The 144179-nt window shown below is 30.8% G+C and overlaps 1 protein-coding gene and 1 long non-coding RNA gene across 2 annotated transcripts; one reads left to right on the plus strand and one right to left on the minus strand.

Annotated features, from left to right (window-relative positions):
- Nucleotides 1–31575: 31575 nt before the first annotated feature.
- On the minus strand, nt 31576–93998 carry LOC121121295 (acetylcholine receptor subunit alpha-like 1). Its single transcript, XM_040716185.2, has 10 exons — nt 93583–93998; nt 49524–49647; nt 47067–47176; nt 42026–42206; nt 41680–41964; nt 37081–37177; nt 36922–37019; nt 34679–35106; nt 34417–34619; nt 31576–31798 (listed from the first exon to the last, which is right to left on the minus strand). The coding sequence occupies exons 1-10, from the start codon at nt 93702–93704 to the stop codon at nt 31668–31670; spliced, it is 1779 nt and encodes a 592-aa protein (XP_040572119.1). The 5' UTR covers nt 93705–93998; the 3' UTR covers nt 31576–31667.
- On the plus strand, nt 62461–67083 carry LOC139905929 (uncharacterized). Its single transcript, XR_011781081.1, has 2 exons — nt 62461–65243; nt 65536–67083. It is a non-coding gene; the product is annotated as an uncharacterized lncRNA (long non-coding RNA).
- Nucleotides 93999–144179: the final 50181 nt, after the last annotated feature.

Raw genomic sequence — 144179 nt, forward strand, 5'->3', positions numbered from 1 at the left:
ACCTAATAGTTTGATTTAATTTAATTTATATCATTGACACTACGTAGTATTTGATTCTAGTATCAAGTTTTTATTTTAATTCTTAAAGTCATTTGATGAAGCTTCACCAAGATTGATTGAAAACGTGTTAATTTTATGTCGTAAAAATATCAACTTTGAGCCTTAAATAAGCCTTCCATTATGATGTAATCTATGACATCGGTAAAACTCCGTTGCTTTTATCAGGATTTGACGGTATTAGTTATGAATCAAATTACAAGTAATAAAATTATCTTGCTGCTTAAAAAAGTGCATGAGTCATGACTCATGCATTATGCAACAGAAGTGATAAGAGATTTTCTAATTTAAATCCTGTTAAATCCATTAATATATTTTGAAAAGAGAATTGTAATGAGTTGAATGTGTTACGAGTATTACTCATCAATTCATGTGTATCTGTCATAAAAGTTTATTTGTATGTCAAATAAATACAGTTTTGTTTTTTTTCCAAATTGTGAAACACTTGGTGATTGAGAGTTTTGAATACCGTGTGCCCGTTTTCAATTTGTATCATATCTAGACACGACAATTTTAAGAATGTCTGAGAGAAGAGCAGTCATCACTTGAGTTGTGTAAAATATGACCGGAACGAGTACGGGATTGATTCTTGTTGACATTCTGAGCAATGGATTTTTTATTTCCGAAAGCTGTTGTCATTATTCTTTCATTCTTGAAGAAAGAACAACATCTGAAAATGTAGAGTGGGGAGTCAAAAATGAGTGGTTTATATATTTTAATCTTGTGTGCAAATAACTCATCTGGCTAAGAAGTTATTTTCGTACAAATTGACCTCGTTCAAAGAGCTTTTATTTCGTGTCTTATACATCTCACTACGACAAAAAATGAACGAGCAACAGGCCAAACGCCAATGGGTACACGATCTCTCTGATGCCCAAGTAAGTAGAGAGAACATTGCTAAGATTGTCGGCGTCAATGTCAACACAGTCCGTCGTATCCAAAAACGTTAGAAAGGTCGGTTTGGGGACCAAGAGGTCTACAAGAAGTGATGCCTACAAAAAGAAGAAAGATGAGGCCTTCATTAACATCCTAAAGCCCAAGGCAGATGCTGACCCAACGAAAGGCATGAGGAGGCTAGCCAAATACTTCAATGTTGACCCCAAGACCAGCAGGGGATAAGATTTTGGCCTCAATTCCTAAGTTAGAAGACCATGGCACCTCGTCAGCAAATAGTTATATTAGAAAAGACTCAAGGTGCAAGAAAATCAACCTAATTCTTTAGACATCTACCACCTCAACTTTTAGTGTTGGGGCGTCATCGGAGAGAATACCAATGCAACCCCTCATAGCTACCATCGACAAGGAGTGAATAAACTACTCTGAACAGAATATCAAGAAGGCGTGTGCCAGCTGTAGGCATTGAGGATGTCATTCAGACCAATGGATGTCATTTTGAATGATAGAGTTTCTGGACCACACCTCTCAATATAAAAAAATTAGGTTTATTAAAAAATCCTCGAATATAAGAAATTAAACGAACTTAATCCAACATTTCCCTGCTCGCTCACTTTCGCCTCCCCCACTCTGTAAAGTAACCACTAGTGCACATTGTGCTCATGAAAGACGAAGTGTAACACAGAAGATTTGTTGGGAAATTATAAGTGTCAGCCCTTTGCAGAATCTGAGTAAAATTATTAATTCTTATTTTTGTCTTTACTAGATACGGAGCCATTTTTAGGTGTGAGAAGAAGATGGAAGTGAGGGATATAGTATTACTGAATTTAGATCCTTGTTAGCATCTGGTGCCTGTTATATGATTTTGGAGAGAGAAAATGAATTACTGTTATGAAGACCTTTTAGATTTAAAATATCATTAGTGCAAGGAAAAGATTATAATTATATTGAAATTCCTTCATAATTGTTTTATTATGGATTTTTAAAACAATTTACATACAAGATGGGCAATAATACACTCGTCAGAGAGATAAGTGAATAACCCGACGACCAGTTAATTAACATAAGCAAATAATTTAGGGGGACGGGAACTTCTCTCTCAGTCATCTAAATTATGAAATACAACCCTTATAACTTATTCATAATTCATAGTAATGAGGAATATCATAGCTTATATTAAAAAATAATATTTAATGTATAATTTAAAGAAAGATCAATTAAAAAAATATACGTCTCCAAGGATTTTTGTTCAATTTTGTAGTGATTCAATTCTTTATGGGACTAGCGAAAAGTCAACAATATTTTCATATTTTACTGCATTAAATGCCAATTTCATGACGTCAACCTCGTAAAAGGAAGATCTAGGCAATGTCAGGAAGATACTCATAACTTGATCATCCATCTAAAGAGATGTTCGAATTCGGATTCCAAATTCCACAAGGCACGACAGGAGGAGAATTCTACAGGAGGACAACTACCAAACCTCATAAGGGACTAGAATAGACTCCTTCCTTGGGAATGAAATACCAGGATCGAAGTAATAAAGTGATCCATTCACGATGATTAGAGAATTTCAATATTTAATAATGGGATCACTTAAAAAATACAAAATGGAACAAAAATCATTAGAGATGCAAATTTTGTAAATAATTTTTTTTTTAAATTTTATGTTGAATATTTTTCTTTAAATAAGCTTTAATATTTGTCATCACTATGTATTATGACTAAATTATAAGGCTCTACAGAAGAATGTAGTTTTTAATCATTTTTCAGCCTAAAAATGGAAATATATCGAGTTCGAAAAACGATACATAATCAATAAAAACACTTACATAAGTTTTCCTATTCCTACTTTTAATTTGTGGATTGTTTTAAAGGTAGAAAATGACTCTGAACGATAATAGTCTCACATTGTTTCAATTCTAGATATTTCAGAATTCAGATGATTGAAAGAAAAACTGAGATTAGTTTCGGAATCTTTGCTCAAAGTTAAATTCATTTTTTGGCTTGAATTCAATTCTAGAAAATAAGTATTCCCCTCTGTAAAGAACTTAAAAAAACAAACACACACACTTAGATCTCATCTTTATTTATAACTCTTCAACAAATCCTCAGTTTTACTCTCCATCTTCAATGAGTAAACAATCCTCCTGAATTAAAGAACATTGGTAATATCTTTGTAAAATGAAAAAATAAAAACAATTCTCAGATTATCAATTACAACCAATCTCATACGCGAGAAAATTCATATAATTAACAACTCTAGTCATAACAAGTCTTGATTGAAATGCAGATATTTAGACCCTAGGCACATCTGCATGTTGAATAGTTCAAACTGGACGATTTGATCATTCAGCAATGTAGAATGTAGTTCAACCAAAAAATATATTTTAATTCCTGAAGACATTTACTACACGATTCCATAAAAATTCTTCAAACTCTAGTCCAGTGGTTCCCAAACTTTTTTGAGTTCGACGCCTAAAAAATGTGGTTAGACAATGTGCGATTCCTACACCTCTCATTGAGAGATGAATATAAAATTTGGAGTGTATTTGATGCCAATATATGACTTAAAGGATATACCAATCCTATACAGTCCAACCTTGAGACAAATAATATAATTGATTTGACTACATTGGTCAAAAATAAAGATTTTAATTCTCCATATATTGGAAAAAATGAGAAATATAACAAAGAAATAATCGAATACATTGTAAATATAAAATGAGAATATATATACTACATGGAATCTTTTCTACACTATCAATTCTATTTTTTGCGGTAAATAAAATTAAACTTGAGACTCACAAACAAATAACATTACAGGGTGTGGATGTAGAAATAGGTCTATATACTAATCAGAATCTTAATGTGACGGATATGCAGTGTATATTGCGCAAAGCAGGTCTATTCTAGGTTTAATTTCAGACACAGCCACTCAAAGATCACCCTTTACATGTTAAGCCGCGATATGTATTTATTTTATATATTAATTAATACGAAAAAGGTCTTCCCACTTAAATAAGTTGAGCTAAATGCTATAAGTAAATCTAAAGCAGCTTTAGGCCACAGGGGGGTACTCATTCCTCACAGAAATCCAGAATTCGTCCGAGAAGAAGTGTTTTAGAATCAAAATCCGTCTTTAGTGTTTGGTCACATGAAAGTTTGATAAGTGCATCTTCAAAGTCAGACAACAGATATTTAGCTCTGACGGTAAAAGGGGCGAATTCCAATTACGTTTTTTGTGGAGTTCTGTCTTCTGGAAAATACTTTTTTAAATGATCCAGAAGAGACTTATAAAAAATATTGAAATTCATCATTATTTAAGTTTTGATGCTAATTAAAGTTTTGTCAATTTAAATTATATTCTTCATATTTGGAAATTCTTCCCCTACCCCTCCATTGCGTCCTATGACCCTTACAAAGTGGCAACCTCCACATTGGGAACCACTGCTTTAGTCCATTATTGGTCAAAAAAAAGGAAGATAAAAAAGAGTGTGTGCTCCGTGTAAAATGTATTCCTTGAATGAACATAACAAAAAAATATCATTGAGTAAAATATTTGCTTGCAAATATTTCCTTAATTCATATGTTTAGCCACATTTCTTCAATCTGTAAAAAAAAGTTTATTTTTAATATGAAAAAAAAATTGTTCCTGGTTTAATTCTATATATTCTTCAGCAAAAAATAAATCATGGTCATTGTATTAGTAAGAGATCATAAAACTAAAAAAATAAGTTGAGATGAAGCATATTTGATTTGTGAATTGATTTAATTCCTGCATATTAGTGATGAGTAGAGGTGGGACATGTTTAGGTCCAGGACCCAAAGCCTGCAGTCCAAACCTCATTGTACTAAGCCTGAAAAGCCCCTGGCGCATTAATTCCAACTCGACATTTACTTAAAATCTATAATAATTCCTTTACAAATTATTGATGACGTCATATTGGATTTGACAACTCATGAAAAATAAGGTCACGATGACCTTATTGATTATTTGTAAGTGTTACACTTACATTGAACACCTAAAATTTATAATCAACCAACCTCTAATATAAGAAATTAAAAAAATAGGCATTTTTGTAAGATCAACACACATTGAAATAAGTTTATCAATTTGTAGAGTTTCAAAATTAAATTGATTGTGTAGTATTTGCCTTTATGAATTAATTATAGCATGCGGATGTTTGAAATATATTTAGCTCTCATTAGTATATTTTGCAATACCTTTATTGTATAGCTTCTCATATTTTGGCTAAAAATCCCAAGGATTGGCCCGAAGCACGATATCTAGTTACCCAACGTCGCCCCTAAGCCAAATATTTTCTAGCCTGATTCACCTCTATCATGGAGACTTGTTTCAAGACCGTCTATTGATTTAACAATTCAGTCTTAAATGATACTTTTTTATATACCATCTTGAACGATATGTCGGTCCAGAGCACAATCAGTTAGATTGAAATTTAGTTGTTTTGAAATCATGGACCAATTTGTTTGGTCTGAATATATGTAAATATTTTTTCCCAGTCTCAATCTATGGACCGCTTTTCTCCCTTATCCTGACTTATGTGTTATACAAATATGATTTGTTAAACCCATTTAACTTCATACAACGTTTTTGTTGCGATATCAACAATTTTGAAATACACATGACCTCATCAATAATTCAATACATGATATAAAATTGTTACCAATACAAATACAATGGTAACATTTATGGAGGATTCATGGAGGATAAAATGTTTATCTTCTGTAAAATATGTAGAAAAACAACAGTTCATTTCCTGTCTGAATGTGAAGTGACATATGTCTTAATACAAGTGTACCATATGTACTGCTACAGCCTTCTGCTTGCGCTTTTAGAAGAAAATCATCTCAAAATAATAAAATTTATTAAAATTTCAAAGTTATACATAACCCTAGCCAGTGGTCAACTTGGAATTTTAAACTTTAACAAGATATAATTTATTAATTAACAATAGAATTTCTACAAAATTAAAACTGTAAATAGATGTGTGTATGATCTCACTTAAATATTAATATAACTGCTTTTAGCAGCAATGATGGATTCCAGGTGGTGGAAGGGACCAAAAGTGTCAAAAAAGAGTTCAAAAGAACACAAAAGTCTCATTCAAATCTCATGCAAAATATTCTTGCAACGGAGGAAATGTGCCTGAGCTCACTCAATTATTAATGTAGCTGCCATTTGCAGCAATGATGGCTTCTAGGCGGCGGAGAAGGCCTGGCATCAACTGTGGATGTAGTTCACTGTCATGGCGTACCGGGGCTGGATATAGTAGCTTTGAGGGCCCGGTGCTTGGATGACAGACCCTGCATGCCTTCACCTTGAAATTCAGCCAAAATGAGTAGTAGAGGGGATTGGTATTAAAGCTGTAGGGAGGCCAAAATTGTCAAAAAAAAGAGATCAATAGAACTCATAACATTCATACAGAAGAGTCTTGCAACGGTTTCTTTCATTGCTGAGGTCAAAAGTGGCCTCTCTACCCTTACAAGGCCCTTTCCACCCACTTTTTTGATAGCTCTCTCGACAGTCTGGCGTGAAACCTGGATATATTTTGCATGGTCCCTCATAGACTCGAGGGGATTGGCTTGGACTGTTTACTGTAACTCCTCTGGGTCCAGTTTGATCTTTTTGAAAGAGTCCTTCTTCCTCTTTAACGTTTCAGATGTTGATCTCGGACAATAATTTGAAATTTAATCGTGGCCTGATTTATTCGATTTTAATATATTGTCCGATTTTCTTCCCATTCCTTATTTGTGAGTTGTACCAATATGATTTCAGCAATACACTTACTTCATTTAACGTAGTTATAGGTGGATGTTCAGAATATGGAAAAACACACCAAACCAAGTACTATTGAGAATGTTAAAATTATATTTTTCCAAGTCTACGAGACAACTATACTAATTGCATTTGTTACCTATTTTTAATTCTGTCGCTGACTGCTAATTTAAACCGTACCAATAATATTTGATGTCCGATTATAAAATATTTAATTTGGCAAATAAACTTCAGTTCAAATTAATATCATGATTAAGAAGGGCGATACATATAAAGTCATTTGAACTTAATTCCACATTGAAAATTAAACATATATTAAATATAAAACTTTATTTCTATGAATTAATTACGTCTTATTTTTATTAGTATTTTTTTGGTGAAGGAAAACAAAGTAGGATTATAAATCCAAAACAAGTTTAGACCTCTATATCTTGGCTACTGAGATCTATATTTTTTTAAGTGTGCTCAACGGATTTAAATGACGAAATCATATAAGAAAATATTGTCGATATGTTTTCTGAATCCGAACGTCGTGCGCCTATTATTGTGTTCCTTGGTGGCGGGTGCGAGTCCAAGGAGATTATTGAGCTTACGAAGCTCCCCAAATAAACTATTTACAATGTTTCCGAGGCTTTAAATAAATTTGATAGGTCGGGAAGACCAGCAAGGAAGATTCATGATCAAAACACGTAATAAATTAATGGAATAAACGATTAAAATGAATGTACATGTGGCCTCCTAGCTACAGAGATATGAACCTCTTAGACTGTGTGGGACATTGGGAGAGATTGTATTAAAACTAACACTGTTAACTACTTGTGGGCTTCCATTCAAAAGGTAGTGACCAACATGGGCAAGGAGTTCCTCATCAAGGTCTGTGCTATGTTCCGGGCCATGTTGGAGACTATGGTTGAAGCTGGAGGGGGTTGGTTGTAGTGATTGACTTCACTATGGACCCTCACATGCAAAAGCAAAAAATTTGGGAATTACTTAATTAATTTTGGGAATTTTTTTTTAATATACATACATTATATTTAAATTTTTCAATTTTAAAATCTTAACTCTTTATATAGACTTTACACCCAAAAATACAAGAAACCAATCTTATCAATATCAATTAGAACTTGTAATATATTATTTTGTAAGTTTGTATGGTATATTTTAACGTGATGTCGGCCATTTTGGGTGCCTAAATAACCAAATATTATAGTTATAAGTTTCTTCTTTAAAATGAAGGAAAATAATCAACTATTGGTTGTCCAAATTACAATTGGGGCAACAGGTAAAAGGACTGTAGGCTTACGGTCTATCAAAAAAGTATCCCTTTACTGCCTAGTTGTATTATACCGGGTGTAGCAAAAAAATCTTATCACTTCATTTTTGCTAGATATCAAGGTTTTTGTGAATGCGGTAAAATTGTTCCGGTCAAATACTCAAAATGAACAGAAAAGAATAAATATTTCTAAGTGCCTTAGAAGCCGAGAAAATGCAAAGTAACGTGACCAACAAATTTTGGTCCTTACACTTTTGGACGCTGGCAAGAAACCGACAGAGATTGCATTGTTACCATGGTTCCAGATCAACTACCCGAACATGAATGTGGTACTCTAGCAGGATGGTGCGCTTGGACACACGTCCAAAAAGGCCCGGAAGTGGACCATGGACAACTTGCTTTCTGGTCAAAGAAAGTCTGGTCCCCTCCTCACCAGATGCCAACCCATTGGACTTGACTTCTTGGGTGCATGTTGAGTCCAAGGCCTACACCTTCCGTCGTCACTCAAATATCAACAACTTCAAGGACACCGTCAACCAGCACTGGGATGCCATATCTGAGGGCTATATCTGTAATGGGTGCAAGAACTTCTGTGGCTGCCAGAAAGACATCATTGCCTCCAAGGGTGCGACATCAATGATGAGGGTAGCCAAGGCATCATATTAGTTATTTTTATTTTATTGACATACCTTATATCAATTGGTTGCTCAAATACATCTTGACTATGTTCTAGATTGAAAATATTAAGATTTCTTCGCTGTACCCGGTATATCGGATCCTAAAATGTATCAATCTTATTTCCGTATTGAAGATCAATAAATGCAAATGTCTGTGTGTGTTTGTCCGGAAATCACACCCAAACAAATTAATGGATTTTGCTGAAATTTTTCATGTACGTTTTTAAGGCTTCAAAAATGTTCTAGTAACAATTTATTGGCCTTCAATCCAATGGATGCCTTTAAATAGCATTTTTCTAAAAAAACAATTTATATGAAAAACAATTGAGTATTTCATATAAATCAAAAAATGAAGACCGTCAAATACTAAGATTTTTTTTTTTTTTTTTTTTGCCGCAAATTATTGTGTATCCTTGCAAACTTTAAAAAAATAGATTATTGGGCTTAGAGAAGAAAAAAAGAAATGAGAATACAAGAATATGAAAGTTGAGCGAACAACAGTTCAACATGAATATTTTTTCTTCTTTAAACCTTATAATCCTCTTAAATAATTGGGCAAAGATACATGCACCGATAATAATAATTTTTTATTTGAAACAGAAGAGCTCAGATTTGGTTTTAGCTACTTAACCTTCGGCCAATGCCGGGCAAACCTACTCTAGTACAAATTAAATATTATAGTGAAAAAATTTATAATTACATTGTTGCATTATTTTCTAGTGATATACACTTCCCATTGAGCTTGCATTTTTCATATTTCTTAGTGTTTTCTTTCATAATTATCGTTCAAATCTTGTTGAGTTTTTCCGTGATACTTGAGTCGTACATCTGCAGACAAGTTGTGCCGGAGGTTAAACAGTCCCTATAGAGCGTGTTCATTTACGTCACAGATTGTATTATAAATTTGGGGGATAGAGATGTTGTAACCGAATATAGGCCTTATTCAACTATATCTATAATATATAATGATTTAATAATAATAACAACTACAACCAAATGTAATTAATATCAATATGTACAACCTCTATTCAATATCTAGCTCATGGTCCCTCTATGTTTACTACTCTACTTTGATCTAAGTAACATTATGTATGTTTATTTTAAATAAAAACGGAGCAATTACAATATTTATCATAATAGAGTTGATGTATTTATTATTCATGGTTGTAGGTAATTTTGCGCATATATTTTCTTCTTTTGTTGATTTTGCTGCATGACATAATTGCCACTTTTTATGTTTTGAAATCATAACTTTGAACTTTATCTTTATTCTTTTTTTTTTTTTTTTAAACATTCCATTTTTTCTATCGATTGAGTTTCTTACATTTCTTAAAGCCTCAACCAATATAATGCCTATGAGTATCGTACCACTTTTCAATGAGTCCTTTCGATATAGAATCATTATCCCTGATACGTCAATCCTTTGTCTATTCTTGTACATCATGCTCGAATACATATTATAAACACATAAATAGGGTGCAAAAATGTTCGTCCAAAAATTACCCATCACGATTAAATACAGTGTTGTTCAGGTAAATCTGGCATACCTTTAACTGCTTCCTGATGAATAAGGGACGCAAGTAGAGGTTTGAAATTTTATGTACAAGTTTTAATAATACAAAAGAAAAAAATCATTTAAAATGTCCGCTATCGTCACCAATAATTCGCTCGATAAGAGTCCTGAAGGATTTACTGGTCTTGACCACGTTCGCTGGGGATACTTTGTCTCCGCACATGAAGATGGAAGCCTTCAAGGAGTCGATGCTGTTGTGTTAATTGACGTAGACCTTCCTTTCTAACTCCCCCTTAATCCATGGGGCTCATATCAAGGGAGTTAGAAGGCTAGGTGTAGGGGTGTCATCCTGACACTTTCTCTTCTTTAAACAAGTTTCGGGTCTTGCAGCCCTTGTGAGAGGGAACCGAGACTTGTTGAAACAGGAACTCAAGACCATTGGCTTCAGCTTTCATCCAAGGCAAAACTTGATCAGACAGGAGTTCACAGTACCTGTCGGAACCCACCCTCTCTTTCGACTCAAAGAAGATGGAAGCATCACACTGCCGTTGCTCCCCATGACCACCAGGGATCATGATACCAGCCGGAAAATTGATTTTAAAGATTTGGGGGACATTAGTTCTCTGTATGACCAACCTTGCGTCGGTCTGAATGTTTGGAATCTGTCGACAGTCCATTGTTTCTCATCTAAATAAAAGATGATTTGGTTACCGTGAAACTTCAAATCGTTGAGAAATTTTCTTCGGTGGGTAGCCTGGATGGCCCTCATTTTGTGCGTTAGAATATGAGTTTTGTAGAAGCGGTATGAATTCATCATCAAGCCAGTTTTTATGGTCCTGGAGACTGTTGCACGGCTTAAATGGCTCTATTGGCAAGAACGTTAATAGGAGTCCCACTAGATGCTTTCAAGGACCGTTTCGGGCCTACGAGGAATTTTGGTTTGCTTTTTTATCCCTCCGGGACTTGTAGGTTTTTCTCTAACATACTTTCTCCTCCTTCCAGTTGTTGTAGATGTCGTCGACTGAACTCTTTGGATACCCGAGCATATTCACGCAAGTCAATTCAAGGATGGTGTTCCTCCGGGTCTCCTCCAAATCGCAACTAATCGTTTTCAATTCAAAGTTGTACAACCAACTTAAAGCCAACACTCAACCACATTTTAAAATTAAAACAAGCGAGTTAAATGTTTTCCTTATTGTTTAGGATGTAGTTAAAGATGCTCCATATTTTCTTAAACAACCTTGTATATTGGACAAATTTCCAAAAATCTTAAAGAAACTTGATTAAATGGTTTTGAAAATTATAATATCTAAATACTTATAGTAAATATAACTTGATGCCAAAGACTGATGGCGATATTATTATGCATTTTAAAATCCATATGAAAAGATGAGATTTCAACAAATTGTGGTCATTTCATAGGGATTCTAATACAACTTGTTACTTCTCCAAAAGAATTTTTACGTTTTACATAAGAAGATTACGTATAAGGTATGGAAAACTTTGTAGGAATAATATATATCTTAACAGTAAGAGGTCTTTAAATTTTGAGAGGATTTTTGAGGACTAAGGTCACACAAAACTTTAAAAACGTACGATCGACCATAACATTTGAACAAATTGAGATACATAACTCAAATAAAATACGCATAATCGACCATAACTAGAAAAAATTATTTTAGACGCAGGCTTTCCTCAACCAAGTGTCCTTTTATGTTCTGATTCGGATTTATTAGTAATAGGGATGAGAAAACTAGGAGTGTGTAAGGAAAATATCTGATCTTCGCAAATCTAATAATTAATTTATGAGAAACACATTGTATATAAAAATTCATAGCCCTGATATATTATTTCGTATTTTTAATAAATATTTGAATCTGATCTATATTAATAAAGAAAAGTTTTTGAATGAATATATTTTTTAATGAAAAATCGTAATCTTTGATATAAAAAATATGAAAGTAGTCAAATTAATGAAATCACCCAGATAAAATTCATCAATGTATCCTTATTTTACTGTGACCATCAATGATACCCAAGAATTTTACCTTTAGTTGAAAACCTATATTTGTTATAATAGAATTATATTGCCCCCAATATGACTTCTTTCAAATAAAAAAATGTCATTATTTTTGTTGCGTCAACAAAAAACAATCTTGAAAGAACATAAAGAAAAGGAGATATCCCAAGAATTTGTTTTTTTTTTTTTTTTCATATATTATTACAAGCCAACCTTTCTTTTCTTTAAGTTACCCCGATATAACCACAAAGTATTAATAGCAATAATTTGTTGATAGCAACTGACGATGATTATTCGTCAAAGAATACTAATATAGCCAACATTCAATTTTACGAAATATCATTTTAGACTGCTTTTGTGTTGACGATATTAAATTTATATTCACTATTTTGCAAGTTATATCTCAAGCTATGTTGATGAGGAATAATATCATATCCCTAAGTTGTCGTCTCATGGTGATGCCTTGTTGTATTCATGTATAGAGCCTTTTCACTGGCATCACAAATTGGATCATAATTGAAGGTGCTTACAATATTAAATGGACATATTCCCAATAAATTTGGATTTAACTCCATCAAATGTCTACAAATGCATTAACATCTGTAATCAATAATATGTACTTAATGGAAGTGATAAACAGTGCTATTTGATTTAACTCTAATTATTAGCTACTAAAAACTCCTATAAAATAGCTAGATTTTTACGACTCATTTTGTTTAGAATCGATTAAGAAAGATAAAAGTATGATCATATGTGATAATATTATATCCCTTCAAATATAATGGTTGAGCTATTGCCTAAATTACCTCAAATATGAGGTAATAATTATTTAATAACGGTAATTCATAAATCAAATAGTTATTTTCCCACATAGTCTTGACGCCCCTCCACCATGTGAACTTATGTTCAGACTTTTTGAAGGGTCTTGTTGTGGGCCTTGTATTTATAGACAACAAATATTTCTTACTATATCTACAATAGCCAAAAGTCAATATTTTCTCTATTTTTTTTCTAATTTTGATCCCCTGTTCGCCCATTAGGTCATTTATTGACATATTATTCAAGTCTATGTGATTTTAAGTTGATCCCTCCTCTCCAACGAGGATATAATTGGTTTTTAAAATTTACCCCATCCCCTCTAAGTGGTGACGTGGTTTGTGAATGTCCTCTATAATAACAAATGGGCTGAAAAACACCCGGCTTAACAAAGAAAACACATTTTATTTGTTCAAATTTGGCTATAATTTAATAATTTTTTTTTCCTTTATTCGCACATGGAGCGTAGTTCCCATCCCACTTTATAAGCCATTGCTTAGCTTGAACTGTATTTTGTACCCTTCAAGAAGCAGTATACAATTTAAGCACAAAAAGGTTTTTGATCCTTTATTTGGAAATAACAAACTTAGAGTCACACTTACAATAACACAATAACCCACAAACTAAAATGGAGATTGTCATAAAATTTTGACGGCTGTCCTTTAGTGGTAGTTACTAACAGAAAATCAGGTAAATAAAATAGATAGTGCCATCTATGTGTTAAGCCAGGGACTTTTCAGACCATGCATTATGTTTAATACATACTATAATTAGGAAATAATATATAACAAAAATACAGATATACATTTTTGACAGGTTTTTAGGTTTCAGTCCTTCTATTTGATGGTCCCAATTTGATATCCAGATAGACGGCAATACTTCTAGATGCAAAAAATATATCCTCCTTCTATGAAAATAGAAATAAAACGGAAAATGAACGGTGTAATCTTGACAGTTTGAATAATATTTGGGAAGAGAGGATATTGCAATGAAATTCAATCTGTAATTACTAGGATCTTGATCATCAATTGTACCCCGCGTCCACAAACGACTTAAACTTATAACACCAGAAACAATCCTCAGTGTTACTCTCGTCTTTCATGAGCACACATACGCTAGTTATTAGAAGAATTAAATAACAATTTGAACAACATTGGTAAATAAAAGTGCCTTTTTCTTCTTACTAACTAGAACACTCCACTCCCGCCCTCTAGGACATATTTTATTCGCCTCAATTAATACTTGTAGTTCACAGCATTTTCTTTAATATTAATCAAAATAGGTTTATTCTGATAAAAACTTGGTTGTGCGTCAAAAACGATCTACTATAGACAATAATTATGTAATAGATAAATTTCTATTGCAAAACCTCCTTGAATACAACATTTTTTTTTTATAATCAAATTTGTGGAAGAAATTTGATACTTAAGAACTTCAACCATAATTTAATACCTTTACACGACTTAAGGAACTCATATAGTTCCCGAAATGCACCTTTTTAAATAAAATTTGTCAAATTTTAATTTTTTATTTATTGTGAAATTAATAGTGTCTACAATAAATTGCAATTTATGATAAAAATTGACAGTAATTTGTCAAACTATATAAATACAATCCAACTTAATTCTGAATATAATCACGGACCACATATCTGAAGATTAAAGGAAGGAAATATGAAGCTATTAAAATTATTTTATATTTTTTGTCCCATATTTTTGAAATATATTATAAAAATATTGTATATATATGCAGACATATTTTTAGTAGATATTTAATAATTTTTTGCAAATAACTGCAAAATAAGATCCTCGGAGTTTCACTTGTAGTTTGAAAATAATGTAAATTAAGAGGATTATAAGATTAGTAATGTACTGTTTTTTACATTACATGTAAAAAAGACATAAATAAGAGTTTTTATTTTGTTACAAATTTATTATTTTTATTTATTTGCTTTATGGAACAGAGTCCTCATAGTAGTTTTCAAGCCAATGCTTAGTTTGAACAGAATTTTTTCCCATCAAAAAGCAGTGTCAAGTTAAAAAGCGATTTTTTTATCCCCTGTTTTGGAAATAGCAAAAGTAACGTCACAATCACCATCTAAAATAAAGATTGTCAGGAAATTTTGACAGCTATACTTTACCGATTGGTACTAACTGAAAATGAGTTTAATTCTAAAATAGTGTCATCTATGTGTGAAGCCCTGAACTTTTTAGCTTATATGTTAGCTGTATTACAAAAGAAGTCTCTGACTTTTCCAATAGATGGGTTGAGTAAAGTGTTTTCTTGTATTGTATAAGAACTATTGGTGTGCAGAAGATTGCGTTAGATGTATAAGATTTCGTAGAAGCTAAAGCATTTTTCAAAAAGTTTGACATAGTATTGTTTGAGTCTACAACCAGCAAAGATGAATTACTCCATATTCTACAGTTTTTCTTCAAACAAGGCGAAAATACAAGGCAGGTGGCTGAAAATGTGAAAGGGTTTTTAGTCCTGATACTTTAACAGCCAATCATGCAGCATTTGAGTTTTGTGGATTCCGTTCCGATCATACAAGGATTTACAGCGATCGAAATTGGTCGTTTTTGGCATCATGAAACCTGTTTTATTTTCTAAAGCTGTTATCATTATTCTTTCTTTTATGTATGAAATAATGGGCGGGATAAATTTAGTTTTTGAATCCCTCCACGGAAAGTTACATAATAATTAGGTAATCTATTTATTAAGGCCTCCTTTTTAAGCTAGGTAGTTCAAAATACAGGGCAAACATTTTGTTTTAATATCATTTTTTAACAAAACATTAAGAGTAAATACAGGCAACGTTGTAAATCCGAAGCTTTTTTTTGTGTGCGAGTTTTTTGTTGCAAAACAGTCTCAAAAGTGTTTTTTTTTAATTTTCTAAATCTGTCATAATTATGGCGTAGAGGACATATAAGTGTTAAGTCTAAACACGAGTGTGTTTGCCCAAGAATGACGAAGAGTAAATCTTAGAAATTATAAGTGTAAGTCCCGGTTTGACCCAGTGTATAATTGAGGATGGACATCGGAGTAATTCCTCCCAATGTCCTTATTAGTTATAGAATACGGAGTGGAATTTGAGACTTCTTCGGCCTCTTTTTCTAATGTATTGAAACGTCATGACAGCTAGGCTGTGCTCCCTTTACATACATGAAGCTGACAATTTACAATCCCACAGACAATTATTATAAAAAGGGGATAATTTAACAAAGTTCATATGGGAAGAAGGGGGACCCCCTGTTCTATCGTGACAGAGTAGCGCCACTTTCACAGCTGAGGCCATGCATAGGTTTTTGTGTCTCTACGCTCTACCTAAGACTGATCGGATATGGTATTTCAGATAAAATCTGTCCGTTAATTCTTGTTTCATTGTGACAATCAATTTTTGATACTTTAGGATTGCAATTTTCGACACACCAAAAGGGTTAATAATCTATCAATTTAATGATTTCTATTCGAGTTAATAAAGGTGCTATTAATTTTTGCCTCAATTTCATCACATTCAGGATTCATAATTCAAATATCATTGCGTGCCCCCCACCCCCACTTTCAGTGTGTCTTTATTGACGCAAAAAATTAACAAACTACCACGTACAGGATTAATAAGTCAAGATATGAAATAGGTGGAAATTAATCTATTGTGCTGTGATGAGACCTGACATATCCCTATTTAATTTTTTTAAAAGAACGTTGACTTCTGTTACTTACAGCCTAAGGGTTTAAATGATGACGCTTCAATATTTCTTACTTATTTTTCTCAAGGTAAGTAAAGATTAGTGTTGGTTTTTGTTCTGAAATTTCAAGACCAGCCTGATACCTCTATAATAATATTTTTTAGTGGAGCAACTAATTCAGTCCTTTAAAGAAGTTCGATACGGATCAGTCTCATAGAAAAATTCGGTGTCAATGAGTTTGATCAAAAAATCAGTTTCATTTAAGAGATGTACCGATTACTAATATGGACGATTCTGATTCCTTATTATGTATGAAGGAATTTCATAAACAAATAACAAAATTGTTTTTTTTTTAAATGTTTAACTTTATATTAATTACGGATAGGAAAAAAAAATATACAAGAATTTATCCATCCTAATTAGTGGTCTATAATTTAAATTCAGAAAATTTATTTTCTCTTTGTTCTCAGGAGTTCATAAATTTCGGGTTGGCTCATATTAGGGAATTTGAACTCCCTTTCTTAGGTATTTAAAGTTCTCTCTGCATCTGATCTAATTTCAACTGCCTTACTTATTAAAAAAAATACGCTTGATAGGATATTTTTTTATTATCTTACTGGTTCGGCCCACATGAGATCAATTGATCTTAAACTGTCTCCAGTTTCTAGCTGAGGTTTATAAGCTTGCCCTAAAAATCGAAATATGTATAAACCAGTGCTTGAGTCCGGAATTGTGTCTTTTTTAATCGATCCGGGACGGATACCGATGGCTCAAACTTGACTTCTGCTCTGTTATACACAAAATAATTCAATAAAAATAGAAAAAGGAAAATGTTACTTAATCGATTCAGAGTAAACCGCTCAACCCAACTCCTACTGTTACGAACTTCTTCAACGACTCATAATACAATTTAAATGTGATTATTTCTAAATTGTTACTTTCAAATAAATTTCCTGTACAAGCCTGCATACTTGTATAATGTTTCTATGTACTTTTTTCATTAAAAAATCGTTCTAAGCCATTTTTATCAATAATCTATTGATGACGTCATTGTATTTCAAAATTGTGAAAATCAAATCTCGATAACAACATATTCAGATAATGTGTAGCATAAATCATATTTGTACAGCTCATAAATCAGGAGCTGGGAAAAAATCATTTCATAGATTGGCACCAAAAAATAGGTCCGCGGTCTACAGTCAGAAATTGCAGCTGGGACAAAAAATATCGGTCCAAATCGGTCTGTAAAAAATCATTTAAGACCAAACTGTTGCAAAATTTGTCTTGAACAGAGTCTCAACACTTGTAATGATGTACTTATTCCACAGTTTGCAAAAAAAAGGTATTTTTTATCTTAGAAAAAATATATAATTAATTTCTAATTAATTGTGAATGACTTTATAATTAAAAAAAGTTGAACACATTTGTTTTTTTACTTGCTATTATTGCAAAGGAAAAAACCCGCCACATGATGATGGATAAACTGCCTTTCAAATGTGATTATGTGATTAATGTTTATTGTATCTCTACATATATACATGTTTATTGAATGATTCATTATGTATCTTGTCGTAATAGGAGTTAGTAAATATACAGCATTATAATATACTCTTACTCATACCAATATTGAGGAAGGGATCCGCACTTTCTAACCTATTATTGAGTTACATATGTACAGAGTTTAATATAATCTATAGGAGATCAAGGAATGAAATATCGAACCCTTAATAAAATTTCATTAAATACATTTATTTCAATGAAACCTTGTAAAATTGTGCATATACTAATGAGCCATGATGAAAATCAAATTTACAATGGGAATGTTAAAAAAAAAAAAGGTAACCGAAAATCAACATGGTAACCCTCACAATTCGAATAATGTTTAGGAGGACAGAAATAATAATTGTTATGACGTTTAAATAGATCAGCTACAATCAGACAAGTCACAAGGCTAGGGCGAAAAGAAGGAAACAAGGAAAATTGCTAGAATTACTCCTTTGTCGATGCCCCATTCTACTCTGACTTGAACAAGGACTTACAATTATAACTCTGTAACAAATCCTTACGATTACGCTCCGTCCTTTATGCGCACAATCAAGTTTTGAACATGATTGAATCAATTTAGGAAAGGATGTTCACTAATCCAGAATTAAATAATAATGATAGCTGCTAATGAAAAGAAAGTTCATTAAAGAAAAAACAAGCCATCCAAAAAGTACACCGGATTTTCATCATGTCTAATGAGCTTTTAAAATTCAGTAAAAAACTCCCGTCATTAATGCCAGCTTTAACACAATCTCAGAAACTATGACAAGCCTTGGTAATAATTTCAGCTAAATAAGAGCACCATTCCTTTGTGATGGGTGCCTTGAGCAGGCATTAAAATCAGAGTTGGTGCCTTTTTTTGACGGAGTCAGAAAATTTGCAATCACTCTGACTCTGGTTTCACAAATTGTTATAATTTATGTAAATAAGACTTATTTATAATCTTCAGCTTTCCTTAAGAGTTCATTAAGTTTCTTTCTAAATATTTATAATTTATTGGCATTAAGTAAAATTAATTTATAAAACTTGAAAGTTAACGCATTTATAAGTTTACTTCACAAATTTCAAACGTGCTCTAATTTCAATACAATCACAATTCCAGAACATCTCTAAAGTCTAAATTATTATGTTGGGTAGTGCATAGCCACTAGTCATGCTAGTTCTTTGCTTAGTATTGTCAATAGTCAATGACATCATTGTACAGTGTAAGGTTGTAGTGATAGGTTGTGTGTTTTGTCCTTCCTCGGTTAGAAGTGCATAAATTATATTCAGAAACTTATTAATGTATAAGTATTTAATAGATTTTGATCAATTTCATTTGTTGTTCATCTTACTAAATAGCAATAGTTTGAATAATATTCAAAATATATTCTTTATACCTGACACAATTATTTACTTAATATAACTAATTACTACCTATAGCTATAAATTAAATCTACAATTATAGACTATAGACTCAATAGTACTTATATAGGCTATAAAATATATTAGCAAATAAAAGGCGTGTTGGAGTCAAAATACTAGGGTCTGATTTGGAGTAGGAGTGGGGGATTTCAAGTACTTACTCTGTGACCCTGGTTTTAAGTGATTCTAGACTGTGCTGAAGAGTAGTATTGACTTTATTCTGAAGGACACCCCACAAATAAATAGTAAGACATATTCAAATGTGTACTGTGTGTACAGAATTCTAGAACATCAATTACTTTATTATTTCTATTCTTTTCTACTTGTGGATTTCAATAATAATCTGCTGATTCTTTCTTGTGTAAGACTATACCCAATGTCCTTCAAATATCTTTGAATCGTGTCATGTGACTCTCACAGAAGTGGTGTCTTATTGAAGATTGGGGTTTACGTTCATCCTGGTCCAATAAACGGATATATTTTTCAAAGTCAGTAATGTTTAAGTTGTTTTGTTTGTTGGTGCCATTTATTTTGACATCCAATAGTTGACATGTTTCTATAATATTAATAAAAAAGACATGTTTTCATTGTTATAATTGGTTGTTCATGCCCCCAAAATTACCGACATCAACAATGATGGCATTACGTGAAAATAATGTAGAATTCGTTTAGACCTAATTTTAAATGAGACCTAATCGAGGCCAAGTTTTTCTTTGGGACAAATCCAAACCAAATTTTTCTATAGTACAAGTCCAAACCAAATTAGTTTTGTCTACTAAAAATCATAATAGTATAAGACATATCAAGGGTTTTCAAAATAACATACATTAAATGTATTACGTATCCCTTAAAATCACTAAAATTACATCTCCTTCCCACCATATAATTTTAAAAAAACCGAAAATGAATCAACTTGTTTTGTTGTTGTTACTTCCTCATGATGCAAAATTCATTATAGATTACGACATAATAACTCAAAGAATTGAATGAGTATCACAACAGTACTATATATAGTTAAATGAGTGGTGAATATGTCATCTAATAATTACTTTTCATTGAGTATTCATATGAATATTTCCTTCGCCACATTAGATGAGAGTTGCAGGGAATAAGCAGAGACTTGAAGTACACTGAAAAGCTCGTTATCCAATAATATATCTAGTCTGTCAACGTAAAAACAAACAAGAATAATTTTTCTTAAAATTGAGTATGGATGCCATTTATATTGACACATTATCGTCAATATTTTATTTACTCTTCATTTTATAGTAAATAACAAAAATACCTTAACTTGGAGCCTACATCCCCTCAAACCCACCTCCTGGGACGCCCAATGGGTACGCGTATCCCCATTTGAGAACCATTTAGTTAATAATAAATAAACAGTATTTTATTATTGATAAAAATGGGCAACAAGTGTTTGTTTGGCTTAATATAGGATCCACGCCCTATTTTCCATAGTTTGATAAGGATATGCCAAAATTCCATGTTGTTCCAGCTCTGGGTGTACCTCATATAATTTGAGAACTTGGAATCCTCATGACAAATCAGAGATATCCAAAAAGCCATGGCCAATATTACATCTATTAGTGTGTCTCATTTTACCCCTACCGAGCCATTGCTTATATTTTATTATGTTACTAAATAATTTATCCTTTTAGAAGCTAATGCTTATTACCACTTAATTCCCCACATTATTTATCTTTGTTTGCAAAACAAATTTAATCAACTAATAGAGTGCAACAAAAAAAATAGGCGGGGAAAAAGTTAAAATTATTAAATACATACATTATTCACATGGGTGGTACATTTACCTTGAATTTAATATGGCTCAAAGATGATGTCAGGTTTCCTGTCACATGCAAGGTTGTGCCCAGTTCAGGTTCAGCGATTCTATAGGTCTTGGTTCTTTCATTTCAACGGGTCTATATTCTTTTTTATACAGACTCAGTTTAGTTCGGTAGAAAAATTGACCCAGAGAATTACATATATTAGATACAAAAAAAGACCGTACCTACCTTATACGCAGAGTTTGAAGTACCTTAAGTTCCAGTGGGGGTCCTGTAAACTTGGATTTATAAGACAATAGTTTTCAAAGTGGGGGCTATGAGAGGAGTACACATGTTTCATTTAAAGGGGGTCTCAACTAAAAAAAATGTATTAGCGTAGGGGGGCCTTAGCATAGTTAAGTTTGAGAAACTCTTATATGGCTAACTACCAGATTATTTTGGGCTTTTTTTTTGTGACAAAAAGGTTGCTTGATACCATAACAGTATTAACGTGTTTCATTTACATTTATCCATTCGTTATCTTTATTGTATCACGCCAACTTTCTTCCAAAAGAAACAGAAACAAGAACCAAAATCACCTAGTAGTTAGCCAAATAAGTCAATCATACCAACCACTATTTATATCTTATTTACTCGCAGACTATCACTGTCATATGATTGATTTACCATTTTTAAAATAAATGACATATTATTAAAATCTACATAGTATTTTATTAATATTTGATTGAAAGAGTAGGCAAGATTAGTTATTATATTATTTCTATGAAGAAATAGCCAAAATTTATTCATAGAAATAATAAAAGGCCAATATATATATATAATATAAACGACGAGGGATCAACTAGAAATTGTATTCCTGTTCTTTTGGAAACGGGGCATAAGTATAGAATAACATTGTGTATTTATGAAAAAAATAAATTATGAAATAGCCATGACGTATTATGGGAGAAGAGGGAATCAACAGCTGCGAACAATCCACATAGAGTATGTTGTGTTAGTGACATATAATATAATATGTTAAGGTCATTTTATTAATTGTATGAATAAATTTTGGCTATCATGAACAAATACAAATTAATCTTTTAATAAAATATTACTATACTATGTAGATTTGACTAATATGTAATTCATTCATTTTGAAAATAGTGAAGAAATAATGCGACTGTGCTAGTCTGGGACTACATAAGAGTTACATGGCAGTCGGTATGATTGACTCATTTGGCTAACTATCAGATGATATGGGGCTTTTTTTCTGGTTAAAAAAACAAAAAAAAAAAACGTTGCGTGATAAAATGAAGGTAACTACTTGATGTATGATATTAAACTGAAAAGGTTATCTTTGATTCCATAAACTAAGGATTTGCAAATTAATTCATTCTTATTGATGCACAATTTTTAGGTTTGTTTAACTTTATATAGCAACTAAGAATATATTCAAGAACAATCATTCGGGTTGGAATAATTTTTTTGTAAATCTTGTGCGAATTCTGTACAAGTAGATACTTGTCTATATAGATTGTACAAGTTACAATTTCTAAAGTTCATTAAACGCTTAATTTAACTACATCATGAGAGTCATTTAATGATCATCATTGAATTGATCTTTTTAATCTTCTTAAGTAATTCATCTATTATGTTTTTATAACAAACATAACTGTGGGCATTGAACTTTATACTGTGGCACAAAATAATTATCAATTTTTTATTTTGAAGTCTTCAATCCATACAATGTTCAATTATTTTATTATCCTCATCAAAAATGCTATTTTAAATTATTCATCTTTTTTCCCATTACAACTTGTCTTTAACTTATACAAGTAACAGCATATACACTAGTTTAATACATAAATAAATATAGGGTGACGATCAAAAAATAAAATACTCTTCAATGCTGTCTAGCCTCAGTTTTAAAAATGTGAAAATTTTGGACATGTTGTCATTCAAAAAAGCTGACAGAGAGCTACAATATGATGCTTGGTTTGTTTTAATGCGATCAAAATTTCCGAGTAACAAGCAAAACGGCAGACCTCTTCCAGGCAAACGAGAAAGTCAAGACGGACGTCTACTACAAGGTATTCAGGTACTTGGTTGAAGAGCACGTTTTCTGTGACAACTATTTGTTTGTCCAAGACGGTACCCTGACACACACGTCTAAGAAGGTACAACATTTCTGCAGGGAGAACAAGGCTGCCTTTAACATCCTTGTCAATGTCCTGAAGGCCATGATCCCGGAGGAGTGGAATAACTGGTCCACGGACTTTATCAAGGCCAGCTGTGCTTTTGTTTATCAGCGTATTTAAACCATCATTCATATGGAATAAAAATTATAAAAAATTGTTGAATTACCAACTTTTGCTTCAAAAGTTAGACATAACAATAACACAAACATAAAGTTATGTAGGAGTGAAAACAGTATTTAAAATTATTTAGTCTTCATACTGTAAATACTAGATGTTCAGATTTATTTTTTCCTGACGGCGTATCTTTTTTAGTGATGTAATGTATTCTCACATCTTCAAAATTGGGTTGAGGGCCAACGTGGATATATAGCTAAAGGTGATGGAGGAATTTATGCAAATCGTTGAAGATCGGCTTGGGTCTGACAACAAGACTAAACACCTTGTCATCTCTCAAACAGGTTGCTAAAGGAGCGGTGTGAGCACTGCTATGACTTCATTAAGAAGAAAATATGCCCTCCCCCAGTAATGCGGAGCTGAATCTAAAACAAATCAAACATATCCTGCCCTCAAGGACACTCTGGTTGCTTCTATTAGGAGAAAATGAGCCAATTAGGAGCCAAGGAACTATCTCGTTAGCTTTCAAGACCGGATTCAGGCCGTGATTGATGCTGGAGGTGGATACATCAAAAGAGCTCTTCCTCAACATTCATATGTACAATTTAAGCCAACTTTCAAGTAAATCCGCTGAAAAATGTGGGCTGAGTGACAATTTAAAGATTTTTGAAAAAAACACCGATTTAATCTGAACACTATAGACAATATATTTATCAAACTGTATTTCAACTTTCAAGGCTGAAAGTGTAGAATTCTCTCACTGATGCATGTTTAAATTAAAGCGTTAAAGTAAAGTAGCGCAACAAAGCAAATGTAAACAAAAAAGTTGTTGGACATAAAATAGTTTATCTTTTAAACGTTAGATGTCGCTTTTCCATTTAACATTTCATTCAAACAGGTAAAGAGGAGTTGATAAAGGATGATTAGAATAAACACACAATAAGTGTACTAAATAAGTGTTACTCAAACACCCTCTAGCGCCTGTAAAAGAACTACATTTGGTCATTCTTCTTTTTGAAAAAAAAAGAAAAAGTTTATGTACTTGTAGCGCCACTTTACTTTAACGCTTTAGTTTAAATATACTTTCTCATCGACCAAATGAAGTAAGTTGTATTTGGTCCGAATTGAATTCTAGATATGTATACAATTTACATATGTATTGTGTACAAGTTGCAACTTGTACAAACATCGCAATTTTTCTAAGCCTTTCATTTTCCCCTTTCATAATCAATCTTCTTTGTGAAAATATTTGTAACTTAGATTAATGTTTAATATTTTGCTCTATATTAAAAAATTTGCAAGAAAAAAATCGATATCTCCATTTTTTCTAATAACAAAAAGTTATTTACTTTCTCCGTTAGTATAAATATATTTTATATAAATACTGATTTAGTAGTTTTTGTAGTTACAATATTCAATCCCCTTATTAAAAGATTAATTAGATTATTAAATATTGATTGTCTTAGTAAGTACTTAATCTAAAAAACAAACCATTATTTGTTGCATTCTACTCTTTCAAGTCGGACAAGGATAAATTTACATTTATTCTTCGTTTCATTTGTGAATTTGATAGATTTACAATTTTACTCAAAAGTTTATGAATCCAGGGTGGCGACCACCACCTCTGAATATCGCTCAAATCATGCTACTATTTTTAGCCCAGGAATATATTTTCACTATTACGAAGAGCCTATTGAAATAGTCAGAGAATGAAAATAAAAATATTGATTTTTAAGTCCACAATAAGAAAATAAAAGTGTTTTCAAATATTCAGAAGCAAATATTGAATAATATAAAGATTTAGGTCCTTCATTATGGCAATCCTTTCAAATCAAAATGACCTTTAGGCAACAAAATAATAATTGTATCAAATATATATTATTTGATAAGGATATTATTTTGTTGATTCTTATATTGACAAGCGTTAGTTGTGGTTATTTTATACAGTAGAATCCTGCAACTCAACCACTTCAGTCATCGTGAAAGAAATACAGTCAAATCCGGATATTAGAAACTTGTATTTAATAAAAAAAAATATGTTTATTAGGGGCGTCTGCAGGGTGTGGGCTGGAGAGGTTGTAGCCCCCTCCCCCAATTCAGAAATTTTTGAAGAGGTATGTAAGTTCTTGTACATTATATGGACATCGTGCGTTGTATATATTAAATATTTTTTTAAATAAACACATTAAAAAATATGTTAGTAAGAGGGTTGTATCAGTATATTTTCATTAAAACATAGGATTCGGAGGAATTATTAATGATTTAAAAACTCAATCAAAAAATCACCATAAATTCGGACAAGTTTCAGATTAGAATTTTTAATGTCAGTCGTTATTCAAATCATATATGAAAAAAATATACATACGAGTGCAAATGCTGCTTTGAATATTTACCTCTTGGATGGATAAAATTCAAAATACAACATACCTACTCTTGTACGTAAGGGAATCTCTGATCATTTGGCGATCTTGGAGATGAAGGATCTCATACTGTTTTATTATAAGGAATAGAGAGAGAGAGAGAGAACAAACCAATATATATATGACTATATATTGTCACCTTGGGAACAGACACATGTTACATAAGTCAGAAAAATAAAAATAATAATCATCCTTCTTTTGTCGCATTAATATAATTTATAAAGGATCATATCTGTGTTTCCAACTCTTTCTCGGGAAGGAATATATGGACATTGTTCTGCGATATGATGATCTATTCCATGGATACATCCAATATCCGATTTGCAATTAAATTTCTAATCGGATTCTAACTCGAGCCAAGTATCTATGGAGTATTTTGGAGTCCATGTCGCTTCACTTCAACTCATGGAACCTTGGGAAACTATCAACTTTTCAAAGATGTGCTATAATTCTCAGGTCTTGTTTGCTCCTATCGTCAACTCCAGAAAGTTAAATCTTTTTTCCCAATACGATCCTATCAATAATAGTTATTAATTAATACACCACTGTCTCTTTTTGCATATTTGCATTACCGTTCTTCAAAATCCAATTTGTCCTCTTTGTTGAGAAAGGCTTCAATTGGAAGATTCATGTTCAGTTTGGTTCGACTTATTAATAAGGAAGGAAGTCAATGGACTTTCCTCGAATAAGTGACTGACACCTCAATAACTCATAATGTTTTTAGAAATACAAAAACCTTATCTTCTCCAGGATTAAGGAACTAACGATTACGATTTACCACTCCGTTATTGCAAAATACAATTTTATTCATTGATTCAATGCTTAAAAATTTCATTTATTTTGTCTAATTTAAAGATCTATTAATAAATTAATATTATATTATAATTTACAATTTATAAATGAATTTATTTTGGGCTCTAAATTGGTTAATTATTCCTAATATATCCCATTGACTTTGTAATAAACCATTGTGTGAGGTGGAGAATAATATTGGATAAAGAATCATCTTCTGTCTTCTCATATCTTTCCCTAAATATAAGATTTTCATCCAAATTACTACTGAGAGTTTTAGATTCAACTCTAGACATTGGCAATCAACATTACTTGGAGTGGAATTGGCGGGTTCATCCAGTCAGACTTGATATATTCGTATGAACACCTGTAAGGTGTTCTAATACAGTTATTTATGCTTCATCACGAAATATTGATAATTTCCCAGGGTAATAAGTTGAAACGACTCGGACTCCATACGATACTTGATTACATTTGGTTGGACTACCTCGAAATATGTTACTCGCACCTTAATTAATCAAATAATTTAATATTATAATAAAATAATGCATAGATGAATTAATTTGAGTTCTTAATTGATTAATTATTTTGAATATATCGCCTGGATTGGATAATAACCCATTGGGAGAGGGGGAGCATAATATTGGATAAAGGTTCTTCTGATATTTTTCCATCAATAAAAGGTATTCATCCAAATGACTTCAAGATTCAACGCCACACATTGCTTCAAGTGGAATCGTCGCTTTAATCCAGTAAGACTTAATGTTATTAATATAAGCACCTGTTAGGGGATCCAGGACAATTATTTATGCTTGAAAACGAAATGCTGATAATTCCCCAAGGTGATGAGTTGGAGTAAAGCGACTCCAACTCTGAGAGACTCCATAGGATATTTGACTAGTTATAATTTGTACAGAAATGTATTTTATTAGAGGAAACCATGGAATAAGTAACATTTTCTTGCCTATGTAGAACCGTTATATTCTTCCCCGAGACGGATTTGGATGCACGGATATAATTATAAATATTATCCATTTTATTAATTAATGACAGATTAATCATTCTTAACTTTTTTTTTTGTGAACAGCTGTGAATTTTTGAAATTTTTCCACAAAAAATATAATTTTTGAACAAAAGCTTTAGACTTTTCGAGCTTATTTTCCATAAAATTTAATTTTAAAATTTTTGTCTCCAAAATGTTTAATTAAAAATAAAAAATCCCAAAACCAAGATCCTTTCAAGAATAATCCTGCGGACGCCCTTGCAATATCCCAAAGGAAAAAACATATAACTCATTAATTCGGTAAATATCTTATCTTTTCCAACCCTTTTGATCTTATTTCCTACATTTCTCTATGCTAACAGCTGAAATTTAGATCCAGCAAATTTCCAACTTGTTGCTGTAGTGTATGTACACTTTATCTTCTTCTCCCCTCCGTTTTTTTTTCTTCTTATTATTATGATTATTTAATATGACTTATGTAAAGTACTGCTTAATACTTAGTATAAATATGTATTTGTCAGTGGTCAATAATCTAGATTAATGTATGTATGTTACAAATTCTGAAAAAAGTCAATATATGAATTTAAAAAGGGGATTTTACGTTTTGTATGGATTATCTCTTCCGATAAATACCTCAATAATTTTAATTCATTGACTTTTTACTGATAATTCCCGAGATTCGTGGTAAAAAATTTAATCAGTCTTCTCCTTGAATCCCACGTACTAAGAACTGGTTTCTTTAGTCTGGCGTATTAAACGGAGTTTGTTATTACTATCTCACTCAAATTATATTCTTTTACATTTAAGACTGTCGTAGTTTGAATCACAAAACCTACACTTTCCTAGATGTGAATTGTTTGACGTTCAGTGAATGGAAAGGAAAGAACATAACACAAACATGGCACTCCTCTAACAATTTATTAGCGCCTACAAACTCATTGCATCATCTCATAAAAACTGATGCTCTCAATCAGTTTTTTTATTCTTTTCCTTAATGAACAGAAAAAAAATCAAGCTTCCTTACATTTAAAAAAAAAAATATATCTATTAATTACAAGGGTCATTTTTAGCCAAAAACTACGAAGGCAATTTAAAGATGAAGAAATAGTCCTATTATTTATCAGCGACAACAAACTTCTTATAAAAACCGATTCCGTCTTCTTTTATATTTTTTCATTAATGAATATACAGAGATTCCATCTTCCTGAAATGGGCTTAAGAATTTTCTTTGTTAACTAGAAGGGGCAATTTTTTGCCTTAAACTCCCACTCAAATTTGCAGTTTCTATTTATGAGCGACTACAAACTATTTTATCTCATAAAAACTGATACCCTTAACCAATTTTTATATTTTTTTCACTAATGAATTGAAAAATATTCAAGCTTTCATACTTAAAAAAAAGCTCTATTAATTAGAAGGTCATTTTTCGCCCAAAACGTCGAAGCCAATTCGGAGGTTATTTTAAGTTATTAAATGAAGATATATATTGCTACTTTTTCAGGAATTTTTGCAATGCCAATATAGTTTAAACCCTCTAAAACACTATTAGGGTAAATTTTTTGTAATGTCTTTTTGAAAAAGACATCAAATTTATGATTTATGATTTTTTATATTTATGGCATTTTATGAATCACGAAACTTCTTATCAATCAGCTGTTCGAGGAACTTAATCTTTAGGGAAGAAAAAAGATTAGAGCACCCCTCTTTTGTAACATACCTAATAAACATAATATTTACGTGTTCCTTCTATTACCACGTATTATTCCTCCACGCCCTCTCTTCGTTTCTCTTGGTCGTCCTGGATTCCTCTAATTGGGTTATTTTGTTTCTATCAGCCTTGTCAAGACACAAGAGTTGTCCCTTCATATTTCTTTCTCTATGGCATCCGTGTTTGACATAATTGGAGTTTTAATGAAAATTGCTAGCATAAAAATTTGATTTCAGCTACTTTCAGAAGGAAATAACGCCGATTTCCAGTGTTGTATTGTAACCAAGGCCGTTGTTACGGAGTATTAGAGTAATAACTCTTTTTTGAATAAATGAAAAGGTACAGCCCATATTTTCAAACAGGCTTGGAGATTGACTGGAAAAATGAACAGATTGATTGGAAAAAGGAACGGTGTTCACGTCTTTCGTTCATTTTTGAACGATGAACAGAAAAAAAAAATATTGTTTCTAATTCAAAGATTACTACATTTTTTTTCCTTGATTATCAGTATAATTATTATCATCTTTCAGGTTGTTTAAAATAAAATAAATATAAATTGAAAAATAATGGGTTTAATTTTGTATTTACCATGTAAATTGATTACTTTTTGTTAAATGACTCACAGCACACCATTTCCAAATCACTTGACTGTGAAATTTTCGTGCATAAAATATGTATTTTAGGATAGATTAGAGCTCAATTTTCTACATACCCATTCATATCTTATTTTTATTTGTTAATACTTTAATAAAATTTTTATTTTAGTCAAGATGGCGAATGTATTGGAAAATCAAATACATTCATGGGAATGGTTGTAAACACTCTTTTTTTCGTTGTTAAAGTATCACCAAAAATTGTTTTAAACAAACAATGTTGATCAATTATTAATAACAGTATTTTTTACTATGATATCTCTAAACCTCTATGAGTTATATGAATCTAATTTAAGTTTTAATTTTTACAGTATTTGGGCTCCACCCCGTAAACTTTGCTTTTAGTTTAGATTTTTCATATTTCATAATATTTTCAGTCATAATTATGGTTTCAAATCCTATGAGATTTCGACATGATAGTAGCACCGTGGCTCTGCAGAAAAGATTTTAAACAGTCCCCATCCTAACATGGGCATTACTTCGCTGCTAACAAAAAAATACCCAATATATTTTGTTGTCAATTGCCAATTCCCTCGTCTCACTTCATACGTCATGGCTATTTCATAGTGTATTATTTTTGCAAAAAATTGCAATGCTTTATTTTTAAAAGGACAGAAATACAACTTCTAGTTGATCCCTGTTGTATATATTGCCTATTTTGTTATTTCTGTAGTATAAAAGCACAAATGTGTAGCTGCGCTTTTAATGAAATATTACTTGTCAGTATTATAATACAGTATCGAATAAAATATGTACTATGTGGATTTTAATAATATGAAATAAATAAATATTTGATTCAATTAAAAAATTGAGGAAAGGTAATATGACCATGCTAGTCTAAGAGTACGTCAGAGATGAAATGCAGTTGTCTAACTATCAGATAATTTTGGGTATTTTTTATGTTTATATTATGAGGAAAGGTTCCGTGGTTCAAGAAAGCCTATTTATTATTCCGAATAGACGGCTATTTTTTCTTTTAATAATTTTATAGCAATGCTAATTTTTGTATCAAATATTAAATATATTTGTTATTTATATAAATATGCATATTCATCGTTATATATAAACTTATTGCATTGCAGTTCAATATTTGCAGACAAAAAGAAAGATAGAACTGTGATGGGTTTAATCATAATTATTAGTATCTAAATAGGTATAAGTCCATCACTTTACCTTATCTTGGAAAGGAATATAATCCCAAACAAAAAAATAATAACAAGCATCCAAAAGAAAAGGAAAATTTTAATCATTAAAATATATATAACTAATAATAATAATTAATTATAGTTCAGTTTTTGGCTTCTTCTTCTTCTTCATTATCGTTGACTTTTAAGTGATTCAGGCATCATGCGAAGTGCAGAAATTTTGTCCACCTTGGAGAATTGAATATCAATGGGTTGTCGTGTATCTTGATGAGACGGGGCAGCCATGATTATACCTGCTGTGCCTGAAAGTATGGGAAATATTTATTTGAAATAGGGTTTGACTAATTCTTTATATTTATTTCATTCTTTCTTAGAATTCAAGTCATTAATAAGAAACTGGATTTAACTGGTTTAGTTCATGCTTATACATAATACTTTATATGAGTTTTTTTTTATTTAAGTCCTAAATGAATATTTCAGTATATGTATACTATTCATGTATTTGCTAGCAGTTGGAGAAGAGAGATAGATAGATACCTTCAAAATATATTTGCTTGTGTTTGTTTTTTTTAAAGAAATATAATACTTATTTAGAGATATGGTGCGTCAACATAAAAACAATCATTAACGAAATCAAGAAAAAGAGAAAATCACTATATATTATTTTATTTTTATTATTTGTACAGCCAATATTTAATAGACATATTTTAGTCAATTATAGATTTATATTCCAATTCAGGGGCGTCTTCAAGAGATGGACTAGAGTACTTTCCTCACTAAATTAAAGATCTTTAGCTTTTTTATTAGAATCATTTTTGAATGACAAAAATTTACGCAAAATTAGGAGTATTTTTTTTATATTTTTTGAAAGATTTCTTAATTTTTTTCCAAAAAATTCAATTAAATAGATTAAATACCTATAGATATTTGAAATTTTTTTTCATCAAAATTTAGAGTTTGATACTTTTTTTTAATTTAATATTTGACGTTATTTTACGAATTTTTTTTTTTTTTTTTGTAAACAGCTGTTGATTTTTGAAATCTTTTGTGAATAGTTTAGTGAATAGAAAAAAAAAAATTACAAAACCAAGCTCCCCCAAAAATAAATAATTATATATATATATATAATCCTGCGAACGCCCCTGAAATTTGTGGGATGAGAACTATGGCTACAATAGTTAAGCACCTTTATATGACTTAACCCTTTATCCGCCACTCATCGAATTTAACCGAACTATAAAATTATAATTTAAAGATGTTGTTTCATTTCATAATAAAATACAATCTGAATAAAATATTTTGTTAGGACCATTGAATGGTAAAAAGATTGAACTGACAAAAAAAAAAAAAAAAAAAACTGATTAGAAAATCAGTTCAACACTATAGGAGGGTCAATAATTTGACAACTTCAATTCCAATTTGTGGATCCTCCAAAGAATTATTAAGAATAATTTATTGATAACAAATTAATTGGAGAAGATAACAAAATATGTAATCTACACTCAATTTTGATACAAATCATACTAGGTTGCTTATGTGTTGACAAGCCACAGATATTAAATTCACCGGGGAAAAAATGAATATCGTATAGGAATATTTGAATTCTTTTCTGATTAATTTGTCCATATAGACGGTATATCTGTTGAAAATGATCATTTTAAACGATTGTGCTCCTTTCTGGCTAATACGTTGTTAGCCTTTTCAAAATTGGAAGGATTTTGCAAAATTAAATTCTATTAAAATTTACACTCGTCACAATTAAACCCAATTATTTGTTACCATCCTAACTGTTTAAATGTTCTAGTCATTATCTCAGGTATAATTTCTATTAAGAGACCGGGAACACCTCTTTTCCAAAACTCTATGTTTAGCAAAAAAGAGTCATCAAGGTTTTTCACCTGTAAAAATATAAAAATTAAACACACATGGAAAATGAATAAAAGAGTATACTACTATGTTATTATTTACTCTTATTGTTCTGTGTTTTTTGTACTGAACCACCCTTCACTCACTTCAAATAATAATAATAAAAAAACCGTCTACAAAACCCGTTATTTTAATATAGACTATAACAAATAGAATCTGTGATTCATATTTTATCTACACATTTATATACAGGGGTGTCCACAGGATTATAATTAGTATATAGATTGTTTTTTAGGGAGGGGTTTTGGATTTTTAATTTTAAAAAAAATTCAAAAATTACAACTTTTGAAAAACCCAAATTTATATGAAATTTTAATTTTAAATATAAAATTTCTTTGAAAAAAATTTCAAAAATCCATAGCTATTCGCAAAAAATTTCAAAAATTCACAGCTGCTCACAAAAAATTAAATTAAAAAAAAAAATCAAATATTAATTCTGTTGAAAAAAAAAATCAAAAAGTCAGAGCTGTTGACAACAAATTAAATTTCGAATATAAAATTTTTGGAAAAAATATTATAAATATTACATTTTTTAATTTAAAACATGAATATTAAATTGTTTGAAAATAATCTGAAAATTCATAGCTATTAACAGAAAATTATTTTTATTTAAAAAAAAATTTGAAACATTTTAGGATTACGCTCTATCTTTTATGAGCACCCACGAATTTTTCAATCAGGGTTTTGAATCTATATAGAAAGGAAGTTAAATAATAATGATATGTGCAAAGGAAAATGAAATTCCTTCAAATTACCATGTCCTAAAGAAAAAAATGGGTCAAGCTAAAAAATACACACCATTTACATCACTGTGTATGTATCCATGTTGAAAGTAATATAATAAAACATTGATTTTCAAGGCCTCCCCCCTAAGTTTATACACAAATGGTTGGTATGTTTCTAACTATAAATTGTGTCATAAATGATATATTGCATTAATTTTTGGAATGAGTATGGGTCTGATAAGGTACTACTTCTTCAATCTTTTGCTTACCAAAGACACAGGCGACTGTGAATACCCATAAAAGAATGCGATCTAAAACCATGGCCACATATTTCCAGTCATCTGAGAAGGATTCGAAATTGTCTTCATTTTTGACATGCTGTGCAACAAATTTTAAGGCATTCATAGCCTTTTCTAATGCGGGATTAAGCTCATGAGCCTTGTCCAAATGTCTTTCACAGCTTGAATAGTCTCTGAATGAAAAACATGATAATATTAAAAGCAAGTGAAGTTGTATGAAGGAACAATATACCCGTGATATCCCATGGACTCACTTCCTCCATAGAAAGTAGGTACGAGCTCAGACACAGAGTCTTTTGAGGAGTCAATTCCTCCTAATGGAAGTGGATAAAGAGGAAAGCCGCTATTACCAGATCCGTAGAACGGATCTCCACTACTTGGAGATATTTTGGATTGAATGTCATCTCTACTCGGAGAGATTCTTTGTAGAGATTTTTCGTCATGATCCAGGGAAAAGGGAGGAGGGATCTTGAGAAGATCCTCTTTCTGAAGGAACATTGGCGGCTGAGAAGATTGAAGAAGAGCCTGCGATTTCTCATCACATTCCGTTTCTGGAGTAAATAGCACTTCCTCCTCCTCCTCCTCCTCTTTTTCTGGTCGACGAATGAAAAGGAATCTTGGAAGGAATTCCACAAAGGTTTTTCGAACCCATGGTGCCATCTATTTTGTAAAAAATATACAGTTAGTTAATCATTTTATATTTTCAAAAGAATATAATGTACAATGTAGGGTGGGTTCAAACAGGTGTATTTTTTTGATTAAAGACATTTGACCAAGAAATTGTGTAATTGTTTTCAATTGTCAACATTCCCCCCACAACAGCATTCATTTGGAATGTAATTAAATGATTTAAATTTCTAATTTAGCAAAACTATTTTTGAGCTTCTATATTATTTTTTTATTTTTTAATCAGTATTAGCAATTTTTTTATATACGTTCGTTCATTAGAGCTCTTAAAATAAATTAGTTACTGTATTAAAAAACTTTTATAATTATAAGAAGTTCCACCTATTTGCCTTCTTCGACTATCAGGAACTTTAATTTGTGTTATTTTTCAGTTGATATTTTTTAAAGCGTATATTGTCCCAAAAACATAGCCTCACTTAAATAAATTTGATTAAACTTTTACAGATTGATAGTATGGGCTAAATTTAAGTCTCTAATGGCGGGTAACCAAATCTATAAGGATTGTCTACAAGGTGAGGGCTGCAAAGCCCTTTCCCCAATATTTAAATAATTTTTGCTTTTTACTAGAAAACATTTACAGTAAAAAATTCAATTTCAAAGATTTTTGATCTTTTTTGGCAAAAATTTACACTTAATTTTTTTTTTTCAGAAAATTTGGAATATTTAGAATATGATTTTTGAAATTTGTTTGCAAAAAAATTAATTTACTGTGAATAACTATGGATTTTGAAATTTTTTTTACAAAAAACAAAGTATTTGAAATTTAATTCTTTAAGTTTTTTTCCAAAAAATTTAATACTTGGGATTTAATTTTTGAAATATTTTTCTAAATATCTACGGATTTTTGAACTTTTTCCCAAAAAATTTGATTTTTTGTGAATAGTCTTGTATTTTTGAAATTTTTTTTTGAAAAGTTTAATACTTAAAATATAATTTTTGAAATTGTTTTTGAAAAGTTTAGTACTTAAAATATAATTTTTGAAATTTTTTGAATTTGATGCCCTAAAATAAAATTTTCTGTAAATCACTATGGAATATGAATTTTTTTTTCCAAAAATTTAATTTTTGAAATATTTTTCTCTTAATAGCTTCGAATTTTTGTATTTTTTTCTCGATAAATTTAATTCTTGTAAATAGCTATGTATTTTTTGATTTTTTTCAAAAAAGTACAAAAACCAAGATCTTTTCCCCCAAAAAAAAAAAAAACAACAACACTATTTAGTCTCTGATCTGTCATGCGTGTTTCAACAATTTATTTCTTAGAATTTTTGCATTTCATAATTTTCAAATATCAATTATTCTCCTTATCAAATAAAAGATGTTCTGTGATTTAAAATATGTTTCTTGTTTGGGAAAAAGAAATTGTCACGTTAGTCATTTTTTGCTCAAAATTTTTTATTTATCTTATGGCAAATTCTCTCCCCCAATCAAAACATACGTTACTTTACAAGACCTTTTTATTTTGATAGGGAGAATACTTGATGTTTGAAGATTATAAATCCCAACTATACATTGTATTTCGTTGTCAGCTGTTGAGGTTCTTCTTCTCTTCCTCTAATCCGTGTTCTGAACGTTGATTGGTTGAATTAGAATTATCTTAATTAATCTTGTAAGCTATAAATACTTATCCCGAATCATAGAATGATATATTTCATAGCTACGAATAATGTGCCGCCCAGAATTGATTAACTACCTATGAAACGTTGTGTGATGCAATAAAAGTAATGATGTGAGCTATTAAATTGAAATACACCCAATTGACACAGCCCGTCCTACCCTATTACTTACTTTGTGCGTGGCTGGGGTTCGAAAGTTTACATTGAGCACTCCAATAGTGAGCATGACGGAGAAAGTGACCAATATCATTGTGAATAATAAGTATTTACCTATAATTGCTCATATTATTAGAAAATGGTTATTTATAATTGATTTCAGGGGTATGACTACCTAATAATGGTACTGCAATAGAGGTCGAGGGTATAATTTCCGCCAGAAGAAGGAAGAACACAGTTAATGAAAGTAGAATTGAAATGGAGAGAGAGACCTGCAATATAAAAGCAAAGTATAAATATCCGCATGATGACGCAGTCATTGTGATTAAGAAATAAGTAAACACAATAATTGATAGTTAGCAATAATACACACAAGAGGACACCACTATTATCTGCTATGTCAACAAAGTACTAATATGTGCCCTATCGAAAATGACTTAATTTGATAGAGAATATGTAATTTGTTGGCAAAATTTGGCAGGCGCCTTAAGTTTTGTGTTGGTCCTTATTTAGGACCAAGAACCATGGTCTAGTCCAGTCAGGTCCCATCCGGTCCTATTTGTCGGTCCTTCAAGAAGGTAAAATCGATCCCTTGTGACGTCAATGAGGCTGTTTTTCCTCCTTTTATATAATAATAAATTATATAACCAAATAACAATATAATATGTTCTTATTATATGGTATTATAATAAGATTTGTGCTGTAATCTTAATAAATATTTAATATATCTTTTTTGGCTAAATAAACCATTGATATTTTTATGAAAAATTCCAAGGATGGACGATCTTAAGGATCTGTCCTAAGACTTGAAGGGACTTGACCAAATAAATAAGGAACGACACAACACTAGGTTGCTTGAACCAATTCATCACTTTTTTGCTGAAAATTTCTGGTTAGACAATCATCACACGTTCATCCCTTCATAATCTATTTGTTAAATGTGAATGTATGTGTGGGTGGGTGGCTCCCGGGTGTTTGCCCGAGATTCACATCCAAACTAATGTATGGATTTTGCTGAAATTTTTATATAACTTCCTAAGGCTCAAGATATGGTTCTGGCAACAATTTATTTGGCCTTCAAGGCCAAGGCGGCCTTTAAATATCATTTTTCGAAAAACAATTTTTTTGATCAACAAATGACTCGTTCATATAAAACAAAAGATCATCAAATTCTTGTAATAATTATTACTGCATGTTGGTGTGTATCTTTGCATACTTTTTTTAAAAGGAGATTCAAAAGTTTAAGGGGGGAAAAAGAAGAAAAAAATAAGACTAAGGATTTTTGACAATAATATGGAAGATGAGCGAACAACAGTTTAACTTGAATTTTTTTTTTCCTCTAAACCTTATAATCTCCTTTAAAAAAGTGTTCAAAGATCCATAACATTCAACAATAATAATTCCTTAGCTATTCTGTTAAATGAAGCAGAAGAGTTCAGATTTAAATTTTAATTCCTTAATGTCTGGGTAACGGCGGGGAAACCTACTCTAGTTTATATGAAATGACAATAATGAGATATATATCGGCTAGGAAAAAGTGTTTTTGGACGGGAAATGTCACTTTATCAAATTACTTCGTGACGTATGTAATTTTTTCCCCTTTGTAGAATTAATCATTTGAACATAAGAAGTTTGGGCACTTAATTATAGAGTAATTCATGATATCCTTAGCGACGCTAGGGGCAAATAAATATTACCATAGCCAACTACATTTGGACAAAAATTAATCATTTAGTCGTTGCTCTACTATATAGATCCAGCCATAGAAAAAGAAATACATAGAAACGACAAAGGGATTTTGATTGGCAGTTCGGTGTACTAAGGCTTTATTCGATTAACATCTTTAATATGCAACAATGAAGTCGGCTAAGACCAGATGTGTATAAAATATGCCCTAGACATCTGGAGCAGCTTTTTCTATATAAACAGGTTTTATTTTTCCCCGAAGCTGTTATCATTATTATTCAATTTTTGAAGACAAAATAACTAAATATGAAGTTATAATTAGAGTAACAGCGAGGGTTCTCAGGAGTTACAATCGTATTCCTTGTTTACTCAAAGTAGAATTGAGAATCGACATCTGAGTAATTCCTACCCAAGGTTAATAGAAATATAAGGTTAGACCATTATACAATCGGGCTTGCTAGAATTTTCCATCTGATATATTGCACCGACTGCAGGGCAAGATAGTCATATTTTGAGAAAATACGCAACCACTGATAGCCTATGACGTCACAATTGCGTGAATTTTTAATTTGATATATTGTACCACTTCTTGGAAAGAAAAACAGATTGGGACACAACATGCAACTTCTTAACTAGTACGTCAAGTTATTACTGTATATTATTTTCGTCTACTCTTATTCAATTTCAACGTCAGCTAAAGGAAAAAAAACTGATTGGTTAACTTTTTATTATTCCATCAGAGTGAAATATCCTTCTCTAGTTAGAATTGACGATGATTAATGTAAGAAAAACAAATAAATGTGACGTCATATTATACCCCTTTTGTCAGCTGATACCTTTGCTCAATCAGTCGCATGTCCAGTCTTCTCTTTGCATTTCATTCTTAATAGTTACAGCTTTAATAACATATAAGGAGGAAATTTATAAATTCCGTTAAAATATATTCTGTGAATCATTCAATTATTTTCTGTTAAGATGGTCAAACATGAAGGAAAAGAAAGCATGAATGGTGGAAATTTTTCCACTTAATCCTCAAGCCTAGACTATGCTTATTTCAATTTACAATAGGCCACATAAAAGATTCACCGCTTTTTATTAATATATAACAAGTCAAGGCATGATTTCCCATAAATCAACTAACAATAGGTTTTCTCTATTTCACCAAATAAAATACAAAAGATAAAAAAAAAAAAAATGAGAGCAAAATTTTATAAAAATACTATTGTGCTTCTTTTATCATGTGCTATTGTAATATTGCTCATTGACTTGTCATTATTATTATAGGCCATTATTTTGTTAAAGCAAAGTAACATACAGTGTGGGATAATATTACTTATTTGTGTAATCAGTTACTCTTTACATATTCCTCCATGGAAAATTAATTCCTAATTACTTATAATCAAGAGTTATAATATAATTTATTTTTGGACATCCCTCCTAAGAGATGAACAATCATATAATCAATTCCCCAATTTTTTGTACTGATTTGTAATTAGGTGTGAATACTTTTGTCACAATTACTCGGATTTGGTTTGAGTTAGATATATCCAAATTTACAAGCATTTGACTGCGATCGTTTTAATCTATTTATAGTTTAAAGGAGTCAATAGTTTTTCAGGAAGTCGTATTAGAATAAAATCAGTACAATATTGCAATTCCACCCCCCCCCAACCCCCTCTCCCAAGCCCCATTGCTATTGTTACAAAAACTATTAGAGAAAATAATATTTTTGAAGAATTAATAACAAGTCCTTTCAAGGTTTTATACCATCAATTTTAATTTGGTATGCCTGTGTTGCGTAATATTCTTTTTTTTTTTAGTAATACGTTACTTATAACTAAAGAAGGGATGTGTGTAGAGAAAAAACTAAATTTATTGATTAGAAAAGGGTCAATGGTTAATACATGTCCTCTTTCTTCTCTTTTGCTCATTATTTAATCATTCGTGGGGGTTCATTTTCGTCTATCATTGGTGTAAATTGTTTTATAAATATATAATAAAATAAATATGTATTTCGTTTAATTAATTTTTTTAATTATAATATTTACGCTGCAATAATGCTATTTTAACCGGAGTTATTTTATAGCAGTAATTCATTGTCTCCCTTTAATATCATATAACAGACAGCTGACATTAACATATGTTTCTATTCACTAATACCATATGCATTGCTCCATTCTTTTCCTCGCTCTCTCACAAAACCCCCAACTTTTATTATATCATATTACTCAGAGGAAAAGAGGTTTAGTTACATTTCTTGTAATGAAGAATAATAACTTTTCATTATACCATTTCAGTACTCAGGGACTTGATACAATTTGCTTAAATTAGGGGCAACAACTGTTCTTTTTCAAAAAATCTTACTAACTGTATTGAAATATTCTTTAAAATGTAACATTGATTCAACTTAAGAGCATTCTAGCGAGTTCAAAACAATATTTATATTTGTTTGTTGGTGTATGATAAATGAAAGTATATATCATATGCATATTTTTGATTTAGAAATGACAACGTCGTTATAATGATAAAATCTTTCAGGGGTTTTGAATGTAGCATCGAGTGCATAGCTAAGTTTTTATGGTAGCATTGTAGAGACTAAAGTACTCCCTGGTACATTAGTCATATAATTTTTTTCCTTCTCATTCTATTATTATTATTTTTTCATTCCTGAGGAAAGAACGTCCATCATCTATGTATATATTGATGGTGACTACGTGTGAGTGTGCTCATGAACAATATCAAATAATTCTTAAGAATTTCTGGATATTTATCTTCTACATTTTTAAGGAATTTTTTTTTCAACGAAGCTTGATAACTCAGGGCAATGCGGTGTACTACTGCTTGAATATAATAACTTATTACATACTATTCAATTAGAAAGTAATTTCCTTATACTATTTCTTTAGCAAAGTTAGATCGTTATACTATTAATTACTAGAAAATAATATCATTAGAATAATATATTACTACCTAACCCTTTACTACCCAGCAGTGATTATATATAGCTTGATTGACTGAGGCATGCAATAATAGATATTGCATTTCCAGTCTTGTATGACTGAAGTGGGACATAGTCTCAGATAGATACCTTTTCTCCCGAGTCTGATGGAAGATAAAATACTAATACAGACAAGAATGAAATCCCGACGCAAGGAATAATAACATTCACAGTATAAAACAAGGATTTTCTCCTAAGTGTCAAATAGAAAATGATATCTGGATAGGGTTCTTCACAACAAGGATAGTATTTCTCATTGCGTACAGCCGGTGCTGTCATAACGTCCCACTCAGTAGAAATATAATACTCTTGAAGATCCATTCCGATTTCAATCTCAGAGCTAGAGCCTTTTTGATTAATGTGTCGAAGATCCACCTATTCAAAAGAGAGACATTATGTTAACTATGACATGTATGTAAGTATATTAATTCTTTACCATGTAGCCGTCATAGGTCCAGGAACCAAATTTCATGAAGCATTTTTGCTCATCGAATGGAAAAAATTCGACATCGATTTCACAGGAAGATTTGTAAATGGCTGGTGGATTCCAAACAACTCTCCCAGAGAAATGAAGAACGGCTTTAGTCATGATTGTTACTTCATAATTTCCATCGGCACTGCAATAAAAAAAATCTTATTCAGTAAAATGTAAGATATGTTTATAGAATGAACGTTGTAGAATTAAAAATATAATAAACAGCTTAGTTATTGCAAAATTCCTCATTTAAAGGATCAGCATTCATATATATATATCAACAAAAATATATACTATATGTTTAAAAATGATCAACACCCTTTTTAAAGCATTTATCCAAGTATAAGACAGGAAATACCTTTGAGGTAGAGGTGTAAACAAAGCTTATGCATGGAATGGACTTGGTTTATGAAGGACCCATTAAAAGTCTTCAAGTGTTATAAATTATTTGTTAAATAAGGAAATTGGATTAGGCTTGGTAAAATCCAATTTATTTCAGGGGGGGAAGGCTTGGTTATTGGATTAAAAAAAAAAAATCAAACATTACTTTTTAAAAATTAAATTTTTATGAAAAAAATCCCAAAAATCCAAAGCTATCTACAAATAATAGATTTTGTGGCGGGGAAAAAATTAAGTTTTGAATATTAATTTCATAAAAACAAATTCAAATATTAAATATTATTTTTTTTAAATTTTGATAGGGTATAAGTATAGTCCCCCAGCCCCCCTTAGGACCCCCTGTATTTATGGTACTTCTTTGATATGACTAATTCTATTATTTATATATATAAATATGTAAAAATTATTTAACTATGTTTTAAAAAGATTATAACATAAGTCAAAAGAATTAGAACTAGGACACTTGATCCTATGACGATTGCATTGTTTCAATTTATTTTAAGTCCAAAGGGATTTGTTTGAAGCGTAAATGAAAGAAATTTGAGATCATACGAGTAAAGGAGTTTCACGACTTAATGGGTTAAGAAAAGGGGTTTTGTCTAGTCAAGGATCTTAAGTAAGAACATTGCCTGTACAACTATGAGTGTTAAAACTTGTATAATATAGGTAAACTAGCAAAGGATTATCCGACTTTGCTTGGGCCACGGAGGGAGTGGGAAGTCACATTGACAATGTTCAATATTATTCCTTCTTAATGTTTAGACCCCTTCTTCGAGGGCAAGCAAGATAATATATGTATTATTATGAATTTAAAATAAATAAATATTGTTTTATAAACTTCAAATAAAATACTAACATATATATTTAAAAAAATTTATTGATGGAGAAGTCCATTTTATAATTTTGTCAAAAAATTGCCAAATCGAAATTCACTAAGAAAATACAAAAAACCTTTTTTAATCTTTTTTGTGGATCAAATTCAATGTAAGGTTTAATGTGTAAAGTAAGTAAATAGGTTTATTTGCATGCATTATATCAGCATTGATTTCAGAACAAGAGAGCCTGGTTGAATGACGTAAATTCTTTGTATTGCGTTTCGCTCTGAAAATCCCAAATTGGTCTGAGACTGTTATGGTTTTTAGTAAACTTGTCTAATTCGGTATTTAAGGAAGTTTGGATTGGAATGGTCTCAAAGAATAATTCAGTTTAGATCGGGCTTACAAAAAAATCGTCACATACGAAATTAGATTTAGACCATTTCTATATATGAATTGTTGTTGACGTTAGTTGTGGATTGAAATTGTAAGCATTGGCACAATATGCCGTCAAATGAAGTAAAATAACATTTGTATATCTCATAAATCGGGACTAGGGGAAAATGGGGAAAAGGTATATATTTAGAGACCGAAAAATTGGTTTACAATTTGAAAACTATTAAATTTCGGTCTATGCCCTGAGATCGCTGTCTATGACTTGGGAATATTGTAGTGAATAAACGACATCATCAAAGTCATTTTTGCATTATTAAGTCCCTTAGTCGTCTGTAATTGATTAGACAAGTCAATAAAAGTTAATTTAATTTACATCTAACTTGGTTCTTCATAGAAGTTTGACCTAGATTGATTCTAATAAAAATATTTGGGCTGGATTGGTCCTATTTTAAATTCACTCTAGATAGGTTCTGTCAATGAATTGTTGATGCATTCGTGTGTATTTCAAAATTGTCAAAATTGACCCTCAATAACGTCATATAAAGTTAAATATGTTACATAAATTATATTTGCACAATTCATAAATCAGGATTAAGGAATAAAATCAGTTTATAGTTTGAGAAATCTGTTAAAAAAAAATAACTTAAAATTGAATTGAAAAAAAACAAAACACAATAATAATTTTGTACAAAAATCAATTGAAGGATAAAATATGTTTAATTAAACCCCCCGCAATATTTGCTATATAGATCAGTATATGATATATACACACACCCCTGTCTATAGGAACAGGAAGGGAAACTTTTTTGATAAATTCTTGAAATGTCAGTTTTTTTCGGGGGAAACATACTTCTAAGAAAAACAAAATTAAAAACAAACGATTTTATTAAAATTCAATATTTTCCCCTCAAAACATAATTTATTTTTAAAATTATTCATTTATAAGCATTAATCCCCGTAAAACTGACACCGCCATCTTTTTTTTCATTTAAATCAAAATATTGTATCCGTAGTTAGATTTTATTTGTTATATGATAATTAATGTCCCCTTGATGTAGCCCCCTCAAATAAAATAGCTCAATTTATAATTATTTCATTGGGGGGACCCATTTACTTTCAATTTAATACGCCTCCAATGGTTTACAAGTAATAATTTATTGGAGGAAATAAAGCATGCTAAATTACTTGAAGAAAACAAAATACTTAATTTTAGTTTGCTTATGTGTTGACACGTCTATATTAATAAAAGCAAAGTCTGTCTGTTCACTGATGCTTAAAAACTTTCCGGGGACCACCACCAGTAACATACTAAATAATTAATGTGACATAAGATGAGGCTTACCAACGAGTGCACGTAGGTAAACCTCAGCCACGGAGTGCTCAAGAGACTAAAATATTCGCCTGCTCATCATATTACATTTCTAAAAAAAATCTAAGAATATTATAATTTTTCTTTAATTCTTGAGGAGAGAACATTTAAGTATTGAGTTACTATGTTTGAGTGTGCTCATAATTAGAGGAGAGTAAAAATGGCGATTTAATGGGGAGTTATCTCCTATATTATTAAAGCAAGGCTTGTATGTTTGTCGACGCCTCAAACTACGGGCAATGTCGCGTACAAAGATTGTTCCTAGCTATCCTCATACGTGGGGGAGATGGGAGGCTTCGCCCCAAAACTTATCAACACTTTGGTTCCGGTCTGGAAAACCTAGACCAGTCTGAGACTGTTATATTCGGTCCAACAAAAAACCTACGCCTGGAACAGTCTCATCAGACAATTTGGTGTAGATCGGTCGAAAGGAAAAAATCCGTCTAGTTCGGTACGAAAAAAAAATTAGACTTGACCGATTTTTTAGATAAACTGTTTATAACATGACATCTTATGTATTTTCAAGTACAATGACGTCATACAAAGCTTAAACACAGATAGCTTGAATGAATTTCAATACCGCCGCCGTCTCTTGTGTACTTTTGATTATTTAAAAAAAAAAAAATTACGGTTGATCTAGAAAAAAAAGAAATTTTGTTTTCATAATATATGAGACCAAAAAAAATTGGTCCAAAATGTGTTACCAAAAATATCAGTCCACGGTCTTAGACTGTGGTCGAGACCGAAAAATCGGTCCAAATCGGTCAAGAAAAATCTCTTAGAACCGAACCGTAATATAAATTTACAGCTGAACCGAGTTTCAGCAATAGTAATAGACAATAAATGGTATATGAATCCCTTTACATCCCATGTCGAAAAAAGCGATCAGTTTTACTATAAAGAATGAAGAATAAATATCTACATCAAACAGGGTCATTCCATGTCAAATCAACCCGACCATCTAAGATTTGTTTATATAAGCTGAGATTCCTGAGTAAATCAAGTATACCGAATTTCAGCACATGAGATAAAAATGTTCGTCCCATTTTCTTTTAAGATCAAAATTTTTGTAAAAAAATTTGAAAAATTAAGTATTTTCGAAAAATTTCAAAAATCCACAGCCATTCACAAAAAAATATTATAACATTATAAAAAAATTATACAATTTATAAAAATCCACAGCTATATATACAAGTAATTTTTTTTTGGAAAAATTAAATTTCAAATATTGAGAAATTATATTTTAACAGCTATTAACAAACTATTTTTTGATTACCAATTTCACAAATTCATAATTATTCTCCAAACTTTTCTTTGTAAAAAAAATTGAAAAAATAATTTAAATGTTAAATTTTTGTGAGAAATTATTTGAAAATGTATAGCTATTGATAGGAAATTAAATTTTAGGAAAATAAATTGAAAAAATTCAATGAAATTTTACATATTAAATTTTTTGAAGAAAAAATTCAAATATTTAACTTTTTTTTGTAAAAATCAAAGATTCCTTCATATTTTTTTTTTTGAGAAGGGAAGGAGCTACAGCCCTTCCAGTTCACCCCCGACGGACGCCCTGACACTCAAACAGATTTTCTCTCTTTCTTGCTTGCACTTAGGACAATAGATATGTGTCCTTATACGTATGAAATATGACGATAACAATTATTTAAAAAAAAAGTTTTTCCATCCTTTTTTCTATCTTTCACTTATCATAATCATCAAACAAACAACATTTTTAACACAGTTGACCGATACGGTCATCATTACTCATGTTTTTATTTTTTCATTTTAAAAGTATTTCTGATTTTGACGTGACACATAACTACAAAACAGACTAACATTGTTGTATCTTTATAACTCAACAGCTTTTAGTAGTAGGTTTTCTCCTGATACTATAATTATAGGACTATTGTATACATGGATTACACATGAGATTTAGTGTATCCCGTGATTATAGGTATGTATTTAACACATGGCGAAGAGGTTGATCAACTAAGATAAGTTGTAAGAAGTCTGTTGAACTTACTTATTGTATAGCACAATATCAGGTAGCCAAATATTTTGTGAAGGAACATGAAGATGTTTGACCCCTCCGTAGTCCTCAGGCTTCCATTTTAATTTGTAATCATGCCATTCCTTTAAAATGAAAATAAACGCAATTTATATGTTTGTAAGATTACATAATTATAAAGTAATTTATAAAACATAGAGTATAAATGAAATGAAAGGGTATACCGAATGGTCCAATAAAATATGAACAACTTGAATTTTAAAATTCAACAGGATATAATTTATAAATTAGCAATAAAATTTCGACAAAATTTATAGTATGAATAGCTTTGAGCTCTCTTAATAATTAATGTAGCCATCCTTAGCGGCAATGGTGGCTTCCAGGCGGTGGAAGAAGGTGTAGTCAAGGGGTTTGACATCAGGGCGGAAGAAACCCTAAATTGGTCTAAACAGACTCATTCAAAAAAGTTTTGCAACGGAAGAGATGGGTTTCTTTCATTGCTAGTGTCAAGTGGCCTATCTGCCTTCACAGGGGTATTTCCACCCATTTTTTTAATAGGTTTCTAGACAGTCTGGTATGAAGCCTCAAAAACTCTTGCAAGGTCGCATATGAACTTAAAGGAATTGGCCTGGTGCGTTTTTATTAAATCCTCCGGGTCCAATTTGGCCTTATTTTCAAATTCTTTCTTCCTCCCCAACGTTTTGGACTTGCTGACGGCGTAGACGGTGGTCCTGGAGACGCCCAAATACTTAGAGTGCGTGAAGGGAAATTTATCAATCATGTTCAAGTATCATTTTCTCGACTTGTACGTGAGTTTGAGAGCTCAAACTTGTAGCTAATTGTTTATGCTTTAACGTAATGAATTAATTTCAATCAATCAATCTTAATTAACTATTAAAATAGTAAGTGTTCAGATTTCAATGGACCACCTGGTAATTGAAAAAATATAAATTTATTTTATAACCTCTAGGTACCTTTAAAAAATTTAAGTTATAGAACGAAGATAAAGTATGGCTAACAGTAAAGGGTTGCGTGATTATTCTAAATTATTAGTTCCGATAATTTTATTAAATACACATTTTTTAATTGATAACATGCAACAAAATTCATATTTTAAAACTCCCGTCTGAAACTCATGTTATTTAAGCCGTAAAATACGGAAATTTAAATCTTCAACTTTAATGAGTTTGCCCTTTATAACCTTTTAAAAAAAGTGCCATTTTTTGAATTATAGTGACGACGATTCAGAGCCATACTTCACTTAAGAGTACACATTGCTCAACAATCAAAATTGTGTTGGCTGTAGGAAAACTTAAATTCTAAATTTCACAGAGAAAGGTAGTGAGTCCACGAAGATTTAAAAGCAATAATGTCATAGGTAAAAGAAAAAAGGGAAATTATAAGTTTCACCCTTTTACCGACTAAATACTGGCCTTTTAAGTACATGAATAAAATGTTTGGTTTATTTTTTTGTCTACTTCATAAAACTCGAATAACAATTGTAAAGCTTTGCACAACATTAATTTTTACCCCTTTCTTTGTTCGTTTAAGCCCACTTTGGAGTATAAATAATATCCATATTTGATATAAATGTTAAATTTATTTTTGTAAAATTTTATATTAATTTAAATTATGTTTTTATATTTGACAATTCAGATAAAATACAATTTAAAAGTTGAAAAATAAACAAACTTTAAGGGTTTTTCTTGAAAATAAAAAAACGCCCAGCTTAGAAAAAATACTGATAAAAACACATTTATTTCAAAAACGGAGACAGATATAGACTTTAGACATCGAATATAAGTTGTTCAAAATTTTGAGTTACGCAAGTAAAAATATGTTTAATTCTGATCAGACCATATTCCAGGGCTCTGGAGGGTAGGTTTGATTTTTTTCAGTCAAAAATCAATTTTTGAGAGTCAAATTTACAACAAACAAATTTCGAGACAAATTTCTACAAACTTTATTTTATCTACGAATCCAATATTTAATTGGAAATCCATTTTTTTTACCTGAAAAAAAGAAAAAAAAAAGAAGGAAATAAAACTTTTCACTAGTTTCTTTTTTTGCCATAACTTTTTTTGATTTTGGATAATTTAAAAAAATGTTTTTGTTAGAACAGTTTTTTTTTTTGAGACACCAGTCACTTTTGAATTACAACTCAACCCCATATCTAGTCTCATTAAGGTCCAAAAAACAATTTTGGGTTTTGGATATAGAATAAGCCTCCCTTATATAACCCCTCCCCCTCGTTCAAAAATCGGCACTCCCATCTTAGCTTGACCAGATTCAAAAGAGGCACCAAGCAAAGGTTCCACCCCTCCAGTCCAACAGTGTGGGAAGACATTTAGGACACACACAACCTCTATTATGTATATATACAGATTGGCGTAAATGGAAGCCGATTATGAGATAAAAAAGGACAATTTGTGAATGTTTTAATAAAGGAAGAAAGCAATTGTTTATTGTTACCTGAGCAACCCAAACATTGGTGATCATAATTTGCCTTTTCATATCGATTCCAATGATCTGTGATAATTTCAAACCCATTTTAACTGTTAAGCGATCCGAGCTATTCCCCACGGGTCGTATTAATCTATAAAGATAAAAATATCATATATTGAAGTAGCTAGTAATTATAATTAATTAGTTAACAAAGTATTGTAATTTCATTACTTAAAACATAAGGTATAATTTTGTTACAAAAATATAAAATATATTAACGGTAGTTCACAAACGTATTAATATTTATAATTAAAAGGAGAGTTTCCATATCTATCGACTGTGTTACGTTAAGAAATGTGTATTTTTGGAACTGACCATTGAAAAATGTATTCCCATAGAACATGGGGTGAATTCGTCCCAAAAGTTTAATGTATGACGTCATTATAGATATCTGCCACTGACGTCATTATAAATCAATCTTCACAAATTTTTATAAGCCTAACTTAGATTTTAATTAGAATTGTCACTCGGTAACCTCCTCCTAAATTAATTTTCTCAAAAAATTAAAAATCACTTCAGCTATAGAAAATTTGCATTTGTTGACCTACTGTGTGACTTTATCCTTTAACTTATCTGAATAACAAGTGGCTTTATTATTCCTACAATATGACATTAATTTGAGTTATGTGTTTTAATTTGTTCCAAAGTTATGGTCGATAATGCATTTTAACGTTCGGGTCATTCCATGTCAAATCAATAAAAATGTAGCCCGACCCTCTAAGATTTTGATGATTTTTTGGTGCACAAGCTCAAATTCATGATTAAATTGAGTCTGCGAAATAACAGCACATAATTTTGAGTCGTTGGAGAAATATATATATATACCGAAATTTCCGACGTCCCTTTAACGTCTTTTTACCGGACTCTACTTTTTCTTGTATATTTTTTGATCCAAATCGTTAACCTCTTGGAATTTTGTACTAAACTATTTTAAGTGTGAGGATTTCTACGATGAAGTAAAAATTAGAACATTTAAATTTCTTATGACCTCAATTTTGATTGAAAAAAAAATCTGAAATACACTAGCATGTCCTTAATCAACAATAAAATAAATGGTGTAAACTAGATGATGTTCTTAAAAAATAATCATCGATTCTAAAACACGTCATGTGGTGTACTGTATATGTCTGATGGATGAAGAAACTCACATTTAGATATATAAAATGTTCATTCTATCCTTTAACAATTGAATTGAAAAAATTATTCGAATTGAAAAAATAACTATTTAATTAGGAAATAATTTTATAAGCAATAAAATCGACTTAAAATAAATTTAAAGAGAATTCTTTTAATAAATATTAATTTCCTACCAATAACTGTTAAATTAAGTATTTATAAATATTTTATTATAAGTCGTTTGAAACTTTTGTAAATGATAAATTTCGCGTATATATATTATTCTAAAGGCCGAATTGAGTATTGGGCTGTCCAAAACCAGCATTTTTGTTTATACATTTTGTATTCCCAAGACAAAAGTTAATAAATGATTTTGCATGGGGCTTGGTTTTGGATTTTTTTTTTTAATCTAAAAATTAAAATTATTTGAAAAAGAAATCGAAAATCCATAGCTATTTGCAAAAAATTTGAAAATTAAATTTAAAATGTTCAATTTTTTCGGAAAAAAAATTGCAGAAATAAGTTTCCATTTATAAATTTTTTTAATAATTATTTTAAAAATCCACAGCTATTGACAAAAAATCCATAGCTAGTCACAGGAAAAAAAATCAATAATCCTTAGTTGTTCACAAAAAATTCATTTTTTTGAAAAAATCAATTTTATATTTTTTACTCTGGTGCATAATTTGCCCAAATAACAAAAAAAAATATTATAACTAACAAAAAATCATAAATTTGTGTGTGTGGGGGGGGGGGCACAGCCATTCAGCCCTCTCTGTGCCTACGCTCCTGTTTTGGAGTAATGCAACTTTGTAAATGTTTGTTTATAACATTAAGAAATAGAATGTACACTTGGTAAAGCGCAAACCTCTGCCAAAACTAATTTCCCCTAAAAGCTAACACCCATTTCAGTGGTGTATATCAGGTTGTTCATAAGTTAGAGTCAATAGTGTGATTTTAACGTTTGGTGTGATCTTCACCTCTCAAAATTGAATGGCCCCCTACTGTTAAATTATACAGCCATATCTGCATATCAGAAAAATAGGATCATATTTAAGTTTCTCGCAGATTTTATTCTGTTATGACGTCATGAAGTAATTTTAGTACACAGAATAAAACATTTGGGACATTTTTGGTGAGGTATTTACAAGGGTATGAATTATTTTGGTTATCCTTTAATAAAATACCCCTGGAATGAAGAGATTCTTCAATCAGATTTTAAAAAAACCAGATTCTGAAAGCTTGATGGATTCTGATTTCTTTTATTCAATTAAATCAACTCCAGCCTCAATTAGAGTCTCGAAACTAGGCCGAAAGCGCGATTATACCTTCAACACTTGGTCAATGGGCAAATTCTGGAATTATTTCTTTATCCAACTGATGAGTTCGCCTTTCATATTTCAGGTGGTACAGTTGGTTCGTCATTCGACTACGCCCCACACACACACACAAAAAAAAAACCTCAGACTCAGATCCAGCGAGTTTTGAGGCCAAAAGTTCGTCAAGATGAAGACTTGGAGTGTTTATTGAGTCGTGGCTGTGAACCGAAGGCCTTCTATACACACCATGTCGATCCAAGGCTTCTCATTGTTCTCTAGCACGTCCATTTAGGCATCAGTGTTGACCCTGAGGTGTTGGGGGAATACATGAGGAGGCATGGCGTGGTCCATTCCACCTTTGACCTCATCCCGCATTTCTGTTTCATCCCAATCACCTTTAGAGACCTCAAATTTCCTCCTAACCTGGCGAACGAACTGAGAGACACATTTCAAATAATTGTTATGTTGTCACTCCCGACGTGGACTCAAAGGAGGGTTCTGTTCTTTTTTTGAACATTTGAGACAGCAAATTAGTCAATTGATTCTATTTTTCTCAACTGGTGCAGGTTTGAACAAGCTATAATATAAGAAAATTATAATCTGCCTAAGTACCTACGTTTGCCCAAGAAAACGTGCCAAATTGACGTCATATATAACTTGTGCACCCTGTATAGTGTTATGTTGGTCCTTATTTCGGTCTGAGAAGAACGGTCATGTCCAGTTCCGTCCTATCCAGTCCTATTTGTTGGTCCTTAAAGCTTATCCCTCCTTACGTCATTTATGGTATTTATTCTAATTTTTAACTATTCTGTTACATAATAAGATAAATTCCGTAACTAAAATCAAATAATAAATGTTTGTATCATATTGAAAATATGAATATTTTTTTCTACATATGTATATATATATATATATATATCTGATATATCTTATTTGGGTAAATTAACTATTTAATTTTTTAGGTAAAATTCCAAGGAACGACAGATAAGGACCTGTCAAAGGGACTAGTTCTCAGACTGGACTAGACCGATTAAATAAGGACCGACACAACACTACTCACATATACCTTATAAACAAACTTGACAAATATGAGTTAATTTTATCACAACAATTAACAAGGATATTAATATTTTAGAGGACAAGTGTACTCGTATATATATAATAAAAAATAATTAATAACATTTAAGATCTTTACAATAATAGTATGGAAGATAAGGTTATCTTTTTAATTAATATAGCAAGGTCTGTTCGTGTTTGTAAAGTACGTGTACAAAAGTACTCAGCAGCTTTCCTTAACTCCTGCTTTTTGTAATTCCCTGACTTACAACAAAAAACTTAAATAGTAAGTGCTGACAAAGCTAATTTTTTTGTAGAACTATAAAATTTTGTAATACGCAAACTGAGCTTAAAGAAAACTCACACATCACTAGGGATCCATGGAGCTATTTTTATAAAAGATATATATTTTACACAGTGTTAACACAAAAATATAATGTGTATCTATTTGTCCGCCAATCAGTGGTTTGAAAGTTGATTGGTTGAATTTGAATTAGCTTATGTTAAGAGGTAAACAATTCTCAACAATTATTGAGTACTGATTCAAAGTTGGGAAGACTGGACTAACTAGCAACTGATTTTGGTCCTTCTTGCTGTTTCTTTTCAGAGAAGAGATTGCATTAAAAAATAAAGGTGACAACATGGAGACTAGTGTTGAGACTCCAATTTTTTTTTCGGTCTTAAGTGATTTTTTCTAGACCAATTTGTACCAATTTTTCGGTCCATACTACGGTCTAAGACCGTAGACCTATTTTTTCGGTCTCTCTTTGTAGACCGATTTTAATTCGGTTTCACTTAATGGACCGATTTTTGTCGGTCTCATACTTTATTAGAGACCAATTTTTTTTTCTAGATCAACTGTCATTCATTTTTTTCAAAAATCCTCAGAAGTACACGTTTAGTTCCAGAACAAATACTGTATACATAGAAGAGATGGCGGTATCAAAATCTCTGTTTAAACTTCTTATAATGTCATTGTACTGAAAAAAATGATGTCATGTTATAAACAATTTATCTGTAAAATCGGTCTAGATCAATTTTTTTCGTATCGAACTAGACCTAATTTTTTCTTCGGACCGATCTGGACCCGACTTTTCCTTTGGACCAATTTAGGCCGAATTTTTATATGAGACCGGTACAGACAGAGCTTTTTTATTGCATCGAATTAGTTCGGTCCAACAAAAATATAACGGTTTTAGACCGGTCTAGGACTTCCAGACCGAAACACAAAACAAGGGCAAACCCTTTCCTTGGTGGTTCTAGAACCGAATTTATAAATTGACAAATACACATTTTACCGAAAATAATAAAAAATAAGCTATATGATGATTCATCCTGCAATAGTATATAATTATGATACAATTCATGGTACTCCAATTTTAAAAGATAAAATATATGATTAATTACCACGGGTTACAATGTTTAAGTGTTCATTCATTAATTATCGTCTCTGACTCTATAACTCCCAATATATGGATAAAAAATTTAATTTTCTGTGACGAACCATAGATTTTTGAAATTTTTCTCCAAAAATTTAAGATTTGAATTTTTTTTGCAAAAATTTAATTATTTGTCAATATCTGTGATTTATTGTAGTTTTTTTTCCAAAAAACTTTATTTTTGAAATTTGTTTCTAAAAAATTGGATTTTTTGGATTACAATTTGTGGCTAATAATTAACATTTTATCGTTTAAAATGAGTGTAACATAAATGCAAATCATAATTATATAGTATTCACTTTTTATCATTACATATATTTTGTATATTTAAAAAGTGTCTGTCCACCAAACTGTCTACGCATGAATTTTTGTTAAAGAAAAAAAGTACTAGGATCGTCTAAAATTGTAGTTGTAAATTCTTTAAAGGCAATGATTCTTCAATATGAACGATTAAGCATTTAATTTCATATATTGTATATATAATTAAATGTAGCTTATAATTCGAAATAATTAAATGCAGCATTAACTGGAATCTCCCCATGCAGTTATAAAACCTCAAGAAATCCCAAGAAAACGGATTCCCAAGAGAGAAATCCTATGGGGAAACGATAATACATAAGTTGAAATCTTCCCCCTCCATTTTATGCCTAAAAATTAATTTTTGACAAGTTTTTTAATGTATGCATATAGTATATAAATATTCATGAATATTTTGAATGAAATTGATGGTTTTTTGAATTGTATAGATACATTTCCTAAACATGCATATATGTGATATTCCAACATAAAAGTAGGCTGCAATAAAAAGAAGAAATTGAGAAAAAAAATCTTTCTTTTTCCATCTATTTCACTCCATAAGAAATGATCATATGCTTTTTTAAAGGCCATTACGCAACTTTATATCAGCAAAACATTAATAGATAAGGTTTTGAGCTGTTACATGAAGCTCCTTATTTTTAAATTTAAGGTCTTAGAAGTCGTTATTTCTTAAATCCATTTCTAAGATTAACATTGAAGATTGAATTTTGATCAGACGTATATAAAAACCCTGACATATACCCAACGAATCAAAAAAATTGTTAATATAATTTAAAAAGTAGAACTTGATCGGTTATTTTAACTAACTCATAGATTTTCATTGAAAAAATTCCAACGAGATTTCATGATGACATACTACATATATGTTTAAAAATTTAATAGAGGAGACTTGAGACAATTGCAACAGGTTTTACTTATTGCTCAATTAGCCGGAACTGGTTTGATTTAGGTACGCCAAAATGTACTACATTTTTTTTCAAAATTTATACTTCAACATGCAAATATTGTAACTCCTTCCAACGCAAAGGACTGTTTTTCTCCGAAAAATACTCTTTGTTGCTTCATCACAAAACATTGCATATTGGCAGGGACTTCGCAGGATTATATTTGGGGAGGGGGGGGTGTGTTAGACTTGTTTTTGAATATTTTTTTTGGTTTTTTTTGAAAATAAATGGGTTGGAAAAAAATTTCCAAAAATCCACAGCTATTTACAAAATCTAAGTTAGTAGGAATTTTTTTTTTTAAATCCAAAGCTTTTCACAGAAAAATAAATTTTTGGAAAAAAAAAAAAAAATTAAATTACAAATTTAAAATTTTCTAGTAGAAAATAAAAAATTCTTAAACTGCGTGTGGAGAAGCTTCAGTCCCACCAGCCCACCCCCTGTGGAAGCCACTGTATTGGATGTCGATAAATTGATAAATGTCTAAATTACATCACTGGGTGTGAAAAATTGTTAAAAAAAAGAAGTTAGCGAAAAACTTATGGCACTTGGTGGGTTTAAACAAATGTAAGTAGGCATGGTTCTTGTTCAACCCACATGGTGTGATAAAAGAAGGGAAAATTTTCCTGAATATGTTCGCAATTATAAAATTGACTTTAATCAGAGCAAAATACTTGTTGGAGAAGACTACTTGGATCGAATACATCACAACGCAAAAGCACGCACTTACAACATTAGTTTTAACAAAATCCTTCATTATTCGCTTTCTATGAGTATGGGAGTTCTAAATGGAGTTGCAAAATAATTACTTACTTTAACTAGTATTGTTAAGTTCATAATTAGGATTGAAGACTACAGTCACTTCCAGTTCAGTCGTAGTGAGGTCCAGTTCAGTCCTGCATATCAGTCATAAAACTTAAAAAGTTCGGTCCTTGATGACGTATTCAACTTATTTATTTTTCTTTGCAATCAGTTCAAGTACTCACAGTCCCAAGGACTGGTATGACAGCTCCTTACCCACGACTGGACTGGTCCAAATTAATGACAAAAGTCACAATACTAACTTTAACTGGATTTGATCTTGTAAAAATTAATCTTTTAAAATGTTTAACTGGCTCCATCTAGTAGTTTTTTTCAGAAGGAGTGATCTTTAAATGAACCCATTTACCAAAGATAGTGTTATTGTTAATATTTCTATTTTTATTAGAACTACTGAGATATTTATTTTTTATAATATTATTTGTTTTAACAAAGAAATATTAGGTTCTTAGAAAAAAAAATTTATAATTGTTGATGTTGCAAATTTTTAATAATACAATCATTTCTTAAATATCTACTTTTGATTTCGAAGAAACTATTAAAGGAGATGCATAAATCATGAACATATAATATTTTTATTATTTGTTGCAAAATTTTTCTTAAATAATTTGTTAAATAAGTTAATTTATAAAACTTAGAATTTATATAAGTTAAAATCAGTGTATTTTAACGTCAAGAAAGGATCATCCCTATAAAATATTTTAATTTAATAAATAAACTAACAATAACTTGTTGCAAAATTTGGAATTAAAGATAAGTTTTTTATTTAAAGAGGGATTTTGTGAGCATAAAATCCATCAATTACGATGTATTTTTAAAGACTTTGACCGCTCAAAGATTGACAATGTTATATTAATACGCCATAATTCTTTGATAAAAATAAATCAAAATAGATTATACATCTTAATATTGTTAATTTCAAAATACAATTTATATAATTGTCGGATTTTTTTTAGGTTTTGTGATCACAAAACCTCTTTTTAATTCAAAAGTATAAATAAAATCTTTCTGTTTAATATACAAAACCCATCTTCATTGTCCAAAATACAACGTTTTTTTCCCCCTTAATTATTTTTGTTATCACAGTTTAGATATTGAACCTTTTATTTTATTGATCAAATTTTGCATTTATAAACAATAATTCTGTCAAAACGTTTAAAGATTTTGATAAAAACCCCACTCTCCTCTCAAATAAAAATCATGACTTCAATGGTCATGTATGTGTAAAGATAATTTTCACGAATGTCATTATTATTGAAGTGGGCCATTATGGGTGGGCTTAACAACCAAGTTTTACAACTATGAAAACCCTTTTTCCATTAATATAATGGACACTAGTGAACTCCTGTATGTCAAAATGGGACCAATAAATACATGCATTTAAACCTTATTGTCGATAAAAATTTGTATTCCTAAATTTTATTATATATCTGTCCCTAAAATATATTCAAATATGGAAAAAATAAGATATTTTTCTCTAATTGTCATACTTTTCTCGTCCATAATCGGTAAAAAAAAAATCTATATATAAGTAGATACAAATCTAGCTATTTTACTGGGATTTGTTCAACATTTTAATTTGATTTAATTCAAATGTCAGTATTTTCATTGACATGAAGTAGTATTCAAACCCTATATTAAGTCTTTTTTATTCAAAATGATGGAGTTTAATCAAGATTTATAGGAAATGTGTCCATTTTATATAGTAAAAATATTAACTAAAAGCCCCCAATATGGTGTTTTCTTCAATTATGATGAAAATTATGATGTCAGTGAGAATCCTTGTTCTAGCTAGAGATGTGAAAAATATGGAAATCTTCGAGAACATACATTTACAAAAATATATATGTTGGTAATTTGCAAAATATTAGGAATCCATTTAATAATTTAATCCTTATTTTGGAAATTCAAAAGTTTTTAGAAGCAGGGCGCACTATAGTGTTAATAATGAGCTCTGTAAGCAGATATGTTGTTTCTTAAATTTGTCAAAATAAAATTTTCTTTTTGATGTACACTCCCAAAAATTTAGACAATTTTCACATATTCAATTGGAGGCAATAAATTTTCTTTATACCAAAACTAAATCAACAATGATACTACACAGTGATATGATAGAAAACAGCAAGATGACTTTATTGAAGAAAGTTTTAACTTTGTTAATGTAACAGAGACAAATTATACTTATAAATACTGATAAGTAACTTTTTTTTAAAGTAGATGAATAAATATATTTTAATTATTAATTTAAAGCAACTGAATACTAAACTTCATTTATCATGGATATATCCTTCTTAGGGATGGGAACGAATGATGGAAATATACACATTCTAGTGGAGTTGTAGAATTGAACCGTGCTCAGATAAATAATAGTAAGAAATACTGGAGCCACATACCGAAAGTACGAGATGATTATTTCTTTAAATGGTATTTCTAAGTAGTACAGTGTCATATTTATTAAGGAAACACAAGTATTGTGAAGCAAGTAAATGAGGATTGCTCTGTCCATGATGGTGTGAGTGGATTCCTTTTTGAGTTTTAAATATAAGACAACAAAAATGACCAGACTCCCTGTAATGATCAACCCATAATGCACTCCGTTTAGGATATAGATGGTGCGTGGATCAATTCGAATAATACATATGAAAGGGACTTTGAATAACAGTACAAAGACTAAAAATAATATTTTTCGGGTACTGAAGGATAAGAGTGACTCAATTTCAAAGATTCTATTCACTCCAAGAGCCAAAATGTAGCCCATTATCAATCCATTAAGGTAACTTCCGGCAATATCAATGCGGAATACATGGTTAAGAATTAATTTTACATAACTTGAAGCAGACACTATCACAAAAAACATAAATTGAAGTCTGTAAGTCCAAAAATCGTCATCTTCTTTTAGTCTCATATAGGAGTGCATATAGCAGGCAAGGCACAGGAGGAATAAGATATAATTCAATGCAATTAATATGTACAAGTGCAACATCCTTTCAGATCAAACTACTATATAATATATACTAGAGTTTACTACATATGTATATTTATTAAATCCTTCACTGAAAAGAAAAATGATTATATTTTTGCATTAATATATGCCAGGTACGTATACCTTGCAATTTTTCTCATACGTAATTGTGGAGTATGTTTTTTCAAGACTCAATACCATAGCAGCCTCACAAAGAATGTGCGTATTGCGTAATTCAATGCGTGAAATCTATATAGAGCGTTTTCATGTGACGTAAACATGGTTGAATTAGTTCATTTTGGAGGCTCAAATAATAGCACAATTGGATATCAAAATGGGACCAACTAATAAAATAACTTCAACCTAACTCTTTATCAAAATACTATCCCTCTAATACCTAGTTTTATTGGTATACCATACGCTAAATAGGTATATTAAAAATATATTGTTACAACGTGAAACAATCTTATTTTCATGTTGTAGACAATAAATTATCTATTACAATGGAAAAAATAAGATATTTTTCTATCATTAGCCTACTTTTTTTTGTCCTTCACATGGAACTACTCTGCTAACACAAAAAAATATTTTATATTTTGTTGTCAGCTGCCAATTTTTGTACTTCTTTTCTCCAAATCAGTGTTCTGAACGATGATTGGTTGAGTAAGAAATATCCCTTATTAAGCTGTGAACAATTTCCGACAATTATTAAATAATAATTTCATAGATGGGAAGAATTGGCCAACTCCCAAAGGATTTTGGACATTTTTTGCTGTTTGTTTTTGGAGAAAAGGTTGTGAGATACAAAAGAGGTAAGGACGATTCTATTTGGAAATTCTAGACCAGTTTGAAACAGTTATGATTTTTGTTTGATTGAAAAAAATCGGGCTTTTAAAGAAGTTTGTCTTAAACCGGTACAAAAGAACAATTCCGTCTTTTTAGTCACAAAAAATCGGTTTTTATTTGAAATTCTTGACCGATTTTACATGTATATTGCTTATGACCTGATATGGGTCTTCAAAAAAAATGAACACGGTTCAATGACGTCATGCAAAGTTTAAACAGTGATTGCTCGTCCCTCCTGTACTTCAAATTCGAGTATTTCTTGAAATATGACTTATTAGTTATCATAAGTGAATGATTATACATTCTCCTTGTTCTCAGAAGCTTTTCTTAGACTAAACTTCTTCTCAGACACTTTGTTGTGACCTGACATGTGTGCCATGCGAGTGGTGATCGATTTTAGTTGGAAGTGTTCATTATCATTAGAATATCTGTTGATGTTATCTCATTAAACATGTGTATTAAATGCAACATTTTGTAGATAAAATTACTTGGCATATGATGTTATCCCTTCCAAACATAAGAAATAAGTAAGTTGGTTGATTAGGAATAGTCAAAGCTTCCATAAATAATGATTTGTTTACTTTCATATTCAAGATAATTAATTTTCCTTTCATTTGGTACCATTTTCAATGCAATAGCACCAATTTATATGTAGCTACAGTAAAAGACAACATATTTCGAATTTTGTAGCATTGAAGAAAACATCATCAAGGAAGCTAAATTACTCTTTCGGTCGGCATATCCAATGTTCAAAATCAAAGTTATTTATATAGTTAGTTAGTTTAGACCTTTGAAACTGGGAATAATATTAGTTTGCATATGTTTAATGAAAAGTCTAATTTGAAGAGGTCCGTAAGTACATTTTATAATCGTTAATCATTCATATGGAAGTTAGTTACAACTTCTATCAATGAAAGCGTAGTAATTTTATATTAATAAATTTGTGCCATAGTCCATAGGGTAGCAATTCTCTATGGGTAGGGGAGACCAAGGACAATTAAAGCATGCAATAGCATTAAAATGTTGTGATTTAATATAAAAACAATTTTGAACAAAAAATCAAGAAACAGAGAAAATCCCAATTTATTTATTTATTTCATATAACCATACAGGCCAATTTTTCATAGACATATTTGGATATACTATAGGCTTATTTTTTTAATTTATGATACAAGATAAGATACCCTAGAAATTTTGTTATAGTTTGAAATCTTTATTCGATTTGAGAGACTTATATTGTCACCAATATGGCCCTTTTCAAATAAAATCCATCAGTTCCTCATTATTTTATTGTGACGATCAATCTTTGCTACTTGAATAATGAAATTTGCTGCACAACCAAAGGACTCATAAGAATAATTTGTTGATAGAAATTGACGACGTTTTGTCGACAAAATACAAATGTAACTAGAATGGATATTGGATTGAGCACCAAACATGCACCTAAAATCAAATTAGTTGTGTGTCTCAATTTTGTTCAGAAGTTATGGTCCAGTATTTTTTTCCCCGTATTGTGTTACATACACCTCTCAAAATTTATTGGCCGCTTACTGTGACCATATATAGTGTTTGTAATAAGTTTGAACAAAATTGATCCATAACTTTATTTTGAGAAAAAATATTCTATCTGGTTTTTTTGTTGACAGGCCCAGGGGTGTCCGCAAGGGGTGGGCTTAAGGGCGTGTAGCCCTCCCCACATTAAGGAATTTTTGCTTTTTGGATAGAAAAATTTAATATTTGAATTTTTGTTTCAAAAAATTTGAAGTTTGAATTTTTGTTTCAAAATGTTTAAAATTTGATTTGTTTTTTTTATAAAATTCAATTTTTTAGGAATCGTTGTGGATTTTTGAACTTTTTAGGAATCGTTGTGGATTTTTGAACTTTTTAGGAATCGTTGTGGATTTTTGATATTTTTTAAATAAAAATTTAATATTTCTATTTCTATTTTTTTTCAAAAAATTTTTTTTTTTTTGAATAATATATATTTTTTCAAATTTGTTTCTAAACAATTTCGATTTTGTGGATTTTCAAAAAATCCATCCCCCCCACCCCCAAAAAAAAAAAATATATATATACATTCCTGCGGACGCCCCCGGGCCTCATTTCTCAATCTGCTATATAGGTAGTATATTGATAGTTAATATATATGAACATATTTGAAGGTTTAGTTTTTTATTCCTCAAAAAAACATGATTTAGTCTAATTGTCTTAATTTCTACATTAAAATCGATTTTTAAGTGTCCCCTTCTACAAGTAAAGTTGCAACATTTGTTGAATCATTTATTTATATCCGAGTCAAACCAGCTCCAGCTAAATGAACTAAAAACAAAAAGTGTTGTAACTATCCCGGGTCTCGCCCTACTTTAAAGTCTTTATCAACTCTTTACACACTATGAAATTGTGACTCATTTCATAAGAGTCGTATGTTATTGGCACGTGTTCAATATTGTCATGTTGAGTGTTAAACGTGACATAAAATATATATTTGTACTATTTATAATCAATTATTTTTTTAATTCGTTCATAGTTTGACAATTTTTTCAGTAGTGCTATAAAGGAAATCGACATAAGAAGTCCAATAAAAAATGATTCGATTTGTAACAAGGGCTCTGGTCGTTGATTCCATTTGTTCCTATATCTTTTTAATCGCATGTCTTGCCTGCTACATGCACTCTTACCTAAGATTCAACAAAAAAGATCCAAATTGGACTTATAAATTAGAATTTGGTTTATTTGTTCTGTTAAGTGTGTCAGACATCCTACAATTTTATTCTCTTCATCATTACTCCATGGGTTTACGACTATTCAAAGTTAATCGTTTCCTGGTCTGGTATGTTTTTCAAATGCGAGAGGTTTATATTATTGCCCTTGGAGTGCACAGGGTTCTGCAAATGGATTCCGTTTCAACTCCCAAGATAAGAAATGTGATGTTCATCATTTTTGTATCACACTTTAATGCCGTTTTGATATTATTGACAAGTATAGATTTTTCAGATGTCATGTTGGAATTTATACAATCTACGCTTGAGCTTATTTTGAGTATGAGCATACTCATTATACTGTTCCTCAAGCTGAGGAAATCACTTGATCGCTCCATCATGGATAGAGCCATCCTTCTCTATCTAATATTCAACCTTTTAACTATTTTCCTCAAAATTGGGTTTGTCATTTTCTATAGTGAGAGTACACCAACTATTATAGAATCTTTTATTAAATTGATTTTACCGATTATCTATATATTCACAGTACAATTTGGTGACTACACAAGCAAATTCATATTCCCTTCATTCATACCGGAATCCTCTCGAAACCAAGACTATGCCTTGAATACCGTGAGCTGAGGCAAAAGCTAAATCTTTAAAACCAAGTAGGTAGAAGAGCCTTGAGCACCAAGAGATACCTGATTGTTGTAATATATTTTCCCCAAGCAAGATTTTGTTTTTTATGATACCCCCGATGATATTTCGGTTTTCCCTTATGCCGTATATAACTTTTCTTTTCTTCAGAGAGTTAAACATGTTAATTCAGTTAAAAACTTTAAACCATGTAGCGAAAAAAGGCCCCACATGATCAATTGCTGAAAAATGTAACACACATAAACTTTTTTCTTCGCCGCAGGTATTGTTTAGTTATTATTTGGGGATATAATTAGGAGTTATGATGTTATCTAATATATTTTTCTTTTTAGAAGATACTCATTCGAAGTCTGGAAGACGAACTTTGCTTAACTAGAGAAGATTTTTGTAATATGGAGTTTTGTGAACATAATAATTTGTTTATTCTAGTTCAAAGATTATGATGTTTATTCTGTGTTATTTTTTCATATATAATTAATGTAAAAATATATATTTTATATTATACTATGAAGTCCTAGTAAAGTCTCGAGTCCTAGTTCCCAACTTTGAAAATAATTGACCATTGAATTTTAAATCATGCATTTGTTATTATAATAACAATCAATAGATTATAAATGTATATTGAAAACTCCGGCCTCTTCTTTTTGGTGGGAAATTTAAAAAAGGAAAAATCAAAGAATAAAATAATTTCCTCTTTCCCCACAGCAATTTTAGAGTATGAGTAAGCAAGCTTTCATCAATCACTCTCTTTGTTACATACCAGCCTACGTAAGTTGTAAGAAAAATGACAGATTGACCTTATATGAAAAGAGGCAATCTTGCAAATTAGTACTTAAAACGTTGTATTATTGTATCTCCTCGGTTGCGTTTCGCTGCTTGGTTTAAAGCTATAATTCAGTTGAAAGAATGAATTTAGGGAGGCTATACATTGAGATAAATTACATAAGTAGAGTGCTTACGCTATTCAAAAGAAAGATAATTTTCTTGAAGCCGAAAAGAGGGATAAAAACAATGGAAATTGTAGTTATTTATACATAAATCCATAGCAATAAAAAACAAGAGGGATGATGTGAAGAAGGAACTGATCCCATCGTAGTTGAACAAAACATTCAAATTGTAGTAGTAATGCATATGTATGTTAACAACATGAAGTATTTTTATGTTCGATCCTCACTGTATTTTACATTTGGTTATATATTCTATGTTGGAACTCTTTAGTTTATATAATTAAAAGTATATGAGGATTCTATACAGAATTTGAGAGTAATTGATGTATAAATAACGATATTTTCTAATGTTTTAGTAAACTAACTTTCGGATTGAATAATTTAATTTTTTGTGAATTTTGGATTTTTAAATTTAAAATCTAATTTTTGATTTTTTTTAAACCTCCAAAAACCAAACCTTCCCAAAATATTATCCTGCGGACCATCTTAATCATTCGACTTTTTGGAGGGACATTTAGACATTGATGACTTTTGCATGAAAATATTTGTCGGTATAATGTTATTATAGGTAAGGCTTTGAGCTTTTTTATGATGATATTCGTTTACAATTTCAGACCCATGAAGTAGCAGTTTTTTAATCATAGCTAATTTTTACTTTGTTTAACATAGTAATTTTAACTTTGTCCACACGAAATAAAACTGTTAAAAACCGGGTCTCCTACTCATCGAATAAAAAAAAATGTTAATATAACTTAAAAAGTAGACTTTAATTAATTATTTTAGCCCATTAATCGATTTTCATAAAAATAATTCCACCTTAATTTTATATTGACATTATTTATTTTCATTACTCATTACAGAAACTGTATTGATTGATTTTTGAGTTGGGTTGCCATCATAGGAGACATCAATGAATAATATCTCAAATAGACCAATAATATTTGGAACTTTGCCAAGCGATTAACAAATGAATGAATGGAAACAGATGTTGGTTCCTTAAGGGTTCTTTATAGATAAAATACGTTCAGCTTTGTGAATATCACGATAAAGTTGTTGTATGAGTTACTTCTTATCTCAGAATTAACTATCAGTAAAAACCTACATTTAAATAGCTTCTGAAGATTATTTTTTACTTCATATATGCATACAGTCAGACCAATGGGTCATAAACATATTTGAGTCAAATATAGGCTTTGTATTCCAATTTGTGGGATGAATTAATGTTATCGAATCATTGTAACTTAAGTTTTAACTTTATTTGACTTCTATTTAGTGGGGAAAATCGTGTGTATTTTGGACTTGTTTAAGAAAAAGAAACCTAAAATCAAAATGGTAGTCCAGGCAGTTTGAAGAATGTTTTTAGAGGAGAGCAGCTTAGCTGTCATCAGGTTTAATTAGATCAGCTACAATCAGCTGTGGCAAGGAAGAGGGGTTGAATGAATTAAACAAGAACATTGGTAATTAACACTCCGATGTTGATCTTCAATTCTACACTGAGTCCAACAAAGACTTACAATTTTAAATCTGCAACAAATCCTGAAGGTTACTCTTCGTCTTTAATGAGCACACACGAATGTTGAATTAGGTTTTGAATATAATTGAATGTAGTAGAAAATGAAGTTCACTATTCAGGAATTAAATAATAATGAAAACGGATAAGGAAAATAAAATTCTTTCTTCAGATTACCAATTCCAAAAAATGGGCCAACAGAAAATACACACGATTTACTTTACTACTTATATTGTGCCCAATATGTTTATTATCAAATAAAATATTTTCATTTATCAATTTTTGATATTAATTGTAGCTAATTGAAGTGAAATTTCCAGTCCCTCCAAATGGTTCAAAATAATAATTTGTTGATCGAAATTAACGATAATTTGTCAAAGAATACAAATATAATCAACTATGAATTTTGAGAAGAAGTATTCTAGCTAGCTTTTGGGTTGACGGGCAACATTTGTGGTTTAGTTGTATTTCTAGTTTTTTTATCAATGAATGATTAATTAATAAACCGACCCTAATTTAATGTATATTTGTGAAGAACAAAATTAAAAAGAGTACAAATAGGTTGCGTGAAAGCAAATTAAATTTTCCGAACATATTTTTTCCCATATTAACTCATGTTTCAGTCATTAGAATTTTAAGCATTTTTTTAGACTGAAATATCTCTCTAATAACTTGTTTGATTTCTAATTATGCTACATCTTCTGTATATTCCATATTTATCATATACATCATGCATTCAATTTTTTAGGAATGATATTTAATTAATTATTTTTTGATTTGTTAACAAGTTTTTGGAATTTATTATCGATGTTTCAAAGAATGTTTTCTATGTGTTCTTATTGTTTATCTACCTCAACGATGAATATAAAAAGGAAGATGTCTTATTTAGTACAGTATATATCTTGTGTGAAAATCATTTATTAGTCTAGAAGTAATCTTTTCCCTTGTCCAGTAGTTACCAAATTCGGATTCGCGACCCCTATGGGGATCGCAGGATACAAAGGAGGAGTTGCAAGAGGATTTACAATATAAAATTTTTTTATTTATGTAGACATCACTTTGAGTAGCATCAAAACTTAAATAATGGTAAAATCTACATATTTTTTAGCAGTCCAACTACTATTTTTGATTATGAATACACAGGTAGAAAATATTATGGTAAAAAGTATTTCGTTTCTTAACCTATGCATATAGTTGACTTAATCTCCAAGGACTAAAAAACTTTTATATTGCTTAAATATATTTTTACCTTTGGGTGGCTAAAAAACTCAGGGAAGTTCAGTCTGGTGTCCCAAAACTTAAAGTAGCATGACTAAATTACGAAAAAGGGAATTTTTATAGAAACAAGAAGTACAACTCAAAACAAACTTGAGATATGTTTGAATACTTTATTTAGCTGTAATTCTTATTCGTTATGTCCTCCTTCACAAGTAGCAATAAAAGTCTGTACACGCTCATGAACAAATTGGCAGGTCTTGACGATGAACGTCGTGTACATGGCGTACCACGCTTGGTGGTAGCTAAGAGCAAGTCCATATTAGGATGAGAGGTGAGTCATACATTCTTCTATAAGACACCCCAAACTACAATTGAGGTCAAAGGCTGGAAGAGGGGCACATTGAGTGAGTCCAAAAGTCAGCAATATTGTTGTTGCAGAACTTTGGGATCTTCTGGACAGTATGGGGCTATAATGAACTTCTGGAATTCAATGGTATGTGCAGATTTGTGTGCATTTATACCAACACAGGGTAGATTCCAGAATTTTTGGTTGTTTTGACGTATTTTTACACTTAAAGATATAGGACAAAAACAAAGATTTGTTTATTTTTGTCTCAGCTGTCGTTTTGGTTGCGTAATGAACCCTTTTAGTGAAGGGGTGTACAATCGTAATTAAATGTTTTTACAAGTTTTGAGTCCGCACTCTGTACACGCGTCAGTTACGGAGGATTAATTATACATTTGTTAATGAAAAAATTGTTTTTAATTAATAAATGGGTATTATAAATAAATTATCCCAGGGATAAGATTTAAATATGTAGCTTGTCAACATAAAATCATGATTTTTCTCAAAGTGTAGTGTGGATTACATTCATTTTCCTGTACGAATTATCGTCAATTTCTATCAACAAATTATTTTAGGTAACCATTTGGGTGTGTCGTGAACTAGACTTAAAGTAGCTAAAAATGAAAATTGATCCATACTATATCAAAGCCAATATAAGTTTCTTAAATCAAAAATAAGTTTAAATATTATGGCTAAAACTTTTGGGTATATTAACTCATGCCACAAATTTTCTCTAATTCTTGAATTTTGAACAAAATAGATTTTATGTTGACTCACCTCATCCTTATTTAGAAAACATATACCTATATATAATTGATACCCCATTTCATATGTAGTTGTTGATTAAAATGACTGATGAATCAAGCTTGTAAATTGCGATTAAAGTGCCCAAACTTGATTGTCACAATAGAAGAATGAGGAATTGAAGATTTTATTTGAAATAAGCCATTTCGGGGATATCATTATTCTCTTAAAATAAAAAAAAGATTCTAATCTATAGTTCACATTCGTGAGTACTTTATATCATCCCAGAAATTAAGAACCAATCCTATAATTGACTCAAATGTATCGATATAATATTGACGTACCATGTGTGTCCTCGTAGACGATTTATATTTTGATTAAAACAATAAAAATACCTATAATTATGTTATTATTACTCTATATATTATAATAGTGACGATGAAGTATATTTCTTGTAAGATTATTTTCACACCAACTTAATCTTATTCAAGATAAACTTTTTTCTTTTTTATAAGAGGAGATTTAATTCCTATGTATGTAATATCAGAATTTATAATTACTTTTTCCTACAAACTTCATGATGATATTGTTAGATAATGTTTGCTATTGTTATGATCATAATTTGAAATAAGTTTGAGGGAGTTTTTAGTACTAGTTAAAGGTTGTTTACTTTTAAGAACAACAAACAAGTCGATAAAGACCTTGATTAAACTTGAAATTTTAGATTAAAATCCTCATTTTCATGTCATTTATGGAGATGGTGTCTGAATTCGATTAAAGTTAAACAAAGGCCTATCACCAATCTATCATATATATATAACATCACTTAATAAGTCCCCGATATGACACATATATGGCTACAATGTTGATAGATTCACGTAGTTTCCAATTAGTCCTAACTTTCAAACAGGACGTGTCAAAATTTCATTGTATTCCAACCGTTAGTTTAGAGATTACAGTCGTTTTAGTGACCCCAGTTTTTTAATTTTCAGGAAATAAACTTCTTTTGTTGATGAAACAATGTTTTTTGATAGAAGGAAAATACTGATGAAGCTAAATACTGACTCTAAACTCAATATGGTCCAGAAAAATCAAATATTATCGATTGGTATGCTGAATTTAAACGTGGTCGTACAATCACCAATGATTCTAATGCTCTGTTAGTACAAAACCAGCAGTTATTTTGGAAAACATATAAATTGTCCACAAAATAGTTTTAAAAGACTGTAAAATAAAGTAGTGTGAGATAGCCGATACCTTAAAGATATCAGATGCAATGTACAATTTTGCAAGAAATTGTTGACTTCGAACTGGATGCTGTGTTTGATTATACCATCATGCGAAAATGTTCAAAACACTGAGTCAGGTCTTGAGGACACAGTAGACAGGTCTACTAAAAACTACTAATGTTTGGAGTTCTGAAAGCGAAATAAAAAGGATTTCTTGCGTCATCATGTAACAATGGATAAAACATAGATCCACCAATATCCACTCGAATCAAGAAAAGTATCAATTGAGTGGACCACAGCCAGAAAAAGTTGTCTAAAGCGACCAAAAACTTAAAAGTCTGCTCGCAACATTATAGCAATCATATATTGTGCATAGAATTTTGTTCATAGACTATTCTAAGAAAAACAAAACTATAATAGTGTAAATTATATTACATTATTCGATTGAGAGCAGAATAAAGAAAAAACAGCCCCACATGCAATTTATTTTTTTCACACATAGGAGGCAATGTCTTGTATCAAAAATTCATAAAAACAATTCGATGAATTATTCATGAAATTTGTTTTTCTTGCTACCGTACTCTCCAGATTGGACCTCAACAACCATTGACTTTTTGGGGACATAAAAAAAAATAATGCTCGATTAAAGAAGAGATTACCGAAACTGAGATTAATTAGGATCACAAATACCATTTGTTTTACAAAAGGGACGAATATATGTTGGAGGAACTTTGGAATGACTGCATTACTCTTGAAGGAGACTATGTTGATGAATAAAACGGAATTTTTATAAAGAAATGATTTTTAGTTAGGCCAGTAACTTATTGAGTGATACATTATGGCACTCCCAATTATAGGAGTGATGAACAAAAAATCCTTAATTTGGGGTGGGCTAAACGCCCTTCAACCCACCTGTGTATGCCCTTGTTAAATATTTTCTTCGTTTTTATATTCTTCAATTCTAGCTAGGAGAGAAGTAAATTAAAATATCTAGGACTATAGCACTAAAGGACCGATGTATCGGTCTTTAGCACTGTTGAATGGTAAAAAGAACACATTTAACATTATCAGTTATACGTTCAATGCTTAGTTGATAGTAAAATTGTTTGTATGTATATCTTAACGCAAGATACTAAAAGTATTGTTTCAAAAGAAGTACTCTCGTAACTGTGTTTGCAATTTAAAATAACTTTTAAAAAATAATTATAATTATATTGTAGTCATTTCTTTCATCTCACAGCTGCTAGGATCTAATCTAATAAAACATCATGCGAGCTAAGATGTTCTCCTCTGGAACATTCTGCAAATTGTCAGTCTTTTTATTTTTACATACAAAAGTTTCTATAAATTACAACCCTAAACTAATTATTAAGTAACTCTTGCTACAAAACAATTTTAGAATCATAGTGAAAAAAAACCAATAAAAGAGATTAAAAAGTGTTATATCTTATAAATGAAAGTTTTTTATTGTAGTCATCCTCCAAGACAAAAATATTAACCAAAATATGAGTGAAACTGAGAGCTATAAATCAACATATTTTTGGTAAAGTTTTTATTAGACATCTTCAATTTTATGCTGCCAAAAACAAATTTAATATTTCTTCATTTTCTTTAGTGGCACAAAGAGTCAACTCCTCTGGGGTTTTTAGCTAAATAATATATGCATGAAAAATTTTGAGGAAATAAACGATTTTATAAGAAATTTTCACAATATGTTCTATTTAATTGTTTAGCAACAGTTAAAATCAGACAAAACAAGAAAGAGTTCTGGACGAGTTGAAAACGACTAAATAAGTAGTTGACTATTAACGCTTTAGATCAAGGGGGTGAACTTTTTTTGCAGAGGGAACTATGAACGCCTCATATTTTTAAATGTGATTCCATGAGAGCCAAACAATATGTTTAACACTAAGTACAAGTAAATCTGTGCATTTCATTTAGGCCAACACTTTTAAAGAACAATAAGTCTCTGAATTCTAATTCTTATTAATATAATGTATAACATATATGCTGCATTCAATTTTTATTGACACACTTGAAAACAATATAACTATGACCTTTTTTTTTTTAGAAAATAGATCCATAAAAAAAATTAACCTATATTTTTGTGTGATATTTTTATATTAAAGAGTTGTCTGCAAGCCAGATGCAGTCATCTAAAGAGTCACATCTGACTTGGGGCTCTGAGCCTTGCTTTAGATAAACAAAGTTTAAAGATATAATAAATATAATCAAACGAAAGTCCCAAGATCTGTGGATATACCCCTCAGGAGCAGTACCTCTGTCTACAAGTTTTTAAGCAGTCTGCCTTTTACAAAGTATGCTTATATATAATATAAGCCCCTTCATTTATTGGGTTTGAAAACTGTGAAAAGCAAATTATTTTGAAATATGTATTGAATTGGATGAAAATGATGTATTCAAATATATGTATTCGAGTTTTTATGTACCTTCTTATCTACCTATTTTATTCTTTTTGAGCTCAATACACTCCTATTCTTTAAGATACACACGTATTTGATGGCAAAATAACAATATAATTATGTTGTGTCAACATACAAACAATCTTGAACAAAAATGATGAAGAGAAAAAAATAGAAATATATTTTTTTACTACACATATACAAGTAAATACATACAACTCAATATTTCATTGACATATTTGAGGCAAATATAGGCTTAATATTCAAATTTCTGGGACAAGTTCACAAGAGTTTAAGCAATACTTTATAACCTTAATATGTATTAAAGTGTTATATTGGCCACGATATGGTCTTTCAAATAACATATGTCGATTTGATATTCTGTTATTGTGACGATCAATTTTGCATAATTTAAGTGTAATTTACAGAACATCCAAAGGGTTAGTCAGAACAATTTGTTGATAACAATGTTGATGATAGTTCGTATAGGAACAACAATACCATCTACACCCGATTTTGACATAAATCAACATAGCTTTCTTTTATATTGATATCTCCTTTTCTTGTTTTTGTTCAAATAGAGTTAGTCAATTAATTTATTTTTATTCTGATGATCAAATTTGACAACTTTAAGTGTAAATTCTAATGAATATTTAGATAAGTTTTTGCTAATGCCAAAAAAAAAAATCCCAATGTTTTATTTTTTTGAAAAAAGATTCAAAAATCCATAGCCATTCAAAAAAAATTTAATTTCTTAAAAAAAATTATTTATGAAATATAAAATTGTTTGAAAGTAATTTTAAAAATCAAATTTGAATTATTAAATTTTATATAAATAATTAAATATTAAATTTTTTCTAAAAAATTTTCAAAATCCTGATTTGTTCACAAAAAATTAAATTTTTATGAAAAAAAATTCACAAATCTAAATTTGCACTCAATATATAATTTTTTTGGAAATAAATTTCTAAAATTAAATTTTAAATATAAAATTTTGTCGCATAAAAATTTCAAAAACTCATAGTTACTTAGAAAAAATAATTTTTTTTAGAAAGAAATATATATTATCCATTGCTATTCTCAAAATATTAAAAATTTCACAAATCCTGTTCAGAAAAATATAAATTTTTTAGAAAATAATTCTAAAAGGGAGTTTTGAATACAAAATTTTTTGGAAATTATTTATAACATACATGAATCCCAGCATAAATCCTTATAATAGAAACTGCATTAAAAAAAACTTTAATTGTTTGTATTTAGCATACACATTTTCAATATAAATTTTTCTCCTTTGGAATTTAAAAAATTCAAAACTATTGACAGACAATTAAAATATATAGAAATTGTTTTGGAAAATTTGGATAAATTTCGAATATTAAATTTCTGGAGAAAAAGAAATTCAAATATTTAATTTTCTAGTAATATTGTTTTTTTTGTGTGGGACGGTACAGCCCCTCTAGCCCTCCCCTCGCAGGCACCCCTGGTATGTACTCCCATTCAATTTTGAGAAAAAATATTCTAACTTGCTTTTGTTTTGATGAACCACATATTTAATATACATAGATCTCTTTGTCTGTTCCTATATGTATACTATATTTGTTTTAATGCAATTTCTATCATAAGGATTTATGCTCGGATTCATGTATGTTACAAGCAGTAAGTAATGTATATTTTTAGAGCCAATAAAAAGAAAATAAAAAAATGTTTCGAAAGATATGCAACAAATAAAACTGATAACGGTTTCCCCTTTTTTGCATTTGATATCCTAATATCATATAAGAAATTTGTTGATGATTATCAAGACGAATATAATCAATTAAGTAGTAAAAAATATGACTTCTTACGCCTGAAAGATTTTATTTGGTTGGCAATGCTTTTTATTTTCGATAGCTGTTATCATTATTCCTTTATTCTTAGGAGGGAACATCAAAGTATAAAGTGCGGGTGCTCATGAATGACAAATAGTTATAATGATTAATGTTGTGTCAGTTCTTATTTAGGACTGAAGACCTCAGTCTCGTTCAGTTCAGTCTCAGTCCGATCGAGTTCAGTCTTGGTCCGATCTAGTTCAATTTCTGTCCGATCCAGTTCAGTCTCTATCGGGTATCCAGTTCAGTCCTAAAAATGATACAGTTTGGTCCTTAATGTCGTCATTCAACTTTTTTTTTTTAAATCAGTTCTAGTAGCTGTAGTCTGAAGAACCAGTCCCAAGGACTGTTAGGATCCGTTTTAATACTGGACTGGGCTGAGTAAATTAGGACAAACAATGGGGCTAAGTACAAATACTTCATTTTATATTATAGTAGAAGACTTACAACAAAGAGTTATTTAGGACTGTAGACTACAATCTCGTCCAGTTCAGTCTTGGTCCGGTCCAGTCCTAAAAAATATAAATTGTGTTCCGCAATGACTTCACTACTTTTTTTCTTAATCAGTTCAAGTACTGACAGACTGAAGGAACGACAGTCTTAAGAACCGGTCCCAAGGACGTATTGGACCTATTCTAAGACTGAACTGGACCGAATAAATCAGGGCTGACACAACACTAACAATGATTATGTGTACGGGATAAATAATACATGATGGTAATCATTTTGATCATTTTAAAAAAACTGAAAATCAACATGGTAACACTGTAAATTGGGATAATGTTTGAGAGGAGAGCAGTTAATGTTAGTGTTTTTTTAATAATAATTAATTATAAATGATTGAATATCAATAATTAAATCTATGTCTACACTGATTTAAAGTCTTGACAATCGATTATTACATGTAAAAAGTACTTATACATGTTTGTTTGAAATGACTAATATTTTATGATTACAGATGCTTGCTTACTACTTTAACTAAGGATGTGAAAATTGTCTAAATCGTCGTCAGTGTCAAACAAAAGCAAACTATAATGAACACTTGTCTGAGTACAAACTACTGCCTATAGTCATTTTTTTCTAAATGAAATATCATTCTCTATATTAAAGTCAAAAATTCGCAATGTTGAATTAAATGAAATTGAATTATATTGCATTTATATTTTAATATACCTTATGGATGTATTGTATGCTACAAAGAGATGATTTTGGTTCTGTATCTCTGTTTTTTTTAAATTTTTTGTTTGTATTTGACCTTTAAGCTTGTCCTTGTTTTCTTTTTCTATATGGTACATCTTTATTGGGCCTACATAATGAAACCAATTTGAGCTCCTTACCGCAATATGTTTCAAAGTTACTGTCGTTGTATTTTTAATGTTTTGTGCTACCTTCACCTTTGACATCTCAAAATTTAATAGCCTCTTACTGTGGCCATATATGATTTTCGTTTCAAGTTAGATCAAAATCGATCTGTAACTTTTGCCGTAATCCTAGTGACAAAAAAACATAGGCAAAAACATTACATGACATCCTTTCTAGAGATAAATATATGTTGGCAACATTGAAAGACGACAAATCTTCTGACAGATATCATTATAAAAACTGTAGTAATTCTTTTCCACTAATACTTTTGAATTTTCAAATTAGGGAGAAAAATAAGTCAACAGTTGTATTGAACGTTTATTGGACTCTCTATTCACAACGTCCCACATATATTTAGTAGCCCATAGGGATTAGATTTGCGGCGCTAGGAGGCCAACTTTCCTTTGCCTAAAACATGAAGGTCTTAAACATGTTGGCCTGCCCGGAATAAATCCTGTTTCAATTTCCCGATTCTGACAAACCGTACCGATTTAAAATTCTTGCATGATGCCAGATTTGTTAACATCAATTTAAGCTCTCCAGCATATATATCATGTATAAAGTTATTTACGTCCTTGAGCGTGTACCCGGCACAGAGACACGCAATAATGGGCACACGGCGGTCATATTTAGAGGAGATATCAAGGATTTTGTATTATTTCTTATACAGTTTTGTGGGTTAAATCTAATGATTATATTTTCATAGACATATATTCTGGAGCTGCAAAGATATTGATGTCCAAACTTGTTCCGGATTTAAAATTTCAACTCTGTATAGTTTCAGAATAACGGGGATAAATCATTTTGGGACCCCACTCTCTATTAAATATATGGTAGGATATTTTTCTTTTCTTTTTTTTAGCCAACTACATCTGTATTCGTTTAATTAACGTTGAAAAAAGATATCTTGCTCATTAACAATTAATAAACTCATTGCTACAAAGAGAAGAAAAAAAAACAATAACTTTTATTATAAGTTAACTATAGAAGCTATGAACAAAAAAACCCATTTATTTGTATATAAAAATTTCTTTTTTCTTCATCTATAACTTTATTTTTAACTTTTAAATAATACGTATATAAATACCATAGTATATCTATATTTTGATATGGAAAAAAAAAACTTTTAAATGTAAAGAAAAAAAAATGTTAAAAATAAAAGGAATTAGACTTTCTACAATTTTGTTTTTATTCTAATATTGATTTTTAATGATTCTTCAATTCCTATTAATAGTTATGTCAAATACATCTTTTATATTTGAAGAAATGCAAAATATTATTAGTGTAGACCAGTGAGAATTGATCAGACCCTTTGTCTCTGTTGCAGCTGTTGCACGAAATCCGCGTTTTCTGGAGAAATAGTATAAATTGAACCACTTATTTTGACGAAAACGAATGATTAGAAACAAAGGATTTTTGTATATATAATTATTGTTCAGAATATTATAGTGGGCATCACTTATTAACGAACGAACAAAAACTGGACGAAAGGAACTGGAAATAAACAATAAATAAAAAGAAGGAATGTCAAGGCAAGGGGCTCAGATGAGGTTACTGGCTGAGCAGCAGCAACACTCCCGGCCTTGAGAAATCATTTTCTCAAAACTTCTGATTTAATTTCTCAAAAAGAGGAATATTTTGAATAGACCGAGACAATATCATTTAACATCATTTCATGTACGCGATCCCTCCATTTATCTCAGGTTTGTAGCTATTGCAGATATTCCCGGGACCATTGTTTCCAAAAATGGTCACAAAGACAACTCATTTTTAGGCCAACCCTTTTACCATGGAATTCAGGAAGGGTTCCTAGAAGTCGAGTTAGACATAGATGAGATGGAGTGATGGGTTCCCAATCTCTGGACTAGGAACTCAAAAAAGTAAGTGGTCGTTGATTTATCAATTGTAATGTACATTATATTAGTATATATAGGGGAGACTGAGTAATTTGAGCAGTAGGGTAAGGTGAAATAGGTCATTTTGATGATTATATTTGCATTGAGGATTCAATATTATATTTGCATTGAGGATTCAATATTATATTTGCAATTGTCATATATTAAAAATTATTATAGTAATTATAAATTTTATGTCCTACATTTATTTCTACGAGAGACAAAGGACTTACTTACAGATTACAGAAAGTTACGAAGATAAAACACATCAATTGATAGTAGGGGGGCCGGAGACAATTGCAATAATGTTTGCCTCATTGACTCGGAACTTTTTTAACTTAGACATGTTCCAAATTTAACAAAAAGTACCGATATATATACGTCGAATAGGTGTGGCAAAAATAAATCAGTTAATAATCTTGTGTATCTCGCGTCGTATAAGTGATTCTCACCTAACTCCTCCGTAACTAAGAGCTATTGAAGGTGAAGCAATTAATAACAAACTTTGCATCATAGAGGGCTCAATATGAAATCTGCGCCCTTTTTGGGTGACCCTGGAACCAAATGTCATTGTCATATCACTTTTTTTTCTTCAATGTTAACCGAAATAAACATGGTAATCCTGACAATTATAAAAATGTTTTGAAGGAGAGCACCTTAGCGGTCATGACGTTATATTAGATTAACTGCGAGCAGTGATAAGAGGAAGAAAATAATCTGAAACTTCATTCTATATTTCTCAAGGAATTACTTTGATATCAATCCTCAATCTATTCTGTGTTCAAATAAGTGGAATGATCTTACGGTCTTTACTCACTTTCTTTACATATCTTTTTTAGTTGTATCCTTACAAGGAGTTATCCATTTATGATATTATCATATACTTTTTATTTCTTTGTCCTCCCTCTTTTTGTTTTTGTTGGTCATTGAACCGATCCTTAAGAGCGCCCGTTATGGGGATCGGTCCCATTAAATTACAAAATCAACCATTTTAATTGAGTAATCACTAATTTAAATATTAAAAGTATTTAACTTTAGAATGTGCCAAAGAATAGGCCTTATCAATGAATAAATTTCATAAATCCTCTGTTACTTGGTAATCCACCTCTAAGGGCTGGAATATCCTTTTAATATCTTGTATGTATCCTATTTGGTTCCATCTTTAATATCAATTCTAATTTTTTATATATAGAGTTGTATAAAATATGAACTACATAGAACTACTTTTATTTATTCAGTCGAGTCTTAGAACTGCTCCTATGGGTCCTCCAGAATTTTCAATGAAAATTCAATGGTTTATTAGGCCAAATAAGATATCTAGATTTACTTATTAAGATCATTCAACTTATCTTGCAAAAAAGTTTCTTTATTAATTAATTATAACATATATCATTTAACAAAAAAACACCTATGATGACGTCACAAAGGATCAATTTACTTCCGTTCAGGACCGACTAGTGGGATTGGACTGAACGGGACTCCGGTCCTTGGTCTTAAATAACGACAGATACAATACTATTGGTCAAACTGACAGTTTGAACTATAGCTGGGAGAAAAGAAGCTTAGCCGTTATGACGTTTCAGTTCACTAGCTCCATGCAGCCCTGAGAGGAAGTAAATAAACACAAATCTTACTGATCATCTTGCAATAATATAAACAGGAAATACTCCGATATCGCTTTTAAATTACAATCTGAGTAAAACAAACAACTCTGCCACAAATCCTTAATCATACTCTTTGTCTTTCACACACAAGTAATCACTTTATGCTTATATATTCTCTCTTTAAGAAGAAAATAATAATGATTGCATTTTGGAAAGTATAAAAATATTTCCATTATCATATATATTACTTACATCTTTGCTTATAATGTAATATATTGTAAGAAAAATATCAATAATTTTTTTAATCAACTTTTCTTTGAGATATTGAATGAAAATTGATTTTAAGAGATAATGATAATGCAGTCATTTTTTCGTTGTTTTTCCTGTAACTGATATCATTTGAAGGATTGATTTCTATGGATAGGGTCGAAAATCCTAGGCAATTGTCGTGTGTGAAAAGCTGTTATTGTTATACTTTCATTCTTGAGCAGAGAACATACAAAGTGTATGCAAAGGTGTGTGTGCACATGAGTAAGGAAGAGTAACACGGATAATTGATTGGGAATTGATGTGTGTAAATCCTATTTGAACACAGAATAGATTGAGGATTGATATCAAAGTAATTCCTTGAGAAATATAGAATAAAGTTTCAGATTATTTTCTTCCTCTTATCACTGCTCGCAGTTAATCTAATATAACGTCATGACCGCTAAGGTGCTCTCCTTCAAAACATTTTTATAATTGTCAGGATTACCATGTTTATTTCGGTTAACATTGAAGAAAAAAAAAAGTGATATGACAATGACATTTGGTTCCAGGGTCACCCAAAAAGGGCGCAGATTTCATATTGAGCCCTGGATGATGCAAAGTTTGTTATTAATTGCTTCTCCTTGTCAGAACATCTCCGCTTTCAATAGCTCTTAGGTGAGAAGCACTTATACGACGCGAGATACACAGGGAAAAATAACAGATTTATTTTTGCCACACCTATTCGACATATATATATCGGTACGTTTTGTTAAATTTGGAACATGTCTAAGTTAAAAAAGTTCCGAGTCAATGAGGCAAACATTATTGCAATTGTCTCCGGCCCCCCTACTATCAATTGATGTGTTTTATCTTCGTAACTTTCTGTAATCTGTAAGTAAGTCGTTTGTCTCTCGTAGAAATAAATGTAGGACATAAAATTTGTAATTACTACAATAATTTTTAATATATGACAATTGCAAATATAATCATCAAAATGACCTATTTTTCACAAACGAAAGATTTATTGGGACAAAACTATAACTAGAGTGGGGACTCAAAACATGCACTAGCATGACATAATTACAAATTAATATGAAATTAAGAAAAAAGAACTGGATACCAATTTTTTGTATGTTTATATATATTTAGTTATTTTTTTTATTCATTATGCCCTCCTTCACAAGTAATAACAGTCTCAACAAGCCGGTCAACAGATTGGAGGCTCTTGACGTTATCTATTGCATTATGGAAGCTTGAAGCGAATCCAAATTTGAATGGCAGGTGTGGCATACATTATTCTTTAAGATGTCCAAAACTCCAAAGAGTTGAAGTCAGGGATATTGTTGCTGCAAAAGTCGTGGTTCTTCTTGGTTTTATGGGGCTGTAATGCACTTATTGATGTTATACGTAGTCCGGATGGAGATACCAATGGTCTCTGTTGCCTTCTCAGTATTGACACCAGCCTGGAGGAATTCACAAATGCGTTGCCTTTATTTTGTTATAGAGACGTGGGATGAAAACAAAACTATTTATTTTTTTAAATTATTGGATATTTGATTTCAATCCATAAAGTTCAATAAAAACCCTCCAGTAACCTAAATATGATTTAAAAATATTAGGCTGTAGGCATTTAGAAAGTACATAAATACTTTTTAAAATTTCTCTATTTCTTGATTTTTGTAACGACTGTTTTTCAACTTATACCCATGTAGATTTCAAATGATGTCTCTTTCAAAGTCTCAAATGATTCTGTCTATATACAATGTGATCCAAACACGATTTATTTGTCAGAGATCAATGATGAATCAGTCTATTGGGTTAAATGAACTTTAGCGTCATTTAATTTATACTTTCCGTTCTTTGTTGAGTACCTGAATGGAAAATATCAATAAACGGTGTTCATTTAGCCATTCATTGCGTCGCCCTTTTTATATTCTTCTCCATACTTACTAATATTTTGCCGATTTTTTCCCTCTAATATCAGCTGGTAGAGCAATAAAAACAAAGCATCCTTATGGAGCAAACTTTTTCATCAGACAAATGAGATGGAGAGCAAAATAAATCATGTTAAAGGACTTCTTGAAGCGGGAATGAGTCCTCCGCTCCAATGGTATCATTACTAGGAGGAAAATGCTAAAGTCGACAAGAAGAACATTAAAAAGAAGCCTAGAAGCCATAAGGCTTACGTGAGAAGACCTACAATACTATCAGGGATAGGATCGAGGCCACTGTGACAACTTTGGTTTTTAAGTATTTATATAAAGTAAAACAATTATATAATGTCTCATTATCTGACTACTTCTACTTTTTGAGAATCTTGATAAAGTTCAGGAACAGGGACACAGTTTGGACAACTTTTACTCCATGATCAAAGCTACGCTAAGTGACAAAATGACGACCGAATGATTAAATCTGTAGATATTTAACTATTAGCTACGAAAATACTTTTTTGGTGGCCAGGGGTTGTCAATGATATCATGAATAACTCTATCATTAACGACAAAACCTTCATGAATTCAAAAAGCGAATTATGGAAAGTGAGGAAATAAATATATAGTTCAGAATAAACAAATGATTAAGTGACGTCAAAGTTTTGTCCTAACTTTTCCTCATATTTATACAAAATAAATCCCGTTGTCGACGTTTTGTTTAAAATAATAAATGAATGAACAGAAAAAGTATACACGGGGAAAAAATAACGACTGAGGTTCAGAACAGAAACTTTTCAGATAATAACGCATAAACGAAATAGGTAAGTGTTAACGGGTACAAAGCAGGGTTATACTTAATTAGTTATTACTTATCTATCAATGCTGCCCAACTCTAAAGGGAAGAGAGGACCCTGATATTATTTAGTTCACCCAGTGTCAGTGCCAGGATTTTTCTACGAACGGTTTTTTAATATTTATTTTTCAAATTTTCCAACTGCCATTACTTTTTATTCAACTTTAGTGAAAGGTGTTTTTTTTGTTCATTTGAGGTAATGGATTTGCAACTAGTATTCCGGTTTTAATCATTACATATTTCAAAAATATATTGATATATAAATAATTTAGCTTCCAATATAACTATTTTAGCTTGATATCAAGTAACATCTGTTTTTATTTATTTTTTAGAACAACTAAAACATATCGGCATATTAGTTTTTATTTCGAATTATTTTATTAATTCTTTAAGTAACTCTAGAATTTAGTAAGACTTGTCGATAGACATGTGAAGTTCTCCCATCAATTTGGCCATTATAATTAAAATAATTAGAAAAGTCTTCCTCCATAATGAATATACATGCACTAAGATTAACTCGCTAATCCTTTTCATTTACCTAATTCCCTTTTTTTAATTCGTATTCAATATACGTTCCCCTTTTTTCTCGTTAGAACTTTTTTTTTTATACATTTTCAATTTTTTGGTGCATCTTAGAATCGAGAACCCATGCCTTAAAAAACTTATGGGTGCAGTGAATCAATCTTGTTTTATGAAAAAAACTTCAGAGCCCAGGAATTTGGTCTAATCCGAATGGAAATAACATTAGTTTTAGTAATTTTTATAAGAATAATTATAATTTAGTCTGGTCCTCTGGGTGGGAATATGCCTAATAATTAGCAACTTTGGCTGATTACTATCAAACTACCTATAATTGGACGTGATAGAGTCTATAATAACTGATTCTAGGACTTTCGGATGAAGTTACAAGTGCTTTAATTTATGTACCCTTAAAAATTGAGTGTAAAAATCAAAATCAAAAGTCCATACAGTATATATTGTATCAGCAATCTTCGATAGGCTATAAATAAAATTAAAAGCAATACACAAAAGGATTATTTTTATGCAAAGGCAGGGATATTTAGTAATTTATAAATAATAATTTGTCACTGTCTGTCAACAACACTTGACTCATTAATAAATATGTAAAATACTTAACGAAAACGAAAGTAAGCCTGAATGATTTTTCTAAAAATCAAGTGTGGATTGCATTTCTATTCTTTAATTAATTATTCTTAATTTTTTTTCGCAAATCTGTTTTATTAATCCTTTGGAAGCCCCGCCCCAAATATACTTTTTTTCTATTTAATTAAAAAAAAGTTTAATTGCAAAAAAATGCTCAAAAAATAAATAAAAGATGCAGAATTATATATATTAAAAATATTTAAAGGCGAATCATCAACTCAATTTTATTATGTAATCCACATTAAATATTTTAAAACTTACTTCAATTTATCTTAATAAAGACATATTTTCTTGAGAATAAGAAAACTATTAGGTCACTTTTGTTTTTGAGAATAAGTCGCAGTTTCTGGGAAACTAGAGGGTTGAACAGGACTCTTCATATTAAACCATCCATTAAAACCTCTTGCAATTCAGAAGAGGAAAGAGATAAATCGAGGAATTTCATTTTCGAATCCAATTTACGGAGCTCCCGTTTTTTATCTCAAAAACTTTGAGATCCTTACTACTCCCGGCTTTAGGCTTTAATGAGGGTATGAGATGGAATTTTTTAGTTGAATCAACAAGAACTGCCCTTTCTACATTTTCCAAATATTTAAATTTGTCGAGCCTTCCTTGAATTTGAACGTCAAACATTTCCCAAAAGCCTTAAAAATCAAAAATTGTCCTCTCTTTGGACTTTAAGTAACAAAATTCAACGTCACAATTAAAGATTAAAAAAATGTCTTATATGAAAGGCCATATCAGGGCTAAAATAAGTATCTTAGATCAAATAAAAGTTTTAAAATATAGTTTAAATTCTTGGGTATATTAATCCGTCCTACAAATATGAATATATAGCCTATAATTGACCAAAATATGTTCATGAATTGTTAAGGCGGATGTTTATATGAAGTAAAAAAAATTATTAAGACTTTCTCCTTTGCTTGAGTTGCGTTCAAAATTGTTTCTATGGTCACATATCATATATGTCTAACTAAACGTTCTCGGGTAATTTCCTTAATGATATACAAGTACTTTAAAATTTAATAAAGAAAAGATAAATTGTAAAGTAGTCCTATAAGATCAAAAATTAATCTAAATAAATTAAATATGTATTGCAAGGTTTTTTTATAAGTGCTTCGTTGTGCATTGTTTTTATCAATGCACCAAGTACATGCTTTAAACTGTAGCGTATATCGTTTAACACTTTATCTCAAGTAAATATTCTATATCATCTATTCAACTTTTCATTTAATGAATTACATCGAACAAGATAATTTCATAGTGTATATTTATTTTTCTAAGAGAGACTGCATATCAAGCCTACAGCCATTGAGATCATCAAGAGAATCAAATTGAAATTAAAAAGGATTTAATATTGAAACTAAATAAGCTATTAAGCCATTAAAGTTGTATATCATAAAACTTTTTATGCTGATACACAAAGTTTTGTTAACTATTGTTAGTAGGAAAAATTCAAATCACGTCATACTACATTCCATATTTAGAAACACACATGACGTCATCTACAACGTATCTATAAATAAGGCCAAGCAAATTTTAAATGTGAGCGATGTAGACCAAACTTCATTTAAAAACATAATTATTTGGTCCAACAAAAATGATAAATATCTTATAGGAGGATGGTTTGAAAAGTCCATATAAAGTCTGAGAGATTGCATTACTGGTGCGTATCGAGGTTATGCTTAGTTAGTAGCATCCCTTGGAAGACCACACACCAACTTTTAGACCAATCAGTTCATTTCTTTCTGTTAAGCATTTGTTTGAATGGAAAAAGTGGAGTGATTTAAAAAAAAATGGGCGGAAAATAAGTTCGTGCGTTGATTAAACATTACTTTATGAAAGTCAAAATTCCTCAAGAAACTGAATAAAGCTTCATCAACATAATGGGAATCCTGCACCTTCGATTAGAACAGTTTAAAGTGCTTTCAAATTTTTTGGAGTGGCCATATAGGCATATGTGACGTTGAACATTCTGGACGCACTATTGAGGTTACTACTCCAGAATTCATTGATATAATCTATAATATAGTGATGGTTGACGGAAGATTGAAGGTGCATGAGATTGCTAGTGCTGTGGACACCCTATTGGAACCCTATATCCATTAATTTGGCGACCATAACTGCTGAGGTGTGAGCTGGTACATTGCTGTGATCGAAAATGACTTTTTTATGGGCCAATCGTGGGCGTTTTTCTTGTTGCTCGATTTGGTTGCGAATCCAAAAGACAGTCGCCAGAATCTTTCCAGCCGATTCCTCGTTTCAAACGAATACCAAACCGAAATAAATAGACCAATCTGGCTGAAAGTTGGTGTGTGTTCTTCCAAGAGATATTACTAACTAAATGTAACCTTGATACGCGTCAGTAATCCCATCTATAGCACTTATTCATCAAACAACCTTCGTTCCAGTAAAAGATTTACAGATCGATATAATAGTCGACTCTTTACGATTTCCATCCTAAGGGAGGTTTGAATTTGTCTTCCTATTTTTTTTTCCAGTCTTGCTGCCCTCTAAAATATGTATGCTTAATATGTATATGTAAAAAAGGACCATTATACAATAACATATGCATACTTAATATGCATGCATTTAATGAATTTGTACAAGTGCAATTATCCCTTTCTACGTATTCATACTTTTTACATGGATGACTAATGCAGGTACAATAAATATTAGGGTGGCTCGAAAAATCAATGTTATATTTTTACTTGTCTCCAGAGGCGTCGACAGGATGTGGGCTGGAACAGTTGTAGCCCAAACCCAATTAAGGAATTTTTGCTTTTAACTTGAAATTTTTTTCTGAAAAATTAAATTTTTTTGAGCACCTGTAAATTTTTGAAATTTTTTTGAAAATGGTAATAGGTTATTAAAATTTTTTTGTCACTAGTTGGGGATTTTGAAATTTTTTCGAAAAAAATTATTTTTGTAATTTTTTTGCTTAAAAATTTAATTTTCTGTGTATAGCTAACACGAAAGTAAGCCTGAATTGTTTTTATCAAAATCGAGCATGGATTGCATTTGTATTCTTCAATTAATGATCGTCAATTTTATTAATCCTTTGGTGGTCCCTCAAATTGTACTTTTTTTCATTATAAAAAAAGTTTATTCACATAAAAATGCTCAAAAAATAAATAAAAGATGCAGATTTATATATATTAAAAATATTTAAAGGTGAATCATCAACTCAACCTTATTGTTAATCTCCATTAAATATATTAAAATTTACTTCAATTTATCTTAATTAAGACATGTTTTCCTGAGAATAAGAAAATTATTAAATCACTTTTATTTTTTAGAACAAGGCGCCAATATTGGGGAACTAACGGGTTGAACAGGACTCTTTGTATTAAACCCTCAATTAAAAGCTCTTCCATACTGGAACTTGCAATTCAGAAGAAGAAAGAGATAAATCGAGGAATTTCATTTTTGGATCTAATTTACTGAGCTCCTGTTTTTTGGCTGAAAAATAATCCTTAAATTTTTTATTCCTAAAAATTAAATTTTTTGTGAATAGGAATTGATTTTTTTTTTCCGAAAGAATTCAAATTCTTGTGAATAGCTGTCGAGTATTTTCAACTTTTCAATTTTCATCCCCCCCCCCTCCAAATATAATTCTTATTCTACAGATGCCCTGTAAGAGTCAAGTACCAACATTGAATGTATCTTAAAATGTACCTTCACAATTATAATCCGGGTAAGAGAGTGAAAATAAAAACGTGGATTGTTTAATTATATACACTAACAGCCACCTCACTGTACATATTGTATTAAAAAATGGATCAAATATTTCTTTTCTCTGGGCCTTGATGTAGCTTTTAAAGATCTTATTTTTTATCTATATGATGGTGGATATTCTTTTTCCTGACTTACAAATAGTTGCCTCGTGATTAATTACATTGTCTCTTTTTGATATATATTAAAAAAAAAAAAGCATAGAAATAATTAGGGGAATAATTATATAATACTTTTTTTTAAAACATAAAACAGAAAAAAAAGTTTTTATATAAAAGCGAATTCATCAACGTATTCGGTGATTTTTATATGTATGCCCGTCAACATAAAAGCAAGCTAGAAGGATTTTTCTCAAAACAGGGTGTGGATTATGTTTGTATTCTTCAACAAGTCAATTTCTATAAACAAATTATTCTTTGGGTGTGTTGCAAATTGCTCCTCTAATGCTTCAGGTTGCAGATATACAATATACCAAAAAAACCAACTTTTTATATAATATTTAACTAAAATGTGTCAAATTGCAACTTTTTTCACATAAAAAAAAAATTCCAATATCTTTATAATTATGGAATATTACTTCTATGAAACGTTTTTCACTTGATAAAAGTATTTTCAAGTAAAAAAAAAAATAATAATATTAAGGCATTGATTGTCACGATAAAATAACGATAAATTGACGGACTCAATTTAAAAGAGGCCATATTGGGGCCAATATAAGTCTCTTACCTTAAACTTTCAGGTAAATTCTTTAGATATTCCTCGTCCAGAAGACGTTCAATATCATATTTGACCTACATGTTTGAGAGCCCAGGGGTATCAACTATCATATAGACAATTATTTTTATCCTTTCGGAAGATGATAGCCCATATCGGATTAATATGGATTTCTTCGCTACCTCATAAGAGAGATTCTCCTCAATAATAGGAATAATATTTGAAACCTTCCCCTGCAATGGTGACGCCATAATGCTGTATTTATCTTTGGTATGACAAATCCCTCTCATCGCAAAATCAAGTTCAATTCTCTGGAACCTGCTCTCAACATCCGAGGAATATAACTTAGGAAGGAGGAGTTCTGCGACGATCATAGCTAAATTCGTCGCTTCTGTCTCGACCCTACTTGTTTTGGGGAGACACAGGGGGTGAAGTTTGCTTCCGGGGTATTTTTCGAATATCCACTACTCATATTCCAGATTATTAATAATAATAACATGAAAAAGGAAATGTGATCAACTGGATCCAGACCAAACTCCAACTAAAGTTCATGTGTATCTGAAATTGTTTCACGAATATGATGTCAAATCCTATAATTAACTGAAATTTGTCTTGGTAACATCCGGCTATATGTATATATTATGTGAAAAAATAATTTGGATTTTCTCTTCTTCTAGATTTTTCTTCAAAATGTTTTATATGTTGACGCATCATCACATGTCTTTAGTGTAGATTTACAATTGATTAAAATTATGGTTAGAAAATGTCTCTTATAAGAAATGGCACACTATAATTTAAAGACAGAGTACCACATACATCAATCATCAACAGTGATGGCCTGTAAATGATGGTCAGGATGGGCAATCTGTAAAGTGCCATGAGAAGGCGGGAGCGAGAATAATATTAATCAAACATGGAACGTACATTCTTAGGGATGAAAATCGGGTACAATTTTCTAACTCACTCAGTTTTTTTTTGTTTGTTTTTTAGTTGACAACCTGATGAGTGAATTTTATTTTCCTAACCTGCTATCATTATGATTTAATTTCTGAGGAGTGAACATATCCTTGGCGTATACGAAACCATTTTGAATATTTGCATGTACTCTGAAATGACAGAGACTTGCCCTAAGGATTTGTTGCGGAGTTTAATTACAAGTTCTTCTTGTACTCGGAGTAGAATTGAGGACCAACATTGGAGTAGTTCTTGCTAATGCCCTTGTTTATTTCCTTTTATCCTTTCTCCCTAGTCACAGCTAATTGTAGCTGATCCGGTCCAAAACATTGTTAAAATTCTCAGAATTTTTGGTTTCTTTTTTTATCATGACAACATCCACACAATTTTAATCACTAAATATTTTACAACTTAAAAAAATAAACTTTTTATAAATATTATTCCATCCAACAAAAATTACATCTAAAAGTATACCTAGTAATGAAAATCGTGTGTATTTTGGGCATGTTAAAAAAAGAAATCTAAATATACAATTTTTAAGCTGACAAGTTAGAGAATGTTTTGGATAAGATAATTTATCTGTCATTTTTGTGTATTTTTTAGCATGCCCGTTAATTTGTAATTGGTACTACAAAGAAGGAATTTTCTTTTCCTTAGCAGTTGTCCTTATTATTTAATTGCTGAGTTGTGAACATACTATCCTAAATAGATCCAATTATATTTAAAACCTGACTGAACATTCGTGTGCACTTATAAAAGACGGAGCGTAACCCTGAGGAGTTGTTGGAGAGTTATAAATTTAAGTTCTCGTTGGACTCAGAGTAGAATTGAGAATCAACATCTGAGTATGTCTTGCCTATCTCCTTGCTTATATTCTTCTTCGCTTCCCTTTGTCACATAAGCTTTTAGTTGGTTGATCTAATGAAACCCCAGTACAGGTAAGGTACTCTCTTCCAATACATTCTTCAAACTGTTAGAGTGACTAAGTTATTTTTTAGGTTTTTTTTTAAATTTTACATTTCTAACATACTCACAATTACAATTAACATATTAAAGAAATTCAGTATATTTTCAACTGAGGACAATTAATATGGTTTCTCATACCATTTTTTGAAAGAGGTTATTTAAACAATGAAAAAGAGGACAGATTTTGGGTTTGCTTTTTTTCACACCGGGCAACAAAAACTAGGTTATCGGATAGAAACGGATATTTATTCTGTTGTTTTAGTAGCCGTGAGTAATTTTTAGGTATATAGTCTTAATTTCAAGGAACTTTTGTATGTACATCATAATGCACTAGTTAAAACAGGTCTAATTTTAGGTGGGACTCTCACCAAGATACACTTAAAAAATGTATTTATTTAAAAACCATAAAAATAGCCAAAATGGTAATTCTAAAAATATTAATATATATTATTTATAGACCTCGTTCACGCTTAAACAGGCACTGTATGAAATTATGCAAGGCGTATATGCATACATAGTGATGAAAATCATGTGAATTTTGGCCATTTGAAAATGAAAGAATCCGAAAAAGAACATCGTTACCCTAACTATTTGGTTTCATTGTCTTGGAGTAGAGCAGCTGAACTATAATGAGGTTGATCAGCTATAAGTATCTACGACAAGGGAGGAGAAGGAAATAAACATTGGCAATAACTACACCGATGTCGATCCTCCATTCTACTCTGAGTTCAACAAGGACTTACAATTATAACTCAGCAACAAATCCTGAAGGTTATTTTCCGTCTTTGAAGAGCACTCAGGGATGTTCAATCAGGTTTTGATTATAATTAAGGATAGTGAGAAAATAGGTTCACTACTTAGGAGATAATTAATAATGACAACAGCTGAGAAAAAGAAAATTTATTCTTCAGATTACAAATTCTAAAAAAATAGGTGAGCTAAATAATACACTAAATTATCATCACTACAGATACATCATAAAAAAATTTATCTGAAAGAGACTTGCATTCAACAAATAATATGAGTTAATGATCATATACACATATATACGTGTCCAGTACTTTACTGCTTTATTTACTATTCCTCCTTACTTTGAAAATTGAAACGTGTTAGGGAAGAAGCAACACTATAGTTTATACAGTGATTGCCATCTGTAGATTGATTGATTCTCACTTTTTGCTTCTTTAGTAACTATAAATTATCTAGTTATTTGAAGCTAAATTATTCATACATCCATATATTTTTGAAGTAACAATTAAAACTAGAATATACGCTACACATCCATGGCATCAGTTGAGGTGTGTAAGCACGCCCACAACTGCTCTTTGCTTCCTTTGTTTCATTATAACAGCAGCTTGATAAAATATACTTAATACATAAATGATGGAAAAAACCAACTCCTCGGGGGAGTTAAAGAAGGGACATTTGAAGTAGTTTAAGAAAGTGTCCTTGATGGATATGCAAGGAGAATTATCATTGAAACAGTGGTTGATTCAACGATACACGGACGACTGAATTCAAATAGTTTATCGGTATCAGTTTATCAGAGTAACAACTTTTTGTCCACATAAAAACTCACCCTATTTCTGGATCTGTCGCAGCTAAATTCATTATATTAATAAAAAAGAGGCGTTCATGTCCAAAAAATCTACAATTGGAGGTCCTAACATAGTAAACCTATTCAGGGGCCTCCGCAGGATTGTATATATATTTTTTTGGGGAAGGAGGCTTGGTTTTGGATTTTTTTCAAAAAAAAAAATCCAAAAATGAAATTATTTTGTAAAAAATTTCAAAAATTCAATTACAAATATTAAATTTCCCGGAAACAAAATTGAAAAATACACATTTGCTTAAAAAAAATTTCAAATATTAAATTTTTATCAAAAATTTTCAACTATTCACAGAAAATTAAGTTTTTTTGGATAAAAATTTGAAAAATATTATTTTTTGTAAAAAATTAAAAAAATTACATTCCAAATATTAAATTTTTTTCCCAAAAAAATTTAAAAAAATCCAAAGCTGTTGACTAATAATTAAATTTTTTGATATTTCTTTCATTGTGACAAAAAAAAGATTTTTAAAAGTAAATTTCATAAATTGTGGGGATGGGGGCTACAACCCTTTTAGCCGACCCCCTGGAGACGCCACTGATATATTTGGCCCGTCAGCACAAAATCATACTAGATGTATTTTTCTCTAAATTGAGTGTTGATTACATTTCTATTTTTGGAATAATTATTGTTCATTTCTATGAACAAATAACTATTATTAACGTGTGTCGGAAATTACAATTAAAGTTGCTGAAATTAATCATTCCAAAATCAGAATGAGAAATTTATTGATTTTGTTTCAAAATATTGGGCATATATAAAGTTAATAAATAATTGGGACTTTCCCATATCAGGACCATTATAAGTCCCTTAAATCAAATAAAAGTTATAATCTATATCCCAAACTCTTGGTGATGTTATGTTATTCTATAAATTTGAGGACACAACTTATAATGGACTCAAATATGTGTATTAAATATTGAGCTTTATGCATATATAAAAAGTTATTAAGTATTTAACCCTCCCAACGAAAAATCCTTGAGACAGCCCTAGTTAAAATTATATCACACAAATTGTTTCAATATATAGTTGTAGAAAAATATTACCTTAGACGAGTGCGATACATTTTGTAATTGTAACTTTAACAGGGGTTTATATCTTCGAAAACCTTTTATAATTATTATTTAGCTCTTGAACAAAGGAAATCACGAATAATGAAGAGTAATACGAAGGATTGACTGGGGAGTTACAAGTGACAGTTATTGTAGGAGTTGGTAACTCTGAAAAAATTGAAGAATATTCTGAAAGAGAGCAGATTCTTAATTCTACTTAGTGTCCAACAAGGACCTACAATTATAACTCCGCTACAAATCTTAAGAATCCTTTGAATAAAATAGAATGTTGGCGGAAAAGAATTTCACTATTCAGGAGTTAAATAGTAATGACAACACCAGGAAAAGAAAAGAAAAATTAATTCATTCTTCAGATTACCAAAAAAGTGGGCCTCCTAAAAAGTTCACACTATTTAAATCCCTAACTATAGCATAGATTTCCCCAGTACAACTCCATTTGACGAATTTCCCTCCATCTTTTATGATCACTCACCAATGTAAAATGTAGTTTTGTATATATGTAATTGTTTGTAATTGAAAAGGAAATTTACTCATCATGGATTATATAATAATTATAACAGCTTTAACAAAAGAAAAGGTATTCTTCAGGTTGACAACTCGAAAAAAACGGGCGATCTAAAAAAATACAAGGGATTAGTAGAGGCGTCCTTAGCCTCCTTAAAAAATGTTCCTGAAGCCCCACCAAAAAAATTATATCTTTTATTTAATAAACCGAGTTATATAAGGGATTATACTACGATGTTGATAATATTTTGGGTTTAACCCCCCATCAATGATTAAAGCTATCAACTCCCCTGCTGTTTAACATCACAGATTATAAGTCTAAGTCCCGTTTGAGCTCAAAGGTCGACAACAGAGTAATTTTTGTTTATGTTCTTGCCTGATAAAGACCTGGAATTGTGTATTCACTCGTAATGGAGACTCGTAATGCAAGTTCTGTTTGGTTTCGGAGTAGAATTGAGGATCAATATTGTGGTTATTTATTGTTAGAACCGTGATAATCCGCATGTAAGGTATTTATTATTTCCTCTCAAAACTGCTACATCTAGCTATTAATATAAAACGTCATGACAGCAAGGCTGTTCTTCTCTCAAAGATCCTTCAAGTTGTCAGGGTCACCAAGTTAATTTGGATTTACAACGCTTATCCTATATGAACTTGAATGAGGATCAAGTTGGACGATGGTGTGAGGACAGAAAGTAATCGGTACACGATTTGAGACGACGGTCTTAATAGAAATATCCCACTAGACAAATGACTCAAACCAGGTAAAAATCCATCACGGACTGAGACTCAATATTTTGAATATATATTTGATTTCTCTCTCTATATTATGACGTCACATATATAAATTATAATAAAAAAGACTGCTCAACAGTTGAATTGTCATTTGAATCATTCAATGCTCATCATTGGTTACTTATTCAGTAATAACACATTTTAAATGAGAAACACATACCTATCATAATTTGAAAGCAAATCATCATATAATCTCTTGGCATCTGGATTAGCACACACTGAGCTGAAATATGCAGTCCCTATAAAAAAAAGCACACAAAGGCTATGAGTCCAAGTGTCCATCTTGTTGGAGAGGATGCGAAATCTCCTGGCTTGGCGAAAGGAGATGAAAGGATGATTCAAATCCTTAAATAATGAACAAAAACACAACAAATGAATTCAAATTCCGGGACTTGCTTTCTATATATATAGATTCTTTTTCTTTTTTCCTCTTTTTTTAAGACACCATTTTTATGTGTTTTATAAAATATATTTATATATAATTTATTTTCTGGAACAAGAAATTTCTACTTCTTTTATATAACTTTACATATTCACGCTATTGGCTATTCACTAACTGAGCATTATTGGATGTATGTAAAAAGATGTTTTCTTCACTCTTGGGCTCTTCCTCGCTCTCCTTTTCTCTCCATCTCCCGCACACTCCTCTTCTCTCCATCGTTGTACTTTCAAGGACTTTTGAATGCTGTACATACAAAGATAGGTTTTTATTTTACTCCTCAGTGAAAGCAGAGGATATATTTTTTCTTTTCTTCTACATCATTGTGTGCTTTTTCTCTCCCCCCTCCTATTAAATTGATCTCTTCTTCTTTAAGTATTTGTAAATATTTTTTGCTTTCAAGAAATTTATTTTCTGACAAATTTTTTTAATAATTTTATTACACCAAAGATCAAAAGCACCTCTTTATCATATATTTTTTTAAATGTAGGGGAAAAAAAAGATACTCCTTAATTCGATGCTTCGTTTGTTTTTCTTTTTTTGTTTATTCAGCTGAAAATACAACAAAAAAGGTATGACGTAGATTTAATTTTGTAGTTTTTTTACTTCATTACTATAACACCACAGATGTGGTACGTCGACATAAAAACAATCGTGTACAAAAATTAAGAGAAAATCTTTAATTTTTTTTTTTAACGTACGCCCAATATTTCATAGATATATTTGAGTGACTTATATGCTTATTATTTAATTATCTGGGATGAGTTAATATAGCCAAGAGTTTTTGCTATAGTTTCAATTCTTTAAATACGATTAAATCGTCTTTTATTAGCTCTAATATGGTCATTTAAAACAAACCATCAATTTATCATTTGTCGACAAAGGTGAACTGAAGTATTTATACAATACTTTAAAGCTACATAATATATTTTTTTTTCCTAAATTTATTAGAAGTTTTTGCATCATTTGCAAGCACCACTTTTGAACACATTTTACTCGATATGGCCGCCATTTGATTTAATCATGGAGTCTAGGGGACGACGGAAGGAGAAAGCCTTGTGGTGATTTCAAGGAGCATGCTTGATGCCCCTGTCACCCTACAGGCGTGTCACAACATAGTACACCATATTTTGGGACACGGATGATATCTTTCACGGCGTTTCCGCCTGCATAAAAATAGTGGATATATTTGCGTTTCTGCCCCTGAAGACTTTATTCGGAAGAGTTCAAAAAATTTTTTGTGGTTAAATAGTGATGAAAATCCTGTGTATAATGGGTATTGAAAAGAAAACAACAATCAACATGGTAACCCTGACAATTTGACGAATGCTTTAAAAGAGATCAGGTACAATCAGCTGTGACAAGGGAGGAGGGAAAGAAGGAAATAAACATGGACATTGGTAAGAATGACTCCTATGTCGATCACCAATTCCACTCTGAGTCCAATAAGGACCTTCAGTTATAACTCTGAATATATTCTCATGGGTACTCCCCGTTTTTGATAAGCACACATGAATGTTCAATCAGGTTTGAATATTATTGAATGTACTAAGAGGGGAAGTAGACTACTCAGTAGCTAAAACATAATTAAAACATCCGAGGCCAAGGAAATTCAGTCTTCAGATTACCAATTCCAAAAAAACAAACGGGCCAGCTAAAAAATACACACAATTTATATCACATTGAATAAATGTTTTGGTTGACAAGAAAATACAAAAATCAGCTGAAAAAAGGTGCGTATAAAATTCACAGTGTAAATCATTTTGCCTGCCCATGAATGTTGACTACTTTAAAGGAGCAATTTGCAGCCCACCATGAGGTTTAAGATAAACCATTTCATAAAAATGGACGTTAACGCAGACACAAATGTCAGAAAATTCCTTCTAGCTTGTTTTTGTGTTCACGGGTCACAAATTTGAAAAGGAAATAATATATAAAAGTTTTTTTAACAAAAAATATCATCTTCATTCCTACAAATTTTATATTAAATTATTTTGATTCCTTAAATAAATACCATCATCATCCATAGGGAATAGATGCTACTAAGTCATCAAAACATACATATTATAATTGTATTTACCCTTTTGATAAAGAAAAATATTTACAACAATATTTGGTAGGCTATTTCGTCAATGTTTCAATGCCGGAAATATAAAAGTCATTGCACCTAAATGTATGCTTTAGTTCAAGACATATATTATTCTAAGAACTATGTAGAATTTAATTTATTCAAAATATTGATGGAGTTCTTGTATAGAATATGATGACCTGCCTTTAAGTAAAAATAAAAGAAACAGAAAAAACACATGGTATCCCTGACAGTTTGAAGAATATTTTGGAGGAGAGCAGCTTAGCGGTCATGATGTTTTAGCTAAAAGATGAAGAAAATAAACAGATACCCCACTAGAAAGTTAAAATATTGTTAAGGGTCCTAACAGGAGGATTTTTGTGTGCTAAGTTTGCAATGTTAATTCACAATTATAATCTGAGTCAAACAAAGACTTATACTTATAACTAGGGATCTGAAAATCGTCAAAATATTCGTGAACAAATATTTATAAAAAATTATATGTTGTTTTGTTGCAAAATATTTAGTAATGAAAATCGTGTGTATAATGGTCATGTTAAAAATAAAGAAACGAAAAAACCTGAAATTAGAAGAATGTTTTTTTTTGGAAGAGATCAGCTACAATTATTCGTGATTAGGTATGAGAGGGAGAAAAAAATAAACAAGGACATGGGCAAGAATTACTCTACTGTCGATCCCCAATTCTACTCTGATTCCAACAAGGACTTACAATTATATCACAGCCACAAATCCTCAGGGGTACGCTTTCATCTTTTATGAGCACACACGAATGCTCAATCAGGATTTGGATATAAATGAACGTATTTAGGAAAGGAAGTTCTCTTCTCAGGAATTAAAAAATAATGACAACTGCATAGCGAAAGAAAATTCATTATCAATTCAAAAAAAAAAAAAAAAAATCACACATTGACATCGCTAAAGATATTAGTGTTCTTATTTATTATTGATCCCCCTTTTGAGAATTCAAACGTATTACAAGCAAACGTGCAAGGAGCACTACACCCTATAGAATGATTTTTGTTGGCAACTACGTCTAGGTATGTGAAAATTGTCGAAATGCTATTGAGCAAATATTTAAAAAAATGTTAATTTTGGTAGTCGTAGTATATTAGTCTTCTTATTAATTATTTCTCCTTATTTTGAAAATTCAAATGTATTACCTACCAAGGAAAACTAAACTCTAAATATAGATCTCTCTCAGTAGATATGTAGTCTATAAAAGTTTACAATATATGCTTTCTTTTTTATTTACACTCACTAGGATTTAGACAATTTTCATATCTTCAATAGAAGCAAATAAAAATTGCTATGGCAAAATTAAATCAAAAATTATATTCGACAGTCCTTTGATAAGAAACAATAACCAGGGTTGCTGGGGTGGCTGATTTTTGACTTATTTAGCTAAGGATTTTTTAAATCCAATCCTCACATAAAAGCAAATATTCTTCAAGGACGAGTGGGCAAATAATGTAATAATTTAAAAACAGTATTGTATAATTTCAGGTACTGCAGCCCCATTAAGTCTATACTACAAGAAAATAGCCAGGGAGTAGAGTCCAAATTTGGTGGTAAGCTGCTAAATCACAAACTTCTGGGGGGAGCTAGTGATCTCGAGCAGGTTGCCTCAAAAGTTATTAGTAAACTACAACGTTTACCATCTAGAACAGAATGGTTATGCCACAAGGAGTTTTGCTCGTGTTTTTCTAAACGAGTTTGTATGGACAAATTTGGTGGAGGAGAGATAAGAAAATAGAGTTAGAGGGATAAAATAAAATAAACGATTTCGATCTGTGTGAACAATTATAACTACATTTCTACGATTATGAAGTAATTATTTATGATGATCAGAATTGACAGTCATGCGTAATATTTGGCCTGCCGGTATGTAAAAATAAAGGAAAAAAATAATAATGTGGTCACCCTGATAAATAGAAGAATATTTGGGAGGAAAGCAGCTAAGCTGTCATGACGTTTAATTTGATTAGCTGCAAGCAGCTGTGACAGTAAGTAAATATACTAAAAAATGTAGAGCACATGCAATAGTAATTACTTAAACGCTTTGTTCTTAAAAATTAAATAATCATAATAACAGCTTTCGAAAATAAAAAATTCTGTTCAGATTACCGACTAGAAAAATCCGCTCCTGCTTTTTAGGATATGTTACATTCATACACCTGTAGGAATTAAGGTATTCTTTAGTTTTTATTGTAATTATAAATTAGTTTGGTTTATCTTGAGTTTTTTATTTATTTTTGGTTGATTATATATTATTTCACCTGTTAGATTGAGATATATACTCAATGATGAAAACTCAGTGTAGAATGGGAATGTAAAAAAACACAAAAAAACAACGAAAATCAACATGGTAACCCTATCAATTTGAAAAATGTTTTGGAGGAGAGAAAGAGTAATACTCATGATGTTTCATTAGATCAGCTACAATCAGCTAATACAAGGGAAGAAAAAGAATAAGCATAAAAATAAGGACATTTACTAGAATTACGCCGATGTAGATTCCCAATTCTACTCTGAGTCCAACCAGGACTTACAATTATAACTCTGCAACAAATCCCCAGGGTTATGCTCCGTCTTTAATGAGCACACACGAATGTTCAATCAGGGTTTGAATAAAATTCAATCCGTAAAAAAAGAAGTTCACTACTCAGGAATTAAATAATAATGACGACTGCTAAGGAAAGAAAAATAATTTCCATACACTTTATACTTAGAAGGTCCCCCCTCAAGAATAAATGAGTAATAAACAGGGTTTTTTTTTTTTTTTTTGGAATTGGTCATCTGGAGAATTAATTTTCTTCTCATCGGATGTTGTAATTATCCTTTAGCTCCTGAATAGTCAACTTCCCTTCTTACTACAATCAATTATATTCAAAACCTGATAAAACGTTCGTATATTCTCATACAAAACGTGAAATATCCTTGAGGATTTGTTGTGGAGTTATAATTGTAAGCCCTTGTTAGACTCAGAGTAGAATAGAGAATGTTCATATAAGTCATCTTATTTATTTCCATCTCTCCCTCTTCACAACTGCTTGTGACTGATCAAATGCAATCCTTTTTTTAAATGGCGCGCCTTTGTACAAGTTGTTATATTTCGATGTTTAATTTAGTGCAAACAATTGCTGAAAGAAACTGTAAAAAAAAAAAAAAAGAGTGTCATTACTAAAAACATATAGAAACGCATAACTGTAATTCTGCACCTATACGCGCATGGAAAATCACCTACAGAGATCCCGAAAGTGCTATGGTGTAACCGCTCTACTCTGACCATGATAGGCGCACTAAAAACTTCCAAGAGCTCCAGATGAAAGCCGAAGAGGCCAAAGAGAATTAGTTGAGGCAGTTAAAACCACCATTGAAGGCAAAAGAGGCAAGGTGACCGCCAATGGCCTTGCTCGTGAATTCGACAGGAGCTACACCACTATGCACAGCTTGGTGAAACAAGACTTAAACCTTCATGCCTGCAAGATAACTCTTTGTCAGGGTTTGAAGCCTTTGGATCGAGTAAAGCGTAACAATAAATGTCGTAATGTTTGGAGAGTTCATAGCTAGAGTACCATTAGCCTGTTTGATAATACATGTAAGAAAAACTAAATGTATGTATTTATAGAAAAACAAAACATATTCTCCATTGGGAATATGAACTATCCATTAAAGACAGTCCGCCCACGAAATTATATATAACATTAATTCTCTCTGCGTAACTTTGTATGTATACATATATACTTATACTCTATATATTAGGGTGGCCCATAAAAACAATGTTTTACTTATCACACTTTTTTTTAACGTGCAATTAATTGGTTAGATGGAGTTGCACTGATTAAGTATCGGTTAATATTATACAATGACCCTTACTTCATCTGACCTAGGAATCTTGTGTGAAGTCCAAATACACAAAGTATATTTCTTTCTCTAGGAGTCACATTTAAAGGTATCCTTCGATTCCTAATGTTTTACCTTATAATAAAAAATGAGCCATAAAATAGTTCTGTTATTTCAATTTCTTTCTAATAACATTAAGTTTCCATAACAAATTTGTCTCTAAGCATACAGGTTGTGGTAAAAGGAGTATGAATAAATTACAAAAAAAACACGATTTTTATAGAATGAAGAAAAGACAAATCAAAATAGGTTTGAGATATATTTCAATACTACATTTAGTAGTATTTTTTATTCAATATTTATCCTTCACAAGTAATAACAGAAAACAGATTGGCAGCTCTTGGAGAGGAAGGCTGTGCCCATAGCGTACCTCGATTTCATGACGGAATCTCAGATAAAATCCAAATTTGGATGAGAGATGAGGCAGCAGGGACGTTCTCAGGGCGTGGGCTGGAGGGATATATCCCCCAAACAATAATGAAAGATTTTTTCTTTTTGCTGGAATTTTTTTTTTGTTAAGTTTCCAATAATATAAAAATTGCATTTTTTTTTATGAAAACCTATGGATTTTTGAAATTATTCTAAAAATTTATTATTTGAAATTTCCCTTTTAAATTATTTTAATGTGAATAACTATGAATTTTAGTAATTATTGAAGAATATCTGTGGATTTATGGAAAAAAAATTCTAAACAATTTAATATTTGATATTTTTTGTTCAAAATTTAATGTTTTGGAAACATTCATTGAAATTTCAGGAAAACAGTTGTAGATTTTTGAAATTTTAATAAAAGATTCAAAAACGAAGCCCTCCCCCCCCCTTAAATATAAAATATAATTCGACAGGCGCCCTTGAGCAGAAATTCTTCTGCAGGACGTCCCAAACTGCAAAGTCCAAGGCGTTGAGATCGGCTGCATGGAGGCAAGGTGAAGTCACCCATACGGTTGCTGCTGAACTTTTGGGCCTTCTGGACTTGTTAATGTTTTAGGCAGTCCGAATTGAGATGAAAACGGTGTTTTCAGCCTTTTCAGCAATTACACCACTACGCCATTTTTGTTGTTACTCAGACATTTTCATACCTAGAAGCTTGAGATAAAAACAAAACTGTTCCATTTTGTTTCAACTGTCACTTGGTTACCTTGTGAAACCTTTTAATTAACATTAACAGGATAAAATTGTAATTAAAAGCTGGGTTTGGGTCTCAACTCTGTAAATATAATTGATGTAGATTCCAAATCCTTGAACTGCTTAAGTAGTTTTTTGTCGTTTCTGTAATCATCATTTTCAGTATGATCCATTAGATTATTATTTAATAATAATTGAATTACCGAAAAGAGTCCAATTATGTTTTTTTATCTATAAGCTTATGTATTTTATTTAAAAAACAAACCATTATTACACTCTCCCTGGACGCGGTAAAATTTACATTGATTATCCGTTCAATGTGTGATTTATAATAAAAATCTACACATATGTTAAGAAATTCAAATGTTTTGTCAAAAGTGTAAGAGCCAAGAGCCATCAGCTCAGAACATGCTTCAAATCTTTCTTTTGTTAGACACAGGAATTACTATTAGAACAAAATGAGAGGGTGACAATGAAAAAAAATAACATTGATTTTTTAGTCCATAATAAGAACCACCCTAATGTGTATATTTATTAATACTGTAGTAACATGCCCGAAAATTATAAGTTTATAAGCATGGAGAAGAAGAAATAAATAGTACGATATCTTATCATAAATTACATTCTCATAAATGGTATTTCTAATTATGTTTAGGACTTAAAGCCCGAACGTTATTATTCATTATTAATTGGGTAGATTGGAAATAAAATGTAGTAAACTTTAAAATGTAGTGAACTAAACGGATGTTTAACAATGATTAGGCCTTCGGCCTAAGCTTGATTTTTGTTCTATAAAAGTTTTACCATCAATACACAAAAATAATTTTAGAGCAAATACAATGAAAAACAAAAATATGTTGTTTGTCAACATAAAAACAATTTCTTACAAAAATAAAGGAAAACAGAAAACCCAAATTAACTTTTTTACATTATAAATACATTTGATGAGGGATCGATGGTACTTTCTTTAAGGACCAGCAAATGTGATTGGACTGGACCTCATGGGACCGGATGGGGACCGACTCAACAATAATAAATTGCCAATATGTATACAAAAGTAATTCAGACTCTTTTTGAGAAAAATAATTATTGCTGGCTTTTGTGTTGATGAGATACACAATTTTTTATTCTACCTATTGTAAACTAACTACTTATATGTAATTTGTGACAATTACATTTGCTTGTTTATGAAAGAAAATAGACACTTGAGCAAAATTAAATACAAACTGGATGAAAATCCCCACTGCATTTATGTTATGAAGAAATAAAAAACAAAAAAACAAAATAAGAATCTTGCACAGCTGTGAACAATATTAAAAAGAATAGAATAGGACATATTTCTGCTCTAGAAATGAAAATATTCAATACTAACGGTAATACTTGGCATTACCGGAGTAATTCGGCATTGCCCAACAGCCCATGGGTAGTGAAGGTGAACTACTGGGGCCCAAGGCAGGTTAAATTATGCACCGCCTCTTCTCTCAGCATCAAATATCCCAATATGCACCTGGGCCCAAGGATTTTTCAGATGAATCGCTGGAATTCAAGGCCAAATCCGTTATATATCTTAAAAAAAAACTTTTTAGTTTATTTTTCTTGAGCACCGTTGGCCAGTATTTTGTCGTCACACCCCACGGGCATAGCTGTATTTTGGAATATAAAAAGTATCCTTGATGCTTTGAAAGGCGGCGGCATTGGAGTTTAAGTGCATTGAGGCTAAGCAATTTACCTGAATATCCTCCGGACCAGTTTTTTTTAAGTATAAATTTAAGCAATCTATCTTGGGGTTTGGCAGTTCACTTGAACAACCCGTGGGCTAGTTATTATTATTGATCATTAGTACAGGTCCTTGATGGTCAGAATGGCGGTAGTTTAAGAATGCAACCTGCTTTTTGGGTTCAAGTAGTTTCTCTCCACATCACGTGGGCAAAGCTGTATTCTTGGATATTAAAAGTGGGCCATGATGCTCAAGGAAGCGTTTAAAAAGAAATTACAACTAACTTGGGTCACAGCACCTGAATTTGGGTGTATTATAGCATATATTGAAGGGTCCTTGATGCTTTGAAGCGTAACGGATGCGGAGTTTAAATTTTTAGGCCTAGCTTTTCACCTAAATAAGCTAGGAAAAAGGCTTATTTTAGTATATTATAAGTGCTTTCATGACTCTCAGTGAAGCAGCTCAGCTTTAATTTTTGCAATCATTTTACTGGACAACATATTCTTTACATAAGGGAGCATTATATTCTATATACTCTGTTCTTCATTGGTTAGTAAGAATCTTGACTTTATTCATTCTGTCTGTTTTATTCTGCTATGGTAGCAGATGCTTGGATGCATGAACCTACACCAGTAATTGCTTTTTTAATGGTCCTTTTTCTCATGTTGCTTTCTGTGGCCAGCCTAGTGATTGGTGTGTCTGGACCAGGGCCAATTGATCGTTACAGGTCAGCTAGGAACCTTTAGTAGAGATTTTATCAGATCTGGTTGAATATGCTGCTCTCTCAGTATTTCCCTCTCCCTCAAAGGCCTTAATCACGGCATAAACTGTTGATTTAGGATATTTGAAGAAGGAAATAATCTCCTGTTCGGAGTGTCTTAAGTGGTGAGCTTTGATGATGAAAATCCTCCTGACTTTTTCATGCATGGTCGACGAGATACTAAAAAAAATGCAAATAAATTCGATAGCTATCAAATTTAACTTGGCGCAAGTTTTGAAATTTTATCACATAACCACCATAAGTTTCATCATTAGCCGTAAAATAAATACCACATTTATCTTGTTCACCCAATACAGTGCACCAGGGGTGTACAATTTTTATGCTATATGCACACGCCTCCAATATTTCATAAATAGGACTACATTGTTATTTCTTCGATCAAAATATTTTTATTATATACATCGTGGAGCACTATACACAGTGCACCCGGTGACTTGTTGCCATATATACAGGAAAAAAGACTTCGCTTTAATAATATAGTTTTTTAATAACACTAGAAAGAGTTAATATAAGAACAGTTTATTTATTTTTTTACATTTCACTAATAATATAAATTATTATAATTGCACAAAGTCAAACGGAAACCTTTATATTTTTTATTAGAGGGAGATGTGATTTTATAAGATCCGTCAGGACAGTCTCTTTGGAGTGAACATATGTACTACTATTATAGGAAGGAGAACCTTCAACATTTAGAATAGCATTAGTGTAGAGAAAATATTATAAAAAATTTGACGACGATGGATTAAAGAAAGAATGAAGAAATTAGCACACACAAGCACCGTTATAAGTTCAACCCTGTTTTCTTTTGGTAGAGAGCCTGAAAGATACAATTACATTGTTGATGCACATGACTTACTTTTTGACATTAACTATGTTGTCACTTTTCAGCTGTTTCCGTCTCTTGACCCTTTCCGATTAAAGAACCTGATGATATTTACGAATTCAATGAATATTAAATATTTATATATCTTCAATTGACACTTCCCCAAATGTATCTTTGAATAGAGTTGTATCGGTCCAGGGCTGCAATCCAGTCCAGTCCAACTGATCGGTCCTTAAATACTAATAAAAATTATCTCTTATCACGTAATTGAAGATTAAATATAGGGTCTTCAATTTTATATAAGGAGGATCACGGTAATACTCAAATATAAATAATCTTTTATACTTTTATAATAAAGTTGAAAGGTGCGTGACTATGACATCACCATTATATCATTTGCCACCCACCCCCATTTCCACTTGCAAATACATTCTGGTGCCACTGCTATGATTTGGAAGCATTCACAAATTACGTGGCCACTTACAGGGGATCCAGCCTAAAATCTATCCGAGTTTGGGAGGGGTAGGTTGAATAACATTCCATGACGGCAAAAATGACGTCATAGGGAGCATGGGACAAAAAGTTTAAGAGTCTGTTTTTAAAATAAACCATCAATAAATAAAATACGGAACAACTTATAAAAAGGACGTAAGAAAAAACAACAACACGTGAGTCTGGGAAGTTTGCGAAGAAAAAAGCCAAATGGCTTATGGACCCATTAGTTAAATGTTTCCTTTCCTTTTGAAATTTCAAAAGCTTATCCCAAGGAATGTCAGATGATTTTAAATTAATCAATTTCTTTTTATAACCAGACAAATTAAAACTCAATTCATATTACTTTTGAAATTTATTTTGCAGTTTTTTTTTTTACATTAGTTTAAAAATAGTTTTATTTCGTCTGTAATACTATAATGTACAATTAGAAGTACACTAATCTGTGAAATCGAATGAAGGTAGACAATGTTTCTGTTACTGTACTGATATTTTATCTTCAATAAGTCAAGCAAAATTCTTCATCACAAATTGATTTTCCTTTATTACGGGATTTATCTACTGATTAGGTGATAAATGTAGGCTGCATAGTCTTAAATTCAACGTTGGTGTCTAGTCAATCGTATCTCTTGGCATGACTCTAAGCTATTTGGCCAGGTTTCAGAAGTCTTTTACGGGAAATCTGTGAAAGCTCATCTCAGGATCCTTTGAAATAGAGACATGGCTCTGGATGCATCAAGGAGTAGATTACTTGTACAATGTACACCGTGATAAATTATTAATTAAGTAATAACTAAAAAAATTAATTAATTATTTTGAAAAATGTCTACTTAGTTCCAGGTTTTCTTCCTTATAATTTATGAAATAATGGAAGAATGTGTCAGCTTGTTCGTGAGGGAAAAAAAGTAAATGCGATTTTAAGACGCACTTCCAGTTGTTTTTGTATTCCTTGCACATCTGTAAGGAACTTTTTAAAAAGAAGGAGGAAGTTTTTTTAATACCAATTATATGTTAAATGTACAAATGGGCTTTTAAGCAATAAAGCTGATAGGCATATGCATACACCATTTCCATACAAAACTATTTTGCTCTCAAAATATATACTTAAGAATATAATATTAGGGTGGCTCTTATTGTGATTTGAAAAATTCATTGCTTTATTTTCATTCTTCCAACCTCTCAATATGTTCTTCTAATAGTGAAAATATATTTCTGTGGGGAAATAATAATATCATTTTGAGCGACATTCAGAAGTAATGGCTCTTAAACTTATGAACAAAAGATTAAATTTATCAATATCTGGTATTTTTTTTTGTAAATGAAACGTAGAATAAGTGTAATTTTTACCAATACAAAGAAGTGTGCTCCAAATAATTATTTTCTGAGTAGATTAAGTACTTTGGAATAAAAGAAACATTAAATAATCTAATTCATGTTTAATGGATCAGGTTTGTAACCTCAGCGAATTTCTAAAGCAGGCTATAAAGGTATTTGTATTTCCATAGAATTTATTTATCATTACAGACAAAGTTGGAATTGTACATATTGGTATGTTATTGGTAAAAAATTGGTGGTATTGATTTTTGATCCCTCTCGTTTTTCAATATCCTCGTAGGCCTAAACACATTAAAAGCAAGGGATGTCATTCAATATTAATTAAAGTTAAAAATATTTGACATAGGGAAGTTGTATTATGAAAGAGAAGTTATTGGAAGATTTCAAGTGAAGCATTGATTTTAAGGGACCACCCTAATATATAGGCATATGTTTAATTAATTAATAAATCATCTTTTTAACCATCTATCTACCTAAAATAAATGATTATCTATTACATACCATTACTCACATGTATGCAAATATCTTCATTCATGTCTTAATAAAAATGAATTTATGGCCTTTGGTTCAATGCTCTTTGTATTACAAGCAGTACTACTTAGTTTTTATTTATTTATTCATCAGCTCATTAATTTTATGTTTGTTTACCAGGAGCTAGAAATAGAGTCAGCACATATGTACGGATCTACAAAAGTTTGCTAGTGCGAAAACTCACCTACAGACAATTTCCTATGTTTTAATTAATACATGCGGTAGTACCCAGCATTGCCAGGAGTAATTGGGCGTTCTCCAACAGACAAACGTTCCCTAAAAAATATAGAATATAAATACCCAAGAAATAATCAGTGTCACTCACCAGTTTTTCATGAGCACACAAAGTCGTAATTACTCAATACATAGATGGTCTCTCTTCAAGAAATAAAGTATAACAATTGTTCGCTTTTAAATGAGTGAGTGATAGCTATGTGTCGGTCCTTATTTATTCGATCCTGTCCAGTCTTAGGACCGGTCCATTCGGTCCGTTGAATTTTTCGTAAAAATATCGATGGTTTATTGAATAAGATTATTGCACATATTTTACAAAAAATATTATATTTTTCGTGAAAATACAATATAATTCGAAAATATTATACTCTTCCTTAGTTATATAATATATTATATTATATAAAATAATAAATAAAAGGAGGAAAAACACACCCTTTGACGTCACAAAGTATCGATTTTACCTTCTTTAAGGACTAACAAGTGGAACTGGACTGGACCACGGTCCTAGGTCCTAAATAAGGACCCACCCAACACTAGTGAGGGATTTGTAGGGAAGTGATTGTGTGAGTGTATATATTTGGACGGATAGGGTACAAGGATGTACCGCGGTTCGGTACGTTTTTACCCTTGGTATGGTACGTATCTCGTGTATATATAATTACATATGGAATATTTTGATATGTTAACATTTTGGTTATTTTTTTTTAATTAATAGACTTAAATAGTGAAATAGATTTTAATCCATAAGCATCCTTTTATATAATAAATCATTATGCATTCGTTTATTCAAAAAAAAAAATAATTACTTACAAAAGAATAAAATACATCACAGTTCACGAAAATTCAGTGGTATGCTGGAGGGATAATTGGAATAAATTTACCAAGTTTCCAAGTTAGCTTCACAATACCTAGCAAATACTGTACATCTGTATCAAGTGAAATACTGGCGATATAATGAAAGCTAATTGGTCTTCTTTATTTAAAACAATTGTAGAAATGCTCATCTTTTCGCATTTTTTTTTATAAATTCATGAATTACAGTATTATATAATGATGTATATTTTTTATCAACCATTTTTTTGTGTGCAGAAAAAAAATGATTAAAGAATTAAATATCAAAAAACTTTGAAAACTACATTAATTATATTAAAAAAAAACATTTTTACTATTATTCTTTACTAAACCGCATACTGTGAACAGTGTACCGCGGTTCGTACCAAAAGTGGGTTTAGCGTACCGTCCCAGCCATGATATATATGCATGGCAACACTAGGTTATGATTGGAGAAATATTTAAAAGTATTCTCTCCTCTTGCATTGGTGAGTAGATTTTAATTAGTTTGCAATGTGACTCTCATGTGTTGCTCATCTAATAAAAGGAATATATTACACTAAAGAAATAATTAGAGTCAACTATATTAAATAGTCAATGTTCTTCCTAAACAATAAAAGGAAAGTAAAGTAGGGCAGTCGACAGTGTTCTAACAATAACTGTTTGCTTCTAGAAAAAATAAAATAATATGATGCTATGGCTGACAAGCCAAAGAGTACTTAAGTATCACAAACAGTAACTGAATTAGCCGTACCTACACACTTTTCTAATCTTAAAACTGTTATTTTTCTCTACGTTTTGTCCACCCTACAACCTTATTCCAGCACTTGTTATTAAAGAGTATTTTAATGCAAATTCTATAGTAAAATAAACCCATGGTATTGCTTGAATTAGTGTGTGGCACAAACCAGGTCAGTTGTAGAGTGACATTGGGGTACGTAGACCTATTCAAAAATATAATTTTTCGAATTTTGACATTTTTCCCATGCTTTTAGATAGGAGAAACTCGAAAATCCTTTTTTAGGGATTAAAGTATGTCCTATACCCTGCCTCATCGGCCTTAAAGTTTTTCCAAAATTTCTTTTTTGATGATTTTGTGTAGTTTTTAGACAAAAAGTATAAGTAAAATACACCGTTGAATGCCAAAAAGTACATTCAACTAAAATATAACCCTTTTTGAATGATACTTTTTGTATATTTTATTATCTAAGTATCAAGATTATCCAGTGAAATGAAGATAAAGAGAAACATCTAGATGGATAGACCGTAGTACTAAATTTGTTTACTCCCCTCTTTTAAAATGTTATTGTGTCTAATGTGACTAAATTTTTGCAGTGAGTCAATAAAGTCTGAGAGTGACAAATAAAACGAAGTTTATTTTTAAAATTCGAATTTAATTTTCAAGATAGTTTCCTTCAAGAACGATACAATCAGTCCAGTGCTTCTCTATTATTTTTATGCCTTTTTTACAGTACAATTTATCACGTCCCTCAAAATAGGCTTGAGTTTCGGCAATCACCTCATCGTTCAATCCATATCTTTTCCATGAAGTATTTTTTTTTTCATTCCGAGAAGAGCCGGTGGTCGTTGCCTTGAACATCCCAAAATACGGAGGCCAAAACCTTACTAGGTGACCTATGCTATGCACTTCAGACCGCTTTCTCTAGATGCTGTTCACTCAACACACGATCGATTTGACTATGGTGTGTAGTGATGGATCCAAGTTTACTCTATTGTAACATAACGTATAATAAACCATTTTTATTCTGTTGAAACAGCTCTCATGATCATTGACACGTTGTTGTTTTTGGGCCACTGTGTGCAAACGCGGAAACGCGGTACCCATTTGGAAATTAGTTTTCTCATGGACTCATGCAAAATGGTGACAAAATGCCTTTCGATATCTCTAAGACGTCAGCTGTACTATGCAACTTCATTTTACGGTTTGCCGCCAAAATCTGTTTGTTGATTTTTTTGATGTTTTCCGGTATAATCACTTCATTTGGACGAACAGAGCGTTCAACATCACTGGTGCTTTTTTGCCACATTTGCAGTCTACAAACCGACGTTCCACTGTTGCTTTCGATGGAACAGAGTCCAGATAACACTTATCAAGCCAAGTTTTTGCTGTGACGGTATTTTTCCCATCAAAAAGTAATGCTCTATCAAACCCCGAAATTCCGTTTTTTCCCATATTTCAAAGGATTATACATTTGTTTTAATTTATTATCTATAAACATTTTTTCTAAATTCCAAAATCCGAATGATATACATTCTATATCATTTTATATATTTTCTTAGACTTATATACATACAAACGTAAAAATAACAAAAAAGTTATTATTTTTACTATCCATTTATTTATTTAAGACATTATTTTTCAAACAATCAAGTCATTGTCTATTATATTCTACGCTTTGAAGGAGATACTCTCTCTGCTTGGGATTTTTAATTATTATTTTGGCATAGTCACTCATCATTTTTATTCCTCTCTCTGTGATAGCCAAATATTATGTCTATAACTTTTTGCTTTTATGTACTCTTCATTTCCTGACAATGATGCAACAGGCTTTTGAAAACAATCTGCCCCTTTATTCAGTATGGGTAAAAAAAGATGCAATTCTGGGGTAATAATATTATCTAAATTAGTTTTTTCAGTTATAATCTTAAATATAGGTTTGCCTCTTCTAAACCTGTCATGTTTTTTAGTCGAATATAATTTCAGGGCCATATATCTCTTTTGATAATTCAGCAAAACATTACTGAATTAGAGCAAACGAAATCAACTCCTGCGTCAAATACCATATGTGATTATGTATATTCTTCTTGACGACCTCTGCTAAATCATTGTCAATTGCTTTGAATAATAACATATCGGTTAAAATTTCCAGTAATTTACAGGAGTAGTTGCTGCTGAAGTAATCCACATTGCCGTATAAAAATAGCTAGGAATTTGTTCATCCTATTCAGCTTTTTCATTGTACGTTTATCATATTTGCTTTCCTTAATAAATAAAAATATGTTTTGGGAGTATATATTTATGCCCATTCAACAACTGAAATTATAGTGAGTTCTGCCTTTTTTTATACATCTTCTTTAAACAATTTCTCTATTTTTCTTTCAGGCATAATCTTTTAATAGTGAGGCTTTTTGTATGTTCGTTATTGAAGTTACCCACTATTGTCCTTTCTAGTATTTAACCCAGGGATTTTCAAGATACTAAACTTTCCAAAACAACTTTACCCAAACTGAGTCTACAACTACTTTCAGTATTTGATGTCTACATTCTAGATAAAATAATTTGATGTCTACTTGGTTTTAAGCTTGGTTAAGCTTAACGGCTCCCTTATGAATGACACTATTCCTGGAGGTGATGTCAAAAAATAGGGCAGTGATCTTATCTGTGAATTTTTATGTCTCTAATAGACCTATTGGTACATTGGCATGGTATTCTCCTGTTGAGCTGAAAATCATTAGCACTCCCAACAGTTTTCTTTGGGGGTATCCGTGTTGGATCCATGAAAATCTCTCAATATTTTGATATCCCTGTGGATCTCCAATGAATAATGGCCTCCATGTTTAATTAATTTTATGTCGTGAGATGGTCCTGTTTCGAAAAGTAGTTGATGGTGATACAAACAAAATATTTAAGTTAGCCCAACCGGAATTTGCACATGGCAAAAACAACGACTGTTAATGTGATGTCAGATAGTCCTAAATGATCAGCCGTATTGATATTATTTCATATTTCATAATTTTTTGGGGGGTTAGTCATTTGCAGCCTAAATCACTTTTTCCAAGTGATTTCATTAATCTTAATTCATTAATAAAAACAAACACTAATTTCACTAGTTTATTAATAACTTAATGCAATAACTTCCCGTCTTAATTTTAGGTTATTTGTCATTGAAGTCTAAGAAAATTTATAAAATTATATTTTAATTGGTATTAGAAAAATGATATTAAAATAAGAAATTGAGATTGTATAATCTTTTGAAAATATTATTATTTTTTTTTTTAAAGTATTATTCGAAAATTGTTATATATTAGTTTAATGTAGTTTTTGGCATTCAATGGTGTGTTTTATCTTTTTAACTTTTTGTCCAAAAGCTACGCAAAATCATCAAAAAAGATTGTTTGGAAAAACTCTCAGGCCGATGAGGCAGGGTATAGAACATACTTAGGTCCCTAAAAATGATTTTCGAGGGTTTTTTTACATCTAAAAGCATGGGAAAAATGCGGAAACATAACAAAATTCAAAAAAGTATCTTTTTAAATAGGATTATGAGTACGTGTACCAGACTTTGATCTTGAAGGGGGGAGGGCTCCGCGCAATCAATGTTCTTTAAATTAATTTAAATAAATAAGTCATTTTTAAAAATAGATAAGATTTTACTCCTACCACTTGTTGTAATTAAGTCATTTGATGCAAAGTCTATACCAAAATAAAACCCTTGGTGTTGCAAGAATAAGTATGTGGCACAAACAAGGTCTGTTGTAGAGGGACATAGGGGGTACGTTTACCAGACTTTGTTCTTGAGTGGGGGTTCTGCAAAGTAAATGTTCTTTTAATTTAAACAAATAAGCCATTTTTAAAAATAGTTCATATTTTATTGACCTTTTCACAAAAAAGGATTATTTAAAAATGTAAATAAAAATTGTTAAGTAAAAAAGAGTGATTCAATGAAATATCCTCCACAAAAAATAACCATTTCAAAAAAAGTTGTCTGAAAAAAAAAATTAAGAAGGAAAAAAAAAACAGCCTGTAAATACATATTTGTTGCAGACCCCACAAATTATAAAAACCACATTGGAAACAAACATATGAGGGTGGTACTTTATTGAGTGGATTCAAAGTTTAGAAAACATCATACAATAATGGTATATTTCCATGAACTTCACTTGGTCATGGATGTAAGTTGATTCCAGTGGCTGTTGATTTCATTAACTTAATAGAGCATATACAATAAGCCACTTTTTACTATGTACCTAATTTTTTCAGTTTTTTTTATTCAATTAGTGCTAAAGCCCTGTCCACACGGCAATGATTCTAAAACATTGTTGTATATCTTTCATACAGATTAAAAAAAATTAGCGTCCAAATGAAGTAAGAATATGCTTCGCCGGAGCAAGTTAAGATTGTTGATGTATCCAATTAGAGTGTTAATATACAAATGTGCTAGGTAATTTTGTCTTAAACCATTTTGCCTTAGGATATTTTACCTAAAAGATATTTCGCCTTACTATATAAATAATTGCTCGATTTATAGGGGTTTTTTTGTTTGTTATTTTTGGTTAAAATTGATGTTCTTTTGAAATTTTTAAATCAAAATATGTATGTAATATAAAAATAATAAATGATTGTTTTCTATATGAAAAATTAATGGAATCATGTCCCAAAATTTCAATGCATACACCAACAAAAAGCTCAATATGTAATATAACCAGAGACAAAGTAGTTAATAAAATCAGTGTAAAAAGAAAAGCAAAAATAAATTTACACGCCAATGAATAGCATAGAATGATTTCTTATAATTTCTCTATTAGTAATAATCATTAGACATGATGGATTATTCATATTAGAAAAAAATCATGGATTGACGAGAAATATAATATGAGGTAAGAACTTAATTCCATCATTATTCCAAGAGAAAAATAACATTTAAAACATTTCATAGTAAAAAATATTACATATTTTGATATAGAAAATTCAAAGGGAACATCAATTTCAACCAAAAACCAGAAATAATACCGTATAAACTTCATTTATTTATATAAGAAGGGGAAATATCCTTGAGGGTAAATAGCCTTATGGCAAAATGTCCTAAGACAAAATGTACTATGGCAAAATAGTTTAAGGTATAATTACCGGGTACTATACATATCTCCATATACATACACTCTCCACACGACAACGCGTAAACGGCATAATCCTTCTCTTTCAAAACGTTTTCAATGTTACTGTGTGAAGAGGACTTTAGTTTTGTTGATATGGTTTGATTATTTTAATTGGTAAGGGTTTACTTTTTAGATAAAAAGGAAGTATTTTAAGAATAGTTTCTTAAAAAGATTAACTTTTGGAGTAAATGAAATAAAATCTTGATTCCGGAAAAATTTACTATTGCAGAGCCCATCAGGGCAGAAAATCTTAGAGCAATACTATTGACGGCTGCAGCAAGATATTCATCTTATGTTAATCAAGATTAAGAATATTGGTTTTACTTGCTTCGATAAAAGTTGAAAGATATGTTTTAGTCAACTAATTTTACTAATTTTTATAAGTCCATAGCTACTAACAAAAAAATTGAATTTTTTGGAAAAAAATGATAAAAATTTCAAGTGATTTGCAAAAAATTTCAAATATTAAATTTTCTGGAATAAAAATTCAAAAATCTAAGCTATTTAAAAAAATCAGGTTATTTAGAAAAAAAAATTGACGAACTAATTTTTACCATAGTTCCTCAAAAAAAATTAGTTTTTTTGTAGAAAAATTTAAAATATTAATTTTTTTCGAAAAAAGTTACAAAAATCCTTAGTGTTTCGAAAATATTGAATTTTTTGAAAAAAAGTTTTTGCTCTGCTGCATAACTTTCCCCAATGAGGAAAAAAAATCTAATAAAAAGCAAAAATTTCTTAATTTTGTGAGGGGAAAGGGCTACAACACTTTCAGTCTACCGCCTCCGGACGCCCCTGGTTTATGTTTTCTTTCCCATTCTTTTTAATATATTTATATTTTGGTGGTATTTGGGCTGGAAATAGTTATATTATTTCTTTTCTTACGAATTGAGGGACTTCGTAATAGGGTTGAATGTTACAAATTGAATTTTTATTTGAGTTTTTGATAAAAAGTTTAAAGTGGTGTGATTAATGTTATCTAAAATTAATAAAAAAAGTTGAGGTATGTGAATATCTTTAGGTTTAGTATTACACAGTGGAGGGTTTACCCACACCAATAAAGCCTAGTGAGGCGTCTGCTTTAGAGTTTGACATTAAATGGTGAGAATAAATTGGCCCCTCAGCTTGAACTAACTTCAGACTCACGTGGCTTTTTTAAACAAAATAAAGTTTGTTTTTGGTCGGTTACATGTAAATGATATTGTTGATAGCAGATTTTAATTGTATCATTGTAATACTCTTGTAAAGGATGATTCGAACATTCAAAACAGTTTAGAATCATATACAGGATGCAAACTCTATTTAACAGCAAACATGATTCTTTTTTGTGCATAACGACCTTGATTCAAATTTCATAAACTGATTTTCAGACCGAATCCCAACAATTGAATTCAAATTAATCTCCTCAACGCTTTTTCCTGAACCAATTAGGAAAAAGTTTCTTTGTTCTAGTGTAGTTATATTTAGTCTCATGTAAAATGATACAGGATAATTTTATTTATTTTTCAAAGTACACACATATACTACTTAATTTGATTGAAGACAAACAAATCATTTGTTTTTGGGTTTTTATGTGGGCAATAAAAAAGATCTAATTATATGGTACGTAGTTACAATCAAATAAATTACAGTAATTAATTGATTCATCAACATTTATAATGATTTTTTTTTTTTTTTGTAATTTATAAAATTTAAAGAATAATGATGTGAAATGTGTCGAAATCGCGCCGAAGGTAAGAAACAAGCTCGGAAAAATGTCGCAAAACATATTTTAATATTGATAAATGACATTTCTGCTGCGAGAAATCATCAGGCCCGTGACAACGGATGTGGAGAAGGATTTGTTGCATATCAATACAGAAGCAAGTGCAAATGATTGGAGCCCTCTTTAGTAGACAATATTGATTTTCAGAATAAAATAATGATCAATTCATAGATTATATGTATTTAAAATGGGCCATTTCAGGACCAATATAAGTTACTTTAATCAAAGGAAGGTTCCAAAATACAGTTATTATTCTTAAGTATCTGAATTCATCCCAAAAATAGTAATAATACCCCTATTTATTGCCTCAAATACATTTATGAAATATTGAGATATCTGAATAATAAAGTAGAAAAAAAAATTGGACTTCCCATTTTTTTGAATTTTTTCCATGACTGTTTTTTTGTTGATGCAACACATTTTACCCCCTCCTCTGACTTACATATGTTTGTCAAATTAACAATATGTTGTACAAAAAGTTGTTAGTATAAAAGATGAAATTATGTTGTCATACATTGTAACATTATATTATCAAAAACAATATTTTTTTGTCAAAATAATTTATGCATATATAATAATATTTGTAGAATTATAATGTTAATAGCCCTTGAAAAGCTCTTGATTGAGATGTTAAAATGTGAAATATCAGTAAATTGAATGTCGTCAAAGGAAATTGAATTGAAACTTTGGCTTTCGAACATATTGGTTAAGTTAATAAAAGGTTTGATAGAGTAGTAGCCAATTCTTTTGATCCAAGAATCCATAATTGTTGGGTTATATTATGACTATAGTTTAAATTTTGGTATAGAAGGGTCCCATTTATCATATAATTTGTAAACAATTAAACATATAGCACGTCTGTGAAGAGATAATGAGTTTGAGACTCCGTACAATCCTTAGAACCCGGAACGAGAAATAAAGCGTGAATGGGATAAAAAAGGAATTGATATAATATCAAGACACTGGATGCAATCTATTCTTCCCCAAGACGGAGTTAGAAGTACGGAATAAAGGATAAAAATCGTGAGATTTTGATTCAAAGCTTATAAGTGAGGTTTCTCTTTCAAATTTTTACAAGCGGTAATACCTGATATTGGCAGGTAATTAGGTGTCTGCTAAAAGCCAAACTTTGCTTTTATAATTAAGAAGATAACTCCTCGATAAATCATTACTGTTACTCTCCGCCTTTTATAAATACACTCTTACGTTGCTACTCTATTCTGATATGTTCTCTCCCCAAGAATGAAAGGAAAAAAAAAAAAAATGAAGAAAAAAAATGATGTGATCAGCAAGGGAGAAGTACTTTAGTTTCTAAAGCAATTAATGGATGTCCTTTACCTAGACATCCTCGTTGCTAAACCTCATTACATTTCACATACTGTATTTTTTATTATATATAACAAAAACAGTGATCCCTGTTTACAACATGCTCGCTGCTACATACAAAACTTGTTCAATATTTCATTAATTCGACTACATTTTAATTTTTAAATTTAAAATATTCATCTTATATGCATTATACAACTTCTTGAACCACCTTGTTGGATATTCAAAAATTTGCTATAAGCAATCAAATTTTCCATTAATATCTTTTAATTCAGAAAATTTTGAAGCAACGACTGTGGAAAGTGTAGAATTTTCCATAATTTTGTTGGTCAGGTCAGTAGTTTCATACAAACCAGCTGGCACTACTGTTGCTATGGCAGTGGGAAGACGTTTGATGAATGAAGTTGATAAAATCGAATATGTTATTAAAATAATGGAAATCGTCTAGTCCGAGCCCTATGTAGGCATTGTTTTGATTATCAAGGAGACAAAAATAAATGGAACAAATTTAAAAAAAGTCTATTAAAAATAATGGATTTAATTTCACTAAAGCTATTAATTTTTTAATTGGGTTGACGGAACAGATAAACTTCATACATCAAGTATTAAGCAAATTGTGTGGTGCATCATGTTGGAAAAGGAAGCAGGATATCCTTCCATAAGGCATCACAATATACGTGACTAATCTGTCGCTAACATACCTCATCTCATCTATATCAACTATGATGATCAAACAACAAATGTGTAAATCCAAAATTGAAGATAAGGTTTGGTATGGCTGGTGTGGGGACGAATCTATTCTTGACGGCTATGAAAATTTAAACTGGTATAACACAATGTTTCATGCGGAATTGGAAGTAATTTTTCAAGCATTGCAAGCTTTTGTTGAGATGTTTGTCCGGTGGTTTTTCCTACTGTTACTATGACTGCGATAGATGGTCTATCAAAAAAAGAGAAGCCTTTAATAGAAAGCAAGAAAGGAAATTGGCTGAGATTGACAGATTGAAAGCTTCTGTAAACATGTCATGGGTAAAGGACCATAACAATTATACGGGCAATGAATATGTGAATGCACTTGCTATAATGGGATGTAAAATGACTGACAAATTGACCATGAAAGTCTAACTGGTCACAGTAAAAACTGAAATAAGAGAAAAAAAAATAATTATGTCTGCTTGAACGAGTGGTGTGGTGATTCAAATTGTCGGCCGACAAAGTACTTTTTTCCTTGTCTTTCTGAGGAATAGAAAATATATAAAGAGATAAGAACATCAATTATAAAGGTTGTTATGTTTTTGACTGGTCCCTTGAAGGAACGATGGGCTTGGTGAAGGAATACTCATGTAGGTTGTGAGGAGAAGAACTAAAATCTCCTGTACATCTTGTAACGGGATTTCATGCCTTGGAATGCATGAGAAGAAATTTAAAGGGTTTTAGTCGAGATCTGCAGTGAAACAAGAAAGTCATTTTATTTTTGATTGATATAATTATTGCCACTGGTCTTTTTGGGGATGTTTTTATAGAAGTTTGTGATTTTGACAGAAATCGTGAACTGTCGTAATTATTATGTGTGTTGACTTTTACTTTCAGAGATGATCGTATTTTAATTGTGGTGTTTTTTTTTTTTTTTTTTCTCTGCCTAGAATTTGACACTTTTCACATATCAAGCCATCATCATCATCATAATTAGTGCTAGCTATGTATTAGCAGCCCTATTTTTGGAACAAAATTGAACATGATGTATTATGTGTTCATCAATATAGAAACAACCCATATTGATTTTTCTAAAAATTGACTGTTAATTACATTAATATTCTTTGGCGAATTATGGTAAAATTCTACACAAAAGTTATTCTTTGTAACTCAAAGTATGAAAAGTTGATATACTTTGCTCGAAAGACAATATCGGGGCCAATATAAGAGTCATAAACCAAATAAAGGTTTTTAAACTAAAGCCAAAATTCATACCTATCTTATCTCATACCAGAAATTTGATATTAAACCTATAATTGACTCAAACACAATGTATAGTAAATATTGTGCGTATGTTTAAATACCGGGCCAACCCTTATTATTTACTCATCACTATTATGCAAATTTTGAGAGGAGCGCTCCTATTTGAACCCTTTTCATGATTTTTGTTCAAGATTGTATTTATGTTGACACACCAAATGTATGGTTTGTTAAATAATTTGGTACTTTTTTGAAGGAACATAATTAATGTTTCTTGATGAATGATTGACGTCAATAATCGTAATTATATAGCAACAACATATGAATACATTTTCTTAATAAAGAAAATGTATTGTATAAAATTGAAAAAATAATATATTATTCAATTCTCATTTCAAAACTTTATTCTTGATCTAATACTAGGTTTGTTTTTTTATTTCGCAGTATCCTGTTCATTTAAATAACGGAGCATATATGGAAATTTCTAAGAATTTTTGAGATACCAATATAATGCAGATATTAAATATTTTGTCCGATATATCATTTTTTAGATTTTGATCCGAAACATCAGATAAAGTATAATATAAACCTTTTTACTATTAACAAATCATCCAATTGACCATTACGTTTGTTTTTAATTTTGATATCAATTTGTCACTTTGAGTCTCACAAACACTTTGTTGCTACATTGTTACTTTGTAGATCAAGTTGTTAATCCAAGATCTATAGGTCCAAGGTATTAAGGTCTTGCTCAAAAATAAAGTCCCCTTAGGGGGGTGACACAAAATTTGCTTTTAATATAGATTTATATCTCTGTTTAAGCCTAAAAAGTAGTTAATAAAATAAGCGCTCAAATAAATATTTTGTAAATATTTGAATTAGAAAATAAGCCCATTTTCGATTTTTTAATTGAATAAGTAAACATATAAATCTTTCTAATTACTAATAAATTAATGGTTTAAGTAAATCCAGATTCCGTATAATTAAACTTTCTTTGCTTTATTGCCTATTTTCTAAAGAAAATTAATTATGTAAACATTCAAAATTAATTTTCTTTAAAATACGAAAAAAAATGACTTAAAAAAATATGGAAGACAGGGAATAGTTCTAACCCCTTTTAATTTGGGCTCAATAAAATAGAGCAGATTAGAATTACATACCAACATAAGTGATGCGTAAACATAAAAGCAATCTTTAAGAAAAATTAAGAAAAGTAGATAATCTTAATTTATTTTTTTTACTTCAAATATATGTACACTTAGTACAATATAGACTCTTTATTCAAATTTGTGGAATTAATAAAGATACTTAAGAATATTAGTTAGACACTTATCTTAGCCCGATATGGCTTTTTGAATAAAATTTATCAATATATATTTAGATAATTAATTAGATAATTGTGACTGATGATGGGACGATTTAAAAAAAAAATGCCTATTCCGATGTGATTTTAGTAAAATTGACGATGCTAATTCGAATTCTTTAATATTATAACAACTATTTAAAAAATGCCATTTTTGCTATCAAGGCGTCCAAAGGATTATATTCTTAAAAGTGTGGGGGGGGGACTTTTTTTTCTTTTTTTTAATTAAAAAATTGATAACTATTTACAACAAATATAATTTTTTCCATTTTCTATTTTTGAAGTGATTCCATTTTAAAATATTAAAATTATTTACTCATCGTAAATGGATCACTATATTTTTACGATACCGGTATCTGATTCCCAAGAAAGGTGTCCACTCTACTCCCTTGTGAGTTCTGGTAGTTTTCTTCGGATGAATTCTCCTCCCATCGTCCATCGTGGAATTCGATCATATCTTAAGATGAATGATCAAGTTAGAAGTATCTTCCTTCGATTTCATTGATCTTCTTTTTACACGGCATGATACCATGAAATTGGCAATGAAATCGGAAGTAGTATAATGTTAATGTTGCCTATTTGGTGGAACAACAAAATGGTACAAAAATTCGGAAATAACAACCTTGTTACGTTGATAACCTCGCAGAGTTCGGATAAATATTTTTGGATTATACTTCTGAAGTACTTCCCCTTTCACACTAAAATGCTTGTTAGATTAATGCTTCGTGGATATTTCGAATTTAAAAAAATTAAAATATTTGTTTTTTTATACAAATATTCTCACAATTGTATATTTTCATTGTTTTATCGAAATTTTTTAGTTGTTGGTTATAAATTTATATTTTTAAAAGTATTTAAAATAACTGCTTACTGTTTTCCTGATGTTTACAGGGTATAACAGATATATCTGGACAAACTTTAACTTCCTCAAGGTGAATAACGAGGGTTAACAGCTATTTCTGAGATATTCATAGTCTAAGAAACTATTTGGTTCCGACTTTTGCAGTTGAAAAATATCAACAACAACTATAGAAACAACGCAAAGAGAGATAATTTCTGAATTAACTAGAGCAAGAAACGGGTCCACTGAGAACTCCAAAACTACTGTACACCATGTTCTAAAGCGCATGAACGAGTCGGGTGACATTGCAAAAGGCCCCAAAACGACAAAAGGAGGAGCCCCCACATTCCCGGTCGGTACAAAGAGGTCCGTTGTGCGGAATACAATGCAGCCCTTGTCTAAACTATACTAAGAACGATGTCCTTCTCGAAGCAGAAGACTCCCTTTCATCGTGGTACTCGGCGTTGTCTTACAGTGCCCTTCTCCTTCTGGCCAAAGCAAAGGCTTACCATAGAGGACTACCTCACCAATTGAATGAGAAAGGTTGCGGTCAAGCACCAGTATTTGTCCTAAAATTGTCCATGATATGTGCAGTGAGAGGGAAAGGCTAGTGCCAAGTCAAATCGCTCAATGAAGACCTTGAAGGCCAGTGTCGGGTTTGAGGCTAAAAAGCTAGATCCCACATATTTCAAAAACGCCTGTGCCACCTTCAGGTACATAGTCCAGCACATGATGGTGGTTAACAGTGGTGGATTTCCAGAAAATTAAAATGAAAATACATTTTAAATTGCAACTTTTATGTTTTTGAACCAAAAAATTGTCAAACTACTCAAATATAGGATTCTAAAACTTATGATTAATGTATGAAACGTATGGTGATACACTTTTTGGTATAAACAATTGTTGGACTCGAGTTATAACTATTGAGTTTGGTTCTATTGAATGTTGTGTCAATTTCAAGTTCGAGTAAATTAATCCGACTCCTAATTTTTTTTTCTTTGTCAAATTGATCAAATCAAAGTTTCAGGCCCTCAAAGACTTCAGGTGCCTTATGTTTCTCTTAAGTGTTTTGTATTTTAAAAGTTTGGTATTTGTGATAATGTTTTGTCAATTTTACTCTATGTTTACCTTTCAAATTACAGAGAAGTACAATCTTTTTTTATTCCTTTACTTGATAGTGTGTATTAGTTCATTTCTGGTAATCTTGAATACACTAATAATTTTTCAAAGGCTGTTAAAATGTTCGTTTTATAAATAAAATATACATAATCAAATTAATGATTTCGATCGTTATTTTCGTCTTATGGATGTTTAAACAATACTTAATTTTCAACCAATTTAGATCAAATATATATCCAGGAGAAAAAATCAAAACAGTCGCTAAAGTGGATTTAGATAATCATAAAAGTTGTTATATCTATCAATTTGTGATTAAATAAATATGTTAACATGGAATTATCGCAGTATGAATATGATGCATCAGTTATTATTTTAGTGTTGAAACATATCAAACATAATACTCACAAATAATTGGATAAATTGAACGACAAATTTTTAATTTAGATGTGCTTGCTTTTCATATTAGTTTACATGAGATCGATCTTCATTCATTAATGACAGAAATACTTCAATGTTCTCTAAGAATTAGGACAAAAGAAGTGATCCAAGATACATTATTCTCAACAAAAGATGCTCGATTTCCAATATCTATGGGAATTATGGCAGATTGAAACTTTATCCGAACAAGAAAACCAAACCAATCTAAGCATCAAAAGAGTAAAGTAGACGTCTTCCTTGGGTGGGGAATCATATCAATCCATATATAACAATTGAATATACTTAAGAATTGAAATTATGATGGGATCCAGTCACGGAGAGCTTCGAATTTAAATATTTCCAATATATGATTATTTATTACGGGGTCCTTATAAGTTATTGAAATCGTTTATAGTAACATAATTATGTGGTGTGATTGTTTGTACATCCCATAAAATATAGGATCACTTAAGAAATAAAAAATCGAACAAAAATCTTTAAAGATACATTTTTGAGTAGGGGCTTTAAAAAAAAATATGGAATACATTTCTTTGATATTACTTATCAATATGAATGATGAATAACTTATAAAGGCCTAAAGAAAAGAGTGTCGTTTTTTCATCATTTTTCACTTTAAAAGAAAGAACCTAAGTAACTTGTTAAAGTTCTCATAACCTGGCTAAATACATTGGAAGTAGGAATTCTCAGTCTTATATAAACAACTTTGATTATTGAAGTCCTTTAGTTTACTACGTAATCCAGCCTGTTTCGTTCGCTTTGGACAAGAAAGAAGGTATATTAAGAGACAAAGACCATCGTTCTATTGCAATTTCAGATTGCTACAACTGTATTGAGCTTTACAGTTTTCCTCTCACTCTCCAACGACTCGACCATTGACTACCTGCCCGAATCCTTTCAGTGGTTTCGTTGCTCCACAGTCAACCACCTCTTCTTCTTACACATTCTAGATCATAACGAAGTGGAAATCGCTGATCTAGCTTAGTATTGTCCAGTATGAATAGTCCATGTCCCACTATATCTAAAGATATTATAATTGATAACGGAGAATTAAGTGATTAGCACTTTTTCCATTCGAACCGCTGTCATGTTTGTTTATTTTTCTTTTATCATCATATATATTATATTAATGATAGATATTATATCAGTTTAAATTGTTTTTTTCTAAAGTTTATAAAGTCCTTCTTTTAAAACTCTTTATTCATCAAAAGTTTCAGATTCTTTCATTATTAATATTTTTTTTATATTATGTCGGGAACTTCAATACACTACGTTTTAAAATTTGATTTAAATATTGTATTAGACATATTGTGGATTAAAAAATATATATATATTTAGGATACAAAAGTGAATGCTATTGTATTAATAAATAAATAAGAAATTTCTTCCAACTAATAAATCATAAAGTTTGTTATAACAAACAAAATATTGTTGTATAAATAAGTTTTTATGAATGTCACGAGTGTTGCTTTAAAAATAGAAAGAAAATGGTTTCATGTTGACTTTGCCTTTAAATATTATCCATTGTTTCAACCCCAGCTTTCCTAATAAAATTATATTTTGTTTATTCTTAGGAGGAATATTGATTACAGTTATTAGGCATCGATCAACAGGCACAAACTTTGCTTTAATGATATAGATATGCATTATGTATTCTCAAATGATTTTTAATATAACGTATTGTGCTTAAGCTACACACACTCGTTGATAAACTTTATTTAAAGTCATATTGATAATTTTGTATTTCAATATATCGTGGGGTTAGTGCAAATGTGATGTAAATGAGCATTTACTCCATCTGAGATATTTCATTGTAAGAACACTTACTAATTGAATAACTAATTAAGGTCCAGTTGTTGAAATTAATTCCTATTTTGATATATTAAAGCATCAAGAATGAGTTACAAAACAAAACAAATTTGAGCTTTCTAGCTTACGCCCAAGTCGAGAACATGACACTTGAACGGTATCGACGAATTTCCATTTGTGCACTCTAAGTAGTTGGGCGTCTCTAGGACCCCCGTCTACGCTGAAGAGGAAGAAAGGATCTGTCAAAAAGGACAAACTGGACATAGAGGAGTTTAAAAAAACTGCCCAGAGCAATCCCCTCAAGTTCATGATGGCTCATGAAAGAGATCTCAGTGTTTCACAATAGACTCTCCAGAGGGCTATCAAAAAAGTTGTTGTAAAGAGTTTTGTGAGGGTGAAAGACAACTTTTGACACCAGCAATGAAAGAAACAAAGTAAAAAGATTATATACGGTCACAATAAGAGGCCATCAAATTTTGAGAGGTTAATGTAGCTATTTTTTGGGGTGTACCATGCAACTGACGCAAAATCTACTTAACTTTCATGTACGTCAATATTGCACTGTAAACTTTTGATACGCTAGCAGCTACATCACTTTGCACTGCTAGAACCAGCCTGAAAACTTATCGCTCATAAATATTTATCTTTTAAAATATGTTCTGTGTTGCTTATAAATTAGAATAGAGTAATTAATATTGAAATATGGTTATGTAAGTTACGCCACTCTTGCACTAACTACACGATATATACACACCTTTCTTTTTATAATATGAAGCACTAGGCAATTTAAAAATTATAATATACCTTAAGATAAAATTATATAGAGTAATACCTCGAAATACAAGTAAATTTCGTTCCTAGACTGGATTTCATATGTCAATGTAATTTATGCCAATAGAAATAACTAAATAAAAAAAAAGCATGAAGTGACTCTCTACCAGCTTTTGTACTAATAAAAATCATATGTTGTAGCACTCGTATCTTAAGGTACTGTTGCTTTTGTTTATATCCTTTTCCATGCCTGAAGTTCATTGCTTCTTGTTTTGAACGTTGACTGATTAAATTCGAATGAGCTCTTATTCAGCCAAGAATTATTAACTTTATAAAGTAAAATTATTCAGTATGAATGTCGGAATATGGGAAATATAGTTCCCGGGTGCACTATATTTAGGGTTCCATGGTGTTAGTCATATCAACATATTTTGATTTATTAAATATAAATGTACGGTTATTATTGAATTATTGCAGGCATATGCATATGGAATCGAACGTGTGTATTGGGTACACTGTATATACAGGGTTCAGAAACAAAACGTGGACTGAATGACTGATTTTAGAAAAGTGTCAATAATTTTATTTTTTACTAAATAATTTTGAATTTTTTTAAACAAAACTTTGAGACACGACCATTGTGAACATGTTCACTCAATATAACCGCCCTCAGCAGCAATTACAGCCTCCATGCGGCGGTGACAATCCTTGCGGGATTTGATGATGAACTTATTTGACAAGTTTTTCCACTCCTCCACAATGGCGGCCTTGAGGGAGTCCACGTTTGGGTGAGGTGTCCGGTTAGTCTCCCTATCCAAAGTGCCCCACACAGCCAAATCCAACGGGTTCAAAACCGGTGAAGATGTTTGCCACATGTCCTTGGCCCAAAAATCAACAATGTTGTCGGTGCAGAACTTTTGGGATTTGGCCAATGTGTGTGAGGGTACACCATCTTGGGTCCACACATAGTTATCCTCTGGGTAGGTGGCCTTAAGCCATGGTAGTATGGTGAACTTCAGCATCTTTTAGTAGGCCTCCTGGCCTATTTTCTCCCCAGCCTTAAAAAAGAAGAGAACAGCACATTGTCTATAATCTCTGACACCTCAATTTTGGCATCTAGAAGTTTTGTGATCCTCTGCCATTTTGCTTCTTGCTCACTCAAGATGAAAGATTTGAGAAATGTTTGTTATTGTTTACTTATGCAAAAACGACAGGAGATTCGGAATATGCAGGAACAAATTAGAAAACCTCTCTATTTTAATTACATAATTAGGATTTATTAACAGTACACGTTTTGCTTCCGAACTCTGTAGTGCTTCGATATATAAATATTTTTGATACAATAAATAATAATGTAATCGTAGTAATGAAATATTTTATGTATAACGAGGGAAATGTTTTTGTATTTTATTTTATTGGTCTCTTATGTATATTAATACAATTCACGTGTATTTTCACCATATGTTAAACATTTGAATTAAATATAAATGCTGGTATGTTATATTGAATTTTATTTTTTTATTGTTAAAAGCTCTAAAGATTTAAAGTACTCAAGTCATCCTAACATTTTATTTATTTTTTAACAAAACTCTTATTATTATTCTTTCATTCTTGAGGAGAGAATACATGAATTTCTATAAGTATTGAGTAGTTATGTGTAAAGTAACTCTGAGGATATCTTAGGGGAGATATTTTCTATAATATTAAATCAAAAATTTCTTTTATTAGACGGATCCCTAATTACTCCGGGCAATGCCGGGTACTAACATTATTTAATAATTCCATATTTTAAAAGAATAGGCATTAGTACCAACTGAAGCTTCCATAAAGGCCATAGTCCCAATATATATTTTTTTTTTGGTAGGCCATTCTGGGAATATTTTAGTAAATATTCACATTAATGTAGTAAATCTGAAAAGGAATGACAGACGGAGCCACAAAAAATCAGGAGTTATGCCACCCTGTTCCCATGGGCAATTATAGGGATGGCCAGGGGATGCATAAAACATGTCCTATTGGCATGTAAAAAAAAAGAAACGGAAAATGAACATGGTAATCCCGATAATTTGAATAATGTTTGGGAAGGTAGTAGTTTGGCTGTCATGACTTTATACCAGATCAGCTGCAAGCCACTCTTGCAGGAAGGAAATCAATACAAATTCAACTCCAGAAATATCAAGGAATATAGACTGGTATTCGTCCAATGTCGATCCTCAGTTCAACTCAGGGTCTGGCAAGGATTAACACTCATAGTTTACTAGTTTTTACTTTATACTTAGATTTTCTCTTCTGATAATCATTCTGATTAATGATAATAATTTAGGAAAATAAAAAAACACTCTTCAGATTGCCAACTGGAAAATCTCATTGGGCTTTTCAGGCATGAGTTATGTACATTGCCTATTAGTAGAGCTGTTGGAATCGTTGTGAAAGAGCGAATTTGATTGCTTGAAAGAGATTATATAAAAAAGGAATAAAAAACGTTGGTATCTTTGGGTCTTTTAAAAAATTTCTACTCAGTATGGTAGTAATCGTCAACAAAGTAATATCCCCTTACTGCTCTCTCACATATACATATAATGCCGAAGAAAACGGGCCTTTTTCATGGGTCTCTAACTACGTAGCTACTGATGTGTGGAATTATGATTCGGACAATAAAATTATATCTGACTGTTTTAGAGTTTGCTTGTGCCCATCTCGTTATTTATGGTCAGTAATCCGTCATTCCAAAACTTTCCATCACATCAACAACATAAAAGTCTTCAAGAAACGCAAGATTCGAGGAAACGAAGGAGAATTAATCGGCACATCATTCAGTTTGGACGTAGCAAAGTTATTTGTGTTCTGTAAAATCCCTGTAAATATCCTGGATCATTCCAATTTCTCCAAGGTCATTGAAATATATATCGGAAAAACTACTCCAGGTGGATGGGTTGCTAACATTTTGGCCATACCAAGATATTTGGCTACAAAATAAAAGTATCTGACCTCTTTCTAGTATTATGAAACAAGGTGAAAATATATATTTTATTGTTTGTCCTACACCATATTCAGTAGAAAGTCTTCAATTTAGTAGGTTTAAACCTGATATGGAGGAAGTAATATTTCTATACCTCCACCACATACACGCATCCCATTATTTTCATTTTGGAAGAAAACTTATCTGAGTTTAGGGTGGGGGAGGAGTCTATATTGTATCTAAGGGGCACCAGCTTGAAAATATTTAGGATACCCTGTTTTAGATTACTCATTAATTTGAAATGGTGAATGATTCAGTAACCAAAATAAATATAATTTATGTTCTAATAAATGCAAATCCATTAACAAAAAGACTAAGCGAACAAAACTATAGTGGTATTACTTAATGTACGTATTTTTTTTTTTAAGTCGGTATGTCCGTATGTACCTAATTGTTCATGAAAAACACAATGAAAATTTATTTTAATGCATATAATTCTTCTTGATACGTTAAATAATTATTACAGAATTGCGATTTACAAAAATATCTTATGCTAACTTTAATATAGAAAATAAATAAATATTAAAGTCAGAGATATTAGTTGGTAAAATTGGAGAAAATTTACTTCGCCCGTTTTTTTAAGCTGTTATCATTATGATTTAATTCCTGAGGATTGAATTTCCTTTTCTACTTGATACCCTTATATACAAAACTGTTGTGAATATTTGTATGTGGTCATAAAAGACGGAGAGTACACCCTAGGATCTATTTTGGGCTTATAATTCATAATCCACGTTTGAGTAATTCTTGCCAATGTCAATGTTTATTACCTCCTTCCCCTCCTCCTTTGTCACAGCTAATGGAACGCTATGACAGCTAAGCTGTTCCCTCCCAAAACTTCTTTCAAGTAATCAAGATTAACATGTTGGTTTTTGGTGTTTATTTTTCCAACATGCCCAAAATCCTACTAATAAACATAACTGATTATAATCATAACATTATAACCAGCAGTTTAAAAATATCCATTAAAATAACTTGATTACTATCACCATTTGAAGAATATTTGGGAAGTGAACAGCTTAGATGTTAAGTCATTTCGATCGATTATCTGCAACCCCTATGAGATGAGGAAAATAAATACTAATCCCCTCTGTTTCTAGCAATAATGAGAGAAGGAATTACCCCGATATCGAGCCTCAATTTCTACTCTGAGTCCAACAAGGGCTTACACTGATACAATCTTCAGCGTCGAAAAATAAAAAGTCCTGTGCAATTAGTGATTACTAAAGGAGCGCGATCTTCAAATTTCATTTTTTTCAGGTGTTGCTCTCTGTCACTTAGGAGCACAAGAACGAGTTAGTTCATTGTTTAATATTCATATATGCAAAACCGGATTGAACATTTGAGTGTGCAGAAGATCTGTTGCAGAGTTATAATTGTAAGTTCTTGTTGAACTCAGAGTAGAATTCGAGATCGACATCGGAGTCATTCGTGTCTACCTCCTTGTTTATTACCTTCTCCCCTTCGTTACAGCTGCTTATAGATGATATTTATAATTAAACGTTACGACAGTTAAACTGCTGCATTCTAAAATAAATTCAAGTGCATTGGATTACAATGTTGATTATTGGTTTTAACATGCCCAAAATTAGCATCCCTGATTATAGTGATAGATTCAAATAATATAACTGTCTGTTAGAACGGCTTGATTTCCAACTTTTTTTGAATTTTGATTAAGAGTTGTGCAGTATAATGGTAAAAAAATTACGGCATCAAAATTGTATTTTCCTACGTGATTATCTTTAGGTCGCACATCTCGGTCAAATTATGAAGAAGGCAAAAACTCTTTACCTAGTCAATATATATACTAAGAGGAATTTGATAATCGGCATATAGCATGCATCATATTTTTTTTAGATTTTCAGAAAGGAAAAAGCAAAAATTTTCTAATGAATTTTTCTCTTTTTACTACATAAGGTAGCTTTAGGAAAAAAAACTTTAAAAATATTTTTATTGGTTAAAATAATATCTATCATAATTAATCTATGAAAAATAAAGATTAATGCTGTATTTTAATCGTCATGGGCGAGGTAAATAACTTTTGTCTCCTGTGTAACTTTGAACAAGATGTGCTACCTAAAGATCACGTCTTAGATAAATGAAATTATGGATAGGTCATTTTCATATCATTTGACAACTCTTCCACACTACCTGTAATTTAAATTCGAAAAAAACTGTCGTTATTTAAAAATAAAAGGAGCCGCTAGTTAATATGATATTTAGAGGAGAGCATATTTGTTGTCACGACATTTCATTTGAGAACATGAACCCCACTCCGACATATCTGCTGACAGTGAATTTACTAAAATCAAAAACTAAAGTGGAATTTCTAAAATTAAGAGAAATAATTTATAATATCACATATGTCTTGCAGATTACCAACTTATATCCTTTTTTTTCTAAATGTAATCTCATTTACATTTCGACAGCTTCCAAATCTTTAGTAATTTTTCTAAGAAATATCACCTTAAAGACTTCTTTGTAGCTACAACCTGAACTGGCTTTAAATATTCACCGGGGTTTATCAATATTCTTTCACTCTTGAGTAGAAAACAACTAGTTATAATTTGCATGAGCTAATAGATAATGGAAAATATCACTGATTACTTGCTTGATAGTTATTATAGTATTGGATAAGAAGTAGAATTGAAGATGGATATTGTAGTAATTCCCGTCTATGTCCTTTAGACCGATTCAAAAATATATTTAATTTTGTATGTTTCAGGATTTTCACGCCTACTTTAAGATGTAAAAAGATTGAAAATAATTTTTTGGGTGATCTTATGTCGTATCAGGGGCGTCAGCGTGATAATATTTTGAGAGGGAGCTAAATTATAGGGTTTTATTTTTAAAAAAAACCCCAGCTATTCTCAAAAACTAAATTTTTTGGACAAAGTTTTTAAAAATTAATTTTTTTTTTTTTAAATCAATTGATATTTACAAAAATTATATTTTTTGGATTTGTGAATCCATAGCTGTCCACGAAAAATTAAATATTTGGTAAAAAACTTTCAAAATTATTTTCAATTATTAATTGAAAAAAAAATTAAGATATTACCTTTTTCGAAATAAAATTTAATATATTAAGTTTTTTAAAAAAGATTTCAAAAATCCACTGCTATTCACAAGAAATTAAATTTTTTTGAAAAAAATTTAAAATATTAAATTTTTTGCTCTGCTGCATAGTTTGCCCGAACGAATTTTTTTCGAATAAAAAGCAAATAATCCTTCCTTTTTTGGGGGATAAAGACCCTCTAGCCCATTAACTGCAAAAATCCCTGTTTATACTTATGGGTCTGACAGATTTTCCAAAATACCATTTTTGATAATTTTGGGAAGTTTTTGGGCAAAAGTGTATATGAAAAAGAAAATTAATATCTAAAGTGACATTATACTAAAATATATATTTAAATTTTGAATTCTAATTTTTTGTATTTTATTGTCAAATTATCCAAAAAATTCCCAGTACAATTAAGGTAAAAAGCTAAATGGGGGCTCGGCTGTATTAAAAATATATACTCCTATCTATGAATGTAACTTTTTTTTAAATATATACTCTCACATTTTTTTAGGAAAATAGTATTGATATATTCTCAAAAGATTAGATTCTTACCTATATTTCTAATTTAGGAAAACTTTCATTTACTGATTTAAAAATCAGATTGATATACTTTAAGGTGGAGATCTTTTTTTTTTTAATTGGAGAAATGTAAAGTTATGAAAGTTTTGCTAAAGTTTGGTTCTAATTTGTCAAAAAGAGCTAAGATTCCCATGAATTCATTTTTTTATATTTCTGCTATTAAAAGAAATTATTTTCCATATTTACAATTTATTTTTTCAAAATTATTATAAATTGTCAATTTTGTTACTTGAAGTAGACGGAAAAGGTTAAATTGCAATAAATTAGATCTTTTTCTATCTTTTTATGAACAAAAGCCTTTCTAAGCTAAATTCATCTTATATATCTTTGTAAGTGTCGAAATTAAAAACTATTATGGGCTAGATTTAGTTAAAAGTTATCATTTTAAAGCAAGATTATGTATTGGGGTTAGTTTAAAAAATATCATAGCAAAAAGAAAATATATATTTTTTTTTTCATCTAAATTTTGAATATAATGTAATAAAATTCTAGTAATTTCATTGCACATATATTTTTAAACTAAAATTTTCAAAAAATAATTTTTGCTTGAATCAAGAACATATAAACTTTTGATGATCTTCGACCACTTGGAGGAGGAATTGGAGCAGCAATTCATCAGATGTTAGTATATAATTGTATTCTTTAATGAGACCTACTCCACGCTCAGCAGGATCATTTGTAACTTTTAAATGAATGATAGTATCAAGAGCTTGTTGGTAGTCATCTCGATCATTCCATAAGGAAGGATCGCAAGAACTTTATCTTGGAAGTGCAGACATTGAAAGAGTTTCTTTGATTATTCTGTAGCGAAATCTTCCATGTTTTTGTACTTTAATTCATTTGAGAGTAAAGAACGGCCTTTCTTGGATTTCATTACTCAAATTCTGTATGGATTTTATTATTTGTCTTTTTGATTCTGAACTTAATGCACTGCCAAATAGAGCTGGTCCAACAAGTTCCTCGGACGAGTACCATAAGTGCTTGGTGATAATGAGGTGTTCTTAAGGCTTGATGAGCAGACATTGAGGCTCGGAGATACACTTTCACTATAAACACACAAATATTGTGCAATCCTCGCTCCTCTATGTCTGTCAATTTGAGTTATGAGCGAAATATTAATTTTTAAGGCAGTAAAAAACTTTTGATAGGCATTGGGAGTGGTGTATAGCAACAAGGGGACATACATTTTACAACTTGTGGATGCACTCACCAAGGAATATAATTACTAGGCTAAGGAATTCTGTAGAATAGTGAAGAGGAAGATTTGTTTCGATACATTTCTGCACATAATCAAGGGTCTCTTGTCGCACATCTTCTCCAAGACTAGCTATTTCACAATCTCCAGTTCCAGTATCATACTTATATGTATTAATGAATGACCGTTTTTCTTGAGATATTTTGAACATCATGAGAAAAAAACGCGTTGTCTATTTTCCATTTAAATTGCATAAAAAGCGCACAATGTTTTTGTTCCTGATAAAAAGAAAAAGGGGTTAGTTGTCGTATTGAAACATAATGAGCATCTATTAGCATATGTTTGTTTTAAAAACAGATTGTAGTGGGATGGGACGAGACCAGAGAAAATTGCAAATATTTGAAAAAACTACGAGTACAATATTTTTAAAAATGAGGAATTTGGCATTTGAACCACATTTTTAAAATTTGGGAATGTCTCAAAATGGTGTGAGATTCCGTAAAATTAGCCCTAACGTTTCATTCCGAATATCCCTAACAATATTTTTGATGTAGCTGAGGAATTCAAATAAAATGAAGCAGCCTAAAGGATGGGCACTCTAATGCATGTTATTTTATAGGTCTAGACTAGTCCAATCGTGATTTGGAGACTAAAACGCCCCTTTTAAAATCTTAATTCTTGAAGCTACATATTATTACATACAATATGCACCTAGGTAGACATAAATATCCCTTTTAGACATCTATTTATCGAGTCTTAATTAAATGAATGTAAAGAAAGACTTAATTTATAAAGTCAATACACATTAGAGGGGATCTCAAATGTTATTTTATATTCGTAATGTTACATAGTCAAAAGTGTGCCTTCTGGTGAAATAGGAGGAAATATAAAGTTTACCCGTATTGATCCATGTTTAGAGAGCTTTTGCACACCATTTAAAGTGATATTTTTACTTGAAAATGGTCAATGTAAGTCAAAATAGAGCATATTTAGTTATAAAAGTCATTTGCGGCATGTTACAAAAAAGAAGCCAGAAATCAACCTGATAACTCAGACAATTTAAAGTATGTTTTGAAATGAAGTGGCTTAGCTGTTATCCCTTTTCATTAGATCAGCCACAAGGTAGGAGGGGTAGAAGGAAATAAATAATGACATTGACAAGAATTACTCCGATGTCTCAATAATATTCTGTGTCTAACAAGGACTTACATATATAACTCAGCAAGTAATTCTGTGTGTTACTCTCCGTCTTTAATGAGCAAATGCAAATGTTCAATCTCGTTTTGAATTAAATTGTATTTAGTAGAAAAGAAGTTGACTCCTATGGAATGAAATAGTATTGATAACAGCTTTGGAAAAGAAAAAATACTCTTTTGTTTGGAAATTATAAAAACACAAGCAAGCTAAAAATTCTTAACAACTAGCATCACTAAGTATACTATAATAAACTGACGGGAGTACCCGGCGTTTCTCGGAGTTATTTGTTAAACAATGTTAGTCAAGGTATATTATCCACATTCATATCTTTAATTTTTTTAAATGAAAATTAAAATGTATTTAAAACTAGCAAAATGTAACTGACGTTGCTCAGGCGATGGAGGGAGCGGGAAAAATATTGACAATGGTCAATGTTATTTTCTTTTCTTGTTTGAGCCCCTTCGGTGCGGGGAGCAACATATTATATGAAATGTATTTTGCATTTTTTTAAAATGTGTTATAAGCTTTAAAAAAACATAGCAACATATATACATGAAAAAATTTCTCTAGATGAGAAGTGCATTTTTTATTTTTGTCGAATTTAAATTAGCCAAGAAAGTTGCAAAAAACTATTTTGCATTAATTTTGCATAAAAAAAGTATATCAAAAGAATAGGATTTATTAGCATTGTAAAGATAAACACACAACCAAAAACATTTTTTTCGTACATGCAAGCACAAAAAAACGATGGAGAATGATGACATCGAAAAAATAATCCTCGATAACTAATCCATTTTAGTAAATATTGTCAAAATTATGTTATAAAATTTTCCGGAAAATGAAAATTATTTTAAATTTAATAGAATCTTTAATATTATGGTCAAAATGCATCCTTTTGTTGCATTTTTCTAAATAGCGAAAATTGACGTTTTTGTAAAAAAAAAATAAGAGAAAAAGAAATATAAACAATTAAAAAATTATTCAGAAAATAGCCCATATTACAGTTAAACATCAATTTTTGTATAGAAAACGAGTTTTTAAACAAATTTATACTAACTTTATTTTATTAAAAACAAACAATATTACATTGAAACTTCATTTTTTTATACCTGAAAAAAAAAACACAGAAATTTTCACCGATTTCTTTTTTTGTCCATGACTTTTTTGATTTTGAATAAATTTAGGAAACGTTTTTTTATCGTTTAGTTGTTTTTAAGACACAAGACACTTTGATTTATAACTCCCCCTCTATATGGTCTCCTTTTTTGGTTTTTTGGATATAGAATAAGCCCCCCCCCTTATATGACTCCTCTAAAATTTGTATCCCTGTCTTAGCCTGACCAGGCTAAAAGATGAACTCACCCAAAGTTTTAGCCTCCTAGGTCCAACAGTATGGGCACCCAGAAATGACACACGAACACACAAACTCTATTATTTCGCGGCAACGTATATTTTGTACTCAATTTTGCGCAATTTTCATTGTAAATCTTTTGAGCGAGCCTCTTTTCAGCGCGGATCCTTTCAGCTTGCTTCTATTTTGCGCGGTATTATTTTGGCGTTATATATATATTAGATTATAATTACTTTCAATCAAAAGGAATGGATCGTATCATCACTAAATAATCGAATAAGAACAATAAATATCAACATGTTGTTGACGTGGAGCCCATTCTGTTTACTTCTTGTAAGTAGTATGTCTGCTTTGAGCCTTGGAATAGACTCTCATATTTTGCCAGAGGAGTCTGACTCCTCAAGCAACGCAATGGTCAATGGGGGATTATCTCTTAGTGGTTCGAAGGAAGAAGTTAGGAACTATTTATATCTGCTCCAAGGGAACGTGTTGGAAAAGCGGAAAATGTTATTGATCTTCAAATGTAATGAGACCTAAGTTTGCTCTACCCTAACGGATTAAGAGGAGAAAGGGAGTGCGAGGTGAGATGATGGAAAGGGGGGTTAGAAACTGGCGAGGAAGAATGTAATAAATCACTATTTGGCAGGACTGTGGATACACGCTGAGGATTTCGAAGATCAAGCCCTACTTAACATATAAAAATAGTTGGAGTGGAAGTGCTTTATTTTATTCTGTATCATCCACAGTGGAATAAACTAGCGAATATTGCCTTATAGTGAAGAATTCTAACTTATTAATTGAATTATATTATATAATTTTTGTTTCTATATTGAGCTTCCTCCTTTGAAGTTGGTAAATCGCCTAGTGAGGTGTTGAAGAGATGAGAGATGTGGATAAGGCTTGATGGCCAACTCTGTGCACTAAGAAGATCCCTGATAACTTCTACTCTTATCTGAATTTAGTAGATCTTGGTGTATACGAATAACTCCTATATTATTGAGTATACATATTACTTGTATTCCGCCTCTAAGGGATGTTACGGGTCAAAGATAAGAGCCGGTACTTCATTTTTTAACTCTAGTATTAAAATATCTCCTCCATCACTAATATCCTTTAACTTTCTACAACCAACTTTATCATTCAGTTTTTACATCAGCATAGTGCACTCAGGTATATCATACTTAACACAACAAAAAAAATTAATTCTGACTCTTCTAAGATTTGGTGCTTGATGCAATGTGTTCGAAAAATGGATACTTAGGAACTTTTTGAATTTGTTTATGACTTGATAGCAATTATACAAAGATTCATCAAAAAATATACTATAACGGAGGTTTAGCTTGTTCTCAGAAAAAGGTGCAACAAAACCGTGCTCTTATTTTGTAAATTTAGGTTAAATCTGCATATATATACTTAAATCTTTTTTTTTTTAATTAACTATTTCCCGAATTACCAACAAAATGACTCGGATTTTATATATGTTGTGGAATTGGATAGATTCAGAATTGCATCTATTACTTAGAATCGAATAAGCCCTATATTATTAAATTACAATAAAACACAAATCATGCGAGTAATCTTACTTTGTTAATTAAAAGTATCTAAGTAAAGTTTTGTACTTCATAAGCAATAATAAGTGTACAACTTTTTTATTTCTATTTTTGATAGGACGTGACAATGGCTCGACTAAATCGAAATGGACACGTTGTCACTCTGTGTTCTTCACTCCTTCTTAGCAATTTATTTTGATACACCGCCAAGTCCGGATTACGATCGATTTCCTATCGATACTGTAAAGGAACCCATCAAAGTACAAATGCATTGATCCCCTCTGCGTTATAAAAACTCTATAGTACAGATTTTGACTTGAGGATGTGCCTTGAGAATTGGATAAAAAATTAATAATTCAATTATTGTCTATGTTTTACGTCTTCGCTTCAATTTATTGTGAATTACTAACATCTAGTGATTATATAATAAAAAATATAAAATATTTGATAAATAATTAAAACAGGTTATTTACTTTGACTTTAAAGGATTCGTATTAATCATATAACTGGACTTATTCTTATTAAAACATTATTTATGAATAACGGTAATTACATTTTATCTGTATTAAAACAACAAAACAATCCTAGAGTATAAGATTGATGAAATGAAAAATAGGTTATTACTCCACAAAATTTTTGCTAACAGTAAATGTTAACCTCCCTTAATTTGTGTATATTCCATATTAATCGAGCTTAAGACATCATAATATGAATTATTGCTATCAATTACCACTTTAAACAGTTGCTGCATTGTCACTGGCTATCAAACATAATTTTAAGAATTGTATTTTTTAATTATAATATATTTCATAGATATTTTTTCAAGATTCTATATTTTGAGCTTTACTAAAAAATTGAATTGATTCATCAAAAATCTTTAAATCTATAGACTAAGAAAAAGTCTTCAAATTATCATATATTCCCTTTTGCACCTGTGATGCCTTATTTTGTAAGATAATCTCTGGGGATGTGATAGCATTAATATTCGTTATCTTCATTCAGAAGAGATAACACTTCATCTAGCCTAGATAACTACTTTGGACCAAATTGGGTAAAAAGTGATTATTTCGCAAAAAGTTAATTAATATGGTAGTTTACTTTTAGTTACAATGTAACTTTGATCGAGTGCATCCAAGTCATTCATGAATTTGTTCAATATATTTCCTTTAGTTAGAAATAAACATTTTTTTTTTTAATATTATGTTATTTTTGTCATCAAAATAGTGTAGAAATAAGTAATATATACAGAATAATGGGATATTATGTAATAAACCTGAAATGATCATGTGAAAAACAAACTAATAATTTGTCATTTATCCAGACTATAATAAATATAAGGCTCAATATAATTATCTTGCTAACATAACTGAATATGATGTATTAAGTAAGCCTTGTGATTTTGACTATTATTTCTTTAGAGATATATATTTTTACAAATATTTAAATGATATTCATGAAATAAAATTTTCTAAAGTATCCCTATAATTATACTGCTTGAACAGTTTGTAAAACAGACCAATAATAGTACTACAACTGATAATATTTATAATTTTGATAGCTCACATAACTTCAATCATAATAATGAACTAGCATGATGAAGGAATCAATTAAAGGATAAAAAAATAAAACAACGGATAACTCTTAAATAGGGAATTCAATTTTAAGGAATATGTTTTAATTTATTTCTCCAACCAAATCGTATTGTTATTTTATTACATTTTAACTATTGTCTTCAATGAACCACATTATAATTAGTTCTTAGGGAAAACATTTATTAAAAAATGTTCCATTTTTTGCCCTTTTGAGTAAATCAGGATCATCATAAATGTCTACCAACAGCTCATTAGCGACGATTATTTTTGTCGAAATTAAGCAGTTTCGGAACAAACTTCTCTGACACTCGTCTCATGTTCAAACCTTCGAAAAAATTTCAGGGAAGAGACAACCAATATGTTAATAATATACTCAGCAACTTTTCTGATAGTCATTCGACTATTTTAAACAACAATTTTCTTCACTTTTGCATCGTTTTGAGCGTACTTGGGCGTTCAGAGCGAGGCTTGTCATTGGCATCTTCCCGGCCATCTTGGAAGAGCTTGTACGACTTTTAAACATTCTTTTTTTTTTTATCCGAACAGTTTCACCCGATGCTATTGTCAACATCTCAAGTCTTTTTGAAGCACTTAATTTCATTTTTTACACAAACTTGAATGCAAATTCTTTGATCCATGTTTTTCAATATCAAAAAATCACCAAATACACTAAATACTTATAATTTGTATGCCTTTCACAACCAAACTAACATATCAAATATAATGTGCACGGAAAATTGCCATGTAGGAAAATTACCCCTATTCTGTTCAAAGTTCATGATGAATAATAACACATTATAAATTCGCTGAAAATTATTTATAACAAATATTTATACATATTTGTTTGTTCCATCCCCCAAGGGATTACCTTCAAGTGTGAATAATATTATTGCAATATAGGAGAAGTGGGGGGGGGGAATGAATAGCTTAGACCGCTTAAAATTTGGATCACTATTCTCCACTCTAGGATTGGCCAGTGTCCCGGGGGTAGTTTGGAATTGTTAAAACCACCGCCCATGCATCACATAAATCAAAGGAACCCCTTTAACGTCATAAACTAGTTCAAACCCCTTGGGTTGACCGGGGTCCTGGGCGTAGTGAGGATAGTTAACCCCCCCCCCCAAAGTATTACTTACATCCAAAAAACCTCTCTAAAATCAAAAAAATAGTTCCAATCCCTGGGATTGAGTGGGGGTACTTAAGGGTACCCCTGGGTCCTTAAAAACCACTGTCAAAGCATCACATGCATCCAAGTAACCTCTCGAATGCCAATAAATAGTTTCAAACCCTCGTGTTGGGCGTGGAAGTCTTGTTAGTGTTAAATACCAAGTGCCATGGCCCGAATCAACAAGGTACAGGTCTAACATTTGTAGCTTAAAAAAAATATATAATAGGTTATGTTAATTCAAGGGATAGTTCTGTAGGATTACTTCAGTTCACCTATATTGTTTACACATACTATAAATATTGTATATTATATGTATATATAGAGTTGTTTTAGTAATAACTCTGATTTTTATGGACAATACTCTACCATTGGGAAAATTCAGGGGCATCCGCTGGGGGGTTGTTTGGCTAGAGAGGATGTAGTCCCCTCTCCCAATTTAAAGAAGTTTTATTTTTTAATATAATTTTTTTGGTCGGATGAAATAATTTGTAGTGAAAATCGAGGTAGAACATTTTTTGTTTTTTTGTGAAAGATTTATTTTCTTAAAAAATGTCATTCGGACAAATTATGCTGCAGAGAAAAAAATATAATATTTGAAATTTTATTTACAAAAAATTAAATTTATTTGTTAATAGCTATAGATTTTTGAAAAAAATATCCAAAAAAATGAATTTTTTGTGAACAGTGGGGGATTTTTGAAATTTTTTCGAAAAAAATTCGGTTGGTGTTGGGTTAAGCAATTTAACCTGAAAACAATCAATAAACCTTTTTCACAAAATATGTATTTTTGTATGTTGGAAGAATAATACTATTTATTTTTGGAGTCAAGGTCCAGTCATCTGTATTTGTGCTGGGTTCATTAAAAAATACACAAATCTGGACTCGAGTACTGGTTTATTTTTAACATAATTCAATTCCTAGGGTAAGCATATAAAACTTAGTTTGGCAACTCAAAAAAAAAAAACCGGTGAAGTAAAAAATACATCCGGTGTTCATCACTAGTTATTATTTGAGATTAGAGTCTTACTAGTCTATACAAAGTACAAAAAGGGTAAAACTTGTTCCAACAAAGGTCCCACAAAGGTACTTCCTAATTCTATGAGAAAAAATTAATTTAAGAACCGTTCTTTTATAAATATATAACTCAATTTATGGGGGAATAAATGTCAACGAATTTAGGGATTTATCCTTTTTGCAAAATAGAAAAGACTAACCGAGTTTTTTTACATTTTCATAACTCATTGTAACTGATATTATCATACCGGGTGGTCCATTGAAATCCAAACACTTGTTACAAAATGGAACAAATCTGAGCTCTCTAGCTTACGCCCAAGTAGAGAAAATGACACTTGAACGTGATGGCCAAATTTCCATTCGCGCACTTCAAGCAGATGGGCGTCTCCAGGACCATCGTCTACACCGTCAGCAAGTCTGAAGCGTTGTAGAGGAAGAAGGATCTGTCCAAAAGGCCAAAGTTGACGCGGATGAGTTAAAGAAAAAAGCCCATGCCAATCCCCTCAAGTGCATGATGGGCTATGCAAAAGACCTGCAAAGTCCGTCATCCAAACACCGAGGCCCTCAAAACCACAGTCAGCCAGTACTGGGACGTCATGACAGAAGACTATGTCTGCAGTGGGTGTCAGGCTTTCCACAGCCTCCTGGAAGACATCATTGCCGATAAGGGTGGCTATATTAATGATTAAGAGAGCTCATACACACATCCATTTGTAATATTAATTTTGTAGAAATTATATTGTTAATTAATAAATTATATCTTGTTGAAGCTTAAAATTCAAAGTGTTCAGATTCTAATGGACCACTCGGTATAAATGTACTCGTATATATTTATTTTCCCTAATAGTGGGAGAAATTTGCATTAAGTACTTTTGCAGAAGTTATATTTTAGAATGACTAAAATTAAGTCTTACTCTTATTTTTTGCTGCATCAGGGAGATATTTGATAGTTCCCAATTTAACTACTGCATTATTATTAACAATATAAAAATCTTACGTTTACAAAAAAAATAAAAAAAGAAGAAGAAGGCGAAAGCTTTGTTTTCTTTAAGAGGTTTATATAATTAGAGGAATATCTTCTCTCGTGTTCTATCTTCCATCAATGATGATTCAACAATACATAGGAGTGAGGATTTAGGCCTCTCTGAATAACCAAGGATCATGAAATTAATGGACTCTATTACTTACTCTATTATAAATCACAGGACAATAATTATTGGTGTAGCAGTATACAGTTATATATTTCGGTAATGTAATAACTAAAGAATAGAAAAAAACCCTTCCTTTTAGAAGAAAAAAACTGTTGAAAATAATCAGGGTGGCAATAGGTGATTATATGGGCAGATATGCATAAGACTCAGATTCCAACAGCCCCCTTCCCCCCAAAAAATGACGGGTGTCAGAATACGACATTTTCTGTCTGCGTGTCGTTGGATATTCTACTCAATTTCGACTGGAATTGGTCAACCCCCACGTTCTAAAGCTGTAGATCTTTGCAGGAAGTCTCACTAATTGAGCAAAGTGTAACTTCCGAGATACAATATGTTTCTGTTTGTAGCATCTACATTGTATTGCCGAACTATGCCCCAGATAACTTTATAATTTGTGGGGTGTCTAAGTTACTTTCTTTTCACAACATTATTCGGGTCTTAAGTAAAAAATTAATCAAAAGAAAAGAAAAGAAAATCAATGTTTCTCCTGTACTCGTAACTCAGATTTGGAATAGACAAACAAGTTGTAAGGTTGTCTTATCCCCACGACAGTTTTACCATGTCGTGTTGTATAATGTTGTTATTTTTTAGAATTATATTAAATAATTGTTTTACTTTATCTTTCCATGTATGGCTTGAGATGTTTAATTGTTGCCTTTTAATAATTTTATATAACTTTCTATACGTGGTCTTTTCTTCCGACATTCATAATGATGAGTATCAGCAACATCTCTCTCTGATGTCTCATTTGAATTGTAAGGAACTGGTTCTAAGGACATGGTAGCTGTTTCCCCAGGAATGACTTTATCCTCTTTGACTTCCTCTTTGTCGCAGGGTCGGCCTTGAGCATAAAATTAGCACTCCTCAGTAGATTGTACACTTGTAGATTGTTTTGCTGAAATGAGAACATTGTCATGGTTTTTATGGACTTCAGTAATCCATGCTAACGTCTATGAATTTTTCTATAATTATTCAGATTTTAGGATTACTGTATCCCCCTTTTTTATTGAGTTGGTATAAGACTTCAACCATTTTCTGGTAATACATACATTTAAATATTCTTGTCTCCATCTTGTCCAAAAACCTTTCATGAATTTTCTCCTGGACAACCACCTGTTACTGTAGGGTAACATGGACAAGATTGATTCATTTGGAGTGTTTATTACACCCTTTTGACGACAATGAATCAAGAGGGTTGGAGTAATAGTCGAAGGTGAATGGGATCGGAAACTCTCAATTATTATTTATGATACTTATTATTTGTATAATTAAAGTTTCTAAAAGAAATCTTAACATATCCAAATGTGATTGTGATATGTGTTTTTTTTTTAAATTTTTATTTGTATGGATATAAACATTTATCTATTGTTGCAATAAACTTTTCCTTTTTTTAATGTAAAATTAATTGGACAATTTGTAGTAATAAACAAAATGTAGGTTGGTGATTAGTTACTTCTTGTAATTACGTTGAAATTCTTCCCGCAATTCTGTTTTTAATAAAGTCATTTTAAGTATCATTTACTAATAATAGATATTCTGATATAACTTTTGTAAGAAACTTTTTCTACATAGCAAATGCTCTGATATAATTATTAATTATTTGATTACCTTTAGCATTAAGATCTTTCATATGTTGCTATACATAGAAGTCTATAGCTGTGAATGATTTAGCAATCAGAAATTTGAAACATAACTTTCTGTAAAAGTAATATCTTTTAAATAATTCCTATACTTAGGATTGATAAGTATTACTTGAAGTGGTTCTCCAACTTCATTAATTGTAGTAGCCGCCATAAGTTCAGTTACAAATATGTAGTCTAAGCTCATTAAATTGGGATCTCTTGATTGATAGCCGCTTCTTTCTCCGTAGTTGAATTAATGGGAGTAGATTCGTGGAATAATATCTAAGGCTCGGAATCATCAACCAATATCGGTGTGGAATGTTTATTTTGATTCCTTTTTTCGAGATTTGATGGTATTTGATTTAAATCCCGACTTTTATTTTTATATTCTCCTAATCCATTTAAGGATTCCCTTTTCCTATCTCCTTTGTTCAAAATGGACGAAGAGTTTTAATCTCTTCTTCGAAGGATGATTCTTCCTCCAAGGTAAACTTGGTGAAGTTATGTTCTTGAAATATATCTGAAGGTTCAAGACTTTCAAGAAATCTCAGGGTTGAATGATTTTCTTCATTCATTTTTTGATTTTTAATATTTTTCTTTATTATATAGAGAAAAATG

The sequence above is a fragment of the Lepeophtheirus salmonis genome, chromosome 7 (genome assembly GCF_016086655.4).
Source record: "Lepeophtheirus salmonis chromosome 7, UVic_Lsal_1.4, whole genome shotgun sequence".
Taxonomy (NCBI): Eukaryota; Metazoa; Arthropoda; class Copepoda; order Siphonostomatoida; family Caligidae; genus Lepeophtheirus; species Lepeophtheirus salmonis.

Coding starts and splice junctions, on each gene's coding strand:
- LOC121121295 (XM_040716185.2), bottom strand. CDS start 93,704: ATGGACACTTGGACTCATAGCCTTTGTGTGCTTTTTTTTATAGGGACT. Junction 37,020..37,080: donor TATTGCAGTACCATTATTAG/GTAGTCATACCC, acceptor GAGCAATTATAG/GTAAATACTTATTATTCACA. Junction 34,620..34,678: donor GAGTCCATGGGATATCACGG/GTATATTGTTCC, acceptor TTTTTCATTCAG/AGACTATTCAAGCTGTGAAA.